Source organism: Ixodes scapularis, unplaced genomic scaffold, assembly GCF_016920785.2.
Source record: "Ixodes scapularis isolate PalLabHiFi unplaced genomic scaffold, ASM1692078v2 PGA_scaffold3__209_contigs__length_174095766, whole genome shotgun sequence".
Lineage (NCBI taxonomy): Eukaryota > Metazoa > Arthropoda > Arachnida > Ixodida > Ixodidae > Ixodes > Ixodes scapularis.
Genome location: NW_024609868.1, coordinates 88,082,733 through 88,216,892, shown reverse-complemented (window position 1 = coordinate 88,216,892; position 134,160 = coordinate 88,082,733). Strand labels below are relative to the sequence as shown.

Below are 134,160 nucleotides of genomic sequence, written 5' to 3'. Positions count from 1 at the left end.
GATCGCCCCAACGGAAACTCCGGTGTTCGCCTCCACATGCACTCAGGTGCAAGGCACCTTCGAATCAACGCTCAGTGAGTTTCCTTCGCTCACGCGACCGCCAGACCGGACGAGGCCTGCTGCACATGATGTAGCACATCACATTCCAACAACAGGCCCACCAGTTTTCTGCCGTCCACAACGACTAGCACCGGAGAAGCTACAAATTGCTCGAGCAGAACTCGATCACATGCTCGCATTGGGGATAGTACGACCATCCTCCATCAGTTGGGCCTCTCCGCTGCACGTGGTCTCCAAGAATAACGGGGACTGGCGACCATGCGGAGACTACCGCGCTCAGAACCGAAACACCGTTCCGGACCGTTACCCGCTCCCCAACGTACAAGACTTCACCGGTAACCTTCGAGGCTCTAACATCTTCTCGAAGATCGATTTGACCAGAGCCTATCATCAAATTCCGGTGGCGGAAGAAGACATCCCGAAGACAGCCGTCACAACACCTTTCGGTCTATTTAAACTTTTGCGCGTGCCTTTTGGCCTTAGTAATTCTGGCACAATCGTTTCAGCGAATTATGGACGCTGTTGCGCTTGCCTTTTGTCTTCTGCTACGTCGACGACCTGCTCCTCGCAAGCCCATCTTCAGAAGAGCACCCCCCCCCCCCCCCCCAGAGCACACCTTCGTCTCCTCTTCGAACGGCTCGCCAAGCAGAGCATCCTCATCAACGCCAAGAAGTGTGAGTTCGAAGTACCCGAATTGGACTTTCTGGGCCACGGCCTTGATAGCTCAGGAATTCGACCCTTACCTGCCAAAGTAAGCGCTATCCAAGACTTCCCGAGACCAACATCCATCACCAAGCTTCGCCAATTCATCAACCTTGTAAACTTCTTCAGGCGTTTCCCCCCACACTGCGCCAAGCTGCTCGAACCACTTGAGCTGCTCCTCCTCGGCAATAGCGCACGCTCTACCTCTTTTTGCCTTGGGGCGACGCAGCTGAGCAAGTTTTTTACGAGGCAAAGAGAGCTCTTGCGGAGACCACCCTTCTTCAACACCCGATGTACGACGCTTTAACATCGATCATGACTGGCGCCTCAGCAACCGCCGTTGGAGCAGTACTCCAGCAACACTCTGACGAACAGTGGTAGACACTCGCTTTCTTTTCGAAGAATAAGTTGAAGCCAGCACAGACGCGCTACAGCGTGTTTGGCCGCGAGTTGTTGGCTGCCTACTTGGCCGTGCGTTACTTCCGACACTTCGCCGAAGGAAGGAAATTCACCATATGGACGGACCATAAACCCCTGAAAAATGCCATCTCAAACGCAGGATCCCATCACACACCTGGGGAAATCCGCCATCTAGCTTTTCTGTCGGAATTTACGACAGACATTTGACACATAAAAGGAGTAGACAATGTGCTTGCCGACGTTTTCAGCCGTATTGACGCCGTCTCCTTACCACCGCTCCCAGATCCTGCAGAATTTTCTCAGCTACAGATCGAGGACGAGGAGCTCAACAGGCTACGATCGTCGTCTTTGTTGCATCTGCAGGATTTCGCCTTTCCAGGTAACAACATTGTCACTTGCGACGTCACGACTGAAAAGCTCCGGCCGTTCGTCCCTGTTTCACTACGTCGAAAACTTTTCGACGCCACTCACTGCCTCTCACACCCAGGCGTTCGGGCAACACAGAGGCTCATGACGTCCAGGTACGTCTGGCCCCGCATAAAGTCGGACATCCGGGACTGGGTACGCTCCTGCATACCCTGTCAGCAAGCGAAGGTCCATCGGAACCCTGTCCCCCGACAAGGACCCTTCTCCAACGCGATGCGCGGTTTCACAAGATACATTTGGACCTGGTCGGGCCACTTCGATTATCACAGGGGTACGGCTACCTTCTCGCCTGCAGTGACAGATTTACGAGATGGAGAGAGGCAACGCCACTGCAGGACATTACCGCCACCCCCGTCGCCACCACCTTCATCTCGACGCGGGTCTCCAGGTTCGGATGCCCTTCCGAGATAGTCACAGACCGGGGACGAGAATTTGAGTCGTCGCTCTTAAGAGTTAATCCGCATTCTTGGAACGACATGGTTGCGGACGACCGCTTATCACCCGCAATTTAATGGACTTGTGGAGCGCTTTCATCGCCATCTGAAATCGGCATTGATGGCCCATGGAAGGCCTAACGAGTGGGTTTCCCAAGTGTCGATCGTGCTCCTTGGCGTCCGGACGGCCCTTAAAAAAGGCATCGGATGTTTTACCGCCGAGCTCGTCTATGGCACTCCTTTGAGGTTGCTATCAGATTTCTTCGAGGCCGACACACTATCGTCGACAAAGACCGAAGCTTACGCCGAGACCCTCAGAGAAGTGTTTGAAAAACACCGCCTAATTCCAATTCCAGTCGGGAATACCAAATCCGCATACGTTACGGAGGACCCAAAGACTGCCACCCACGTGTTCGTCCGACAAGAACATCAAAGAAAGCCACTACGGCCTCACTATCAGCGACTATTACCCGTGGTACAAAGAAGGACGGACACATACGTCCTCCGCATCAACGTGAAAGACGACGCGGTCGCCTTCCACCGACTCAAGCTTGCTCATCTCGAGGCTGCTGCACCGACGTACGATCTCCGGCCACGAAACATTGTCAGTTGGAAGGATTGATGAAACATCATATAAATCCTCCCAGAGGGGGGCATATCTGTGGTGACACAGATCCAGACAGAAACAACAATCAAAAGAAATAAAAGACAAGGTTCTCGGGGCGCGCGCTATACGCATGCCTCAAGACAGGACCGCTTGAGACTTCGAACAGGTCAGATGCCTTGGATCTTTCTTCCCCACATTGCCTTTCTTTTGTCGTACAGCTTGTCTCAAATACTCTTTAATTCTGATTTTAATTGAGAACTGTAACAAGGTTCCGCTAGAGGTCACGGAATGTGATAGAGTAGATGTTTTTTTTTTATGCTTTACAAACACTATTTTGATCTAACACTACACTCTGTATAGTCATAACCGCCACAGATTTTATTTATCATAGTATTTAGCCAACTATGTGTACTTCGTTTTGGAACGTAATCTGGCTTTTCTTCCCAAAGTGTACATTGCTGTTCTATTCACATTCTGTGCAATCGGCTTCAAAGGGTGTTCTCGTTTTCACCTATTCATGTAACACGCACACCGGGTACAGCTCTCAAAAGTGAGCCAGAAGTATATATGAATAAAAAAATTGTCCCCTTAGGAAGTATCCACACGAAGGAGAACTCTGCAGACGTAGCTCGTGACGTAAACAACCCGGGAAACTCCGTCCTCGGCTCCGCCGCCCACCTGCGGAGCTTTCGTGCTAACAGTACGAAGCCTCCGCGCCTCCGCCACGGAGGAGAAGAGCGCCGCGAGGCGTCAAAAAGTGATGACGTATGGCTCACGTGATGCGCGCTGCGCGGAGGAAAGGGGCGGATTTCTCCTTCGTGTGGATACGCCATTAGCGGCTCCGACGTCACACCTCAGCTGTCGCACCGTTTCACCTTACGAGTTGCGTAAGTGCCCTGATCTTTTATACTTATCGTTTGTGTTTTGTTTTTCACTGCGAGCTAACACAATGTGTTAGGATGACCGCACCTAAACAGGAGCGTGTTCTTGCCTTTTGCCGTATTCTCCGAAGACCTCCTGTCAAAATAAAAAGCAAAACAAACTGGGGGAGGGGAGGGGGCGGTTTTCAGAAGAGGCGTCCGGAAAACAGGCACACCAGTGCCTGGCATGGTTATTAGAGTTATATTTCTTATGTTTATAAATTCTTGCAGCAGCATTTGTCCTAAAGCGGTAGCTTTTATGTGGGATATCCCATTTCTCCTTGGACCTTGCCTGCTTGTGGTGATAGCACCTCTGGAGGGAGAGTCCCCGTGCGCTTCCTCCTCCCTCCTACGATGCTGCGACAAGCGCCAGCGAGATGTATCTCATCGACCCCACACTCACACTATCTCCCCTTCATTGGATTCGACTGAATGTCCACGCCACTCAATTTGTTTCCTTCAACATTTCATAGTGCATGGAGTATTTGACGGGATAACAATAAGTAAACTGGTTGACGTCTATCGGCTTTCGCGTCTTACCGCGGCCCTGCACCTAAAGGCTGTTTCACGTGCTGCGATTCTCGCCCGAAATCGGTGCGACTTCCAGTAAATGTGCGATTAAAATCGCAGTCGCACTGTCGCAGCCGCTCTGCGACTGGTTTCAACCATGTTGGTATTTTATCGCAGAGTCGGTGCGATCACTTCATCGTCAAGCAGCCGTCCATTAGCCAGCTTTCATTCGTAATAGTTGCGCATTCGAAAATAAATTTAGACACCTCAAGACTTTTGGTTTATTACTTAATTATTGAACATGTCTAGTTATATAGTGCATTCGTAAAACATTTGTGTTTATTAAGACGTTTTTGTTGTATTTTAGGCAAAGTCAAACACGTCGCGTCCGTGTCCAAACAGCTGGCCGCGCCGACAGAGATCGCGCGGTTGTTGCAGCATGCGAAACCAAACATTGCAATCGCAGTCGCTGCGTCGGCTGTCGCACCGATTTGTTTTGCAACAGTCGCTGCATGTGAAACAGGCTTAACTCTTTAGTCGCCTTGACTGTGAAGAATTTTATCTGATGCCGACTTTCTTCATAGAACAAAAGGAGTATTTTAAAGCGCTCGATTTATTTTTATACCAATTTCTCAACACAACTCCTCTGACTCGATGACTGTGTGAATTGTTTTCTTGTCCGTGCTCAGAAGACAAATGTCTTGGGGAATTTCAAAGTAATTTAATATCTACATATTATACTTTAAAACATTCATCAATCGGCGTAGAAATTTTAACTCATGATATTGTCACGAATGACAAGGTAAAATAAAAAAATAACTGGGGAAACTGAAACGCTTAATCGGGCGAATTTGTGCCCGAAAATAAAAAGGGAACAGAAGAAAGCAAAGCGTCGCGGGCGTTGGAGTCGGTGTAACAGCAGAGTCGAACGCTGGGCGAAAACTAGGGATGTCGCGAACCACCCTAGGTTCGATTTCGAAAGGTTTCGATATTTGCGAAGCGAACTGAGGTTCGATTTCGAACAATTTCGATATTTCCGTACCGACCGAGGTTCGATTTCGAAAAATTCGCAACTTTTGTCCACAGCGGAGTTTCAAATTCGAAAATTTCGAAGCTTTCACGGTTTCTAAAATTTCGAATTCGAATATTTCGAATATTTTTTTACTTCAGGTTCGATAAATTCGAAGATTTCGAAATTATTTGTAAAAAAAATTCGAAAACTTCGAACGCTTCGAATTTTTATAGACATGAAGTTCGAACAATTCGAATATTTCGAATTTCTTTTGGCATAAAGTTCGAAAAGTTCGAAAGTTTCGATTCTCTTTTAACGCTAAATTCAAAAAAAAAAAAAAAAAAACTTTGAAGATTTTGAATTTTTTTTAATCCAAGTTTTCAAAGTTTGAAGTCCAATTTTCAAGTTTTTCTACAGTTTCAGTTTCAAATAACGTTTTCACGACTCACTTGTTTTCACAAAATCAAGTTTAGAAAAGTTAGGGTGTGATATCTAGATTCTGCGAAGTTGGTAAGGCAATTAAATGAGACGACGAGTGTCCCGGACGTGCTAGAATATTTGCCAGTGCAGAATTGTGACCGCCAGCCCCCGGGGGGGGGGGGGGGGGGGGGGGTCTTTATCACGCAGTAGTGATTGCACGAACACACTGTTTTACGAGACTCATCCAGTTCGAAACGGCCAGGGGTGAGCAGGAGGTTGAGGCTCAGAGAAACCTTGAAGCGACCTGGCAAACTAGCTCGCCACCCCTTGCTCGCTGGTAGTAATCCGATCCGGTGAAGTTTATAATTGTACTGGAGGTTTATTTTCTGGGACGGAGGAATCGCCTCGCAAAAAGCACAAAAGCCGACACAACTCGAGGTCGAGGAGCGTTCGACCATACAAGTGGCGTCGGAAGAGGAAAAACGGGGGGAAAGAGGGTAGCCGGGGGGGGGGGGGGGGGCTTCAGCCTCCTTCTCCCCCTTGCAGGTATTTCGGACTGTTAAAGAAAACAATACGGGGAAAGAGGGCGTGGTCGAGCTTATTTTAATCTGAAATTATTTATGCATATGTATAGCTACTGTCGCTCTTCACTGCATAAAAGGTTGCGTAGATGGTCATTGTTAGAAACTCGTTGTCAGAAGGCACTGCTCGTCACATGCTTAGTGGTTCGGAAGTTCAAAGCTGTCTTTTCGACCTAAACACCTGTGCCGATAGTAACAAAAGAAAAAATAAAAAAAAAATAAATGCGGGAACAAAAAGCAGGAGAAAAAAAAAAACTATCAAGAATTCGTCGCAAGTGTTCTATTCTTGCATATTCAGAGGTTCAGAACTTCGAAACAAGTTTCTTTTACCAAAATGTGTACAGGCTAAAAGAAACACGTCCCAGGAACGTGAAGCGAAAAAAAAAAAAAGTTTTCTTTTAATGACGGGCTGAACTTGAACACTACTAGAAATCTTCTGCCATGAGTTAATTTATTCCTTAACGTGAAAAAACAATAAATATATTATTTTGTATTCTGCAGATGGCAATGATATGTACTGTCTGTGGTGTTAATTTAAATGCGATACCTCAAACAACTTAGAAGAAAAAAAATATCAAGTTTAGGTCATAATTGCATGCAGATACATGTTTGGACATTTCTTCGAAACTCACGTTGAATAACAATAATCACATTTAAGACGGCACTTACCTACGCTATACATAGATCATTCTTAAAAAAAAAAGTATAACATATCTACTATAAATAGCTCCGGCTGCAGCGTGCTTCAAATCTGGCACAAACGATAATCGTCAAAAACCCGTCGTCCGTCCTCGCCCCTTCGGGGATTTATTTCTTTAAACCTAAGCATGCCAGAACATTGAAATAAATGACATTGTCTTTCGTAAGGAACGCAGCACCGCGTGTAAAAGTTCCAGAAAAAAAATTACGAATGTACCCCACTACTTGAAATCAAATGAAACCGTCCGCCGGTCTTTCGAAGTTCGACGAACGTCGAACTTTTACCCTATAAGTTCGAAGTTCGTTGAACTTCTGACTTTTCAGAATTCGAAAGTTCGAATCTTTTCGAATTTTCTTGATAAATAAGTTCGAAAGTTCGAAATTTATCGAATTTTTTGGTCAGTCAAGTTCGAAAGTTCGACAAGCATCGAACCTTGCAGCGCAATAAGTTCGAAAGTTCGAAAAATATCGAATTTTTTAGCGTAATAAGTTCGACGGTTCGAAAAGCGTCGAACTTCTTAGCTTAACAAGTTCGAAAATTCGACCTCCGTCGAATTTTACGATATAGACAATTCGAAAAATCGAAATCTTTCGAACCTTTCGAACCGCTTGATTCGATCATCGAAACTTCGATTCGAAAAAAGTTCGCGGCATCCCTAGCGAAAACTGACTCCGCTCGGCATGCGGAAACCCTGATACACCCTCGTGGGTTTCTATAGCATTCGGCGTAGAACAATCGGCACGTAGAACATTCGGAAATCGATCAGACGAGAATGTTCTCGAACATATGAGAACGCCAAGTTGAAAGAATAAATGAAAGGTCAGTCCGCTGCCTGGAATCGAACCCAGACCTTCAGCGTGACAGTCAAGCAAACTAACCATTCGGCCACGCACGCTTTTTTTTATTTTTATTTTTATTTTTATTGCGGGAATATGACATGTCGAAACAGATAAAAACACATCCAGAGCACAAAACAAGTGATCATGCCAAAATTCCTAGCTGACCTTGGCTAGCATTATGGGGTTAAAACTTGCTCATTTTCAACAACTTTTCAATGCGGGGCATCCACTCAGGCGTGCATTTCTGTGCCTTATCATCTTCAACAAATGAATTTATGCCTTTCACGGAAATTCTCTCTATCTTCACGCACATCACGGTCTGCATGGCGCACAGCCATCCGAGAACTCCATATACTATGCAGGCCCAGCAACATAACGAGATCAAATGGGGCGCCTCCCTCGTTTTCTACCGGCAGGTACCTGATCCCCATTCGGCCACGCAGCCGCTCGCTCGGCGACGCGCGTGGCATTACACCCCACTTTCAAAAGCGCCTCGTCTCGATGTGGCGTGCCGGCAAACAAAACATAAAAACTAACAAAAACATTGGCAAACTACAGGAACCTGTACAACACAACCCTATCGAGCGCAATTCATAGTCCTATAGGTTGTAGTACGGCTTGAGGCGCACGACGCGGACGAGTTCCGATCGTGGAGGGCGGTGTGATGAAGTCCGTGTTCCGTCGGGCATCACCTCGTAGTTCAGATCCTCGAGTCGACGAAGCACTTCGTAGGGCCCGAAGTTGCGCTTCAGGAGTTTCACGTTAAGACCACGGCGGCGGATCGGGGTCCACACCCACACCCTATCTCCGGGCTGGAAGTGGACGTCCCAACGACGAAGGTTGTAGCGGCTAGTGTCGACACTTGTAGGGCTTCTTCCGGAGTCTGGCGAGCTGACGGACTTCTTCTCCCCGTTGGGCAACCACCTAGGCGTCGTCGCATCCGTCGACAGCCGATTCATGGCGTAACATCGCGTCCAGCATTGTCGTTATTTTGCGACCATGAACCAGCTGAAAGGGTGTCACTTCGGTGGTCTCTCGCACGTCCGTGTTGTAGGAAAATGGGACGTACGGCAACACCTCGTTTCGTATCTTGTCTTCCACGTCGACGTACATAGAAATTATGTCGGCGATGGTTTTGTTGAGCCTCTCCGTCAGCCCGTTGGTCTGCAGGTGACGCCTTGGTGCGCCGATGGCTGGTGTGGCTGAGATGAAGGATTTCTTGCGTCAGCTGGGCCATGAACGATGATTCACGGTCTGAGATCAGAACTTCGAGAGCGCCGTGCTGCAGGACGATGGACTCGATGAAAAATTTGGCGACTTCCACAGCAGTCCCTGAAGGAAGTGTTTTCGTTTCGGCGTAGCGCGTGAGATAATCTGTGGTGACGATTATCCATCTGTTTCCTTGCGTCGATGGTGGGAAAGGACCAAGTAGATCCATTCCGATCTGCTGGAACGGTGCGGTCAAGGAGCAATCGGATGCAGGAGACCTGCCGGCCTCGTCGGCGGTGTCTTGTGTCGCTGGCAATCGGGGCACGATCGTGTGTAGAGGTGAACGGTCTTCGGCAGCTTGGGTCAGTAATACCTCTCCCAAATTCGGGCCAGAGTACGGCTGTAACCAAGATGTCCGGACGTCGGGTCGCCGTGTCAGGCTTGAACGATCTTTGCTCTAAGGTCAGTAGGGATTACCAGCAGCCATGGCGAGCTGTAGTCTCTGAAGTTATCCTTGTAAAGTAGACCTTAAGGTGCTCGATTAGCGCACGCAACTCAGGATCGTCTCTTCGGCGCCGCGCCATGTCGTCGGTGTTCACTGCGCCCTAGAAAGCACTCGTCGTCATCGTCGTCGCTGCTACCGGGAAATGTCTCGACAGGGGCTCAGACACGCAATCAGCGTCGCTGTGCTTGCTGCCTGACTTGTAGACCACAGTAATGTTGAACTCCTGCATTATGAGGCTCCATCGGGTTAGACGTCGTGAAAGGTCCTTTAGGTTCACAAGCCAGCAGAGCGAGTGGTGGTTCGTGACAACGAGGAAAGGGTTGCCGTATGAGTACGGGCGAAGCTTCGTGATTATCCAGAAGACCGCAAGGCATTCCTTTTCGGTCGTGCAGTAATTTCTCTCTGCTTTGGATAGCGTCCGACCTGCGTAGGCGATGACTCGCTTGGTGCCTTTTTGCACCCAAACCAGTACCGCGCCAAGTCCTTTCCCAAGCAGCACGGATTTTGGCCAAGCAATGGCCAATGTCTGGCGATGGTCTTTTGGCCAGTGGCCAGAGACTGGCCATTCATTGGCCAATGCTTGGCCGATGGCTGATGGCCAGGGGCCATTGGCCAATGGCCAGAAAAAGGCCAGTCACCGGCCAGTCTCTGGCCACTGTCTGGCCACTTGGCCAAGGACCATCGCCAACCATTGGCCGATGACTGGCCAACTCTGTGCTGCTTGGGTTGTTACTTGCGTCCGTATGAATCTCGGTTTCCGCATCTTTACTGAAGCGCCCACGAACAGGAGGAGTCTGGAGTCGTTGCTTCCGCTCCTCGAATGCGTGTTGCTATCTAATAATAATAATAATAATGAAGTTTATTTCCCATTCGATACAGGAATGTAGGAAACAGAGGGAAAAAGTTGTTTAGCAGCTTGATGGAGCCCCCTGCTCCCTTACAGTTCCACAAGACAGATTAGAAATACAAAACAACAGCAAAAATATCAACATTGTATACAAAAATAGATTATAACCTATTGCAGAAAAGTAATACATTTAATTCAAATAAGAAAATAAATCTTGCATTTTGGCAGACATTATATCAACTTTTTTGTTTAAAGGGCAACTCCGGTCCATACTTTCGATTTTGGGATTATGGCTGTTTTTAGTGCAGTTAGTGCCCCTGAGTTGCAAGGTGTAATTTTTTTCTCGTTATTGTGCGTAGTTTTAAAGATATCGATGTCTCAAAGTTTTGTTTGGGGCGCGGCCGACAAAACCGAAACTAGCCGCTCGAGGTTCCGGCAACACTGGAAATCAGCCGCTATGTGGACGTGACGCCAAGATCGTTCTCGTTCAGCGAGTGCGAGTACGCAGTGCAAGCGGCACCTACCTCTGTTGCGCTAGTCGTCTAAAGATAGAAGGTAAACTGATTTTGTTTTAATTCTGTATGTGGTAGTTATCCAGCATATGTAGCAAGAGTTAGTGCGTATACCCAAAAGCTAGCGACTGGAAAACCCGTCAACTCGTTCGGTGGCGCACTCGGCGGCCGCCGCCGCGCGTGCGCTATGCCGTACTCGTTGCTTGTATACCCAAAAGCTAGCGACTGGAAAACGAGTGAACTCGTTCGGTGCCGTACTCGGCACCTGTCGGCGTGCGTGCGGTCTCCCGCACTCGTCCCTAGGCCTAAATTGTCATCGGGGCTCCGTGGATGGAGCGGCGTTGCTCTACGCCGCGCTGCCAGAGACGTACAGTGCTGGCGCTTTGGCGCAGCGGGTCAGTCCCAGGCACGAAGCTTTGAGGCTCTCCGGCGCGTTCCGCAACAACCGAACAGACGTGTGTCAAGCTGTGGACGTCTGTTTTTTCGTTATTTTTTCCTCAGGCGCGTAAAAGCTGAATTTGTAAGCTACGACACCAATTCACCACATAAGTTCGTCCAGGTAGTGAATCTTTGTACAAATAAAAAAAAAAACTTGCCGCACTAAAAAAAAAAAAAAAAAAAAAAAAAAGTTATTTGGGCAGTCATTTTCTTCTCAAGGCTAGCAAACGTTTTTGTGGGTGATAAAGGAAAACAGAGAACGTTAGCAAGGTGAGAACACTTTCTTTCCCTTCCGCATTCCCACCCCCACCCACAACAATTTTTTTTATTAGAATACATAGGATTTTAAGTTTTCCTTCATAACTTTTGACTAAGGCAAGTGTTTCTTTTTTTTTTTTGCATTTTTAAATATTATATTTACCTCCAGCCGAACTCGGGCAAATTAGAGAGTTGTAACTTACAAATCCGAACTTTCGCGATTTCTTTAAAGTCCCTTGTGGTATTCACAAGCGTAGTGTTAATTAATACTGCTGCGTAACGGGTTGGAACGATTGGGAGGCGAATGTTTATATCGCATGAGCTTCACGCGCCGGCTGTTCGCTAGTAGTCGTTACGGACCTGAATACTACGCACGAGATTGCGTAGTAAACAAGCAGTGACGCAAAGCAGAACATTGTTTTCGTTTTCATTACAAACTTAAGTGTTTGGAGCTAGTTAGTGGTTGTACTCTACATGCCCACCATTCCCCATTCAACAGACATTCAATGAAGCATGAATGCTCAATCTTCAACACTGCACTTGACATTGACTGTTTTATTTATTGATCAGGATGCTTTTATCATGTTTACCTTTTCTGTACATGTACGATGGGCAAAGAGCGAAGGCACGGCATCCTTTTTAAGCCTCGACCCCTTCGATGACAAGCCACAGGCAACCAACTCCCGTAGGTTTCGTTCGTAACTCTCCGGCGAAAAATGATCGGAGCAGAGCTTCGATCTGGGGGTCGACGTCCAAGGCTTTCCAAAGTCCACTCGTCGAACGGCGTTCACCCACACCTTCTCCGATTTCCGATCCGTTGGAAATTTGTGAAAAAGCACCTCCGGGTTGCGCAGCGGCTTGTTTGAGCAGCCCACAGCGCTTTAAGTTGTACTCGGCATTTTTCGAGGAACAGCTGGGCAGTCTTGGGCGCACCGAGTTGCTCGCTAAAACGAGTCTAGGAGACCTCACAAGCAAATAAACAAAAAGCTATAGCGAGGGTACACGGGCTACAGGTAAAAGCAACTGCTAAACACGCAATTACAAGCCGAAGTAGCGGTGGTAGCGGCACAAAGAAGCGCGCGCGACGGCTGCGCCGTGCTGCCGTCTGGAACGGAGGAAAAAAAGAGAACGATGTTGACATCACGGCCCAATGTTGCTTTAGTGATCGTCAACCCTCTGGCCGCCCGCTAAGGAGCAGCGGCTCGCGGCGGGTCGCGTTTTTATTATCGGCATTAGTTGAGAATGCGGCGTCCCACGGACGTGAAAGTTTGGCTGGGGTCGTATTTTGTGTCACTAAAGCGATACCAGCAATTTAATTCATTTTGAGTTTTGGCCGGAGTTGCCCTTTAAGAGGAAATTTAGTAAAGTAGGTAGCATATACTTTAGAGACTGCATGGAATAGTTGTTATGGCAAAGAGGCACAGCCCAACGTGCCGCCGAACGAGTTGGATAGGAGGTAACATGTTCCCTTAGTTTATAAAGTTAGGCCAAAATATCCACGTTTCTTTTTTTTTTCTACCTTAAAACGAACCATAAGTTTATACGTATACATATCGAAAACACGCAACAAATTATATTTTTCAAACAAACCCTTGGAGCTTGAAATATAAGAAACATTAGCAATGAGGCGAACAATTTTTTTTTTGTAATAGATGTATTTTTTGTAGATTTGAACTGGTGGTTGTACCCCACACCAGGTGGCAGTAGTTTAAGTGGGATGCAAATAGAATTTGATAAATAAGTAGTTTAACATTGTTTGGTAAAATAAAACGGTTTCGTGAGACTAATCCGATGACCCTGGACAATCGAGGAAGTATATAGCTTACATGGTCGTCCCAAGATAAATACTGGTTAAAAATAACGCCAAGACTTTTGAAATTTTCCACTATCTCAATAACATTTGAATTTATTACGAGGCTTTTCGTTATAAAAACGCTTTTATTTTTGGTTCGAAAGAAAATTGCTTTGGTTTTACTACTATTAATTTTAAGCCCGTTGTCGGATGTCCAATTTTGCAACCCTGTTAAAGTGTCATTTGCACAGTTGATAAGTTCATCACTAGTCTTAGCCGAAAATCAAAAGGTTGTATCGTCTGCATATATAACAAATTTAGCAAGAGAATCTATGTTAACAATATCATTAATATAAATGTTAAATCTTTCGGCCCATTCGAACTTCTCGGCATCCTTCGTGAGTTTTGTAAGCGGCGCGGAAATCCTTGCGAAATCCCGAACGAAGCGTCGATAGCAGGCACAAAGTCCAAGGAACCTTCGCACGACCTTCTTGTCTGTGGGCGCTGGAAATGCCGCGACGGCGCGAGACTTCTCGGGGTCTGGGCGGACGCCCTCATTGCTAACCACGTAGCCCAGGAACTTCAGTTCGTCATAGGCGAACCGGCACTTGGGCGGCTTAAGGGTGAGTCCGGCGGTCTGTATGGCTTGGAGTCAGCTCGGAGTCGTAGCAAGTGCTCGTCGAAATCACTTGAAAACACTATGACGCCGTCAAGGTAGGCGAGGCAGCTCTGCCACTTCAGTCCTGCTAGTACGGTGTACATGACACGCTGGAAAGTTGCGGGCACCATGCATAATCCGAAGGGCATCACCTTGAACTCGAACAATCCTTCCGGTGTGACGCAAAACTCTTTTCCTGGGGTCCGGTTCGTCGACTTTGATCTGCCAGTTGCCGCTCTTCAGGTCCATCAAGGAAAAGTATCGAGAGGGGCGCAGCCGGTCTAGCGTATCATCGATGCGGGGGAGTGAATAGACGTCTTTCTTCGTTACCGCGTCTAGCTGCCGCTAGTCCACTCCAGAATCTAAGCGTTTCGGCCTTCTTCTAAACCAGCACGACTGGAGAGGCCCACGGGATGTTTAAAGGCTGGATTATGTTGTCGTTCAGCATCTCTTGCACATGTTCTTGGATGACCTCCCTTTCTTTTACGGTGACTCTAATGATATTCTCTGGAATAATCACTTTAGATACCTTTGCTCGAAGCGAGGAATATCCGCAGGAACAATTTATAAGCACTGACATGTTCTTCCAACACGTGTAAAAAAGGTTTTACGTAATTCGTTTTTTTTTTCTCATTTCTGTTACTGTCACCTAGTCTGGGGCAATACACCTTACTCAAATTTAAATAAGATAGATATATTACAAAAAAGTGATAAGAATAATTTCAAATGTCTTCTAGACTCATCAAACATAAACATATTTTAAGTTATACAAAATACTTAACATGCACAAAATTTATAATTAACGTTTAACAGCTGGTTGTGAGTGCGCGGCATGTTGATCCTCTAGAATAATTCTTTATATTATTTGGTTGGAAAACAAAAAAACTATATCTTACTATTCTAGACATCTCCAGCCTTGGCATATACCGAAGTGCCGAACAAACTATGGAAAACAAAAAATAAGTCATACTTCACGGTTTTTTTATTGAATTATTTTTGTTTTTATAGAAATAAAGATGTCGAGCGAATGTCTAACAACTGTATTTTTAAATTGTTAATTTAATACGTATGAATAGGTACACATATTTTACTGAACGAGTTTTATTTTGTACAACATCGCAGCTGCTGAGTCGGGGGCCCGCTCCCTCGACTAACATTTGTGCAGCTTTTTCTCCGGCCTTTCATTGTGGGTTTCCCCTTTTAGGGGGGTACCACTTAGAAACACAGAAGGTTCCTTGGGTCCGGATAAAGACGTGCTTATTTGACTTAGATGCCACACGCTTGCCCGAAGGCCAACAATGTTGGAGATGACGGCGCTGTTTCTTTTGACAGGATCGCCAGTCGGACTCCGCGCTGCCGCTACTGACAGTATCACGGAGGGGGAGGATCAGATAAGAATATGAAGGCTCCGTCGAGCAGAGCCTCCCCCAGCGAGAGTCCCGCCCGTTGGATTAGGGCCGTCTTATATAGCCTGCGGGAACGGACGCGCCCGGGGTGGGTCGGATGTAGGTGGCTCCCCGGGGGGGGGGGGGGGGGGGGGGGGGAGGGGGGGGGGCGGACGCGTCCAAGTCATGGTCCCGAGGGGTGTGCCTTAGGCAAATCACCCGAGAAGGACGAGGGAAAGCCGCCCACCAGGGAATACGGCTTCGCCCTCGCATCCGGGACGCGCCCCCACGTGGCGACGCCCCACGGCCTGCCTGAGCTAGGCCTAGATAGAGGTGACGGGAACACGTGGTTCCCACATCATTCACCCCATGTATTCGTGTGGTGAATCAACAGATTCTGCATTACATTGGACCGTATGGTACCCAAAGCCGGCCTTTTTTTTTTTTTTTTTTGAAATGCAGATTTGCTTTAATATAATGTTATCTACAGTTATTCTTAAAATTGCTACTAGGTAATAGACAGATCAATATATATATATGCTTATGAATGAACCGTTTTTGATCAAATGATTGAATGTTTACGAATCCAATGAAAGACCTATTAACCGACGGCACCGGAATTTTAACTTCGGGACTCCCAATATCCGGTCGGGTGTGCAGACCACTATGCCACTCTACGCCGTAGTTACGCCGTTTCCTTTTTGTCATATTAAAGCAAATCAGCCATTCTTAAGCGAACCAAAACGAAGCATTGAAAGAAAGGGTCGATGTAGTTTCGCAGGTTGCGGTGAAGGCACCATTCCGGAACCGACGATTAAGAGTCATGACTAAAAACAACTTGTTCGACTCATTGTTTCGTTAATACCGCCAAAACCCTCAATCAATACCTATATAAGGGGATTCTAAACCGCATTTGCAATCGAGCAAAACATTATATATATATATATATATATATATATATATATATATACCGGGTGTTAATTTTTAGTTTCAACAGATTTATTTAAAAAAATCCGTAAAAGATGCACTGATACGGTTTTTGCAGGTGAGTTATACGGCCAGGGGGACATATTATAGGGGAATAATCGTAACGATCAATTCGCTAATAATTAAAATTTGTTAATTAACTTTTTAATTAATAAAAATAGACATATGGTTTCAATTAGAAACTTGCACAGCGTCACCGAAAACCACTAAATCAGTCATTTTCAGAAAGACTTTCAGCGCATGAGAAGCGTAGTAGTGCACTAAAGTTACGACTCGTGGAGCAGGTACAAGGCTCGGGCTACATAAGAGACGGAAAAATCGCGAGGGCGCCTTACCGCAACCACTAGCTTTGTACCTACTCCACGAGTGGTAACTTTAGTGCACTGCTACACTGTGTGTGTCTACTTTAGCCACCGTCCGATCAGGCCCTGTCTCGACCGCCCCATGGATATCACACAAGGCAAGTTACGAAGGATCTACTGCCTCACAGTTGGACAATCTGGAGGCAGCGCCTCGTCCTTTACCGTTCGATCGCCAACCGTCCGCGAGCTTGCTGCCCGAGCTCGGCCCCGTTCCGTCCTCTTCTTCTGCTCACTTGGCTCCCGCGGGCCCATGTCCCCGGAGCCATACACACACACGCACACGCGCACACGCACGCACGCACGCGCGCGCACACACACACGCACACACACAGACACACACATATATACATATATATAAGCGAACATGTATATGCAGATGAATAAACCGTACTTAATCCAATGAATCAAAAAATCAAAGTTTTCAGGAACCCGCCGAAAGCCAAAATAACGGCGGAGCCAGAACTCCCGACCAGACATTGGGAGGCCCAGAGTTCATATCCTGGCTCCGCCGTTATTTTGGCTTTCGACGGGTCCCTGAAAACTTTGATTCGTTGATTCATTGGATTAAGTAGGGTTCATTCATCTGCACATATTCGTTTATATCCTCCTCGGTCTCCCACGTACGATGGTGTGAAGTGTCCGTGTTGTATATATATATATATATATATATATATATATATATATATATATATATATATATATATATATATATATATAAAGGTCTGGCTCAGGCCGAAACGTCCACCTATATGTAATAAAACTCCACGAAAAGCTTTGAGGTATGTTTACTTTCCCATATATACATATATAAATAAATATATAACTGTACGGCGGTAAGAAAGTTTCAAACCTTGGGATATTAGAAACATTTCAGCAGTATATACTTAATTTTTCCAACGCTACCAACCCAAATATAGTACCATCAGATAGCGCATGTTCGAACTACACGCTGATAGTTGTTTCCCAGGTAGCATGAAAACATTAGAATAATGTTATTTTTATGTTCGTAGCAAACGTTCGAGGAATTTTCTTAATGTCCGCCTTAAGCTATTTGAAAGTCCGGCAGAACATTCTTATAACGTTTTGATAAACATTTGAACACCTTGAACACAATTTTGCAACATAAATATAATGTCTGGAAAACATTAACATAACATGACTTTAAACATGTAATAACATTTGTAAAACATAAATAAATCCTCTAGGCAGTGTTATTACAACAGAAATATAATGTTTAAGAATAATGTTCTGGTAAATGTTGTATTAAGATTCGTAAAACATGTTATTACCACACTAACAAAATGTATGCAAAATGTTCGGGGGAGCGTTCTGAACCGTCAAGGCAAATATATACTGTAAAATACCGGTGTTTGACGGCATTGCCAGGGCTACGGTGAATTACCACGGTAACACCTGTCACGTGCGGTAACTCAGTCGTCTTACCAAGGTGCAAGCCCTGCAACACAGTCAAATTAAGTGTGTGAAGCAGTTCAGATGTGCCGAACACGCAGTATATATTTGCCTTCATGGTTTAGAAGTGTTCTTCCTAACTTTGCATACATTTCACCAGCGTAGTAACATTCTCTTCTGTTTCACAAGCATAACGCTTCTTGAAACAGTATATCGTGAGCCAAAACAATTCTACACGGCAATGACACCCTATTATTGAGTATTTTTTACTGAAAACATGGCTTTGCGATTAGCACAAAAATTTGAGGCACGATCTTATTAAGCCTTTTTAAAACAGCAGATTAACTTAAATACTTCAATCTTCCACATCGGTGAAAATACTAAATAAAACAGACATGTACGGTTTGTCTCCACGGCTCTGAACAGATCCCCTAAACAGTTTTACATGAAAGCAATTGCATTTTTTCATTTCTTTTGTGAACACTAACGAAGCTATAGCTGCGCTTTTTGCTGTGCGCGCGTCATGCCGGTGGCATGCAGGGAAAACTACCCCCGCACCCGCCCCCGCCCTCAAGTACTAGCAGATTGCGAGTTTAGACTATCAAGATCCAGTTATATGACCTGCCCGGCTGCCCTACTGACAGTCATTTGCCTAAGGTGGTGCACTGTACACTGACATTGCAATGTTTAGTCAGCTGAACAGAAAATACGCCTTTCCGAGAACTTTATTTTTAACAATGCATGCTTTTGGTTCCATGTGGTTGTCGTGATGTGTATCAAAGAAGCTTATTGTGCGTAATTAGAACTTTAGCGAAAACAGAAAGGAAAGTCACTGTTGCGTCCCGCAATTCCAGGTACGCATGATCAACTTTTTCGATACAGATGACCGTAATCGCGTCGAACTGAAATACTTGGGCTATAGCGCCAGCAGCCTTCCTGAGACACAGTGTAGAGAGTGCCGTCTTGATGAACGTCAGTATGGTATACCAGGGCGGCAGAGTAGGTCGCATAACCGGATGCTGACAGCAGCTCATTTCACAGCTAGCTGGCAGCCATCGATACTAGTTTTTTTTTTTCGCTGCGGTCATGACGCACGCGAGTATCCCGAGGCCGCAGGCTCCTTTGGCTTCGTTGAATCTTTCCACACCTGTATGGTATGCTCAACTGTTAAATATAACGCGGGAGCGGTGGCCGGAACTGATATCAGAAGTGTCTGGCGATTAAATCTATGATGCGGCAGGGAATAAGGTGGCTCTTCTTGCAATTGTCGCCACTCCCCGATACAATTATCGCATGACGTCCTCGTTTCTTTCTTTATCACCAACACTTTAAAATTTTACTTGCTTGTTTTGTTGTTGCTGCCACTCTGTTTAGTCACACCTACGCATTTACCATGCGGAGCTACCACATCTCGGTGATCTTGCAATTTCTGTAATAAAGGCCACCGTCTTAAACAACAAACAACAAGATCAAAAAGCGACTTTTTTTTTTTTTATCGCCGAGTCACGCATCGCTGATTATTTCGGAGCTGGGAGTGTAACTCGTGAAAACAACAGCGGCATAAGCTCCCAGAGTGAGCCAGTAGATGACGCAGAGAGTCTCTCCGGCCACCGCTCCCGCGTTATATTTAACAGTTGAGTACACTACGTATATGTCAGAAAAGGATTCTACTCGAAGGAGCCTCTTAATTTCTGATTATTGTAATATCTTCGCACTCTTCATCCAAAGTTTCAAGTGAGATCTAAGCAGAGTATGATAAACAAGCAAACAAAATTTATCTATGTTTATCATTAACCCAGACCGGTCAAATATGCATGGCCATATACTGGTTGTCCCAGTAATTGAACAGAAAGTGTTTGTGAGAGGAATAATATTTTAAAATATTGAACACTAAACCATCACAAAGCTTCTTTGTGACAACAGCTGTAAGCATAAATATGGACACTTAAAACAGCTGTGTACGCCTCACACTTTCCTAAAGAGGAATAATAATAGAAATTCATTTAGTCAGCATAGACATGATGCCAATCGACACACTACTAATTGAAGAAAAAGTGTTCCTTTGGTAAAAAGTATAGGGCATGACTTTCACAAGATTTAGCACAACACAAACAAGCATCCATACAGGTGATTAATTGCAGTCTACCCCTCCTGTGAAAAGAAAACAGTTTGGTACATGCTTATGGATACATTTATTGACTCTTCAAATTTGAACCATGGAAGTGTACATGAGCAGCAACAATATTGCTAGACTATGCAGTTAAATAGACTTTTCTTCCAAACGAAAATAAAAAAAAAACATAAAAGTGAACAAATAAAAAAAAATGCCATACTTTAGAAAAAACTTTAAGGCCTGTAAATTGGGTTCATGAAGCTCACATAATTAAATAAAGGCGCGAGAAAACTCAACAGTGTTTTTCTACCGCAAAAATAAACTAGACATCAGAGCAAACTCAAACCCTGGTGGAATGTAGCCCTGCCGATTGGAGAAAAGTGCGCAAATTTGAGAACACGACATTACATGGATCAAAAGATAATAAAGAAAAACTAAATTTCTCTTTGAGCTGACATCCATCTTAAGCCTAATTTGCGGTACATAAAAAATAGCACCGGCAATGCATGCAGCACTAATTTTTGGAGGAAAAAAGCTTGTTATCATGAAAGAAAACATGATTGTCTTTCATGCTCACAAACTTTCTCGTCGAAATGAATGCCACAAGAACAAAAATGTCACCTCATCGTTTTACTGTGGACTCGGTTCATCCAAAGATTGTTTCTCTTTATTCTCCTTTTATTAAAGGTTCACAAACTTTCGCATCCTACTCCAACTGCTAGGGCGTCTTAGAGGAGCGTTCCGCATTCTCATGCCGAGCAGCTCTAACCGTTTGAGTTGCAAAGGTGAAATATAGAGCTCTAAAAAGCTTAAAAACCCGCCTTGAACACAAGATTAGAAAGTCTTTAAAACAAATCTTCAGAACCGATGAGGTGAAAACAACATATAACAAAAAAAACATTATTGCCTCATAAAGCAGGTGAAAAACACTAATGAATAAAAACTAGTGTTTTTTAAAGGATAAAGTAAAAGTAAACACCAAATCTCATCGCTCCAGAGATGAGATTCACACCAGCGCTCCCTCCTTGGGACATGATGTTTAGGACTTCTTTACCTGCAAACAAAACAACACCTTACTAAATTAAAAACACCTAAACTTGTTAACAAGGTGCTTTAAAGGAAGCATAGCTGCCTTCCAAAATTTACTTCGCTTAGTTCATTATTCAACCCTTTGTCAAAGATTTGCGGATGTGCTACTCAATGCGACGGAGAGATAATGTGGGCAGTTGTCGACTAATTGCAAAAATTTGTGTTGAAAAAGTAATGCGAGTTGCACCTGTTGTCAAACAAGGTTCTCGAAACGTCCTCCTGCCCTCCTTGTTATTGTGGATACCTGTGCGGACTGACGTTTTCAGCTTTTGCAACAGTCAAAACAAACAAAGTCACGTGTCTCCATTGAGACCAGACCTCTCACTAGCATTTGAAGAAATTTCACGAAGCATTTCCAAAATCGCAAAGAAAGTGCTGGGCACACCTTTGCGCTGATGACCCAGGGCCTATGTCACTAGCTCGCTTGCCAAGCTCAAAGGGCCTTCACTTGAGCTTGGCAGGTACCACCCAACTCTCAATCTGTGTCCACGCAAAGTTCACTGAACCTCTTTCGACCATCAAATATCCCTATCCGCCGCCACAGAAGCCGAGTTCAGAAAAATGTTCGCAGGATGGTCGCGCACGCTCTTGGCAATTCTTATTCTCTTCTGCCGGTTGCACAGACGATGTAATGGTTTTCTATGTAGCTTCATTTTCTCCCCTCTTGTTACTTTGGAACGAAGAGAACGACAAGACGCCAGCTTACATCAGAGAGTTCCCAAGAAAATAAGCACGTGCACAAAGGGGTTTTAAAAAAGGTGGTTACTTACAGTTCTCGAGTCCCGCCGTCCAGTGGCTGTTTGGTTGTCCGCTTTATCATTCAGCAGTCACCACTGTGGACGCTGCTGAACGTAGCTTCACCGAAAGGAAAGTACTCAAAGTTCAAACCAGTTCAAGTAATTTAAACTGTCCCAGAGGTTCGCTCGAAGAGAATCGCACCGGTGAAACAAGCGGCAGCAGCGGCAGGAACGCGGATGGATGAATATTGGCTGTCCCTTTATACCGGGCGATAGTTTGCGTTACCTAGCATTTAATTGAGGAAAAAAATTCCTTTTTTCCTTTTTTTTCCCGTACTTAATTTTCTTCTCCTTTTACCTCCCTGCGAATATCACCGGGCAGGTAGACTGCTTTCTAACAAAATCTTTAAAAAAATCAAAAAAAAAAGAACCGGCGAACACATAATTTTAGCATTATTTTATTGTTTTACAAATAAAGTTTCATTAATGTTTCAATATTAACACGAAAGTAACGTTTGAAATGAATGTTGAAAAATAATTATTTGAATGTTTTATTTTTAACATTATTTTATTGTTCTACAAATAAAAATGCACTAACGTTGTATTAGTAACACAGAAATAACGTTAGTAATAAATGTTCCAAAATCATTATTTGAATGTTCTATTTTTAACGCTATTTGACAGTTACATATGTGATGTTAAATTAACGTTAATAACACAACATATAACATATGTTTTACTGGAACGTTGTACTAATGTGTCAAACACAACTAAAACATAATCTGTCTAACTTGAACGTTACATTAATGTTCAGGTATGACAGATAACGTTATTTAAACACACGCAACAATAAAATAACGTTACTACAATGTTTGGTGCTACCTGGGTTCGTATCAGAGCCCTTAATGCTCCATTTTCTATAACAATCTGTATGAAGCAAAAGTCAACAGTTCGTAAGAAACAGCTAAAGGTGAAGAAAAATTGCGTTGAGTTTTAACGTTATCCGCACTTCAAACTCTTTTCTATGAAACTGCTAGATTCAATCATTTTAAAGGCGCATTTTTCTTTCGTGCAGAAATTTAGGAATGATACATACTGTTCTCGGAATATCTTAAACACCCCACAATTTTGATAGGATTCAGATCTGTCTAAAAGTTCCCGTGGATAGTTTTGGTCGATGCAAAGCAACAATAGAATACTTTACCTCTTTGAAAGTTACGAATTTTAAGTTTTGAATTCCTCTGGGGTAAGTGTTCTCCTTAAATTCTTTCAACATATGTTTTATGTTTTCTTTTTTTTTTTAATAATGGAGTTTGTTGCGTTTAAAATAAATTGCTTGAAAGACAAATTTGCAACGCGAACGTGGCGACAGCTGTCTTGAGGAGACCGAAGGTCGGGAATAATTTGCCAAACCCTGCACCAGAGGCCGCGACTCTCGCAGCCTGCAGCTATAGAGCCCATATTAGATAGAGGTTCTAACTGCTCCATCTGGGTCCCGTAGATTGTTGTGCCCGTTGGCAATAAAAGCTGCGAGGAGGTGACAAACACGCTGATCGTCTGCGAACGTCTCTGCCGTTCCGCCTGCTTTCCTCTTCGCCATGAGACAACGCAGCGCATGTGCATTTAGATTCAATTGATACCCGAAGTATCCACCATTAAATTGCAAACATTATCATTGGTTTCAGATGGACCCTCTCTTGAATCAAGGCTCTCTACCCAGCGCCGCCGTTTCAAATTTATTTCTTTCGATGGTTGATATTTCTCGAAATTGGGTTCTTTTGCAATAGTGATGCAATTTTTATCACAACAGATTTTCACCCGAATCAGATGACCAGGTGGTATGATTATGCGAAGTCACTTGATATATACAGTTACCCAATGGAACTCTTAGACATAATTTCGGTGGCGTATTTAAATAAGTTTATTCTGCATTTAAAATCGAAGGAGCACGGCTTGGTTAGAAACTGTACAAATTCCGATTGAAACTAATCTAAGGCCACATAGTATTGTCAAATGTAGTTTATGGAGCTTTCTGGGAATATCTCTGCCTGTATCCTTCAATCAGCGCCAATTATGTTGCGGGTATCACCGAGAAAAGTATAAACTGCACAGCTAACACAAAAAAAATTATTTTCTTTTCTATCAGTAAAGTTTGTTTACAAACCATTCAGCGGTCCAACGCCTTCTTCCATTAACCGGACTTAATTTGTTTCGAAATAATGAAATCAAAATTGTCGTAAAACCCTGGAGGTAACTAGGGAAAGTTAGTTTACCACCAATATAATACTAAATGTTTCCAAAATAAATCAACAAAATATTGTAATGTTTTATTTATTTTTATGTCAACCAGACACGTAGTTTCTTTCTTAACCAACGGTTAACGTTTTTACACCCCAGATCAACTAAAAAATTTTTTTTTTTATCACAAGAGCGGATGAATATTTCTCGTGCAAAAGGCTAGTCTAGGAGTGAATTTTAGTTACAAACAAGGTTTTCAGTTGAGTCTATGACTAAAAACAAGTATGCTACTTTAACTATTCTATTTAAAACACGAAACTTACTCAGGAACTCTTTCATTTCCGTTTACCTAAATCGGTTGGCATTCAAATTCCCGACCTATCATCAAACTCGAAAGATCGTAAAGAACACTAAATGCAAACACTGCAGGCACTTATTAGGCGAAACGTAAAATCAAGTCATCACATATTTCTATATTCGTGCTTTTAGAAAAATTGATGAAATAAAAAAAAAATTAAAGACGTTTACGATTCTCTGTAATGCCGAATTGGAGCGCATCTCTTGAGAAGAAGGAGGAAAGGTTACGGAGCGGAGGGTTACGTGTGACGTCAGACGTGACATTACGTGTCAGCAGCAGGAGGACCAGCGTCAGCTGCCGGATAGCCGAGGTTTGCTGGAATGACAAAAGTTTCGGAAGATGAACGCCCATAAGAATAACCAGGATTCACTGTATTTTTGCCATACTGTCACGCCAAGTAATGCCTTACGCTGATTGTTTCCGATTACAGAAACATATTTCAGTTGGCTTTATGTTTCAAGCCATCTACATACTGCAAGGTAGGAATGATACTCTGGGCTAGAATCTCAGAACTAAAATATTGGCACTGAGAATACACCATGCTCTTCGGAAAAGGGAGACAGCAACTTCTATGGCGATGATTAAATAAACGCCAGAAAATATCGCTTAATTACGTTCCATAAAAGAAGTTGTGAATATATGTTAATATATATATATATATATATATATATATATATTATTCCTTGTCTGAGGTGGACGTAGAGTGGAAGTCACAAGCGTTTAATGCTCCGATGGTTCTATATGCACTTTTTTGTTATGTGTGTACATACGTGCGCCCTGTTGTACTCTGACTTTCATGCAGAGGACCACCTGATGATTCTGGAACATATCATGGCATATATAACAACACAGTTTTTTTCTAATAACTCTTACTAAATCCTTCAGCCCGTCATAAGATGACTGGGGGTGCCATTTTTACGAGTTTTGTAAATTGGGCCATTGTTTACTCTTCATTGTCCTCACACGTACCAGAAACACTGAATTGTGAAAGATGTTATCGTTTTTTTTTCCTTTTTCTTAACTATCAATGTAGTGACCGAACTACTACGTGGTCATAGAACGCTTCAAATGCATGCAGTCCCTGATCTGGCAGTCTTCTTGTCTTTGGTAACAAGGGCAAAGGTGTGTGCACCAATACCAGTCAACAACCCATCAAAACATTTCGTACGGCGTTAAGAAATTTGTGTTATACGAGTACCTGCTCAAGGGCAGCAAGCCTAGCCACGGCCAGCTCCACTAGTCGCTGATGGCCTCTGATGAATTCCTCGGTCACTGTGTCAACAGAATTCTGCTCTGCCTGGGGACACCGGGGCGGGGGCGGGGGCGGGGGCGGGGACGGCTGAGCGGCTGGCTCTGAGCTTAACACAAAGACGATTGCGAACCTATCTGGGGAGGACATTAAGAAACGGCAGGAACTGCAGCCGGCAGCGACGAGTGTGCTATGACATCCCTTGGGCAGTCCATGCCTAATAAAGACAGCAAACTGGTCCATATCGAAATCGCAAGCAGAAAAGACACACGCTTCACTCAGAGCAATTTGTACTTGCAAACAATAATAACGTAATAACCCCCCTCCCCCTCACTAACTACTACTTTTATGGTATGCAGTGGTTTTGTGGGCATATGTGTCGGACACCATGTTCCTCATCTGCCTATAGTCTTGCATTCGTCCTGTTGCTGGAGTTTCTTTTTATTTGTTCATATAGGCAGGATACACGTCAACTAAAACATAAATATCAACGCATGCTCTAAGATACACTTACCGGTGCCACTGGTTCCTGGCACTTCCCCAGTGGATACACAGCTGCCTGCCGCAGCTACTGGCGATGGTACAGCCTGAAAGTCACGGGGTTCAAGTGGATTTCACTATCACCAAGCAATAATGAACAGTAGGAGAGACAAGGAAGTCAAGCAGTATGTTTGGCATCCCTAGAACACTAAAGAAATCTATGATCATATGGAAACTTGTGTAATTCACATTAAGTGGCTGCAGCTGTCTTCCGAGGTCTTCATCCGACTGGCACTTTATAGAGGCTTCTTGTACCTGAACACACTCTCAGTGTTCTACTGTTCACCGTGTTACAACAGACATTGTAGTGATTTAACAATGTGTGCACCAACCATACTTATCACTGTCAACAACTGCTAAGAACAATTACATTTTCTATGGTTGTACAGAGCATGACATTTTGAGGTTAAGACGAGTATAACACATGTGCTGCAAGTACATTTGAACCCATAACTAAACAGAAGCATCCAGATAAACACTCTAATCATGTCGGCATGTGCGACGAGGTCTCACTGTTTATAGAAAACTTTAAATTTAGCCTCTTTAAGTACAGTATTTATGTTACAATCTTTGCCAGATATGCTCACGTGTTCTACCGAATACCTTTTAGTAGCATGCTGCAACTGGTACATTCTCATCAAGTAATCGGTAATCATCGGGTAAAAGGTTAGTAGATAAAAAAATTGTCTAAAATTACCAAATTGAGAAAGTGCAACTCAATATAAGTTTCGGTTTCACGGAATCTGCAGACAATTGAATAATTAGTTCTACAAAACATATGTCTGAAGGTCTGGGGCAAAAGCAAAATAACTCCTCACCTGTGGCCCCGGCACCGCCGGTGCCCCGCAACCCTCCACGGCGTCGGGGTCGATGATGGCAATTATTGTCCAGGCCTCGCCAGGTACTGCGCCTCCGCCCGTCCCACTGAAGGCAAACATCGCAATATGAGTTTTTATTTATTTTTTTTTTGTTGAAAGTATGGATTGAATTTAATTTTACAGACGTAGCTTACTCATCTCCCTTGGCAGTTTATTTGCAATGCTAACCTCAATCTTCAGACCGTAAATGTAACAGTTGTCATGCAATGGGTAACGTTCAACACCGCTGAACCATATTTGCAAGCCATGCATCCAATATCAAAAGTCGAAAACACTCACCCGCTGTTGTTGCGGAACTCATACGCTTTCTTTTTGGCGGCGGCCACCCTATCAGTCCAATAGTGCTGCCATCTTCTCCTGTCTTTGACTGCAGGTCCAATGGCGTTCAGCTCGGCGACGAGCTCAGCCCAGAGCTTATCTTTATCAACCTGAGTGACCGTCGGCGCGATATCAGCGGCTCCCAGCGCGATTTGGGTATGTTCTGCCATAAAATTCAATAGTGCCTCGCGCTGGGCTGCCGACACTCGCGGATTCAACCTTGACATTTTTGTTGTTGGCTCCATATTTGCCATCGATCGTACACTGTTAGCAAAAATAACAGGCCAGACCTGTAAACCGTTGTCCCATAGCGGACACGTCAAAACGTGTTCGTTTTACTCGCAGCCATGTGTGTTATTCGTCTACACACGAGGTGCCGTGTAAAATTAACACGCTACACCGTGTCTGCCTTCCGCAAAACACGTTTCGAGCGTGTTCCTTATAAAACATGGCGGCCAGCAGCCGAGAACAGGCGAGAGACGAGCCGAGCGAGCCGCGCGCCTTTCAGCCGAATTGAAAGCACACAGGACGCGTTAGTTCTCGTTCGATGTCTTTTATACACGTTAAAGTCTCCAAGCGGCGGACGTAGCTACGTGCAAAGGTACGTACGTACGTACGTGCGTCGTCGGCGGTCGGCGGCGTCGGTAGCTTCCACTGATCATAAATGACAATGGCTGGATCGCGCTTCCCGCTCCCGCAAGTAAAGCCACCGGACGGAACCTGGCTGGGATACGATTTGCGGTTTTGCCAGCGTTTTGCTGCGGTTTTCCAGCGTGCTGTAAACATGTTTTCTACTCGTTCGTCGTCATTCGCCGAAGAAGTTTTTTTAAGGCTCTGTGCACCGTTGAGACTTGCCATTGTGGACGCTTGGAAATTTTACGAAAGCGCATTGTCGCGGGAAAAAAGCTAAACTCTTGGAAAGCAAGTTTTGCCGGTCTGGTGGCGTGTTCAAAGCTTCCTTGGCACGCCGAAGTGCCGCGTCTCTGTGGCTTCGCACGCGTTGATACTGACCAAGAATCGACGCCGTGTGGATGTGTTTTGCGAGTGCAATGTGCGTAAAGCCGTACGTATCTCAAGGTACAGCTTGCCGAAAGCAAGTGCCACCGGTCTCGCGGCGTGATCAAAGCTTCCTTGGCACGCCGAGTGCTGCATCTTTGTGCCTTCGCACGCTTGGATACCAATCAAGAATCGATGCCGCACCAAAGTTCTGAACGTGTGTCGCGCATTCAAAACTGATCATTTATATATATATGTATATATATCGGCCACGGAGTTCTAGATCGTCCAACATTTCCGGTGAGTTGCTATCAATAAAGGGGGGGGAGATCTGTACGTGTTATTTATTACTATTAACCATGGCTATGTTCCAAATCTACTCTAATGAATCACATGGGAGCACGAATAGAGCAAAGCTGTAGAGCAAGGAGGGTTTTCGAAGGCAAAAGTACAAGATGGCGAAAATGAAAATCTTTGAAGTGCGGCCATATGGTCGTGTGCAATCTGTTGACCGATCACAATTAGGCGAGCCGCGCTCAAACGGCAAGTGCAATTAAGTAGGTTGATAATGAGCCAGCACTGATCAGTGATGAGGAGCTATTTTGCTCAATATTCTGTAAATCGTCTAAGGACAAAAAAAAGACGAACCTTTCCCCCTCTTTCGTCGCTAGTGGACGCTAGAATACACTCGTTTCTCGACCGCGAGTACGCAAGTATACCGTAAGACGCTGATCCAGAGGCATATGCGGCTTCACGCGCATTGCACGCTCAAACCACATTCACACGGCGTCGATTCTTGGTCGGTATCCAAGCGTGCCAAGGCCAGAGACACGACAGAGCTCTGAACACGCCGCCAGGCCGGCGAAACTTGCTTTCGAAGAGTTGTGCCTTTTTCCTGCGGTACTGCGCTTTCGTATAATTTTCTACGTGTTCATAACGGAAATTCTCAGCGGTGCACTGATTTTTAAAAAACGTCTTCGGCGAATGACGACGAACGAGTAGAAAACGTGTCCACAGCGCGCTGGAAAACCGGAGCAAACGGCTAGCAAAACCGCAAATCCTATCCCAGCAAGGTTGTCATCCGGTGGCTTCACTCGCGCTGCAGCGAACAAGCGGGGAAGCGCGATCCAGCAATTGTCATTGAGATCAGAGGTAGCTTCAACGGAACCGCTAGACAAAAAAACAAATGCCGAACTCACATAAATAAATAACTTGAGCAAACTATTTAGAATCGGGCGGTAACTTGCGCCACCTAGCGAGATTTCTAGCAGCCTATAGAAAAAAAAAAAGAAAAACTGGTCTAATACACGATGTAGAAAACCCGAGACTGCGGTAAAAGCAGGGAAACTTGGTCGAAGAAGAAAGACAGGGGAAAAGAACGACTCAATTAATACGCTGCGAACGACCACGACTAGACATCAACCCTACATACATCGCAGGCAACACCAGTGCCACGTACTACACAGCACCGACATGTACACAAACACAACAACCGACACTACGCCCGACACTTCCTACTCAGAATTCATTTCTCCCCGCGGCGCATATAAGCTTGACATGTGCGGGAGAGCTGTTTGGTCACTGACCCCATTACAGATTTATAGAAGACACAAAGCACGGCGCAATGGACAGCCGTGTGTTAGAAGTGTTTGCATTTAAAAAATATGGAGGAAAAATCTATAATGCTAGTCCGTTGCGACAAATAACGATATATTAACAATAAATCTTAAACCGGTCATAAGAAAAGTTCAAATTTTTGTTATTTTCTTGCTTGACCAGTATTATGAGCAGACCGACTAGCTTGAATCAGATAGAAAAACAAATTATTGGGATTTTGTCATTACGTACAACATTTAATGAAAATGATCCTTATGCAAAGAATTTTTTATATATATTTTGTGAAGGACATCCACCCAACACTTCACTTCCGCTACTTGCTGTACGGGAACAGAAGCCTTCACTTTTGGGGCGTTTCGATGCAGTTTGTTGTCGTATGTCATGTCGGTGTTGAGTGGAGCGGTGGGGCTCAGGGTGTTTGTGACCGGTGTTTTTCGGGATCACTGATGCAACGCTAATGCGTTTTTTTGTTTGTTTTTTATACCGTTATCATTCCAAATTTTGAAAATTCACGGGCCCGTGCACTGCATTATGCTGACTCGCGAACTCCTTCTCTGTTGATGTGGTTTTCCTGGTACCACTCTTGGATACTGCAAGCGTTTAAACAGTGTGCACCGTCTCGCCTACATCCCCGGTGACGTACTCGACGTGTTGAAACTTTTTGCTTCCGTCATTTTGGAGTACGCAAGGCAGTTATCTCGTTGCTCTGGTTTCGGTTACAAAAGCATGGCAAAACGCTCGTAGTTTCTGCCCTCAGTACACGTTGGATATCTTCCACACTTTGACACAAGATAACTGAATGAACGAGGATTTACATTCACTTCAGAGGCCACTCTCGCCGCTTCCTCACCGTTGAGCAACAGTATCAGCTGGCGACGAACCGCGGATGAAAGGCTTGAGCATCAATAGCCCATGCGCATTCGGTGCGGATGCGGGCGATGCGGGTTTTCGTCAACCGGGAGGCCAGCACAAACCGTGACCGTTCCAGCTTTTCTTCATGACACGGTGTTGCAGAGAGCAGGGAAGAGTACAACTACACGGACCACCGAAGCAAACGCACTGCTATCGTAAATCTTGGCTAGTGATTGCGCCTTTGTAGATCATCTTATTTGTTTTGCTGGAGAGACGCAAACGACGGGCATAACAAAATCGCTTGCATATTCCGCATACCTCGCAAAAGCATTTACCCCGTCACCTGGCGAAAAGCGGGAAACACGGAGTCCGCACCGTCCTAAGCTTCCCTGTCTTTTACCTGCTTTAGAGCAGTTTGTACCTGGTGGTAGTTATGCCTACTGAAACTGAAACAGCCAGTGCCAGAGAGAAAGAAACAAAGCTGGGAAAGCTTGCTCGCTCTCTCCAATTTCTCAGCTCTCAAGTGATTGTGCCATAATAAATGCACCAACGCCTCTTCCCAAAATAAAAAAGCACTATACGTTCACTCAGCAAAAAATGGTTTCTGTACGTGCATCTGTGGACAGGTAGGAAATCTTGCCCTATTTTATTCACGCCGCATGATGAGCGCAACAAACTCGCACGCGATTTACAGGAAAATATCGGCGTTGACTTAAGGCTCCCTGAAATTCTGTATAAGCGGTCGTTTGCAGGACCGAATCATTTACTCGAGCGGTGTGCGCCGCTGTGCAAACGCAGTCCATCACGAAGCATAAAAACGGCAGATTTAGGACAATCCGGAGTCAATTATTCAATTAAAACGACGTAATTGTGTTGAAAACACCCGCAGCTTCTTACCCACGGTATGCGTCGGGATACTTTCACAGTTTCAAACGGAACGAAGGAAGATTTACTTTTGAAAACGCTCGCTGCGTCCTCCCGGACCAGCTGGACCGAATCAGCTGACGGCGACGGGACTGAACCCTTTGAACCGCCACCCCACAACTACCAATTTGCGCTCCGTGTTAGTGTGGGTTTCTACCTCCAAGCACCGCACCACACACCACAAACGTTTCAGCTCTTTTTCGCATCGCCGTGTTGCACCAAACAGATCGAGATAGCCGAAGTCAACACAGCGCTGTGGTGACCCTTGGCTTGTGGTTACGTGGACCCCGTGACTACCTTCGCTTTCAAAGCACACACGACGATTACGATTGATACTTTCCGTCTTCTGGGAACATCACAAGGGCAATTTTCCGGTCACGTCTTCGCAACATGTGCTCGCAAACCTACGAGCTTCTAGCGTCCCGACAAACCAAAACAATACCGGCACCATGCTAAACGTGCGTTGTTGCCAGATTTTCTCTGACCAAAAAAAAGCAACGAAAGCAAACCGGCTCTAGCTTCCAGCGTACATCGGCGTTGCGCCGTGGCCAGATTTTCTCTGTCAGCTCTAACTTAAAGATGACCTACAGATGCAGCAACTGGTATAAAGTTTTAATATAGCGGCCACCACGAAGCGCCTTAAATTTTGAAGAAGGTGCATAAGAAGCGGCGGCACCTTTGCTTGCAGTTGAAGGGTTGAAGTCAAAACAAAACCAACTGCAATATCATGTGTTCAGATCAAGGGCACGCCTTTTATATCCATTTTAACTAGTTGGAACGAGTAATTAGACCCATAACATTATTAGTGGTGTGTAAGAAAGTATTATCAGGACCCCTAAAATAAATACAAACATGGGCTACAAGAGGAAAGCCGCAATGCCATCGACCAGGATCAATGGCAGGGATGGCAGCGAGTGCGGTAAGCGCGGGGTTCGCCACGTCCCACGACATGGCGTAATTGCTTTAGGTGCTTATCTGTCTCCGAGATGTTTCTTTCAGCGGCGTTTGTCTCGACGGTCCTTTCTAGGTGTGTCCCCAAGCATTCCGGTGCTTCGATAGCCGGCAGTGCTGCGGTCGTCGTCGGGGGTGATGCGTGTTTTCGAGGTCGGCTACGCGGCTATGCGTGCATGACCGAGCCAAAACACGTTTTTTACAACCTCGCATGATTTTGAACGAATCATCTATTACTTAACGTGTAAATTTATTGTAATTTGTGTAAATGGCGTGTTTTCACACGAGATATTCTCTAAATACATGGGACTTGCTAACACTGTAGCAGACGATTTAACACTCCGAGCGAATGTGGCGTTCATTCTTTTATCGGAGATCACTTCAAACAACACTATTTTTAAAGTTTCTATTCACTGCAAATCGATTAGATTCATGTTCGAGCTCTAGAAAACTTTTATCAATGTGGCCCCTCCTTTACAGGTGGGCCGTCGGTGTTCAGCCTGCGACGAGCTGCGTCCAAATCGCGTATTTATGGGCGTGGAGTGCACCCGTCCTGAAATATAGCATTCCCTCGCACTACACAGAATGCTCCTCCTGTAAAATTTGTCATTTTCGCTCGCTGGGCCGGCGGAACCGCGATTGCGATGTGTCCGTCCTCTTCCGCTTTGTCCCTTGAATTGTAGCAGACGACCGTAGCCTCGAAGCAGTCGCCTGCGCCGCCGGCGCGCCGTTGGGAAAACAGAGGAGTGCAACTTCCTTACTGCCCATGCAACGCGAATTGGTAAACCCTGGGAGTCCGCAGCGCCATTTGAATCCCCTGGTATCTGGTGACTGTACTAAAATCAACATGGTGGCACAGCGAAACCAAAAACGAAACCACACGGCAGCGCTATAGTACTTGGAAGGATGGGGGTAACTGGTGCCACCGAGAATTAAAAAAAAAAAAATACTGCAGCTTTTTTTTTTTTTTTTTTTGCCCGTTTTTTGTGTTGCTTTGCTCGGCTTCTGCTGCTTTGCTGCTGGTTTGCGCGTTTCAATGCTGGTTAATGTGCGTTGAAACGCACATAAGCCATCACTGAAACGCGGACCAGCAGCAAAGCAGCAGAAACCTAGCAAAGTAGCAAAAGTGACCCATTCCAAAAAAAAAAATATGCAATGCTTTGTTCGTTTGCCTTCATTTTTATTCAACAGGTCGTAGAAAATACACAATAAATTTCTCACTATTTCGCACACAAGAATCAAAGAAATGAACAACAAAACAGGATAACATTTTAAGGCTACGTGCGATGAAGGGGATGATATGCGTCCTTGCAAAAAACACTTTGCTCAATTCACATAAACTCTCTCTAGGTTTGTGATTCTTTTCGAGCATCTTGGCGTATACTCACAAGTCTTGCGCCGTTCAGCCACAGGCGTGGAGCCTCGAAGAAAAAAGGTTGAATTACTTGTTTGATTGGCCTTTACGTGCCAGACATGGTCATATGAAAACAGCGAGCATTATCTGTACCTCCTTTCAAAAAACGGTACTTCAAGTTCAACACAGCGACATTAAATGCTCGTGTCTCCTCCGTTTTTCTTCTCCTTCAGTTAAATGCCTCCACGCTAAATCGACAATCATTCCGAATTTTATTATAAAAGTAAGCGGAAGTAAAGACCGACGACAGTGTCTTGTATTTAAAGGAAACTAAACAATGAGGCTAAAAAAAAACGGAAGCTCATTCTTTGGTATCGAGTCTTGATCGAGAACCTCTATTAGTTTTTAATATTATCACTTAAATTTACGAGTGCGTCACTGCTAAACGAAACGGGAAACCAGTACGGATCGTCCATCGCTCATACTCAGTTCATCGAAAAGTATTTAGGCTCATTTTCACTCCTCGCGAACAGACGCGTGAATCACTGACAACAATCCTATATAAATAGCTCACTTCAAAAAAGTTGAAGTGAGCATATGTGCTCAATCTTGATATTACATAGAAGTCGCCAGATATTTGACAACGACATATTTCTCGCGGCAAATGAACAAGGGGAATCCTAAACAATGATAGGATTTAACATTTCGAAAAAAAAAAAACCGAGACTGATGGTGGTTAAACATTTCGAAAAAAACCCGAGACTGGGAGAAAAACCCGAGAGGATTTGGTTTTGTGATTTGAAACCATCGCAGCTATTGGCAAAATCAAACAATTAATACTCACTACCACTACCACTGCGACAGTTAAGCAAGAGAAGACCAAAAGAGTGTACCTCACGTCATGTCCATTGGAACTCGAAACCATTGGTGTCCCGGCTTTCGGCAGTAATTGTTTCCCTACTTGGCACAGCAGGTGCTGTGGTGATGACGAAAATCCATGCTTGACCACATTACAAAAACAGCGAGTTCCGACGAAAAAAGAAAAGAAAGCCGCGCACGCACGTACGTGGCACGAATCTCGCGCCGCGACGTATACTCCCAGGGCCCGTTTGCTCGAAGTTGGTTAACTAACCGCGGTTAACCGGATTTCCCTACGATGGGGAATTTTGGGTCACGTGACCGGCAGAGTAAGGACGGCGCGGAAACATGGCGGTGCCCCGGTGAGTGAGCGCCGCTCACTTTGGAACTAATACGCCGTAGTAGCTGCAGTAGCGGGCGCGTTAGTCAGCAATGAATGGTGCAGGAGGCTTTCGCGTTGCCTTACCTCACTTAAAACGCAAAACATGAGCAATGACCTCGCCGCATTTTTTACATAGACTTTCCACTCTGGCCATTCCTAAGCCTAAATGAACGCGATAGCTGTCGGCATGGCAACGTCTTTAAAAAGTGGATTGCCTTGACTCAATCGGCCGGGTATTCATAGCACACAACGCAGACAGCGTTTCCATAGACCTTTCGCTACATTTCAAAAGCACCGAGGTGCATGCTGCGAGTGTAGTTACACGCGCTGCACCTGCTGGCGTCTGCAGAATAACTGTTCTGAAGCAAAAAGCCTAAAACAAATTTCGCCGCGCACGCGCGTTTGTCAAAGATTTATTATGATTATTTACTTCAAATCTTTTATAAGTGGAAGGCCAGCGCGCGCGGATCGTAGAATTACACGTCCAGCGTTCTTCTCGATGTTCGGGTAATTTACTAATATGTAAATTTTCATTGGAGCCGAATTACAGGTTTTTCAATTAATGACGGTGTTATATACAGTTCTTGCATGCTGGCCAACCATGCTGCCGGTGCACCGCCCGCTTTTCACTGCTCACTTCTTTCTCATCGTTTCTAGGACTCAACTTCGTCGTCCTCTTTCGGACTCAGAAGGAAATTTTAACGAGGCTTTTCCTCACTTCATACAGCCAAATATTTAGAAAATTTTCAAACAAGGGTTAATTTAGTTTTACCTTGCCGATTATTTGTACCACGAGCAATCGAAGTTGTTTCTTAAGCTCAAACGTATGCCGCGCTGCGTTGCGAAAACCAGGCAGCGCGCATTTGTTGGGTCCCCCCATTTCGGGAACCTTTCCACGGAAGCGACGCATATTCGCTACAGCCAGTAGTTGACACCAGCTACCACCCCATAATAAAACACGGAGCTATCACTTATCCAGCCCTCGTCAAACTTGGCTAGGTACTTGTAGGTGCCTAGTAAGGAAGGGCGGTTAAGGTTTAACCGCGGTTAAAGTTAACCGGCTTCGAGCAAACGGGACCAGAAGCGAAACAGCTCGCGGGCTCGCGTCTCTCGCGCGTTCTAACGGTCCATTGACTTCGCCGACTTCCTGGCGCTACCTGGCGCCAGAGACGCCAGCGGCCAGCGCATCTCAAGGCGCGAGGCGCGGGTTCTGAGAGAGAGAAAGCGTGCCCAGACACGTTGAAAAAGTGAAAGAGAAAGTTACGATAACAATCTTCAAAGCCGTTCACACCTTCAAAACAACTTCACCTTTATTTCACTTCATTAAATATATGCATTATATTCATTTAAAATAAACTAACAAGTGCCAACTCCCGCAGCGCGTTGGCATTTTGGACGTGGCGCGACAATCGGAAGCACTTCGCCGGACCCGACGAACGTCATAAATATACGCGGCCGGACAGAAGTAGCCGAGAGCTTCAACCCCCTGGGGAAAACGTAGGGGCGATTGGCGCTAGACCGTCGCCTACGTCTCAGCCAAACTGGGGTTGTCTGGAATGTAAGAAAGGAGAGCAAAACTCGCCACAGTTCGCCTCAGGGGCGGGCCCTTAAGAGCCTCCTCCCTTCGTGACGTGTGCTCGCCCGTTTTCTCGCCGCCGTCCAACTTAGAGCCCCAGGAAGTTCATCGAGCAGCCATGGCCAGTGGGGTCTTGGAATGAAGACACCACCCACTCGACCTCGAGAGCAATGACCTCGATGGTCTAAATAAATTTTTCCCTCTCTCTCTTTCTAACTCTCTCTCTCTCTCGAGTTATGTTTCTACACGTATTAAACGAGGTCGTAGATGTTAACGCAGTCGCCTAACAGTCCATCGCACGACGCACATAATGACCACAGATGAAGTCCGAAGCGCAACTGACGCGCCGGAGTCAGCGCCGCCAACGCGCCACTTCTTTCTTTTGCACACGCCGCTCCGGCGGTGACATCACGCTCCCCCACTGCGCAGGCGCGGCGCCCCCGCCGGTTTCGGGGCTTCCGTGACAAAGCATCTGCATTACTGTGCTTTTTTTATGTTTTATTTCTGAGGCGCGTCCGCTTTAACCTTGCGCGGCGCGGGCTTGAGGACGCATTTTAATGGCCATCTTTCGGGCACAACGCCGATGCCGCCTTTTACCGTAATGAGACATATAAGGCTTTTGCCTTAATATATTTCCACATCCAGAAGTCATCCTTAACATAATGCGTGATTCACGTGATCGGACACGCTACGTATTAATGAACGATCTCGAAAAAAATATAAAATAAACAAGACACTTAAGACTGGTTACGCGTAGGAATGCAAAAGAATTCCTACACGCAGCGCGATATGTCTTCCTATTGCGCACTGTGCTCCGGCGGTGACATCACACCTCCCCATAGCGCAGGTGCGGCGTACCCCGCCGGCTCCGCGGCTTTTGTGACAAAGCATCTGCATTACTGTGCTTTTTTTATGTTTTATTTCTGAGGCGCGTCCGCTTTAACCTCGAGCGGCGCGGGCTTGAGGACGCATTTTAATGGCCATCTTTCGGGCACAACGCCCATGCCGCCTTTTACCGTAATGAGACATATAAGGCTTTTGCCTTAATATATTTCCACATCCAGAAGTCACCCTTAACATAATGCGTGATTCACGTGATCGGACACGCTACGTATTAATGAACGATCTAGAAAAAAATATAAAATAAACAAGACACTTAAGACTGGTTACGCGTAGGAATGCAAAAGAATTCCTACACGCAGCGCGATATGTCTTCCTATTGCGCACTGTGCTCCGGCGGTGACATCACACCTCCCCATAGCGCAGGTGCGGCGTACCCCGCCGGCTCCGCGGCTTTTGTGACAAAGCATCTGCATTACTGTGCTTTTTTTATGTTTTATTTCTGAGGCGCGTCCGCTTTAACCTCGAGCGGCGCGGGCTTGAGGACGCATTTTAATGGCCATCTTTCGGGCACAACGCCCATGCCGCCTTTTACCGTAATGAGACATATAAGGCTTTTGCCTTAATATATTTCCACATCCAGAAGTCATCCTTAACATAATGCGTGATTCACGTGATCGGACACGCTACGTATTAATGAACGATCTCGAAAAAAATATAAAATAAACAAGACACTTAAGACTGGTTACGCGTAGGAATGCAAAAGAATTCCTACACGCAGCGCGATATGTCTTCCTATTGCGCACTGTGCTCGGCGGTGACATCACACCTCCCCATAGCGCAGGTGCGGCGTACCCCGCCGGCTCCGCGGCTTTTGTGACAAAGCATCTGCATTACTGTGCTTTTTTTATGTTTTATTTCTGAGGCGCGTCCGCTTTAACCTCGAGCGGCGCGGGCTTGAGGACGCATTTTAATGGCCATCTTTCGGGCACATCGCCGATGCCGCCTTTTACCGTAATGAGACATATAAGGCTTTTGCCTTAATATATTTCCACATCCAGAAGTCATCCTTAACATAATGCGTGATTCACGTGATCGGACACGCTACGTATTAATGAACGATCTCGAAAAAAATATAAAATAAACAAGACACTTAAGACTGGTTACGCGTAGGAATGCAAAAGAATTCCTACACGCAGCGCGATATGTCTTCCTATTGCGCACTGTGCTCCGGCGGTGACATCACACCTCCCCATAGCGCAGGTGCGGCGTACCCCGCCGGCTCCGCGGCTTTTGTGACAAAGCATCTGCATTACTGTGCTTTTCTTATGTTTTATTTCTGAGGCGCGTCCGCTTTAACCTCGAGCGGCGCGGGCTTGAGGACGCATTTTAATGGCCATCTTTCGGGCACAACGCCCATGCCGCCCTTTACCGTAATGAGACATATAAGGCTTTTGCCTTAATATATTTCCACATCCAGAAGTCATCCTTAACATAATGCGTGATTCACGTGATCGGACACGCTACGTATTAATGAACGATCTCGAAAAAAATATAAAATAAACAAGACACTTAAGACTGGTTACGCGTAGGAACGCAAAAGAATTCCTACACGCAGCGCGATATGTCTTCCTATTGCGCACTGTGCTCCGGCGGTGACATCACACCTCCCCATAGCGCAGGTGCGGCGTACCCCGCCGGCTCCGCGGCTTTTGTGACAAAGCATCTGCATTACTGTGCTTTTCTTATGTTTTATTTCTGAGGCGCGTCCGCTTTAACCTCGAGCGGCGCGGGCTTGAGGACGCATTTTAATGGCCATCTTTCGGGCACAACGCCGATGCCGCCCTTTACCGTAATGAGACATATAAGGCTTTTGCCTTAATATATTTCCACATCCAGAAGTCATCCTTAACATAATGCGTGATTCACGTGATCGGACACGCTACGTATTAATGAACGATCTCGAAAAAAATATAAAATAAACAAGACACTTAAGACTGGTTACGCGTAGGAATGCAAAAGAATTCCTACACGCAGCGCGATATGTCTTCCTATTGCGCACTGTGCTCCGGCGGTGACATCACACCTCCCCATAGCGCAGGTGCGGCGTACCCCGCCGGCTCCGCGGCTTTTGTGACAAAGCATCTGCATTACTGTGCTTTTCTTATGTTTTATTTCTGAGGCGCGTCCGCTTTAACCTCGAGCGGCGCGGGCTTGAGGACGCATTTTAATGGCCATCTTTCGGGCACAACGCCCATGCCGCCCTTTACCGTAATGAGACATATAAGGCTTTTGCCTTAATATATTTCCACATCCAGAAGTCATCCTTAACATAATGCGTGATTCACGTGATCGGACACGCTACGTATTAATGAACGATCTCGAAAAAAATATAAAATAAACAAGACACTTAAGACTGGTTACGCGTAGGAATGCAAAAGAATTCCTACACGCAGCGCGATATGTCTTCCTATTGCGCACTGTGCTCCGGCGGTGACATCACACCTCCCCATAGCGCAGGTGCGGCGTACCCCGCCGGCTCCGCGGCTATTGTGACAAAGCATCTGCATTACTGTGCTTTTTTTTATGTTTTATTTCTGAGGCGCGTCCGCTTTAACCTCGAGCGGCGCGGGCTTGAGGACGCATTTTAATGGCCATCTTTCGGGCACAACGCCCATGCCGCCTTTTACCGTAATGAGACATATAAGGCTTTTGCCTTAATATATTTCCACATCCAGAAGTCATCCTTAACATAATGCGTGATTCACGTGATCGGACACGCTACGTATTAATGAACGATCTCGGAAAAAAAATAAAATAAACAAGACACCTAAGACTGGTTACGCGTAGGAATGCAAAAGAATTCCTACACGCAGCGCGATATGTCTTCCTATTGCGCACTGTGCTCCGGCGGTGACATCACACCTCCCCATAGCGCAGGTGCGGCGTACCCCGCCGGCTCCGCGGCTTTTGTGACAAAGCATCTGCATTACTGTGCTTTTTTTATGTTTTATTTCTGAGGCGCGTCCGCTTTAACCTCGAGCGGCGCGGGCTTGAGGACGCATTTTAATGGCCATCTTTCGGGCACAACGCCCATGCCGCCCTTTACCGTAATGAGACATATAAGGCTTTTGCCTTAATATATTTCCACATCCAGAAGTCATCCTTAACATAATGCGTGATTCACGTGATCGGACACGCTACGTATTAATGAACGATCTAGAAAAAAATATAAAATAAACAAGACACTTAAGACTGGTTACGCGTAGGAACGCAAAAGAATTCCTACACGCAGCGCGATATGTCTTCCTATTGCGCACTGTGCTCGGTGGTGACATCACACCTCCCCATAGCGCAGGTGCGGCGTACCCCGCCGGCTCCGCGGCTATTGTGACAAAGCATCTGCATTACTGTGCTTTTTTTATGTTTTATTTCTGAGGCGCGTCCGCTTTAACCTCGAGCGGCGCGGGCTTGAGGACGCATTTTAATGGCCATCTTTCGGGCACAACGCCGATGCCGCCTTTTACCGTAATGAGACATATAAGGTTTTTGCCTTAATATATTTCCACATCCAGAAGTCATCCTTAACATAATGCGTGATTCACGTGATCGGACACGCTACGTATTAATGAACGATCTCGAAAAAAATATAAAATAAACAAGACACCTAAGACTGGTTACGCGTAGGAATGCAAAAGAATTCCTACACGCAGCGCGATATGTCTTCCTATTGCGCACTGTGCTCGGCGGTGACATCACACCTCCCCATAGCGCAGGTGCGGCGTACCCCGCCGGCTCCGCGGCTTTTGTGACAAAGCATCTGCATTACTGTGCTTTTTTTATGTTTTATTTCTGAGGCGCGTCCGCTTTAACCTCGAGCGGCGCGGGCTTGAGGACGCATTTTAATGGCCATCTTTCGGGCACAACGCCCATGCCGCCTTTTACCGTAATGAGACATATAAGGCTTTTGCCTTAATATATTTCCACATCCAGAAGTCATCCTTAACATAATGCGTGATTCACGTGATCGGACACGCTACGTATTAATGAACGATCTCGGAAAAAAAATAAAATAAACAAGACACCTAAGACTGGTTACGCGTAGGAATGCAAAAGAATTCCTACACGCAGCGCGATATGTCTTCCTATTGCGCACTGTGCTCGGCGGTGACATCACACCTCCCCATAGCGCAGGTGCGGCGTACCCCGCCGGCTCCGCGGCTTTTGTGACAAAGCATCTGCATTACTGTGCTTTTTTATGTTTTATTTCTGAGGCGCGTCCGCTTTAACCTCGAGCGGCGCGGGCTTGAGGACGCATTTTAATGGCCATCTTTCGGGCACAACGCCCATGCCGCCTTTTACCGTAATGAGACATATAAGGCTTTCGCCTTAATATATTTCCACATCCAGAAGTCATCCTTAACATAATGCGTGATTCACGTGATCGGACACGCTACGTATTAATGAACGATCTCGAAAAAAAAATAAAATAAACAAGACACCTAAGACTGGTTACGCGTAGGAATGCAAAAGAATTCCTACACGCAGCGCGATATGTCTTCCTATTGCGCACTGTGCTCCGGCGGTGACATCACACCTCCCCATAGCGCAGGTGCGGCGTACCCCGCCGGCTCCGCGGCTTTTGTGACAAAGCATCTGCATTACTGTGCTTTTTTTATGTTTTATTTCTGAGGCGCGTCCGCTTTAACCTCGAGCGGCGCGGGCTTGAGGACGCATTTTAATGGCCATCTTTCGGGCACAACGCCCATGCCGCCTTTTACCGGAATGAGACATACAAGGCTTTTGCCTTAATATATTTCCACATCCAGAAGTCATCCTTAACATAATGCGTGATTCACGTGAACAAACACGCCACTTAATAATGAACGATCAAGAAAAAAAATAAAATAAAGAAGATACTTAAGACTGGTTACGCGTAGGAATGCAAAACACTTCCTACACGCAGCGCGATATGTCTTCCTATTGCGCACTCTGCTCCGGCGGTGACATTACACCTCCCCATAGCGCAGGTGCGGCGTACCCCGCCGGTACCGCGGCTTCCGTGACGAAGCATCTGCGTTGCTGTGCTTTTTTTATGTTTTATTTCTGAGGCGCGTCCGCTTTAACCTCGAGCGGCGCGGGCTTGAGGACGCATTTTAATGGCCATCTTTCGGGCACAACGCCCATGCCGCCTTTTACCGTAATGAGACATACAAGGCTTTTGCCTTAATATATTTCCACATCCAGAAGTCATCCTTAACATAATGCGTGATTCACGTGAACAAACACGCCACTTAATAATGAACGATCAAGAAAAAAAATAAAATAAAGAAGATACTTAAGACTGGTTACGCGTAGGAATGCAAAACACTTCCTACACGCAGCGCGATATGTCTTCCTATTGGGCACTCTGCTCCGGCGGTGACATCACACTTCCCCATAGCGCAGGTGCGGCGTACCCCGCCGGTACCGCGGCTTCCGTGACGAAGCATCTGCGTTGCTGTGCTTTTTTTATGTTTTATTTCTTAGGCGCGTCCGCTTTAACCTCGAGTGGCGCGGGCTTGAGGACGCATTTTAATGGCCATCTTTCGGGCACAACGCCGATGCCGCCTTTTACCGTAATGAGACATATAAGGCTTTTGCCTTAATATATTTCCACATCCAGAAGTCATCCTTAACATAATGCGTGATTCACGTGAACAAACACGCCACTTAATAATGAACGATCAAGAAAAAAAATAAAATAAAGAAGATACTTAAGACTGGTTACGCGTAGGAATGCAAAACACTTCCTACACGCAGCGCGATATGTCTTCCTATTGGGCACTCTGCTCCGGCGGTGACATTACACCTCCCCATAGCGCAGGTGCGGCGTACCCCGCCGGTACCGCGGCTTCCGTGACGAAGCATCTGCGTTGCTGTGCTTTTTTTATGTTTTATTTCTGAGGCGCGTCCGCTTTAACCTCGAGCGGCGCGGGCTTGAGGACGCATTTTAATGGCCATCTTTCGGGCACAACGCCCATGCCGCCTTTTACCGTAATGAGACATACAAGGCTTTTGCCTTAATATATTTCCACATCCAGAAGTCATCCTTAACATAATGCGTGATTCACGTGAACAAACACGCCACTTAATAATGAACGATCAAGAAAAAAAATAAAATAAAGAAGATACTTAAGACTGGTTACGCGTAGGAATGCAAAACACTTCCTACACGCAGCGCGATATGTCTTCCTATTGGGCACTCTGCTCCGGCGGTGACATCACACTTCCCCATAGCGCAGGTGCGGCGTACCCCGCCGGTACCGCGGCTTCCGTGACGAAGCATCTGCGTTGCTGTGCTTTTTTTATGTTTTATTTCTGAGGCGCGTCCGCTTTAACCTCGAGCGGCGCGGGCTTGAGGACGCATTTTAATGGCCATCTTTCGGGCACAACGCCCATGCCGCCTTTTACCGTAATGAGACATACAAGGCTTTTGCCTTAATATATTTCCACATCCAGAAGTCATCCTTAACATAATGCGTGATTCACGTGAACAAACACGCCACTTAATAATGAACGATCAAGAAAAAAAATAAAATAAAGAAGATACTTAAGACTGGTTACGCGTAGGAATGCAAAACACTTCCTACACGCAGCGCGATATGTCTTCCTATTGGGCACTCTGCTCCGGCGGTGACATCACACTTCCCCATAGCGCAGGTGCGGCGTACCCCGCCGGTACCGCGGCTTCCGTGACGAAGCATCTGCGTTGCTGTGCTTTTTTTATGTTTTATTTCTGAGGCGCGTCCGCTTTAACCTCGAGCGGCGCGGGCTTGAGGACGCATTTTAATGGCCATCTTTCGGGCACAACGCCCATGCCGCCTTTTACCGTAATGAGACATACAAGGCTTTTGCCTTAATATATTTCCACATCCAGAAGTCATCCTTAACATAATGCGTGATTCACGTGAACAAACACGCCACTTAATAATGAACGATCAAGAAAAAAAATAAAATAAAGAAGATACTTAAGACTGGTTACGCGTAGGAATGCAAAACACTTCCTACACGCAGCGCGATATGTCTTCCTATTGGGCACTCTGCTCCGGCGGTGACATCACACTTCCCCATAGCGCAGGTGCGGCGTACCCCGCCGGTACCGCGGCTTCCGTGACGAAGCATCTGCGTTGCTGTGCTTTTTTTATGTTTTATTTCTGAGGCGCGTCCGCTTTAACCTCGAGCGGCGCGGGCTTGAGGACGCATTTTAATGGCCATCTTTCGGGCACAACGCCCATGCCGCCTTTTACCGTAATGAGACATACAAGGCTTTTGCCTTAATATATTTCCACATCCAGAAGTCATCCTTAACATAATGCGTGATTCACGTGAACAAACACGCCACTTAATAATGAACGATCAAGAAAAAAAATAAAATAAAGAAGATACTTAAGACTGGTTACGCGTAGGAATGCAAAACACTTCCTACACGCAGCGCGATATGTCTTCCTATTGGGCACTCTGCTCCGGCGGTGACATCACACTTCCCCATAGCGCAGGTGCGGCGTACCCCGCCGGTACCGCGGCTTCCGTGACGAAGCATCTGCGTTGCTGTGCTTTTTTTATGTTTTATTTCTGAGGCGCGTCCGCTTTAACCTCGAGCGGCGCGGGCTTGAGGACGCATTTTAATGGCCATCTTTCGGGCACAACGCCCATGCCGCCTTTTACCGTAATGAGACATACAAGGCTTTTGCCTTAATATATTTCCACATCCAGAAGTCATCCTTAACATAATGCGTGATTCACGTGAACAAACACGCCACTTAATAATGAACGATCAAGAAAAAAAATAAAATAAAGAAGATACTTAAGACTGGTTACGCGTAGGAATGCAAAACACTTCCTACACGCAGCGCGATATGTCTTCCTATTGGGCACTCTGCTCCGGCGGTGACATCACACTTCCCCAGAGCGCAGGTGCGGCGTACCCCGCCGGTACCGCGGCTTCCGTGACGAAGCATCTGCGTTGCTGTGCTTTTTTTATGTTTTATTTCTTAGGCGCGTCCGCTTTAACCTCGAGTGGCGCGGGCTTGAGGACGCATTTTAATGGCCATCTTTCGGGCACAACGCCAATGCCGCCTTTTACCGTAATGAGACATATAAGGCTTTTGCCTTAATATATTTCCACATCCAGAAGTCATCCTTAACATAATGCGTGATTCACGTGAACAAACACGCCACTTAATAATGAACGATCAAGAAAAAAAATAAAATAAAGAAGATACTTAAGACTGGTTACGCGTAGGAATGCAAAACACTTCCTACACGCAGCGCGATATGTCTTCCTATTGCGCACTCTGCTCCGGCGGTGACATCACACTTCCCCATAGCGCAGGTGCGGCGTACCCCGCCGGTACCGCGGCTTCCGTGACGAAGCATCTGCGTTGCTGTGCTTTTTTTATGTTTTATTTCTGAGGCGCGTCCGCTTTAACCTCGAGTGGCGCGGGCTTGAGGACGCATTTTAATTGCCATCTTTCGGGCACAACGCCCATGCCGCCTTTTACCGTAATGAGACATATAAGGCTTTTGCCTTAATATATTTCCACATCCAGAAGTCATCCTTAACATAATGCGTGATTCACGTGAACAAACACGCCACTTAATAATGAACGATCAAGAAAAAAAATAAAATAAAGAAGATACTTAAGACTGGTTACGCGTAGGAATGCAAAACACTTCCTACACGCAGCGCGATATGTCTTCCTATTGCGCACTCTGCTCCGGCGGTGACATTACACTTCCCCATAGCGCAGGTGCGGCGTACCCCGCCGGTACCGCGGCTTCCGTGACGAAGCATCTGCGTTGCTGTGCTTTTTTTATGTTTTATTTCTGAGGCGCGTCCGCTTTAACCTCGAGTGGCGCGGGCTTGAGGACGCATTTTAATTGCCATCTTTCGGGCACAACGCCCATGCCGCCTTTTACCGTAATGAGACATATAAGGCTTTTGCCTTAATATATTTCCACATCCAGAAGTCATCCTTAACATAATGCGTGATTCACGTGAACAAACACGCCACTTAATAATGAACGATCAAGAAAAAAAATAAAATAAAGAAGATACTTAAGACTGGTTACGCGTAGGAATGCAAAACACTTCCTACACGCAGCGCGATATGTCTTCCTATTGCGCACTCTGCTCCGGCGGTGACATCACACTTCCCCATAGCGCAGGTGCGGCGTACCCCGCCGGTACCGCGGCTTCCGTGACGAAGCATCTGCGTTGCTGTGCTTTTTTTATGTTTTATTTCTGAGGCGCGTCCGCTTTAACCTCGAGCGGCGCGGGCTTGAGGACGCATTTTAATGGCCATCTTTAGGGCACAACGCCGATGCCGCCTTTTACCGTAATGAGACATATAAGGCTTTTGTCTTAATATATTTCCACATCCAGAAGTCATCCTTAACATAATGCGTGATTCACGTGAACAAACACGCCACTTAATAATGAACGATCTCGAAAAAAAATAAAATAAAGAAGATACTTAAGACTGGTTACGCGTAGGAATGCAAAACACTTCCTACACGCAGCGCGATATGTCTTCCTATTGCGCACTCTGCTCCGGCGGTGACATCACACTTCCCCATAGCGCAGGTGCGGCGTACCCCGCCGGTACCGCGGCTTCCGTGACGAAGCATCTGCGTTGCTGTGCTTTTTTTATGTTTTATTTCTGAGGCGCGTCCGCTTTAACCTCGAGCGGCGCGGGCTTGAGGACGCATTTTAATGGCCATCTTTAGGGCACAACGCCCATGCCGCCTTTTACCGTAATGAGACATATAAGGCTTTTGCCTTAATATATTTCCACATCCAGAAGTCATCCTTAACATAATGCGTGATTCACGTGAACAAACACGCCACTTAATAATGAACGATCTCGAAAAAAAATAAAATAAAGAAGATACTTAAGACTGGTTATGCGTAGGAATGCAAAACACTTCCTACACGCAGCGCGATATGTCTTCCTATTGCGCACTCTGCTCCGGCGGTGACATCACACTTCCCCATAGCGCAGGTGCGGCGTACCCCGCCGGTACCGCGGCTTCCGTGACGAAGCATCTGCGTTGCTGTGCTTTTTTTATGTTTTATTTCTGAGGCGCGTCCGCTTTAACCTCGAGTGGCCCGGGCTTGAGGACGCATTTTAATGGCCATCTTTCGGGCACAACGCCGATGCCGCCTTTTACCGTATTGAGACATATAAGGCATTTGCCTTAATATATTTCCACATCCAGAAGTCATCCTTAACATAATGCGTGATTCACGTGAACAAACACGCCACTTAATAATGAACGATCTCGAAAAAAAATAAAATAAAGAAGATACTTAAGACTGGTTATGCGTAGGAATGCAAAACACTTCCTACACGCAGCGCGATATGTCTTCCTATTGCGCACTCTGCTCCGGCGGTGACATCACACTTCCCCATAGCGCAGGTGCGGCGTACCCCGCCGGTACCGCGGCTTCCGTGACGAAGCATCTGCGTTGCTGTGCTTTTTTTATGTTTTATTTCTGAGGCGCGTCCGCTTTAACCTCGAGCGGCGCGGGCTTGAGGATGCATTTTAATGGCCATCTTTCGGGCACAACGCCCATGCCGCCTTTTACCGTAATGAGACATACAAGGCTTTTGCCTTAATATATTTCCACATCCAGAAGTCATCCTTAACATAATGCGTGATTCACGTGAACAAACACGCCACTTAATAATGAACGATCTCGAAAAAAAATAAAATAAAGAAGATACTTAAGACTGGTTATGCGTAGGAATGCAAAACACTTCCTACACGCAGCGCGATATGTCTTCCTATTGCGCACTCTGCTCCGGCGGTGACATCACACTTCCCCATAGCGCAGGTGCGGCGTACCCCGCCGGTACCGCGGCTTCCGTGACGAAGCATCTGCGTTGCTGTGCTTTTTTATGTTTTATTTCTGAGGCGCGTCCGCTTTAACCTCGAGCGGCGCGGGCTTGAGGACGCATTTTAATGGCCATCTTTCGGGCACAACGCCCATGCCGCCTTTTACCGTAATGAGACATATAAGGCATTTGCCTTAATATATTTCCACATCCAGAAGTCATCCTTAACATAATGCGTGATTCACGTGAACAAACACGCCACTTAATAATGAACGATCTCGAAAAAAAATAAAATAAAGAAGATACTTAAGACTGGTTATGCGTAGGAATGCAAAACACTTCCTACACGCAGCGCGATATGTCTTCCTATTGCGCACTCTGCTCCGGCGGTGACATCACACTTCCCCATAGCGCAGGTGCGGCGTACCCCGCCGGTACCGCGGCTTCCGTGACGAAGCATCTGCGTTGCTGTGCTTTTTTTATATTTTATTTCTGAGGCGCGTCCGCTTTAACCTCGAGCGGCGCGGGCTTGAGGACGCATTTTAATGGCCATCTTTCGGGCACAACGCCCATGCCGCCTTTTACCGTAATGAGACATATAAGGCATTTCCCTTAATATATTTCCACATCCAGAAGTCATCCTTAACATAATGCGTGATTCACGTGAACAAACACGCCACTTAATAATGAACGATCTCGAAAAAAAATAAAATAAAGAAGATACTTAAGACTGGTTATGCGTAGGAATGCAAAACACTTCCTACACGCAGCGCGATATGTCTTCCTATTGCGCACTCTGCTCCGGCGGTGACATCACACTTCCCCATAGCGCAGGTGCGGCGTACCCCGCCGGTACCGCGGCTTCCGTGACGAAGCATCTGCGTTGCTGTGCTTTTTTTATGTTTTATTTCTGAGGCGCGTCCGCTTTAACCTCGAGCGGCGCGGGCTTGAGGACGCATTTTAATGGCCATCTTTCGGGCACAACGCCCATGCCGCCTTTTACCGTAATGAGACATACAAGGCTTTTGCCTTAATATATTTCCACATCCAGAAGTCATCCTTAACATAATGCGTGATTCACGTGAACAAACACGCCACTTAATAATGAACGATCTCGAAAAAAAAGTAAAATAAAGAAGATACTTAAGACTGGTTACGCGTAGGAATGCAAAACACTTCCTACACGCAGCGCGATATGTCTTCCTATTGCGCACTCTGCTCCGGCGGTGACATCACACTTCCCCATAGCGCAGGTGCGGCGTACCCCGCCGGTACCGCGGCTTCCGTGACGAAGCATCTGCGTTGCTGTGCTTTTTTTATGTTTTATTTCTGAGGCGCGTCCGCTTTAACCTCGAGCGGCGCGGGCTTGAGGACGCATTTTAATGGCCATCTTTCGGGCACAACGCCCATGCCGCCTTTTACCGTAATGAGACATACAAGGCTTTTGCCTTAATATATTTCCACATCCAGAAGTAATCCTTAACATAATGCGTGATTCACGTGAACAAACACGCCACTTAATAATGAACGATCTCGAAAAAAAAGTAAAATAAAGAAGATACTTAAGACTGGTTACGCGTAGGAATGCAAAACACTTCCTACACGCAGCGCGATATGTCTTCCTATTGCGCACTCTGCTCCGGCGGTGACATCACACTTCCCCATAGCGCAGGTGCGGCGTACCCCGCCGGTACCGCGGCTTCCGTGACGAAGCATCTGAGTTGCTGTTGTTTTTTTATGTTTTATTTCTGAGGCGCGTCCGCTTTAACCTCGAGCGGCGCGGGCTTGAGGACGCATTTTAATGGCCATCTTTCGGGCACAACGCCCATGCCGCCTTTTACCGTAATGAGACATACAAGGCTTTTGCCTTAATATATTTCCACATCCAGAAGTCATCCTTAACATAATGCGTGATTCACGTGAACAAACACGCCACTTAATAATGAACGATCTCGAAAAAAAATAAAATAAAGAAGATACTTAAGATTGGTTACGCGTAGGAATGCAAAACACTTCCTACACGCAGCGCGATATGTCTTCCTATTGCGCCCACTGCTCCGGCGGTGACATCACACTTCCCCATAGCGCAGGTGCGGCATACCCCGCCGGTACCGCGGCTTCCGTGACGAAGCATCTGCGTTGCTGTGCTTTTTTTATGTTTTATTTCTGAGGCGCGTCCGCTTTAACCTCGAGCGGCGCGGGCTTGAGGACGCATTTTAATGGCCATCTTTCGGGCACAACGCCCATGCCGCCCTTTACCGTAATGAGACATATAAGGCTTTTGCCTTAATATATTTCCACATCCAGAAGTCATCCTTAACATAATGCGTGATTCACGTGATCGGACACGCTACGTATTAATGAACGATCTCGAAAAAAATATAAAATAAACAAGACACTTAAGACTGGTTACGCGTAGGAATGCAAAAGAATTCCTACACGCAGCGCGATATGTCTTCCTATTGCGCACTGTGCTCGGCGGTGACATCACACCTCCCCATAGCGCAGGTGCGGCGTACCCCGCCGGCTCCGCGGCTTTTGTGACAAAGCATCTGCATTACTGTGCTTTTTTATGTTTTATTTCTGAGGCGCGTCCGCTTTAACCTCGAGCGGCGCGGGCTTGAGGACGCATTTTAATGGCCATCTTTCGGGCACAACGCCGATGCCGCCTTTTACCGTAATGAGACATATAAGGCTTTTGCCTTAATATATTTCCACATCCAGAAGTCATCCTTAACATAATGCGTGATTCACGTGATCGGACACGCTACGTATTAATGAACGATCTCGAAAAAAAAATAAAATAAACAAGACACCTAAGACTGGTTACGCGTAGGAATGCAAAATAATTCCTATACGCAGCGCGATATGTCTTCCTATTGCGCACTGTGCTCCGGCGGTGACATCACACCTCCCCATAGCGCAGGTGCGGCGTACCCCGCCGGCTCCGCGGCTTTTGTGACAAAGCATCTGCATTACTGTGCTTTTTTTATGTTTTATTTCTGAGGCGCGTCCGCTTTAACCTCGAGCGGCGCGGGCTTGAGGACGCATTTTAATGGCCATCTTTCGGGCACAACGCCCATGCCGCCCTTTACCGTAATGAGACATATAAGGCTTTTGCCTTAATATATTTCCACATCCAGAAGTCATCCTTAACATAATGCGTGATTCACGTGATCGGACACGCTACGTATTAATGAACGATCTCGAAAAAAAAATAAAATAAACAAGACACCTAAGACTGGTTACGCGTAGGAATGCAAAAGAATTCCTACACGCAGCGCGATATGTCTTCCTATTGCGCACTGTGCTCGGCGGTGACATCACACCTCCCCATAGCGCAGGTGCGGCGTACCCCGCCGGCTCCGCGGCTTTTGTGACAAAGCATCTGCATTACTGTGCTTTTTTTATGTTTTATTTCTGAGGCGCGTCCGCTTTAACCTCGAGCGGCGCGGGCTTGAGGACGCATTTTAATGGCCATCTTTCGGGCACAACGCCCATGCCGCCTTTTACCGTAATGAGACATATAAGGCTTTTGCCTTAATATATTTCCACATCCAGAAGTCATCCTTAACATAATGCGTGATTCACGTGATCGGACACGCTACGTATTAATGAACGATCTCGAAAAAAAAATAAAATAAACAAGACACCTAAGACTGGTTACGCGTAGGAATGCAAAATAATTCCTATACGCAGCGCGATATGTCTTCCTATTGCGCACTGTGCTCGGCGGTGACATCACACCTCCCCATAGCGCAGGTGCGGCGTACCCCGCCGGCTCCGCGACTTTTGTGACAAAGCATCTGCATTACTGTGCTTTTTTTATGTTTTATTTCTGAGGCGCGCCCGCTTTAACCTCGAGCGGCGCGGGCTTGAGGACGCATTTTAATGGCCATCTTTCGGGCACAACGCCCATGCCGCCCTTTACCGTAATGAGACATATAAGGCTTTTGCCTTAATATATTTCCACATCCAGAAGTCATCCTTAACATAATGCGTGATTCACGTGATCGGACACGCTACGTATTAATGAACGATCTCGAAAAAAAAATAAAATAAACAAGACACCTAAGACTGGTTACGCGTAGGAATGCAAAAGAATTCCTACACGCAGCGCGATATGTCTTCCTATTGCGCACTGTGCTCGGCGGTGACATCACACCTCCCCATAGCGCAGGTGCGGCGTACCCCGCCGGCTCCGCGGCTTTTGTGACAAAGCATCTGCATTACTGTGCTTTTTTTATGTTTTATTTCTGAGGCGCGTCCGCTTTAACCTCGAGCGGCGCGGGCTTGAGGACGCATTTTAATGGCCATCTTTCGGGCACAACGCCCATGCCGCCTTTTACCGTAATGAGACATATAAGGCTTTTGCCTTAATATATTTCCACATCCAGAAGTCATCCTTAACATAATGCGTGATTCACGTGATCGGACACGCTACGTATTAATGAACGATCTCGAAAAAAAATAAAATAAACAAGACACCTAAGACTGGTTACGCGTAGGAATGCAAAAGAATTCCTACACGCAGCGCGATATGTCTTCCTATTGCGCACTGTGCTCGGCGGTGACATCACACCTCCCCATAGCGCAGGTGCGGCGTACCCCGCCGGCTCCGCGGCTTTTGTGACAAAGCATCTGCATTACTGTGCTTTTTTTATGTTTTATTTCTGAGGCGCGTCCGCTTTAACCTCGAGCGGCGCGGGCTTGAGGACGCATTTTAATGGCCATCTTTCGGGCACAACGCCCATGCCGCCTTTTACCGTAATGAGACATATAAGGCTTTTGCCTGAATATATTTCCACATCCAGAAGTCATCCTTAACATAATGCGTGATTCACGTGATCGGACACGCTACGTATTAATGAACGATCTCGAAAAAAAAATAAAATAAACAAGACACCTAAGACTGGTTACGCGTAGGAATGCAAAAGAATTCCTATACGCAGCGCGATATGTCTTCCTATTGCGCAGTGTGCTCGGCGGTGACATCACACCTCCCCATAGCGCAGGTGCGGCGTACCCCGCCGGCTCCCCGGCTTTTGTGACAAAGCATCTGCATTACTGTGCTTTTTTTATGTTTTATTTCTGAGGCGCGTCCGCTTTAACCTCGAGCGGCGCGGGCTTGAGGACGCATTTTAATGGCCATCTTTCGGGCACAACGCCCATGCCGCCTTTTACCGTAATGAGACATATAAGGCTTTCGCCTTAATATATTTCCACATCCAGAAGTCATCCTTAACATAATGCGTGATTCACGTGATCGGACACGCTACGTATTAATGAACGATCTCGAAAAAAAAATAAAATAAACAAAACACCTAAGACTGGTTACGCGTAGGAATGCAAAAGAATTCCTACACGCAGCGTGATATGTCTTCCTATTGCGCACTGTGCTCGGCGGTGACATCACACCTCCCCATAGCGCAGGTGCGGCGTACCCCGCCGGCTCCGCGGCTTTTGTGACAAAGCATCTGCATTACTGTGCTTTTTTTATGTTTTATTTCTGAGGCGCGTCCGCTTTAACCTCGAGCGGCGCGGGCTTGAGGACGCATTTTAATGGCCATCTTTCGGGCACAACGCCCATGCCGCCTTTTACCGTAATGAGACATATAAGGCTTTCGCCTTAATATATTTCCACATCCAGAAGTCATCCTTAACATAATGCGTGATTCACGTGATCGGACACGCTACGTATTAATGAACGATCTCGAAAAAAATATAAAATAAACAAGACACTTAAGACTGGTTACGCGTAGGAATGCAAAAGAATTCCTACACGCAGCGCGATATGTCTTCCTATTGCGCACTGTGCTCGGCGGTGACATCACACCTCCCCATAGCGCAGGTGCGGCGTACCCCGCCGGCTCCGCGGCTTTTGTGACAAAGCATCTGCATTACTGTGCTTTTTTTATGTTTTATTTCTGAGGCGCGTCCGCTTTAACCTCGAGCGGCGCGGGCTTGAGGACGCATTTTAATGGCCATCTTTCGGGCACAACGCCCATGCCGCCTTTTACCGTAATGAGACATATAAGGCTTTCGCCTTAATATATTTCCACATCCAGAAGTCATCCTTAACATAATGCGTGATTCACGTGATCGGACACGCTACGTATTAATGAACGATCTCGAAAAAAAATAAAATAAACAAGACACCTAAGACTGGTTACGCGTAGGAATGCAAAAGAATTCCTACACGCAGCGCGATATGTCTTCCTATTGCGCACTGTGCTCGGCGGTGACATCACACCTCCCCATAGCGCAGGTGCGGCGTACCCCGCCGGCTCCGCGGCTTTTGTGACAAAGCATCTGCATTACTGTGCTTTTTTTATGTTTTATTTCTGAGGCGCGTCCGCTTTAACCTCGAGCGGCGCGGGCTTGAGGACGCATTTTAATGGCCATCTTTCGGGCACAACGCCCATGCCGCCTTTTACCGTAATGAGACATATAAGGCTTTCGCCTTAATATATTTCCACATCCAGAAGTCATCCTTAACATAATGCGTGATTCACGTGATCGGACACGCTACGTATTAATGAACGATCTCGAAAAAAAATAAAATAAACAAGACACCTAAGACTGGTTACGCGTAGGAATGCAAAAGAATTCCTACACGCAGCGCGATATGTCTTCCTATTGCGCACTGTGCTCGGCGGTGACATCACACCTCCCCATAGCGCAGGTGCGGCGTACCCCGCCGGCTCCGCGGCTTTTGTGACAAAGCATCTGCATTACTGTGCTTTTTTTATGTTTTATTTCTGAGGCGCGTCCGCTTTAACCTCGAGCGGCGCGGGCTTGAGGACGCATTTTAATGGCCATCTTTCGGGCACAACGCCCATGCCGCCTTTTACCGTAATGAGACATATAAGGCTTTTGCCTTAATATATTTCCACATCCAGAAGTCATCCTTAACATAATGCGTGATTCACGTGATCGGACACGCTACGTATTAATGAACGATCTCGAAAAAAAAATAAAATAAACAAGACACCTAAGACTGGTTACGCGTAGGAATGCAAAAGAATTCCTATACGCAGCGCGATATGTCTTCCTATTGCGCACTGTGCTCGGCGGTGACATCACACCTCCCCATAGCGCAGGTGCGGCGTACCCCGCCGGCTCCGCGGCTTTTGTGACAAAGCATCTGCATTACTGTGCTTTTTTTATGTTTTATTTCTGAGGCGCGTCCGCTTTAACCTCGAGCGGCGCGGGCTTGAGGACGCATTTTAATGGCCATCTTTCGGGCACAACGCCCATGCCGCCTTTTACCGTAATGAGACATATAAGGCTTTTGCCTTAATATATTTCCACATCCAGAAGTCATCCTTAACATAATGCGTGATTCACGTGATCGGACACGCTACGTATTAATGAACGATCTCGAAAAAAAAATAAAATAAACAAGACACCTAAGACTGGTTACGCGTAGGAATGCAAAAGAATTCCTATACGCAGCGCGATATGTCTTCCTATTGCGCACTGTGCTCGGCGGTGACATCACACCTCCCCATAGCGCAGGTGCGGCGTACCCCGCCGGCTCCGCGGCTTTTGTGACAAAGCATCTGCATTACTGTGCTTTTTTTATGTTTTATTTCTGAGGCGCGTCCGCTTTAACCTCGAGCGGCGCGGGCTTGAGGACGCATTTTAATGGCCATCTTTTGGGCACAACGCCCATGCCGCCTTTTACCGTAATGAGACATATAAGGCTTTTGCCTTAATATATTTCCACATCCAGAAGTCATCCTTAACATAATGCGTGATTCACGTGATCGGACACGCTACGTATTAATGAACGATCTCGAAAAAAAAATAAAATAAACAAGACACCTAAGACTGGTTACGCGTAGGAATGCAAAAGAATTCCTATACGCAGCGCGATATGTCTTCCTATTGCGCACTGTGCTCGGCGGTGACATCACACCTCCCCATAGCGCAGGTGCGGCGTACCCCGCCGGCTCCGCGGCTTTTGTGACAAAGCATCTGCATTACTGTGCTTTTTTTATGTTTTATTTCTGAGGCGCGTCCGCTTTAACCTCGAGCGGCGCGGGCTTGAGGACGCATTTTAATGGCCATCTTTCGGGCACAACGCCCATGCCGCCTTTTACCGTAATGAGACATATAAGGCTTTCGCCTTAATATATTTCCACATCCAGAAGTCATCCTTAACATAATGCGTGATTCACGTGATGGGACACGCTACGTATTAATGAACGATCTCGAAAAAAAAATAAAATAAACAAGACACCTAAGACTGGTTACGCGTAGGAATGCAAAAGAATTCCTACACGCAGCGCGATATGTCTTCCAATTGCGCACTGTGCTCGGCGGTGACATCACACCTCCCCATAGCGCAGGTGCGGCGTACCCCGCCGGCTCCGCGGCTTTTGTGACAAAGCATCTGCATTACTGTGCTTTTTTTATGTTTTATTTCTGAGGCGCGTCCGCTTTAACCTCGAGCGGCGCGGGCTTGAGGACGCATTTTAATGGCCATCTTTCGGGCACAACGCCCATGCCGCCTTTTACCGTAATGAGACATATAAGGCTTTCGCCTTAATATATTTCCACATCTAGAAGTCATCCTTAACATAATGCGTGATTCACGTGATCGGACACGCTACGTATTAATGAACGATCTCGAAAAAAAATAAAATAAACAAGACACCTAAGACTGGTTACGCGTAGGAATGCAAAAGAATTCCTATACGCAGCGCGATATGTCTTCCTATTGCGCACTGTGCTCGGCGGTGACATCACACCTCCCCATAGCGCAGGTGCGGCGTACCCCGCCGGCTCCGCGGCTCTTGTGACAAAGCATCTGCATTACTGTGCTTTTTTTATGTTTTATTTCTGAGGCGCGTCCGCTTTAACCTCGAGCGGCGCGGGCTTGAGGACGCATTTTAATGGCCATCTTTCGGGCACAACGCCCATGCCGCCTTTTACCGTAATGAGACATATAAGGCTTTTGCCTTAATATATTTCCACATCCAGAAGTCATCCTTAACATAATGCGTGATTCACGTGATCGGACACGCTACGTATTAATGAACGATCTCGAAAAAAAAATAAAATAAACAAGACACCTAAGACTGGTTACGCGTAGGAATGCAAAAGAATTCCTATACGCAGCGCGATATGTCTTCCTATTGCGTACTGTGCTCGGCGGTGACATCACACCTCCCCATAGCGCAGGTGCGGCGTACCCCGCCGGCTCCGCGGCTTTTGTGACAAAGCATCTGCATTACTGTGCTTTTTTTATGTTTTATTTCTGAGGCGCGTCCGCTTTAACCTCGAGCGGCGCGGGCTTGAGGACGCATTTTAATGGCCATCTTTCGGGCACAACGCCCATGCCGCCTTTTACCGTAATGAGACATATAAGGCTTTCGCCTTAATATATTTCCACATCCAGAAGTCATCCTTAACATAATGCGTGATTCACGTGATCGGACACGCTACGTATTAATGAACGATCTCGAAAAAAATAAAATAAACAAGACACCTAAGACTGGTTACGCGTAGGAATGCAAAAGAATTCCTACACGCAGCGCGATATGTCTTCCTATTGCGCACTGTGCTCGGCGGTGACATCACACCTCCCCATAGCGCAGGTGCGGCGTACCCCGCCGGCTCCGCGGCTTTTGTGACAAAGCATCTGCATTACTGTGCTTTTTTTATGTTTTATTTCTGAGGCGCGTCCGCTTTAACCTCGAGCGGCGCGGGCTTGAGGACGCATTTTAATGGCCATCTTTCGGGCACAACGCCCATGCCGCCTTTTACCGTAATGAGACATATAAGGCTTTTGCCTTAATATATTTCCACATCCAGAAGTCATCCTTAACATAATGCGTGATTCACGTGATCGGACACGCTACGTATTAATGAACGATCTCGAAAAAAAAATAAAATAAACAAGACACCTAAGACTGGTTACGCGTAGGAATGCAAAAGAATTCCTATACGCAGCGCGATATGTCTTCCTATTGCGCACTGTGCTCGGCGGTGACATCACACCTCCCCATAGCGCAGGTGCGGCGTACCCCGCCGGCTCCGCGGCTTTTGTGACAAAGCATCTGCATTACTGTGCTTTTTTTATGTTTTATTTCTGAGGCGCGTCCGCTTTAACCTCCAGCGGCGCGGGCTTGAGGACGCATTTTAATGGCCATCTTTCGGGCACAACGCCCATGCCGCCTTTTACCGTAATGAGACATATAAGGCTTTCGCCTTAATATATTTCCACATCCAGAAGTCATCCTTAACATAATGCGTGATTCACGTGATCGGACACGCTACGTATTAATGAACGATCTCGAAAAAAAAATAAAATAAACAAGACACCTAAGACTGGTTACGCGTAGGAATGCAAAAGAATTCCTACACGCAGCGCGATATGTCTTCCTATTGCGCACTGTGCTCCGGCGGTGACATCACACCTCCCCATAGCGCAGGTGCGGCGTACCCCGCCGGCTCCGCGGCTTTTGTGACAAAGCATCTGCATTACTGTGCTTTTTTTATGTTTTATTTCTGAGGCGCGTCCGCTTTAACCTCGAGCGGCGCGGGCTTGAGGACGCATTTTAATGGCCATCTTTCGGGCACAACGCCCATGCCGCCTTTTACCGTAATGAGACATACAAGGCTTTTGCCTTAATATATTTCCACATCCAGAAGTCATCCTTAACATAATGCGTGATTCACGTGAACAAACACGCCACTTAATAATGAACGATCAAGAAAAAAAATAAAATAAAGAAGATACTTAAGACTGGTTACGCGTAGGAATGCAAAACACTTCCTACACGCAGCGCGAAATGTCTTCCTATTGCGCACTCTGCTCCGGCGGTGACATCACACCTCCCCATAGCGCAGGTGCGGCGTACCCCGCCGGTACCGCGGCTTCCGTGACGAAGCATCTGCGTTGCTGTGCTTTTTTTATGTTTTATTTCTGAGGCGCGTCCGCTTTAACCTCGAGTGGCGCGGGCTTGAGGACGCATTTTAATGGCCATCTTTCGGGCACAACGCCGATGCCGCCTTTTACCGTAATGAGACATATAAGGCTTTTGCCCTAATATATTTCCACATCCAGAAGTCATCCTTAACATAATGCGTGATTCACGTGAACAAACACGCCACTTAATAATGAACGATCAAGAAAAAAAATAAAATAAAGATACTTAAGACTGGTTACGCGTAGGAATGCAAAACACTTCCTACACGCAGCGCGATATGTCTTCCTATTGCGCACTCTGCTCCGGCGGTGACATCACACTTCCCCATAGCGCAGGTGCGGCGTACCCCGCCGGTACCGCGGCTTCCGTGACGAAGCATCTGCGTTGCTGTGCTTTTTTTATGTTTTATTTCTGAGGCGCGTCCGCTTTAACCTCGAGTGGCGCGGGCTTGAGGACGCATTTTAATGGCCATCTTTCGGGCACAACGCCGATGCCGCCTTTTACCGTAATGAGACATATAAGGCTTTTACCTTAATATATTTCCACATCCAGAAGTCATCCTTAACATAATGCGTGATTCACGTGAACAAACACGCCACTTAATAATGAACGATCTCGAAAAAAATAAAATAAAGAAGATACTTAAGACTGGTTACGCGTAAGAATGCAAAACACTTCCTACACGCAGCGCGATATGTCTTCCTATTGCGCACTCTGCTCCGGCGGTGACATCACACCTCCCCATAGCGCAGGTGCGGCGTACCCCGCCGGTACCGCGGCTTCCGTGACGAAGCATCTGCGTTGCTGTGCTTTTTTTATGTTTTATTTCTGAGGCGCGTCCGCTTTAACCTCGAGTGGCGCGGGCTTGAGGACGCATTTTAATGGCCATCTTTCGGGCACAACGCCGATGCCGCCTTTTACCGTAATGAGACATATAAGGCTTTTACCTTAATATATTTCCACATCCAGAAGTCATCCTTAACATAATGCGTGATTCACGTGACCAAACACGCCACTTAATAATGAACGATCTCGAAAAAAATAAAATAAAGAAGATACTTAAGACTGGTTACGCGTAAGAATGCAAAACACTTCCTACACGCAGTGCGATATGTCTTCCTATTGCGCACTCTGCTCCGGCGGTGACATCACACCTCCCCATAGCGCAGGTGCGGCGTACCCCGCCGGTACCGCGGCTTCCGTGACGAAGCATCTGCGTTGCTGTGCTTTTTTTATGTTTTATTTCTGAGGCGCGTCCGCTTTAACCTCGAGTGGCGCGGGCTTGAGGACGCATTTTAATGGCCATCTTTCGGGCACAACGCCGATGCCGCCTTTTACCGTAATGAGACATATAAGGCTTTTACCTTAATATATTTCCACATCCAGAAGTCATCCTTAACATAATGCGTGATTCACGTGAACAAACACGCCACTTAATAATGAACGATCTCGAAAAAAATAAAATAAAGAAGATACTTAAGACTGGTTACGCGTAAGAATGCAAAACACTTCCTACACGCAGCGCGATATGTCTTCCTATTGCGCACTCTGCTCCGGCGGTGACATCACACCTCCCCATAGCGCAGGTGCGGCGTACCCCGCCGGTACCGCGGCTTCCGTGACGAAGCATCTGCGTTGCTGTGCTTTTTTTATGTTTTATTTCTGAGGCGCGTCCGCTTTAACCTCGAGTGGCGCGGGCTTGAGGACGCATTTTAATGGCCATCTTTCGGGCACAACGCCGATGCCGCCTTTTACCGTAATGAGACATATAAGGCTTTTACCTTAATATATTTCCACATCCAGAAGTCATCCTTAACATAATGCGTGATTCACGTGAACAAACACGCCACTTAATAATGAACGATCTCGAAAAAAATAAAATAAAGAAGATACTTAAGACTGGTTACGCGTAAGAATGCAAAACACTTCCTACACGCAGCGCGATATGTCTTCCTATTGCGCACTCTGCTCCGGCGGTGACATCACACCTCCCCATAGCGCAGGTGCGGCGTACCCCGCCGGTACCGCGGCTTCCGTGACGAAGCATCTGCGTTGCTGTGCTTTTTTTATGTTTTATTTCTGAGGCGCGTCCGCTTTAACCTCGAGTGGCGCGGGCTTGAGGACGCATTTTAATGGCCATCTTTCGGGCACAACGCCGATGCCGCCTTTTACCGTAATGAGACATATAAGGCTTTTGCCCTAATATATTTCCACATCCAGAAGTCATCCTTAACATAATGCGTGATTCACGTGAACAAACACGCCACTTAATAATGAACGATCAAGAAAAAAAATAAAATAAAGAAGATACTTAAGACTGGTTACTCGTAGGAATGCAAAACACTTCCTACACGCAGCGCGATATGTCTTCCTATTGCGCACTCTGCTCCGGCGGTGACATCACACCTCCCCATAGCGCAGGTGCGGCGTACCCCGCCGGTACCGCGGCTTCCGTGACGAAGCATCTGCGTTGCTGTGCTTTTTTTATGTTTTATTTCTGAGGCGCGTCCGCTTTAACCTCGAGTGGCGCGGGCTTGAGGACGCATTTTAATGGCCATCTTTCGGGCACAACGCCCATGCCGCCTTTTACCGTAATGAGACATATAAGGCTTTTGCCCTAATATATTTCCACATCCAGAAGTCATCCTTAACATAATGCGTGATTCACGTGAACAAACACGCCACTTAATAATGAACGATCAAGAAAAAAAATAAAATAAAGAAGATACTTAAGACTGGTTACGCGTAAGAATGCAAAACACTTCCTACACGCAGCGCGATATGTCTTCCTATTGCGCACTCTGCTCCGGCGGTGACATCACACCTCCCCATAGCGCAGGTGCGGCGTACCCCGCCGGTACCGCGGCTTCCGTGACGAAGCATCTGCGTTGCTGTGCTTTTTTTATGTTTTATTTCTGAGGCGCGTCCGCTTTAACCTCGAGTGGCGCGGGCTTGAGGACGCATTTTAATGGCCATCTTTCGGGCACAACGCCGATGCCGCCTTTTACCGTAATGAGACATATAAGGCTTTTGCCTTAATATATTTCCACATCCAGAAGTCATCCTTAACATAATGCGTGATTCACGTGAACAAACACGCCACTTAATAATGAACGATCAAGAAAAAAAATAAAATAAAGAAGATACTTAAGACTGGTTACGCGTAGGAATGCAAAACACTTCCTACACGCAGCGCGATATGTCTTCCTATTGCGCACTCTGCTCCGGCGGTGACATCACACCTCCCCATAGCGCAGGTGCGGCGTACCCCGCCGGTACCGCGGCTTCCGTGACGAAGCATCTGCGTTGCTGTGCTTTTTTTATGTTTTATTTCTGAGGCGCGTCCGCTTTAACCTCGAGTGGCGCGGGCTTGAGGACGCATTTTAATGGCCATCTTTCGGGCACAACGCCGATGCCGCCTTTTACCGTAATGAGACATATAAGGCTTTTGCCTTAATATATTTCCACATCCAGAAGTCATCCTTAACATAATGCGTGATTCACGTGAACAAACACGCCACTTAATAATGAACGATCAAGAAAAAAAATAAAATAAAGAAGATACTTAAGACTGGTTACTCGTAGGAATGCAAAACACTTCCTACACGCAGCGCGATATGTCTTCCTATTGCGCACTCTGCTCCGGCGGTGACATCACACCTCCCCATAGCGCAGGTGCGGCGTACCCCGCCGGTACCGCGGCTTCCGTGACGAAGCATCTGCGTTGCTGTGCTTTTTTTATGTTTTATTTCTGAGGCGCGTCCGCTTTAACCTCGAGTGGCGCGGGCTTGAGGACGCATTTTAATGGCCATCTTTCGGGCACAACGCCCATGCCGCCTTTTACCGTAATGAGACATATAAGGCTTTTGCCCTAATATATTTCCACATCCAGAAGTCATCCTTAACATAATGCGTGATTCACGTGAACAAACACGCCACTTAATAATGAACGATCAAGAAAAAAAATAAAATAAAGAAGATACTTAAGACTGGTTACGCGTAAGAATGCAAAACACTTCCTACACGCAGCGCGATATGTCTTCCTATTGCGCACTCTGCTCCGGCGGTGACATCACACCTCCCCATAGCGCAGGTGCGGCGTACCCCGCCGGTACCGCGGCTTCCGTGACGAAGCATCTGCGTTGCTGTGCTTTTTTTATGTTTTATTTCTGAGGCGCGTCCGCTTTAACCTCGAGTGGCGCGGGCTTGAGGACGCATTTTAATGGCCATCTTTCGGGCACAACGCCGATGCCGCCTTTTACCGTAATGAGACATATAAGGCTTTTGCCTTAATATATTTCCACATCCAGAAGTCATCCTTAACATAATGCGTGATTCACGTGAACAAACACGCCACTTAATAATGAACGATCAAGAAAAAAAATAAAATAAAGAAGATACTTAAGACTGGTTACGCGTAGGAATGCAAAACACTTCCTACACGCAGCGCGATATGTCTTCCTATTGCGCACTCTGCTCCGGCGGTGACATCACACCTCCCCATAGCGCAGGTGCGGCGTACCCCGCCGGTACCGCGGCTTCCGTGACGAAGCATCTGCGTTGCTGTGCTTTTTTTATGTTTTATTTCTGAGGCGCGTCCGCTTTAACCTCGAGTGGCGCGGGCTTGAGGACGCATTTTAATGGCCATCTTTCGGGCACAACGCCGATGCCGCCTTTTACCGTAATGAGACATATAAGGCTTTTGCCTTAATATATTTCCACATCCAGAAGTCATCCTTAACATAATGCGTGATTCACGTGAACAAACACGCCACTTAATAATGAACGATCAAGAAAAAAAATAAAATAAAGAAGATACTTAAGACTGGTTACTCGTAGGAATGCAAAACACTTCCTACACGCAGCGCGATATGTCTTCCTATTGCGCACTCTGCTCCGGCGGTGACATCACACCTCCCCAGAGCGCAGGTGCGGCGTACCCCGCCGGTACCGCGGCTTCCGTGACGAAGCATCTGCGTTGCTGTGCTTTTTTTATGTTTTATTTCTGAGGCGCGTCCGCTTTAACCTCGAGTGGCCCGGGCTTGAGGACGCATTTTAATGGCCATCTTTAGGGCACAACGCCGATGCCGCCTTTTACCGTAATGAGACATATAAGGCTTTTGCCTTAATATATTTCCACATCCAGAAGTCATCCTTAACATAATGCGTGATTCACGTGAACAAACACGCCACTTAATAATGAACGATCTCGAAAAAAAATAAAATAAAGAAGATACTTAAGACTGGTTACGCGTAGGAATGCAAAACACTTCCTACACGCAGCGCGATATGTCTTCCTATTGCGCACTCTGCTCCCGCGGTGACATCACACTTCCCCATAGCGCAGGTGCGGCGTACCCCGCCGGTACCGCGGCTTCCGTGACGAAGCATCTGCGTTGCTGTGCTTTTTTATGTTTTATTTCTGAGGCGCGTCCGCTTTAACCTCGAGTGGCCCGGGCTTGAGGACGCATTTTAATGGCCATCTTTAGGGCACAACGCCGATGCCGCCTTTTATCGTAATGAGACATATAAGGCTTTTGCCTTAATATATTTCCACATCCAGAAGTCATCCTTAACATAATGCGTGATTCACGTGAACAAACACGCCACTTAATAATGAACGATCTCGAAAAAAAATAAAATAAAGAAGATACTTAAGACTGGTTACGCGTAGGAATGCAAAACACTTCCTACACGCAGCGCGATATGTCTTCCTATTGCGCACTCTGCTCCGGCGGTGACATCACACTTCCCCATAGCGCAGGTGCGGCGTACCCCGCCGGTACCGCGGCTTCCGTGACGAAGCATCTGCGTTGCTGTGCTTTTTTATGTTTTATTTCTGAGGCGCGTCCGCTTTAACCTCGAGTGGCCCGGGCTTGAGGACGCATTTTAATGGCCATCTTTAGGGCACAACGCCGATGCCGCCTTTTACCGTAATGAGACATATAAGGCTTTTGCCTTAATATATTTCCACAGCCAGAAGTCATCCTTAACATAATGCGTGATTCACGTGAACAAACACGCCACTTAATAATGAACGATCTCGAAAAAAAATAAAATAAAGAAGATACTTAAGACTGGTTACGCGTAGGAATGCAAAACACTTCCTACACGCAGCGCGATATGTCTTCCTATTGCGCACTCTGCTCCCGCGGTGACATCACACTTCCCCATAGCGCAGGTGCGGCGTACCCCGCCGGTACCGCGGCTTCCGTGACGAAGCATCTGCGTTGCTGTGCTTTTTTTATGTTTTATTTCTGAGGCGCGTCCGCTTTAACCTCGAGTGGCGCGGGCTTGAGGACGCATTTTAATGGCCATCTTTCGGGCACAACGCCGATGCCGCCTTTTACCGTATTGAGACATATAAGGCATTTGCCTTAATATATTTCCACATCCAGAAGTCATCCTTAACATAATGCGTGATTCACGTGAACAAACACGCCACTTAATAATGAACGATCTCGAAAAAAAAATAAAATAAAGAAGATACTTAAGACTGGTTACGCGTAGGAATGCAAAACACTTCCTACACGCAGCGCGATATGTCTTCCTATTGCGCACTCTGCTCCGGCGGTGACATCACACTTCCCCATAGCGCAGGTGCGGCGTACCCCGCCGGTACCGCGGCTTCCGTGACGAAGGATCTGAGTTGCTGTGCTTTTTTTATGTTTTATTTCTGAGGCGCGTCCGCTTTAACCTCGAGCGGCGCGGGCTTGAGGACGCATTTTAATGGCCATCTTTCGGGCACAACGCCCATGCCGCCTTTTACCGTAATGAGACATACAAGGCTTTTGCCTTAATATATTTCCACATCCAGAAGTCATCCTTAACATAATGCGTGATTCACGTGAACAAACACGCCACTTAATAATGAACGATCTCGAAAAAAAATAAAATAAAGAAGATACTTAAGACTGGTTACGCGTAGGAATGCAAAACACTTCCTACACGCAGCGCGATATGTCTTCCTATTGCGCACTCTGCTCCGGCGGTGACATCACACTTCCCCATAGCGCAGGTGCGGCGTACCCCGCCGGTACCGCGGCTTCCGTGACGAAGCATCTGCGTTGCTGTGCTTTTTTTATGTTTTATTTCTGAGGCGCGTCCGCTTTAACCTCGAGCGGCGCGGGCTTGAGGACGCATTTTAATGGCCATCTTTCGGGCACAACGCCGATGCCGCCTTTTACCGTATTGAGACATATAAGGCATTTGCCTTAATATATTTCCACATCCAGAAGTCATCCTTAACATAATGCGTGATTCACGTGATCAAACACGCTACGTATTAAAGAACGATCTCGAAAAAATTAGACACTCAATTGTGGTTACGCGTAGTAATGCAAAAGCATTCCTACACGCAGCGTGCCACGTCTTCCTATCCCACATGGCGCCCCGGCTGTGACATCAAACTTCCTCACTGCGCAGGCGCGGCGAACCCCGCCGGCTTTGAGCCTTCCGTGACGAAGCACCTGCGTTGCTGTGTTTTTGGCCAATGGGAATTAAACTGCCGTTTCGCTGCTACAGACGGTTACAGACAACGCCGGTTTCGCTCTCTGCACACTTAAAAATTAGGGTACCGATAGTCCTCCCTAAAGGGCGGAACGGTCTTGTAACCTATGTTCCTTTAGAGAGGGAAAAACTTTCATCCCTGAAGCAGGGGAGCAAAGTTCCTCCATCGCCTGCATCTCATTATGGCGGCCCCGAATCGAGCAAATCGAGCTAAATAAGGCTTAACGAGGACTCTACGCCTATTGCACGGGACGAGAGGAGTAGAAAACAAAACCGTAACACGAGCTTTCCGCGAACTGTGTTTATTTCCGAAACCAGATTCCCCCCGCAGGAAGAGAAACTTCCGTTTCGAAAGCAGTTACTCTGTCTTCTCGTCGTCAGCACTGCGATGTTAAACGGCGACAACTGACACCCAGTTACATCACGCACTTTACCGTCTTACCTTTGCTGTTCCTCGAGACACAATCCCTTTGTCAACCGCACATCACGGAGGAATGTCAAACCAATCCGCGAAACCAAAAGCCGCTCTCAAGAGAACGAACTCGAAGCCGCTTGGGGATCTTCATGAACCTCTAGTATACACACATGTAGCACATTACACATACCTCAAACTTCAGGTGAACTTACATTGCGCTCATATACATACATGGCACGTACAAACATTAATGCAGCGGCACACTGACCCTACCTTTTTTTTTTCTTTATTGCCGGGCAAAATAACACACGCAAAGGCACACTATAACATAAACAAAGCGAAAATTGCCCGCCTTGCTATGCTAGCGTCCGGGGGTTTAAAATTTTCGCATTGCTACGAGTACTTCAATTCGCGGAAGCCAATTGGGAACACTTTCAAGTGCCTTGACGAGTTCAAGAAAAGAAATAATGCTCTCACGGAAATACTCCTGTGCTTCTCGCGCGTCACTGTCTGCATGGCGCACGGCCATCCGTGACCTCCAAATGCCGTGCAGACACAGTAGCATTATAAGATCAAACGGGACGCCATCATCGTTCTCCACAGCGGCACACTGACCCCATCACTACACCCGAGCTCTGAGTTTCCGCCTTTTATATTGCTCGTTTTGAACGTACGGAATCTTCCGGTGACTGCCTCAGCAATAAAGAATTTTCCCAGCGTGTTGATTTTTTTCCCAGCAATGTCCTACCTCAGAGTATTTTGAATGGCTGAGGGGATGAACCTCTTACTAAAAAGAAAACGATCAATCATGCCGCAATTATTTGAAAGCCAATAAATCAAGCCGTTCCAATGCGGTTCCAAGCTATGAGTTTGTTTCCCCGCACGGCACCTCGTAGCCACTGCTTCTTTTGCAGTGTTTGTTTTTCTATTTGTGCTGTTCGCGCACGGCTGCAATTGCTGTCGTAAATGAATCTCTGTAGAGCGTATATTCCCTTACAAAAATGGCATATCTGGACTTATATAAAAAAAAACCAAATATGGATATATAAACAATTGGGCAGATCTGGCCATATCAAGCACATCAGTTTATATAAGCCTTATATAGCCAGATCTGCCCAATTTTTTTATATATCCATATCTGGGTCTGCCAAATAGGGGTATATCTGCCTACCATATCAGGGTGTTTTTTTTTTTTTTATTCTTGCAGATTTGTTTTTTTTTTTAAAGGAATGAAAGCTACACTTATGCGGCTTCTGCGAGTGAGTTATATGCCCAGGGGAACATTACCTGGGCGCTAAGCTTTGCGATTACTCGGCTCATTAATTAAAATTCACTAATGAACTTCTCAATTAGTGAAAATAGACATGCGGTTCCAATAAGCAGCTAGCGGGGCGTCGTCCAAAATCCCTAAATCAGTCATTTTCAGTATTTCAGCGCTTGAGAAGCGCACTAAAGTTACCAATCGTGGAACAGGTACAAGGCTAGCGGTTTCGGTAAGGCGCCCGCGCAATTTTTCTATTTGTTATCTAGCCCCAGCCTTGTACCTGGTCCACGAGTGGTAACTTCAGCGCACTACTGCGCTTCACACGCGCTCAGTCTTTCTAAACATTACTGGTTTAGGGGTCTTGGACGACGCTCAGCAACTTTCTAACTGAAACCATATGTCTATTTTCACTAATTAAAAAGTTAATTAATGAATTTTAATTAATTTGTCGACTAATCGCAAAGATTAGCAAACTACATAACGTCCCCCTGGGCGTATCGCTCTCGCACAAACGGCATAAGTGTAGCGGTCACGGCTTCTTTTAAAACAAATTTGTAAGAATAAAAAAAAAACGGTACCCACCGTGCTGGTAGTTGACTCTTCGACCCTCCACAGCGGGAGCAATGGTAAGCTGTGCCGCGCTGTAGCGATTACCCGGTATCCCGACGATCGTTTCGTCGGCATGAACCGCGAGACATCCGTCAAGTTAGAGAAAGTACGAGCGGGAGGAGAGGGATACGCCCGTGGATGACCGAGTTTGCGGCACGCGTCTCATAGTGGCGAGCAACGCCACTTTTCGACCGTTGTTTACGTTCGTGCACTCCTTTTCATCGGCTTTTGCCCATTCGTGGAGTAGATGTCCTGTGCCTATCGTTACATAATGCCGATAACGGCGATCGGTCAGCGGCGGCTCCGTGTGCAAGCTCGCCGAGACGCCGCCGTCAGGGGATCGGTTTGTGCCGTCCGCGAGACGGTAGCCCTTGCAAGGAGCGAAAGTATGTTGGCATGCCGGTTAGGAAACATCATAATATTAAGCTTAGTCAATGAGAGTGTTCCGTTATTTGATTTATCCTCATCTCACGGTTTAGATTATGACGGTAACCTAGCATTGTTTTCCAGTATTTCGGAAAATCGTAACAATCTTTCTACAAGCGACTCGTAAAGCCGCTCGTCAAATTTTGGAACACGTAATTAAGAGTCTGTGTTGCTGTTGTTTTTTTGGCGACACGTCAAAACTTTGTCGGCGGCATATCGAAACTTTCTGCTTGTAGCGCAATCGCACCAATGCCGAAACATTCTGCACAATGATTCTTCAGGCTGCCAGGAGAGAGACCCGGCCTAAATCTAGAGGTAATCTGGAAGAATACATTTAGGAAAAACGATCAATTGTCACGAAATAGGTTGCACCGCACTTACGTTGACAAGACGCGACTTGAAAGGTGGTATTTGAGGGAGATTTCGACACGGCCACGGCAAAACCACCACTCGAACACAGAAACGAGAAGGTGCCCGTGAAGATTCAACACAATGTAGCACAAGCTGTCGTTTGTAGAACCGAACACTAAACGCATGACAAAATATTCTTGGGCTTCTTTGAAGAAATCGCTTGCAAAAGCGGACATACGCAGCGGCCACAGAGGGAAAATTCACACGCCAAACTAGGTCCGGCTAAACGCATTTCAAGATCGGCAACGGGTAATGCGTCATCTGTCAAACCACGTGACCACTTACCTTTTACAACGCTTTCAGCTTAGGGAGAGAGAGAAAAGGATCGAAGGAGGCCAAAACGGGGTTTCACGAACAAAAGGCTTATCTTATGGGGCCACAACAAGGGGATGTGTCACTTGTAACGAGGGTTGACAGTGCTGTGAATGCTAAGTGTGGCCTTGGGTGCCAGGCAGGTGCGATGTCCTGCTTTGTCACCAGATTCTAGACTGTAGTCACGTGACCCTAACCGGAGACACGATTTGCCTAAAACACGCGTAGCATCTACCCTGCTGTCAATACCGAGTGAACATACAGCTCTATTAAGCCCAGCTTTTGAACTCAAAACTATGCGAGTTTGAAGAGACTATGTTTCACGCTGTATAACCGACATTATAATTTTAAATGAAAAAATAAACCCGACTATTTTTGTGCATGATGTTGACAAATAAATATATAAATAAATAAGTATATACATATTTTTACCAATAAATTTAAAATCATGTGTACACTGTTTCCAATTTTTTTACGAACGAGTTACACATAAAGACACCACGGACAGCACATCTTCCGACTTTCAACACACGATGAATCGCCGACGCTCGCAAACGAACGGATGCGATGCTGCGCGAACCGTTTTGAAAGAGCTGCGTATTGTACTCCGGGCGCAACGGCTTCCGTTCGAAGGGAAAAGGATTCGGGACGGCGAAGTAGCGTCTTGCATCTTGAGTAAGCTAACGTTTCGTGTTTGCCCGCTCAATTTAGCGGGGAAACATAAAAAAAAAAAATTAGTTTCACTGCCAGATTTCGCGGGAAAATTGACGTCACGTGACATACGCACCAATTCAATTTCTCGCTAAATTTAGCGGGGCGGTTACACCGATGGCGACGCCAACACCGCTTAACTCGGAAACGGGTGCCTTAGAGCTGCGACTAAAATCCATTATTTGATTAACTCGCGTTCCGATCGCACTTCGTCATATTGTCACACATCAGACATACAACCAAATTTCATTTGTCTTTCAATCTTCAAATTGCGCAATTGATTAATTGGTCCAAATTCCTGGAATTACTTCACTTTAAGGATGTTGACAATAGTTAACCAATTACATGAGACTCATGCAATATAGATCAATCAACTGGTGTCTTAGCGAGTACATATAACTTGTTGCTTGCACGACTGAAACGGGCCCATATATCATTATCAGGTGTTAAATTTGCACGCGTATATGGCGATATATGAACGTATTTACGCACTTATACGGCCAGATCTGGCAGTATTTGCCCACCTATTTGGCGAAATACGGCCGTATTAGCTCCCAGATCTGGCGAAATACAGCCCTATTTGACTGCTTATATTATCATATCTGTCCGTATATAAAATATATCAGGCCCATATCTGACATTTTCGTACGGGTTCACTCAGCTGGAAATGATGCTTCATGGGCAGAGAAATTGCTTTTCGATTAACTTGAATTCAGTCAAAGCCGCGACTTGCGGCATTGTGTTAATTGTAAGGAGCTACGCCGCGGCGAGCTCGAAAACTTCAAGCGCTCATCCCAGCGCGCCACTTGGAGGGCAGTGTCTCCAGGAACCGTAGCATATTTAAACAGCAAAATAATGGGTAGTTTTTTTTTTTTTTTTTCGATTTCACCTACTATTCTTTTTTTAACCTAAAAATCCACGCTGTAAATATCCGTATTTTCCGCCGTGATTTCGTACTGTTCAGTCTTTTCCCCAGAGCGCAACTGCTTTCGGGGAGGAGACAACCGACAGTCCCATTGGCCACTGTACGATAGGAGCTTACTGTTCAGACCAGCGTTCCAACATGACTATTCGTGTCGATCGATTGTAGCTAATCCCCTCAAGTGGTCATAAACTCTTAAATGTAAACGGAACGTCAACCTGCGACACCCCGCCCCGTCCGATCGCGGCACGACCTGGGTCATCAATGCCCAACAGTTTACGTCATCTCATCTTGTTGTTGCACCACTGATACGCGAACACACGGTCGCATCAGCGATTATTCCTGTTTTCTGTTCACAACACACAGCACCGCCATCACGATGCTGCTGCTATGTTGCTGAACCACATAAATACAGAACCACGTTGACTGCCGGTTGGCACTAGGTATCGCAAAACTGAACTGAACTCAACACGGAAGGCACACAGGCAGCCGGCAGCAAACCTGCCTGTCTTGGACGCAGTTCCTGTGATTCGTCACCGTCACCTGCGATCGACACCGTTCGACGTGGTTCCGATACTATAGTTCCGCGTGGGTCCCGCGATCCGGAGACGGCCATCTTACCCAATGTAAGTAGCGCTGCTGGCACTGCTCCGGAACTTCGCTGTTTCTAGCGGCTTCGTTTGCTCGTTTGATAAAATTAGGGGTAAAAACGTCCCAGAAACCGAAATGTTCTGCACGTTTGGACTAGAAGACGGAATTACAGGCGGGCTTAGCTGGGGCTGAAGCTCAGTCAACTCAACAACATTTATGAAGCAACGTGCGCGACGTGCTCGAAAAACGAAACCGAAAGAAGATGATGCGGGAGGGCGGAAGCTTTCCCCCGTCTGCCTTTACGAGAAAAATGTCTCGTTCCTCTCTTCTTCTCGTGTCTGCTTGGGGGCGCGTCAGTAGAAGGGAGGGAGATGCGCCGTTGCTACTTTTTTCCTCCATTTTTTTTTTCTTAGAGTGTGGGACAGTTAATGTATTAAAAAAAGCAGACCCAACTTAGTTTTCTCGTGCAGTGCCCAAATGGCTCCCACGACGGCTATGCGGGAGCACAGGTAGCACAGAGGTGGGCTCCACAGGGAAATGCCTTGGCATGCCAAGCTTGGACTGACTGCCGGTGCAATGCCTCCATGGGTCCCACCTCGGGGATGCGGGGGCAAAGTTCGCACAGACGTGGACTCCATGGGGGCCACGCGTGGGCATGCCCAACTTGGGCTCCCCGTGCAATGCCTCCGTGGATCCCACCTGGGCTGTGCGGGTGCAGAGGTGATACAGAGGTGGGCTCCACTGGGGCAACGTGTGCGCGTGCCCTACTTGGGCTGCCCGTGCGATGCCCCTGTGGGTCCAACCTCGCTGACGCATTGGAGGAGCAGAGGTGGCACAGACGTGGGCTCCACGGGGGCAACGCGTGGTCATGCCCAAGTTAGACTGCCCGTGCAATGACCCTATGGGTTTCACCCTGGTTCTGAGGGGGGCGGGGGTGGCACAGCTCCACCGGGGCAACACGTGGGTATGCCCAATTCAGCCTACCAGAGCAATATTTCCGTGGGCCCCACCTATGCTATATGGGGTAAAATGTAGCATCGAGGTTAGCTCCAAAGTGCAACGAGTGTGCGTACCTAACTTGGGCTGCCCGTGCAATGCTTCCAAGGGCTTTACCACGGCTATACGGCAGGAAGAAATAGCACAGAGGTGAGCTCCATGGGGGCACTCAGTGGGCATGCCCAACTTGGGTTGCCCGTGCATTGCCTCCGTTATTCCCATCTGGACTATGCGGTCAGAGCTGGCAGAGTGGTGGGCTCCACGGTGGCAACGCGTGGGAATGCCCAACTTCGACTGCCCGTGCGATGAATCCACGAGACCCACCTCGGCGCTTTGGTAACAAGGTTAATATAGACCTTGGTTCTAAGATGAAAGCTCTTTTGCATGCACAACTTGGATAGGCTGTGTAGAAGGGTGTTCACCTCACGTAAGCATATCAGCATTTTCCAAACCCCTTTACTACTTCAAAAATAAAGGATGTGCCCTGAAATATTAAAATTTAAAGTTAGAGTATCGCTCAAAGAAAATATTTAAAGGATGTAATCATTGCTGTAAGTCTATTTAACACTCGTTTTACATCGTTAAATGTGAAAAACAAATTGTGTGTTTAGACATGGTCATTCCCTGTTTAGATTCAAATGGCAAATTTTGTGCTTGAGTCAATAATAAATTTTGACGACGTCTGTGGTTAAACTCTCTGTGTAGAGCTCTCGAATTAGGCATGGGTTGAACGGCAGAGTAGACGCACATACACACGTAGTGCGCTCGCTGTGGCAGATATCGAGTACCGTATGTTTCCTACAATAGACTGTGGGAAATGCATATTTACAAGTTAAACGAAAAAGCTGATAAAAAGGCAAAACCCACGGTTTCCTCCGCAAACCCGCCTTCGTCTAAACTCTACCCCCGCAGATCCGAGGTGTGGCCCGCGGAGGCATTGCAGCCTAGTTTGAGCATGCCCACGCCTAGCCGAAGTGGGACCCATGGGTGTACTGCATCGGCAGCCCAAGTAGGCGTGTCCTCGCTTTGCTCAAATATATGCCTACTTTACCCTCGCATAACCAAAGTGGGATCCACGGGGGGTTTCATGGGGGGAGCCCGTATGAGGCATGCCCACATTGCACCGACGTGGGAGCTGGGGCTGTGTTCGAGGAACTGCTCCAGCCCACTTTGCTCAGGCGGGGCCCACGTGGGCCCCGCTTTATGTAATCCTGGTTTCCGCCAAGGAAGTTCAATATCGTAGAGCTCCACCTAAATTTGATCAAGTTTTTGGCTCTACATTTCCGTTGCCAAGCCATGTGCCAGCGGACATTGCATAATTAATTTATACCCCATTGTCACCCAAAAAACCAATAAACAGCTTTTCGGTGAACGCCATTTCTAGTCTGGGGGCAGTATGAACAGTCATGTCATCAGCGTTCCCTAGAATTTTCGTAATACATAGAGGGCAACGTCCTGAATCCTAGAACATTTTCGGATTTGTTTTGCAGACAGGTTCTATAGCTAGAGGAAGAAGAGTATTGGCGAGAGCAGGCAACTTGGTCAAGCAGAGGCTTGTGTTGATATCTTCTCAGTTACGCTCCTACTGACCAGAAGGCGTCTCAATGTTTGTAGCAGTCCTACATATTTGGCGACGTGTTATTCCGATGCTGCATACCACAAGCAATGTAAAAAGAAAGGCGTGCGATAGCCTGATGCATATTTGCTCAAATTCATTTACAGTGCTGCTCGGACGAAGCTCGCTTGGTGCGGACGCTAGATGGGCTGGACATCTTAAAGTCTTCATGTGATCACCTAATACAAAGTTGATATCAAACTTTATTCATTTTGCTGATTTTCCGGTCAGCAGCTTCAATGTTTTCATGTCATTGACTGCTTAAGCTGTCCGATGTAACAGTGCTAGCATTCGTTCCTTGGAATTAGCCAATCTAATGCCTGTAGTACACTAGATAGCAATAGGTTTTTTGTGAGGCATTTTCGCGATGTTATATTATTAGCGTACTCAAAATTTTAGATTCAGTGAATTTTTGTTCGTACGTTTTCTTTATTGCTTCGGTAAATCTTATGAAGCGCTTTTAACCACTTGTCCAGTGGGCTGTTTGGCATCTCGCCTATGCTAGTAAAAATATGTCGGAACTCTTTCATAAATTTTGCTAAGTACGTTTCGGAATATTAGTATTTTGACACCTGTACAGAGAGCTTTTTTTTCGTTCTGCAGAGCTCACATCGTCTCTCTGTTTTTAAAACATTTTCAGGAATCTGCTTTTACTGCAACAGCTCTTACCGTGAACATGTCCGGAAAACTGTATGGGTATTTGCCCAGAATACCCCCGGTGACGTCATCATCACTATCCGTAAAGGCATGATCTACGTACCAAACTTTTTTTTTTATGCGAGAATAATGGCACTCGAGTTTTATGTGCAAAATGCGATAATTCAAGGGAAGTATTTTTATTTGGAGCCACTTCCAAGCCAGATATAGGACACGAAACAAAGTTATAATAAAATACAACCATTTTATATACAACGTAAATTTACACATTCACTCCTTTAGTTTTCTTTAGATGAATCAATCCGCTATCATATATACACATCACACTTGAAAATTCTTTGTCAGCACTGGTTGCAAACACTCAGCAATGCATTTTATCAAACCGTAAAAAAAATTAAAAAAAATGTGAGACGTTTGAAAACAAATTTCCGAAACAATTGGCTAAATTATCGAATTAAACTCTGCTATGCATATATTTATCATCACGCTATTGGTGACCTTGGTCAAATAAAATAAAACTACTACCATACTTCGGGGTGTTTCCATACATATTCTTGAGTACAATTTACATTGTATTCTTGGGCCATGTTATTCTGAATTGTTTTGTTTTTAATATTAAACTGCATGTTTGTTTTAATCAATTTTTCCTCACACTTTTCACGAAGCTAAAGTGAAACACGTTTAAGCCTCTCTGCAGGACTGCTCATATGTTGGTTGACTGAAAAATATATTTGAAAATTATCACGAGCTCTGATCAGCGTATACTATACATGTTTATATAATAAGCCTTCGCTGACACGTCGAAGCTTGAGAACATGTGGGAATCAAATATTCGCCTATTTCGGAATGTGTTTAGTTCAGAAGTACAGTTTTATCTAACATCGATGGAACAACCCTTACGTGAGTTACTAAATGTCCTCGAAAAATATTCTGTAAAATCCGTCAGACTGGCAAGGAAAACTCAAGCGGTGGTCATGTTCAGAACAAAATTCTTGCGTGCTCAAATGTACGGTCGCACTAAAAAAGATATTAAAACAAAGGAGCGACTGAAGAGCTGGCGAAAGGGCGACATGTGGTGGCGCTGCAGTAGTGGAAACACGATGACAATATTGCCTCACAGATACCGTCTTCGCAGCACGGGGAAGGTAAGGAGACAACAGCCGGTTCCAGAACACGCTTTGGAATGTTTATTCCTTAGCTTCGTGGAATCGTTGACCATGCATGATTGAACAAGGGGTATTATTTCCCCGTCGTTTATGGCGGTGATTCCTTTTTTTATATTCACTGCTTAACCATCATTGGCGGTATGAGAAGCAGAACTAATAACCTTTACAAATTAGAGCATTTATTTTGTAAAAAAATAAATTGCAAAAGAAAGCTGCATGCCAAACACCCCGGAGATTGAAAGGTGGAAACGACTCGGTCACACCCGTTCTTCGTGTATTTGTAACAATGAAGAGCCGCGTGTAGTGATTTTACCTTGCCAGCTGTTAATCCTTTCTCTCAATCTTTTTAGTGGTGACTGTACAACCGCTTGGAAAGAAAATCTAGACTTTGGGAAATCACTTTTAGGAACAAATATGATGTAAAAGCAGGCGGCCGCATCCTGGTTTTAACACAATATTGATGGTGATGTACATTGTAATTCCCACGTGACAGTTGATGTATGGTAACGACAACGCTGGTCAAAATGTCAACAGTCGCTTTGCAGTAAGCACAACATGATAGCCGGCCTGAAAAATGTGATCAACAGGTGACACTGGACAAAGTTGTGACGTGACTTTTCAAAGCACGTTGTCATTCTCTTCACCGCCTCCCATTGACTCCAGCTCTGCAGCACAGTCAGCCTCCTTCCTGTAAAAAAATACAGAAGAAATAACAGTTACATCATAGCAATGCTTGTATTTTCATTAAATTGAGCACATTATAAAGAAAAGTTATCAGATGTTCATAAATAAACACACGAATATAATATTTCGCCACTGTTATAACTAGTTATCATTATTCACATATGAATAAATGAAGGAAACAAAGGTATAGATCTGCCAGATTAAAAATATTTGAATAAAAAAGTAGTACAAACATAGTGCTCACATTTTCTTTCCATTTAAACGTTCCTATCATTGCAATGGAAGTTTGTGCGATAGTGCTTTGGTGCAGATTATCGTCTAATGCATTTTAGCATTTCAACCCCAAGATAATCTATTGCACCGGTTTCAAGAGCGTTGCCGCGTACCTCGCCCCCCCCCCCCGCCCCCCCCCCCTGTTTCGGCACAAAACAGGGTTTTTCTGAATTTAACATTTGTCTGAGTATATCCATGACTGCTTTTTTATGTATCTATGCTGTGCAGCTATGCAACTTTTCAAAAAAACCTACAGCTTCGCGCAACAGGGCGTGAAGTTCGGCTATTTTTTTTTATTTACAAATACTGCAGGCCTCACAGGGCCCAAGCAGGATGTATAGCACGCATAATAAATGCAATAATAATACACACAGAAACACACAGGAACACAACGCGTACGCACGCAAGTCTGCCTAATAAAATTTATCATGCAACATAAACAACACTTTGTAACCGGGTTATACATATGCCCACATAAACAACAAAAAGTGCATTAATGGTCCAGACTGTCTCCTAGGGGAGGAAAACACTATAAACTTCAAACAGCCGAAGATAAAAGCAAAATCAACAATTGTTGAGCATTATTGAAGTAAAAAAAATGCGCAAAAAAAAAACACACAGCAGCGCTATTTGGGTGTATTTCTTGAGCTTGTCTTCCGCTTTGTGCAGTGTTTTTTTTAACTTTAATAATGACATTGTCGCAGCTTCTAACGCGAAAACTTGCATCCCGTGCTTTACTTCAAGGCACCTAGCATATCCGGAGGTTACGTTTTTGGGGGAAGGGAGGCAGTTTCAACATTTTCTTCTTTCTCACACCGAACTTAATATATAAAATCCTAAATGCGATTTTTTTTTATATTAGTGGGAGTTTATTAACGGTTAGAACAAACATTTGACATCTTTCAATTTTTCTGTTCGTGAAATGTTTAATTTATACGTTTAGTGTCCGGTGAATAAAAATAAATAGTAGCAGGACGGCGATCAAAAATGTAATACTATTAAAAAACATTTTCGGTCATCACTAAAAACGGTAAAATATAAGACTACGTTCATCCTATCTATAATTAGTATATGTTTCTCGGATTATCCCTAATCCTAATGTTTTTCCTTGCACCTTACTTTTATTAGGCGCATGGCACTATGTCAGGGGTGGCCAGGCGGACCCGGCCTAAGAGCCGCAAACAAAACCACGAAACTTTCAGGAGCCCGGGGGGGGGGGGGGGGGGGGATACTTCTGTCCATTGCAATAAACGAAGCTCGAACTACTTTCCAATCTATCAGAGTCAAAAGCAGTCCAACTGTGCGTAAGGTAGCAGTGGCAAACGACTACCAAACCGCAACCTGTTTTTTTTTTTTATTTATTTAAAACGCGTGGTATATTTTTATACGGAGAAGTGCTCGTGTAACCGGGAGGGAGACCGGGGAAAGGGGGGGGGGGGAGCCGCGAGCCGCACTTTAACACAAGAAGAGCCGCAGCTTGGCCACCCCTGCACTATGCACATATAATGATCTCAGTTGTGTTTACATTATCATTGATTTTATTAGACATATTGCGCTATGTACATGCTACGTTCCTAATCATGACATTATTATCTTGAGAGGCTTTTTCTTGTATATTTATGCGGTGAAAATTGCAGGAAGTGTCACCTGGATACCATCCGGGTGTCTGCGGCTTGTCATAGCTTACCTAACCTTATTTACAAAATAGAGTACAATCTTACTCTAGAAATGAAGCACTGTAAAACAACAGGAAAATTCTTTAAAAAATTTGAAACAACACTAATCTGACTTTGTTTGCTTCGTGAACAGGTCCACTCCACTATTATATCATCATTATATCAAGAATATATCGTGGATTGCGAATAACTAAACGCACTTGAAGCTCGCTCCAGCAAAACGAAAGGACTGCGTGACACGCGGTGTTTTTTATATTGCCTGCTTGACCTAAATCCGTTACAACATATGAAGTCCCCACACTACTAGAAATCGAGGAGAAATTTGAATATTGAATTTGGCATCAAATGTATTTGCCTTTTTCTCATTAGATAGAAAATTTTAGACATATTAAAATAGCTCTCCAGCACGGGTAATGCCAGTCTATTTAATAAAAAATGTACTTTGTTCGGGTCGCTCGAAAATACCGCCGAAGGGTGGTGTTTTCGAGCTACTCGAGCAACGCCAGGAAGGCTGCCCTATTTGTTGTTTTATACCCTCATAATAAGAAATCAAATATTCATGAAAAAACTAAAGCGACTGAAACTTATTGTTATATTTGTGATTAGGAAAAACGTAGGCAGCATAAAATGTTTCTCCTTTTATTTTAGCCAAAAGCGGTTTTGTCCGAATTCCCGTACACTTGTGACTAGGAGAAAGCCGGATCATAGACTCAACACAAAAGATGCATGTATACAAATAAATAATTATTTGTTCTACTTATCTCGCACATCTGCACGTGAATATAATTTTGGTTAGTCTCTACCAAAGTAGCACAGCCCAAAGAATGCAAAGAATGCAAAGTAGTGTATCGAAGGGTGGGTTGCTGCCGACGCATAAAAAATGGCACAAAACTAAAAGCGTGAAAACGCGCGAAGGGAAAGGGAAAGGAAACTAAGCGACGTTTCTGGCGCACGTCCTTCGTCAGACTGTGGGAAAACAAGGGGAAGCCAAGGAGAAGAACGCGATGGCTGTCGCAACATGGCGCCTGAAGGTAAAGAAAAACAAGAACAACACGAAAAGGGCACAGCAGCCAACGAAAAACAGATAGGGAGACGAAGGTCGGGACAAGGGTCAAAACAGTTTCAAACGGGGAAGAACGGGGGCGGACGAAAGTGGGAGAGGGTGTCGACTCCGCAGGAAAATTAACGCTCTCCGTTCTTTCCCGTTCGTAACTGTTTTGACCTACTTCCCGACCTTAGTCGTTTGCTGCGGTGGCTTTTTCGATTTTTTTTTTATCTTGGGGCGTCAGGTTACGACAGCCCTCTGGTTCTTCTCCTTGAGTTCCCTTAGTTTTCCCATAGTTTGCCTAAGGGCGTGCGCCCGAAACGTCGCTTTTTTTTCCTTTTCTTTTCTTTTGCGCGTCTTCCTTCTCGTGTTTTTAGTGTAATGTCTAAAGTAAAGGCCAAAACGTCACATGATTTGGCCAGAGTCTGGGTATATTTGGCCTAAAGATGCACGTTAAAGTTAGGCTTCTCTTTTGGTTCTTCGGTTTTTATGTGGCAACGTGGGGCCTAAATTGCCAAGCAAGTGCCAGATTTAGACCGCACTGGTGGATTGTAGACCCATGTGTGGCACGTTTGGCTCAAGTCTGGCACTTTGCCAATTATTTGGCGAGCCAGAGAAAAGCTGTAGAATGGCCAGAGAAAAATACTCGGTCACTAAATAACGCCTTCGAGCGAGTCCGTATTAAGCCCGAAAAATCGGGCCCCTGGAATTGCCAGACTTATGACAGGTTAGTCGATTCGCTTGCGTGCTACGTTATGACTTGAAGCTGGCATTACTGCCACGAGAGACCTGGTATTTTGCCCAGATTTTAAAAGTAAAAAACACCAAACGGATATTTCTGTAATAGCAACTACCATAATGTTGATGATGGCATAAAACAAGAACAACAAAATTTTTTTTACTTTTCATGAAGCCTCAAAACGTCGCTGAAGGAGTCCGGAAGCGGTTTTCGGAACGTCTCTGGAAGAAGCAGGGCCAACAAAAGAGAACCGACGGCAAGCAACGCGTCCAGTACAGACGGAACCCAGGGATGCGTTACTCTTCCCTGTAAGAAAAACAAAAAATGAAAGAAAGAGAACAGATAAACAAGAATGTCACCTATTTGTATGCAGAATATCACTGATATTCCGCCTGCTTGACTTCTATCATTATAGCCAGGGACAGTTTAAGAAACGCAGTGGCGTGTCAAGTACAAAACACCTTACTATCGCTTTGTAGCCAGTGAGGTTGCGACATCATCACGTAAGAACCTCCAGGAACGCATCCCGAAGCAACAAAAAAAAGCTTGAATCACCTTGGGCTACCGGTGACTTCATATTTTGCCTACCGATCGACATCACCAAGAAAGTCAATGCTTGGCTCTTTGTTGCTAGGTTCTGCCTACAAATATTAGCAGCTGTCATTCGCTGGCACCTAAACATGATAGGATACGAGATCCGTATTATACTGCTCGGGTTCTTGCGACAGCTTGTTCCGTCAAAAACAATGCGCTTTTAAATTATCCCGCAGAGCAGTATACGGGCACTTGACAGCTTGTGAAACAGAGTATGGCGTACTCTGAGCATCCTAATATCACTCCGCAGTCAAGGAGATTGCGGAGGTAGCCGATAAGAAGTCCGAAGAGCGAGACGCGAGAAGTGTAAGACAGTTACGTTCACACTTATGCGAATATGAGTGTGAACAGTTTAGAGTAACGCGACAATGGGACGTCGTTGTGAAAGAACTGCACATCGCAAACGATGAACGTAAACGTCGGTTAAATCAGATCCCATAAATTCCGAAAGTATACTTTTTGTTAATCCTTGCAAACTCTGATATGTTGCTTGTGGCTCTTGAGTAGTATTATATGTGTCACGGTTTTTTGTTTAACGCCCTCAACCCCACCTGTTTATCCCAAACCTAGAAACAATTTTTTCACAGCCTCCGTTCAACGCGATCGCACCAATATAGCCCATTTCTACCTTTTCAAAGAAAGCAAGAAAAGATGTAGGAAAACGGGCTTGGATGCGTGGATGCTAACGGCGGTATTCCTTAGAACGGGTGGCAGCGTGCCCAAATTAAAAAAAAAAATCTAAAACGGTAAAAATGTTTTTTTATTCTTCTTCCTAAGACGATTTCCTTCGCCTTACATGTTTGTAACTGTCACCAGGATGACCTTTAGGGTATATTGCGAGAATGACTTTAAGGTGACCAAAAAAAAAAACGCACTCCCACCTTTTCCTTCTGGTAAAAGAGTCACTGATTTTCCTGAGGTCGAGCCCTGATCAATGCTGACTGTTGGGCGAGTTGGTGCTGAATTTTTGGAAACACGGTCGAGCTTATAGACACGGAAAGGAGGCTGTGTTTATACGAGCGACCATAGTTTCAAAAGGACAAACATTGTCGGAGGTACCCCAACATCAAACCCACTGGGAGACAAGTTCTAGACTTTGAGCCACATCGACGGAGCAGTGAGTAAGCCCCCATCTGCCCAGCTGTGCTAGTTGTAGTTCATTAAATTTTCCCTATATAATTTTTACCAATCGTCTCACCTCCTTTTAGTAACAATAATCCTCTCCTCCCTCCTTTTCCAACCTTGCCATCAAAACTCAACGCCCCCGCCAAGTCTGTTACAACTTCAGAAAGGGCAGGGCTAATAACTCTGCTCTTCAAAATTAAATGTTCCATCGTCTCACTCTAACTGTGGCATACTGAATAGGAGCTTGACATTTAGCCATATACATCATTGGCCTTAACACTGCCGTTCTCACCCCAGACAGCAAAGACTTCGCCGTTAATTAGCAACACACATTATTCTTTCTTATGCCCTGCTTTTGTGAACTGTAGACTGTTAAGGCGGATTATTTTTTTTTATTTTTTCCTCCCAAGTTTTTATTTTCTGCCTCTTTCACTCCTCTTATTTCCCACTGAACCAGTCTGCTCAACTTATTGGTGTCTAAGTATTTAAATGTCAGCTTTTGTTTTTGGTTTGTCCAGTTTGTGTTTACTTATTTTGTATAAATACTTGGATTCTTCAGTGTCCACCAGGTACCATCCCTTTCAGTCAAACTTTCTTCAAATTTCAATTTACGAATTCCCTCTTTGCTCTCAAAGAACGACTAGCTGATGTCCTCCTGTACTCCCATATTCACGGTGTTCCCATGCGTTTCCAGTGACAATCTGGCCACACTGCTTTGTTGAATTTCCAATCCTGATTGAACCCCTGACCTCGCACACAGTACATCATTATCAAAAGACAGTCCCAAAATAAAGTCCTGGCATCATTACTCCTATCGATATATCCCTGACGACTTCGTATCTATTATAGTTCCGTTGCGCTTTGCGTTTTAAAATAGCTGAATTTCTTTTCCTTTTTCGAACTGTACTTTCTTCATGTTCCACCATATATTTCCTTCAGTCATTAAGCCATGCCTCCAGATATTTCGTTTTCCTACATAGTCTATTACAATGTCTTTTATTGTCGGGGACTAACTCCTTTTTTCGTTAAACACCTTTACTTGAATCTTGTCACTACTAACACACAGGTCCAATATCTCCTCTCCCCTCCTCATACACCAGTTAACATCCCCACAACAAGCTACTTGAACTTCTACTAGGCTGTTCAGTTCGTATGTTAGGAGAGAAGTGTTAATGTACCCAAAGGCCTATATTCATTATGTATTGTGAAAGTGGCCCTGGTATATCTAGGTTCGTAATATCGCATAGAGTTTATCATGCGTGATATTTTAAGAGTAAGGAACAGAGTGATACTGCGCATCCTGGGTAAGGGTAAATCATTGTATGGTCATTCTGTCATTTCACTTGTTGATCTTGAGCGCGGCGTTTTTTGTTTTCCTGGATTATAGTTTTGGAAGTTCTCAGGCTCACATTAAGTATCTGAACATAAGTCTTAATAATAATAATAATAATCTTTATTTTCGGATGCCCAAAAACAACCCCATTGGTCTTCGTATTGGTGCACCAACACAACATGCAAAATGAGCAAGCAAGTACATAGGCTCTAAACATTTACTAAAAAAAAAAAATAAAACATCCAAGACAAACATAATGCTAAGGGACTAGAATAATATCATTTAAATCACGACGCTACATAGAAATTGATGCAGATATATCAAGGTGGGGTGGAGCGAAGGTATTATATAATGACTGAATCCGTAAGAGAGGTGAGGTGTTACACGGCGAGCGAACATCAAAACAAACAAAATGTCTAGTTACTCGGAATGGAATATGAAAGTTCGCTTTTGCAAGGAGTTGAGCCGAATCAACAGCACCATTTGCAACCTTGTGCAGAAAAATTAAATCACGAACAGTCTTAAATTAATGCAGATCGTCAAAACCGGCATTCGTTCCGTCGTCGCCGGTCTTAACAATATGCAACATAAACCAGCTCGCCTGTTTACTAGCTTTATCATCTTAAATTAATCTAGTAATTTTTTGTTTTTCAAGTCGAATAAACCTAAGATGTAGATCATTCACCACCACGGGAAATGTTATTTTTGCGTCTTGTGCATTTATTGACTTTTTCAACCTTATTAATTACGCCAGGTGCACGGGACTGTCGAGTTGCAGAAGAATAGATGAACAATTGTATAATTTTCGTAACCTTTTGTGTAAAATAAGAACTCCCATTTATGTCTAGCTGTATGAACTTAAAACGTTCTGCAAGAGCATATGTTCGACAAATAAAAAAGCAAATGTTTCATGAACTAAAATAGATCCGTTAATCTGAAGTCATAATGCCAGAACTGTCAGTGAAAATATTTTTGTATCATAAAATGATGATTGTTTTTTACTACATCTCCTTCAGAAAATAAGGAGTTATTTTAGGTGGCACAAAACTGCCTCGTAGCAGAGTCTGGAGTTGGGCAAGTTGGTACATCTTAGATTCGAAAAGCGCCAGAAAACAGGGACAACAGAAGGAATAGACGAAAGGATGCGCTACTTTCAACTGAATATTTGCCTCGTAAGTTTGCCTCGTAGGAAATGACTTAGGTGGGTTCAAATATATTTACTCCAGTGCTGCTTTATATCTAAACTTTTTTAGGGGGTTGGTTTTGTCACTTGGATGAAAATACATGGCAGTTGTACCAATATTTAAATACAGTCATGCCGGTCTTTGTAAGACCTCCAAGATAATATTTATATTTTGATTTTTGCCGTGGTATTGGGGGTTATTATGAACAAGTACACTTATGTTCAGTTCAATCAATCCCGTTGTCTCAACCAGCATGGTGTCAGTCAGGAACGGTCAGTGGAATCAAATCTTGTGTAATTGCTTGAGTAGACATTACCTAAGGTCACTTCTAGAGGGCAAAGTTTATGCTATTTATTTTGATGGCTCAAAAGTTATTTGATCTCGTGGATTATGACTTGGTGATTGAAACATTTCGTGAGTTCGGTTTCACTGAGATAATGTAGTGAAAAATTGGCGCTTGAAAAATAATCTGATACTGCACCAATGTAAAATCACGCTTTTTTTTTTTATTCATCCGAAGGGCCAGCATGGCTATTCATATACGTGACCCCGGAAAGCTGTTTTATTCAGATGTTATTTCATTTCGCACGTTTTGAATGTTTTTACTTATCAGTTTTAAGTCCTGGACGCTATCTCTAGAATAAGGAAAATGTTTAGTTCGTTTTAAGCAGGATTAATTTATTTTGCGTTCTTGTTTCGTCAGAAGCGGAAGCTCTGCTCCGTCGTGTGAAACGTTGTCAGATTTATGCAATTCCCCTTTGTTTTAGGTTCAAGGCTGCCCCGTGCAAATTGTTTATAATAGAGGGTTTGGAAGACGATCATTCTAACTACGACCTGCTCCCTACCCCGCTTGGTGAAGTACACTTGCACAAAAGTACCATAAATATAAGCGATATTCTACTGTACAACACAGTTAATATCATGTTCGAGGTCTCTTTGCTTTTTAATGACATTTGATTTTATGTTCCACTAAAACGTTTTGGATTTTCTTTACTCTCTGCCCACTGAGCATTCATGTCGTGTTTCCAATGATCGGTTACAGCTTTTCTATAGCCGTGAAAGAAACTATTTTTACATGTGTTATTCCCCCGCAATAGTTCCAAGACGCTCGTTCGCACCTTGATGACATATGCATCTGGTCTTTTCCTATTATAGCTTTATTTTTAGATTCATATTTTTTTTCGTTTGTTTTGCTTTGTAATCCTTTTTAGTTTTGTTTAATGTGTACAGACTTAGGCCAAGGGCTGGTATCGTTCACGGCGAAAAGAGCAAGAAACAATGTAAAAGTTTAACCAGTTAAACTTAAGTCTAAATAGTAAGAATGGAGAGAAAGTAAAATGTTAAACAAAACAAAATCCTATAGAGATTTAGCGCAGGCATTATTAATTCATGCGCTTCATGTATGTGTGTTCGGCAAAACAAAATGTACGCAACGAGGGCTCATTTTGCTTGGATTCGCAAATTTGATTATTTCGGCAACCAGTTCGGGGCAAATTTTACGTTTTGCAGTTTTCTATCAAGTCATGCCACGGGGCAGCGATACAACATTTCGCTGAGTCATATGCCTGAAAGCAAAGGTTTTTAGAGCACCATCAACGAATCGCTAACTTACGAGATCTTTGAAGAAAGGTGCAACGATCGCACCAACCCGGCTGGCAGTTAGTGCACTTCCCAGAGCGACAGCTCGCACCACAGTGGGGAAGCACTCTGTGACTTGAACGCAGATCACGCTGTAGGCACATTGCACGCAAAACTTCCCTACCATCACCAGGGCGAGTTGAAACCACACCATGTCTGCAAAACCACACGTCCAAAATATACCGTGAGATACACTTCTTCGTGTAATCTCAATTAGATAAAAACAATTTAAATTAGACGCTGCACAGCGCTCCCCAATAATTTTTTTACTAATTTATTCATATGTTGCATCTAGATTAGCTGATCAGTGGCTTCTGTATGTGGCGTTTACTGACGTCATATCAGCTGAAATTCTAGTGACCTTACAGCTGAGTGTGTGCTTTTTGCAGCGCAGTATTTGCACTATAGATTATATTTTTCTCCACAAGGACAAGTAGGAATAGCGACGAGGATGATGGGATAACATCACATGGAAAGCGGGTGTACATAACTTTCACTAACGTCATTTTAAATGCCATTGTGTTGACCTTACTTCTGGGCGTGTACCTTTTCTAGTACTTAATTTGCGCCACCAAATTTGTTTTAACTTGCCAAGGACAAGTAGGAACGAGTACACAATGTCAGCGTATGTCACATAATATACACGCCACGGACACATGGTCTCCACTGACGTCACATCGGCTAACATTGCGGTGGCATTACTGCTGAGCGATTATTTTTGTAGCGCACATATTGTATCATCGATTTTTTTATAGGAACGACCATTAGCATGAAACGGTAACGTCACGAACAAGCCATGTATATCAATCAGGAAAGGTTTTCGAAACAGTGACTCCTTCATATAAAGTGTGTGATTGATACCATTACTCCTTTTTGACACATTGGAGACAATGGAATTATCAGAGCAGCAATTGTTTTTTTATATATATATATTGGAATTTGCAACAGAAAAACGGGAAATATAAAAGTCTACTCACCGGCTGGCACAAATGCTAATGTTAGGCAAGCCACAGTTGAGGGAACGTAGAGGATGAAATAAATGACCCGCCGTCGAAGGTAGTTGATAACCACCATGGCCCCCAGTATCACAGGAATTTCCAGCAAGGCCACCAGTAAGAAGTTGATAAATGGGCTTCCTCCGAAGTCCGTTATCTTGTAGATGAGGTCGTAATATAGCAACACCACGACTGCTCTGTAAGGAAAAACGAACCAAATATTTACTGTCAAGATACGGGATTTTTATTTTGCCGAGCATGCACAGAATTTTTTACATGCAGGTTTACAGATTGTGTCGTGTGTACTTTTTCAATTAAAAAAAAATGGTTGGTCAATATAAACTTTTAAACGATGACGAACGGAAGCCAATACGTTTAGAGATGGCATTGTTTGCTATATTTTCGTATTGTGGTGAGTTGTAGACCATTTCAGTTCAATTGCAATATCAAAGCAATGTATTCTAAACGCAGGTGAAACTGGCATTCACTGGCGTGCCTTAGTTTTCACTCCTGTAAGCACAAGACACTTTTCTGATTTTGAGCATTTAAAGATTCCTAAGGAAGATTTTTTTTTCAGGCACGTTATAGTTTACAACTTCGATTGGTCAAAGAGGAATAAGAAAATGTTTACGCAAAAAGTCTTAGAGAGAAATTACTTCATAATTATGCCAGTGTAACCTTCATATTACTGTTAGTCTATCCACAATTTATTAACTTCTTAAGTCGTTTTTATTTTGCCCATAATTATGATACCTACGCACTGCAATAGAAAGTTATATCTGCTCTTTATTAGTTACTTATATTACAGTATCCCTAAATATAGTTCAATGCACCAATCTTGCCCCATAAAAGTATGACCACATTTTAATGAAATCCACCCGCTTTCATATGCCGTTTTGTTTAAATTTTATTTACAGAAAAGAAGCTGCAGCGCCGAAAACTTGGCATTATAGCAGGTACAGCCCATGGATTAATACACTCAATAATATATTAAAAAAAACAGAACACTTGAATGTACAACCTGGGCTTTCAATAAAGAAAATACATAAACAGAGAACATAAACAACATTAAAAACCAAAACCATTTCCTGAGATAAATGGTCCCACGTCGTCGCGAATAAACAAAGACTCTGGTAACAGGTTCCACTCAGCGTGGAAAAAATGAAAACTTCTTATAATCTGTTCTACGAAAAATTTCCCTTATTTTTCTGGTATGATCCACATGATTTGAAATGTAGTTAGGAAATTTTATGTAGTTGCTTTTATCAATACCAGTCATATCATTAAAAATTGCGAGCAAGAACCTCAATAAAAAATCTCTGGGCCTTGACAATAAAGTTTCCCAACCAAGTACATTTTTCGTCTCTGTTATGCTATTGTTCCTACTATAATTTCATGTCACAAACTTCGCAGCACGGTTTTGAAGTTTTTCTAACTTATCTGCAAGGTACTTCTGATGCGGATCTTACAAAACACATGCGTATTCCAGTGTAGGTCTTACCAAACAGCAATAGGCAGTCTAAACATTTCGAAAAAACCCTGAGTCTGGGACAGTAAGGGACGGACAAACACAAAGTCTCAAACACAGCTCAAAAGTTTGTCCGTCCTTTATTGTCCCAGTCTCAGGGTTTTTTCGAAATGTTTAACCACCACCAGCTCGTTTGTGCCCTTACCTTTTGTTCAATAGGCAGTCTTTTTTAGCTTGTGTGGAGCACCGCGTAAATTTCGAATAAGAAAATTTAAAGTGCGGCTGGCCTTCTTAGCAGTTCCAGTGACATGAACATCAAAAATAAAGGGTGCTTGACAAAGTAATCCCAAGATATTTAACATCACTGTTATTACTTAATCTATGATCATCAATAAAATGGCATGATGGAACAGGGTTAGGTTTCCTCCCAAAAGTGACTTGCACACACTTTTCCACATTTAAGCCCCACTCCCAAATCCTGAACCAATCTGATATTTTATCTACGTCCGACGGCAAAAAAGCTGAATCACCAACACTGTCTACCCTGCTGTACAAAACACAATCTTCCGCAAACAGCCTTATGAACGAGTTAATGGTCGATGATATGTCATTAATAAATACAAGAAATAAAAGGGGTCACAGTACTCAACCCTGCGACCTTAAGAGTAGCAGTGCTTTAAGATATTTGGACATTGCGTTTCAACGAAGCAAGCCCTATGGGCGTGTGTTTTCTGAATACTGGAAATATTTCTACGCCAATAATTCTTGAGACAAAAACTTTCAATTATTTCGGTATAACGGTCGCGGCGGACATCGGCGCTTTACAGAAAGACCGAACCAATGGTTCTTGACGCCACGCCTTCATTAGGAACGTGTAGGTTGCCGTTAAATCGGCAGCTGTCGAAAACGAAATGCTGCTTTGTACATGCAAAACAAACTTTAAGCTACATAGACAAGTCAGACGGAAATAATGAACGAAAATCGTTCGAACGATGCCGCTCCTAATGTACCAAAAATGTAACGTTCATATGACACGTCTTGGTGGCTAACGTGCGATTTCAACGAGCGAAGAATCGAAAATGGCCAAACTCAAACCGCAGTATTATCGCAACGCGGAAGTATGAAATGCCGAAGACTCAAACAGGCACAACTCATAACGCCGAAATATCGGAATATCGGAATTGAAATTGCCGAGAAATTAATTTGTCCAATATAAAGCCGAAGATATAAAATTTCAGAATATGACACCTGAAACAGTATTCTTTGCAATGCATGAAGATGATGCAATTTTATTCTTTGTTAATTATTCGTTTGAACCCCCTAGCGACATAAAACACTAAAGTCAAGCAAATATTAAAAAAAAAAAAAAAAAACCTTTCGCACTAGCCGCGCTAGCAATCTCACTATGCAGAGCATTCCTTTGTTTTAACAAAAGAAAAAAAAACACTCATGCCTAATTCCCTCTTCGTAAGGAGCCTGTGTGCCTTGTGAATGTGATAGTGACGTTGTAAAATGTAATTAGGAGATCATAGCTATGATAAACTACTGTTGCCCAGTGGTTTTATGATAGATACTATATAAAAACTCTAAACGTATTTTTGCTGGAATAATAATGAATTTTATCGTAGCTCATCATTATTATCAGTAATCAGTGACACTTGCGTAAAAGTCATGCCTTCTCAGGACGAAGCGGTAGGCGCGGATAGGCATTATCATTAGGAAGGATCCCAGACAGTGCAAGCATACTCCAACGCCGGGCGAACATAGGCAATATATGCAAGCTCTTTCGTAAACTGGTTTAATTTTTTTTTTAATGTTCAACGCCGAAATTTAAGTGTTTTCCCGGCCCTTATTACAGCATCGCCTATGTTTGCGTTTTATGCGCAATCAACTGAAAGAAGATATAAACTTATTTTTATTTTTCTGACTAAAGCTAAACATGATCCAATTTCTTTACGTTGAGCTTCAACTTCAACTTTTTGCAGTATTGTGCAACTTTATTCACGTCATCCCGCAATTGTGTAGAGCTTTCCTGTTCCGTATACACCTGTGCACGACGCAATAACACCTTTGAACTCATGCCATCATTCATTTAATTGACAAATATTATACATTACAACGGCCTTAGTGCAAAATCTTTCCTTTATATTTATTTTATAACACCTTTGGAAGATGATTGTTCAATACAAATGTATTGCACACTTTAAGCAATTACAGGCCACTAAAGTAGAATATAAAACCCGAAATGGAGCGATGGCGCAACACTCACGCGCACATCTTGCGAAGCGCGAGGCGTTAGCTCTAGCTCAGATTGCACACCACTTCTTTTTCACGGGCAAATTTAAAGGCCGTGAAAAAAAAACTCTCAGAAATGGCCGAATCAGCTCGCAATCTTTACTATGCTCGCTCATCTCAGTGTCATCCTATTTACTTTTTTTTTTAAATTGTTCATTACTGAGGCCTCTGAATTCTGCGTGAAAAAGAAGTGTTATCAAACTCCGGAAATATGTAAAAAATAATGAAATTCTGTTTTCTGAATCAGTCTACGATTTTCTTTGAACCTTTCTCCGCGTAGCTCAGGCTTTATTAACAAAAACAAAAACACATTCTGATTCTTCTGCCTTATAGCAGAGGGGTCCCTTGTTTACTAAAATTCACACTGACTGATTTTGCGCGATTCCTCAAATATGGTTTAATGCTTTGACGCTGCCCGTGTTGTCCACAGTAATTGCGGACAACCGGAGAAATGGAGGGTACTGTGACCTCAAACGAACGGCGCGGTGATGATGACAAGGCGAATAATTATCTTTAAAACTGCAATGAAGTGACATTTGCAAGACCACGCCAACATTGCAGTTTTTATACGATACAACGAGGCCAACACGAAGCCGATAACGCAGGTTGTACACGGTCAGAGTTGGCTTCTCTTAACAAGACAGTGCGAAGGAAGTTCGGTCATGAGATAAGGAGGTATGTTTACTTTTCGCTGTTTTGTGTTTCGCCCTTTTCGCAATATGGGTTTTCAGAATCATGATGTTTGCGATATTTTAACTGTGTTGCGTTTTTTCTATAATACTTTTCGTGTTGTTTTTTTTTCGATTTCGATTTGTTGGTGTTTAGACGTTTGATCTTTCTATAATTTGTTGTTTTAATTTTCGGTTTTTTGATATGAATGAACTCTCCCACATATGGTTACTATGGATAATGATGTCGCGCCAACTAGCTTGACTGTAACGGCCTCTGACGCCTCTCACAAATGTAGTTCCTGCCATGTTTTACCTTAACTTGCAGTTGAAGGCCCTTGAGAGGGTATAATAAATACACAATAGTACAAAGCAGAACTTAAATTTTTGCAGTCCACAACCTGATTCCGGCCGACTACTCATACTGGCTACTTACGAGCTCTAATTGTAAAATACCTTGTCCGACTAACATTTATATAAAATATAGTACTTCCGCTTTGGTAAATAATTTACTAATTATCACTTCGCACTCGCACCCTGAGGTTCCAACATGTGGCCACGCTATTTCAGTAAATCAGTTATTTCTTTAGAAATATCTTTTTTACACTTCTAATTGTCTATAAAAAAAGTAATTTACAGATAACTTTTGTGGGCTCGCAGTGCTTGCCTATTGTATAAACATGTTCACGGCTTTATTGTGTTTACTTGTAATAGACTGGTTCCGGCTATGTGAGCCTCGAAATAAATTAAGCCATCATCTGAAATCGCAGCATGAATTTACACATATTTATTTATTCTAGTATGTCAGTATATTTTGCGACTTCTTTTATTAGCACGTTTATACCGGGTGTTTTGGAAAACTTGTATATTCCTAAAGAGCGTGTTAGGATGAGTATATAGGTGGCAGAAATAATAAAACAGTAAGAGAACGACACAGGCACATTCTTTAAATTTCAATTGAACAAATATTCCCGCCTGTGTCTTGTCCTCTTATGTTTATTGTTTCTGCTATATATATATATATATATATATATATATATATATACTTGTATCATGCTTCATTTAATTAGCTTCATATATTTGAATGAATGAATACTTACAACTGGACATGAGTAGAAATACTGATGATTGCTATCTTCCATGAGCGGAACAAGTCCAAGATGGTTGACTTGTTCCTCTTATCTTCCTGTAATAAAGAGGAGGACAAACTGTTAGGAAATCAGGAATTTGGTGGCAGGAACGCACTAGTACAAAGGAATAAAACACTTCAATGTTGGTGTAGCATTTTTATGTCAAATTATATGCAACAGGTCAGATATGTTGACGCTTATTTGCCCTAACGTGCTGTTATGACGAGGAACGACTTTTGGTGTAAGGAAATTGCTGTAAATATTTTAAAATATCTTTTAGTGACCGCAACGTTCACTCTTTCACTCGTAAAAAACAAAGTACGCCAACTACCTCAACAGTTGATTGAAAAGTGATATTTTGTTTTTGCGTCTAGCAGTATGGTAATGTAACATCATCAAATAATGATTTGATAAGCGCATTTCACTCAAAAAAGATCCCCAGTTGAATTTTAATTGTGTTATTTAGCAAATTGAAAAGGTTTGGAAAGACCACATGAAACTAATTATCAAAAACCGTAAAGTTAAAGATAGCAGTGGCTAACACGCCTTTGCTTATTCGTTTCATTTTCCAGTCTTCAACTTTTTTAATACAGTAAGTACGTTATGCTAAACTATGCATTTGTTTTCTTGCAACTCGATAGAATATGCAACATTTCTTGGAGGTGCGTCAATCAGCTCCTAATCTAGTAGTTTTGTAGAAAAACAAATAATCTCCAAGAACTACGTCGTTTTCCATTTTTTCCTCGGCGTTTAAATGACATCTTGAATTTTCTGGTCTTCACATTCCTCGTGACCCACAAACCGAGTTACAAGCGTGTGATATAAATTGCCGTGCATAATGTATTGTACAGGCAAGCTGGATCCTTCCACGAGCCGAACAAGTCCAAGATGGTTGACTTGTTCCTCTAAGGGCGAATCTCATAGTTTGAAGCTTACACAATCAAAGTATATATAAAAAATAAGTAAGCATTTTTGGTTGATTTTTTGAAGCCATTTTGTCGGCAGTGTTTAAACACCGAAATATTCAACAGGTGCTCCAAAATCGTGTTTTTGTGCTTTTGGCGCGGTGCAATCTCATTCATCATATTTTTTTGTCTTCCCGCGGAAGTGAACTATTGAATAACGAAATGTTTCGTTTTTTATTCCATATCGAATCAAACGGGAACAGAATAGCACCATTTCACGGTGCAGTCATGCGATCTATATAGATCCTAATATGGCTCGCTAAAACTAGAGGTAAACAAAATAAAAATTATTTCTCCTACTCGCTTGTACATTTCTACAACAATGTTAAGGAAGTAGTTCAGACTTACCAGCTCAACCTTCTCTTTAGATTCCAGAACCAGCTTCTCAATCTCCCTTACGTGGAGACCATTTCTCTTGACAATCCTATGAAGGACTGCCTCTGCCGCTTCAAACCGGCCAACAACCAGAAGCCACCTGGGAGATTCTTCCATGATGCTAGGGAAGTAGTGATGGAACGTTAATGTCGTTAGGAACTTCGCACTTTTTCCAAAGGGGAAAGTAACCTAAACCCCGACCACTTCAGTTCACCGCGTTCTTTGATTGTGCACGTGACGCGTGCGCTTTATATGTTGTAAGTAGGGCTCCGTGTTTGAATATCAACCAAGAACTCCCCTCCCCCCAAAAAATTAATAAATGAATAAAATTTAAAAAAAAAAATCCGGCTATATCAAAATCAATAAAAACTCCCGAACTGCAGCTTTTTTTTTTTTATACGAGTAAAAAGACCTAGGTTGTAGGGTAGGCAACCGTTATCTGAAGCTTTACTTTGTATCAAGCCGGTGCACAGCTCCTAGTGAACTATCTGCGAGGTTGTCGTTTTAGAGCGCAGCTCTTAGGCGCCCGTTTCCGCGTATAGCGGCGTCGGTGTCGGCGTAACCGCGCGTGTTGCATTATTGGACGTCACAGACCTATACACCAATTCGATTCCCCGCTAAATTTAGCGAACAAACTGCATTGGTGTGTAGGTCTGTGGTGTCCCATAATTCAACAGTGCGCATTCAGTTTTTCCGCTAAATTTAGTAACAAAACTGACGTCACAAACTTGAATAACTTACAAATACATGTAATAGAAGCATGGAAGAGTTCTTATGTTAACCTGTGTATATTTTGGCACGACAGTGCAGGGTGCGAAAATGCCGCACGCAACAAAACACCATGGTTAAGGGCGCAAGCATCAAAGCGTCAAAAGAGCACGACTTGACAACTGCACAAACGAAAATGGCCCCTTTTTGACCAATGAACAACGAAATCTGCATTAGTAAATTGTGCTTCTAATGTATTTCTCTGAAAGCATTATCGTAGTATTCTTCAAATTGCGTAATTATGCAGTGTTAAATAGTTTTAGCACAATGCTCCCTTGTCTATTGAAAATTATTTGCTAACCAGTTCTATCTCGTCAGCTCACACCTCAAGCTCATTACAATAAATTAATATTTTTGAGAGTCAAAACGCATTGCCATCGTCGACGTTAAACTCAGAGCTCACATGCACTGAAGGAACTGGCATCTATAAATAATTAAGCAAATAGAAATACAGCTCGCAATATATATAAGGCAAATGTCTTGCTGCTTCGGTGAAATGCAATTGATTTATTTGCGAGAATTATTTTTAAAAATAACGAAGATGCATTCAATTTAAGCGGAAGAGCACTACACAGGGGTAATTCCCTTTCGAGCGCCGTTCACCTCTGACTTTCAAATATTATATATGCTGTAAGCCCCATATTTATGTCTGTCAGTCATCGAAATTCGTTTTGGCTACATAGATGTGTCCTCAACAAAATGTGAACAATTTAGCGTGTAATGCACACGAGTAAATAATCTAAGGAAGAAGGACTCAAAATGTAAAGAAAGTACAATACATAAACTTTCGCAAAACACATAATATAAAGTCCACACCAATATAAACAGTCAATGAAACTTCTAATATTCAAGTTCTTAAACATGGTAGCACACCGTACGCTGCTAGCAGTGACTGAAATAAAATGAATAACGGTGTGCTAAATTAATATTTAGCGCTGATGCGACTTCGACTTGAGTGCCATGCCTCAATTCATTCATCGCGTCCTGTTGTTTTGACATGTGCTAGTTTGACAGTACTTTTTTGTTATATGCTATTTGGTCCCGCGCTATTGGTCTGTGTCTCTGTATTATTTTTTTTTAAGTCGAAGAACTTGCAGAAGTACAGAAAAGGCTGCAAACGCACATGCACAATACTTTAGCACGAGCCGAGAACCGTTTTCCAAAACCACGCGCGCCTCTGACATAAAACATTTCCGTTATTACGTTGCCAGTGAATATGAGCTGCCAGGTCTATCACAGCAGCTTACAAATTCGCTATGTCACAAAATTTATTGTGGGTGGGAAGCGCGCACAGCCCACATTACTCTTAGAACGCAGGCCTATCTTACGAAGCATAAAACTGTTTACACGTTTACGTATCATACTCACTAGGCGACAAGCAGCATGATAATCAAAGGCGCGGAGATGGCGAGCTGCAGATGTACCCAGTTGGTGAGGAGGTAGGCCAGACCGGGAAGTACAATGAGGCCCAGAACCCAGCCGACTTCCTGGAGCATGGAAATCAGAGCTCGCTTGCGAGGGGCCACGCACTCGATGGCTGCAAAGCGAAGACTACCATTTTGTAGTCGTTCCACCTAGACAGCGAACACTTCGATATGAAGGCGAACACAGCTGTGAACTGAAGCCACAAAGGGCAGGGCCAAATCGGCTAAAACATAGAGGTCCTACTTGTTCAACGCTGGGTAAGTAAATATTTCATAAAACATGTGAGATTTGGATTACAGTAATAAAATTTCAGAGGAGTGTGGAAACTTTGTTGTCAATCCTAAGAAATGGATGGGATCAACGAGTGTACTCATGCAATTTCTGTTAACTCTATACTTCCCTTTCTTTCTTTTCTAAACAAAGCGCATGTATGCTTTCTTGTGTTTTTATAAAAAGAAAACAAAAACAGACATAATCGTTGCAAAAATAAATGCGGTCTATTCAGGGTCAATCACAAAACATGACACTTCTGCATGTTACCGAGTGTGTATTTAGATTAATATGTACAGTCGTTCATTTGGTATTGGATGCAATTTTCGTTTCTCGGGGAATTGGCGCGCCCGCGTACGGGCTTCCGCCTTTCTCCTTTCGCCTCGCACGCCCCCTAGAATAACATTCGAACTCTCCAAATAAAGATTATGATTATGTATGTGGAACATTTAAACACATATCTTATGATATAATAAAAGAAGCACGAGTTTATAGCTTGAAATTCAGCATTGTAGTTTTCAATTTGTATCTTGCGGTCCACAAAATACATTAATAATCGAGGATCGACCCTGTTTCTCAACAGGTAATCAAATTTGTTACTACTGCAACACCACCGATGCTGAGCAGGTGATGAACGTTAACAAGATGACAGAGTAAATTAATTGCTAGAACTTGAACTTAAAAACTAAATAATAAAACGCAAGTTTGTACCAAAAGCATTAGACGCATTTGAAAGTGCCATGATTTATATCCGGAACTTTCAGGGTTCTGACTAAAAATTTTGCGCTTCAACCTTCTGGATTTGAGTTTGGGATGCAAACTTTAACCAGAAGACATCTCAAAAGTATAAAACTCCCACAGTTGTCTCAGCTTTGTGTTAATGTTACGATATGGCCGCATTCCTTGCATACCCAAGTGCACTGTAACACACTCGAGCAAAACAGATATGCAAGCGTGCATCCAAATTGCTACATGGGCGTACGGACAGGGCCAAAATTAGGTGCATTTACTCCAAGTAACGTGCTGACACTTACTGATGAACCTAGGTATCCCACTGACAAACAGCAAAACACGAAGGCGCTCGGTTAAGCATTTCAACTCGCAGACTCTCACGCATGAGTGAGCTTGAACATAAAGGAAGTTTCCTCCAGCGTCATTGTTCCAAATAATATGAAACAAGCATTTCAGAAGTTGATAGTTTTCTACACGTAACGTACTATTGTGTGTGACCGTGATTGCCGTTCACGAGAAAGTGTGAAGAAGCCGATCACTGCCTAATATAAATATAACATATTCAGTCTCAAGTCGAAACAATTCCGTTTTGTTCACATTCACGTAGGCATTAGTCTGAAGTGATGCCAATAGATTATACCTCATTTCAGCTAAAGGCCAGACGCTGCCAACGCTACCAGGTACTGGGACCAATTAAGCAGCCTCAAAAGCTCAAGTCACTAGGTATGTTTTGTTTATGATTGGTCCAGCGATAATAGGACACGTTGAGAAACATGACGATGGTACGCCTTTGACGCTGACTGGCTGGTCTCATCAACTTGTAACGTTGTATGCGCCTGAACTTAGGGTGAACGAAGTATAAACAGAAATTATCGTAGATTTCACGTGGGGGCTCATCCAAGCATGGAGTAGTATTGCACTACAAAAAACTATGGTTTCGGCAACACCACCTGCAGACGTAAGGATTTGATAGTTACGCCAACTTCAGGGATAGTGGGGGTTTGCTTTCTTTCTCGTCATCTTCGAGCAAGAAGATGACTGGTGCAAGAACTTGGACCAAGGGCATAAACGTTGCCGACGCCACGTTGTGGCTAGTCCCATGAAAGCCACACGCAAAGATAAGACCTAATGCTGCTGGCCGTTAATCGCTACTCGTGAGCACGCGGAAATGGTCCCATGACCGATAGGAAATCATTTATATATGTCACACTTAGGATAGAGGCGCCGATTAACGTAAAGTACGCGACGAAGGCGAAGGAGGCGAGGCCCAGCCAAGTGCGCAGCAAAAACTGACGCGGTTTTGTGGCCGAAACAAAAAGAAACAGAGAAAAGTGAATTCGATGGACGAGGTTGTTTCCCGCGAATAATTCGAAACGTGCGTTTATAATACAAATTACTCTGCTAATTAACAAAGCGTTCAGACGTTTTGTAGACGAGTCCTTCTAGTTTTCAGAACAAATTTTATGGCCTAAGTGTATGATGCAACTAAAACTGACCTTTTTATATTGTTTCCAACGGGAGCAATACCGGCAGCTCCTCTGAGGCGTTAGGCTAACTAATCAGCCTTAGAAGAGTCGAAGTTGTCAGTTGCCTTTTAAGGATAATTATAGGAGTTCGAAACCACCAAGTCAAGGACGATTGCTTTTTACATGTTTTCATGAGACATTTCAAGGCTAATAATCGGGCTACACTTTCTTGCCTTGCAAAGCTAGTTCACAAAGCCTCACGACATAGCTACGTAGCTTCATGACGCGTCTAAGAAGGCACAAAGCGCTAAAAAGGCATTTGAAGTACTTAAACATTTTCCCCAAAGGCTATATTCAGGTTGCAGTTTGAATTCAGCATGTTAAGTTGGTTAAGTACCTTGAAAAACCCTCTAGACAGGACATGGCAGGGCACACAGCACCAGAAACAAAAACGCCCTTACAGAGAAGGACGTCAGACGTGATTTAAATATGATATCAAACTTACCAATAGTGTAGGCGACATTGGTGATGCCCCCGTGACCCGTAGATGCCAGAAAGCGGAACGCATTGAACATGGAGAAGGAACTGGCAAACGCAACTGCCACTCCCGACATCAGGGACAGCAAGGTTCCCGCGAAGATGGCAGGACGTCGCCCACACCTTAAAATATAGAATGTATATCGTCTTAAACTCCCAAACAACTAATAAAGTCAGGAACGCTTCTATATACAGCAAATCGACTTGTTGGCTATTTCAGCTGACAGTACTTTTAAATGCAGGAGCTGCTATGCCACAGTAAAATCGGCGAATCAAGGTAGGAACTTGGTTAAAAGATTTACATTTCTTTCAATGTCTCCTCGTAATTTTCTGAATAAACGAAAGCCTTGAGGACGAAGCCAGGCGTAACTGGCCTCGATGAAAAACTCGTAAATGTGGATGTTCGGTCTTTGCCTGGGATGACAGAAAATTATCAAATACTCTTTTCTAGAACTTCGGTGAATCTAAAATAATGAGGATTAAAAAAATTTCTAAACTTTCGGTAAACAATAAAATAGAAAATTCGAGTGTCTCCCGAGCGTACTTTCAAACATTCTCGTGCATTCTTTTGCAATGAATTGGCTCTCCGGGCTTGCAATGCGATGGACTAACTCTCAAGCTAAAAATGTTCAAGATATTAAGTACGAAAAAAAAAACATTAAATCGCCGGTAACCTTCAACATGTGGAAGCATCTGCGGTGAGAACTGAAGCGCCGTTGAGACATAAATTACCTGAGAAGGTTTTGTTTACTGCATCACGGGGAAGTAAGAGTACCTTCTTACTTCCCCGAGTTCCACTGTCTTTGCCTGAAGGGTGCGGGATATGGGGCAATTTTTTATCCGTTCGTTTTTTGCGCTCGCGAATATAATCAAAATTTTTCTACAGCTTTTTTGTTATTTCTTAATTTTGATATCCCTGTATCTATTTATTATTAAATGCTTGAAAATGACTTACCAGTCTGAAAGATGAGAGAAAACGAAGTTGCCGAGCATGAAGCCGAACATGAGGATTGACTGCGATATCCCCAGCATCCACTGGTTCCCACACACCGTGTTCCACTAAAAAATAAATGCGCATGTGAAATTTATTAGTTTTATTTGTTTCAACTAGAAAAAGAAGTTAACAAAGCATGCATTTGGACACACTGACAATTTCGGACACGTATCGCAATTTTACTATCCCGACAAAATGTGCTAATTCCAAAATGAATATTACAGATTATATTGCTATCGTAGGCGCTCTTCAACTCTAATTCTAACGTTTTCAATGCCGCTGCTTTTGGCAAATTGGTGTTACTTAAAAAAAAGTAAGAAAAAAACAATGTTTATCATTCTAATTATTACCTGCCAATATGTTTATAACGCATTGATGATGTCTGTAAAGTCCGTCCAGTTTTCGCTTCATCTGTCTGGTATCTTAACTCCATCTTGCCATTAATAATAACAGACTGGAATAACCTGCCCAACGGTATCCTGACCCCAAGCAGATCATAACACATTCATATCCCAACTAGCCACCTTTTGCAGTTGCACTATTAACAATATTGATTCGTGTTTGTAGAAATATTTTATTTATGTATTTTCTTTTCGTTTAATTACATGGTTTTTCCTCGAAGTGTTGAAGTGTTCATATTTCCTTCTTCTTTGCTTTATATAACAATGCTCACCAGCTTGTACTGCACCCCTCTTGTGTAACGCCCGTAAAGGCCTTCAAGGTTTGAGAAATTATGATGATGATGATGATGATGATGTATACAGGGTGTTTGTTTATTAAAACGAAAAAAATATACAAAATGAAAAAGAAACTGGGAATAAAAATATTATTTTTGCAGAATAGTTTTATCGACCATAGAGGACTTTAGGGAAAGAGTTTAGAGGAACAATTGGTGTCTTAACTCAAATTCGCTAACTTTTATTTATTAACTCTAGCTGGCATATTTGAATTGGATATTGTCAGGCCGTCGTTTATTCAAGCGAGAAGTGTTTATATTTTAGAAAAAAATAATTAACCATGTTGAATTAACCTGCGACTGGGGTAGAGAAGAAACATCAAAACGTTGAAGGGACAGAAAATAGACAGGACGACGCCTCCAACTCAGCTAGCTCATTTATTTAGTCCACCTCCTTATATAGTCTCAATCTCAAGGTCATCTCCACCAACAAAAAAGGACGAAGTTATACAGATCAAGCGCCACATCCTTCATCACACAATGCAATAACGTTGACAACGTTTACAGGTCGACGCGATAAGGCAACGTCCATCCACCCTCAAACTTGAACGAAAGGAACTCTTCCCCTACTGTTCTATATACAGCAGATACTTCTGAATCATAACACGATCCTTCTCTAGAAAAAAAAACACGGAAATGATAGGTGGGCCAAAGCACGTGGAAACCCACACAAAGGAAAAAAAGAAGAAGAAAAAAAAGGTTTTACAGGCTTTTGTCCCTTCCACGTTTTGATGTTTCTTTTCTACCCCAGTCTCAGGTTAATTCAACATGGCTAATATTCACCAGCTCGCCTGCACCCTTACGATTTACAAAAAAATAATAATAATTCTTCGCGTTTTGGGGTAAATTTCAGTAATTGCGGCAGTGCAAAAACCGTACGACAAAGAGCTCAAAGCACTAGAATAACACAGCCCCCGATGTCCGCGCAGTGTGCTGCACTGCTCCGTCTTCGGGGGCAGTGAGACAACTCATCTGCCTTCTATAAACGACATGCTGTAAATGTCCAATTATAAAATTCTCCTAAAAATAACTAACAATATAATTACCGAAATGAAACGCGGCACTGATTCAAAAATAAACTTCGATGCCTGGGTTAGCTTCCGTCAATCGACGAATGATTGGCGCCGCAATTTTGCTGCGAGCCTTAGCCAAGAGGAGCGGGACTGCTGGCACGAAGATGCGCGCCGATGTTGTTTTTTATCCGTAGAAATTTTAAACACGCGTCCCGAGACGTAAAAGAAACTCTTTACTTCTGGCACGTAAGGTCAATGCTTGATTATGCGTGCCTTATATGGGATCCCTAACAGCACTATCCTATCGATAGATTAGAGAAACTTCAAAATCAACAGCGCGATTTGTTAGTAACAACTACGATCCATACGCTAGTATGACAGAGGTTAAAACCATAAACTATAAAACAAAACAACTATAAAAAAACAGCTTCTGTCATTCTTCTTTTGTAAAGACAATTAGAGAGTGGAACTTGCTGCCTGATGATGTGGTGAGCACCTTGGACAACAGTGTATTTTTTTTCTCGGCTGTATATCTAATCTGAGCGGACAAGTGATCACTTTGTGTTTTTTTATGTATGTGTGTTATTTACTGCCCCTCCTGCAATAATGCCCTCGAGGCAATGTAGGTACTCTGTAAATAAATAAATAAATAATTAAAATAAATAAAAAACTTTTTGCCACCTCCCTAGACTTTTGTCTTTCCAAATTGCATTGATACGGTTACATTTTATTCAAAGGCTTTCTCGGAACAATCGAAAGCCTCAGAACAATTATTGAGATCACAACATACACCACATGACAAAAGCTGACATGGAAACACTCTAGTTGTTTCTTGATGTATTAGTACGACTTTGTTCCCTCAATTAACCAATTGTCAATAGTTGCATAATTCTCAGAAAGCACTTTTTTAAAATCTCTTCCTTTCGTTCTCTATATCTATATATAGTGCATGCTAAAGTTTTCGGGCTGAGAACATATTTTAAAAAAACAAAAAAAAACAGTCACATATGTTTAAGTTAAGAAAGACCGTCTTTAGTTGTACAATATTAATTTTATTTTGTAATAGGGGACCTTTTTTAGAACTAGTGTTTGTGATAAAATTTTGATGTGCTCCTGTACAGAGACTCAATTAGTCCTGAGCTAAATGCACGGTGTTCCCAAAGCCAAATACAATGCTTTCGTGTGTTTTTTTGTTTTGCTTTTTCTCGTAAAAATAAAATACGCATCCCTGAACGTTCAGTGTCCGCTCAGATGTAGCGATTGTTCTTCGAACCAGGTGCTAATGTTTCAGAACGATGCGTTATTTTATTAAAAAAAGTTATAATCGATTTTTGTACATTTTTTGGGGGGAAATGGTGGGCCACGAAACCCATGAATACGTGGGCTTGAAGGCCGCAAACCAGAAAAAAACAAAACTCATTTTTCCGTTAAAAGTTTCAAAAAGTCACTTCCGATTCATGAATAGAATAGTGGTTAATTACAAAAGTTTGTTATCCAGTTCAAACCACGAGTTCAACATATAGGCGGAGACTGAGCATTCAGGCGATACGTAGTTTGCATTTGCAGGGAGAAAACAAAATTTCATTTAGGGGACATGCTGTACGGAACGAAAACTAAGAATCCCTTGACATCAGCACCTCGTAATATACCCTTTAAAAATATAGCATGTTTAAAAAGCTTCGAAGGTAGAGCATCTCAATTCATCTGTCAAGACCAGTATAAAGTATTTCAAGGTCAGTGTGTATCCAGGAAACGTAATTCAAAGTACAGGATAGCATAGAAACAAGAGCTCGTGCTAAGCAATTTTCTATTGCGCAAGGCAACAAAAATAAACATACATTAAGTTTCAGAATGTAGGTAAGGTGGAAGCGCGAGCCAACAAGTAGCCTAAAGATAACCAGAGGAAGTATAATTGTGCCGTGCTCGAAAAAAATAGGGCAAAGTCCTATAACGCATCGAACGTGGGGCGATTGCTTAAATGTGCTATTAAGGCATTTAAAAGCAATTTCTTTGAGTGCAAAACATCAGATTGTTTATTAACTGCCACCACCCTCCTTTGCAACATCAGCATGCATTCCGGAGATCATCAGTGTGTAAAAAATCTAGTAGGAACACAAGTGTGCATCTTAGCCAGCGCCAAGATTTTGGGTTTGACTCCTCGTAAGTGATCAGTATGTACTGGATCAATTAAAAGCAAGAGCTCTCGCACATTGCTTTCATTATGATACCAAAGTAACCAATCCAGTTGCGGGCGCATTCCTCGCTGTGGTGTATACGTGGACGCATGAACGGGCAGATTTCAGGAAGTAGGTGGTTTTGTTATAAGGCCTTTTACGTCCTATAATGAGAATTCAATTAACGTAGCCAAATGTCAATCACAACAATTATGAGTTATTCTTCGTTTATACTGGCGTCAGCTACTCTAAGTTTGTTAAAAGAGGCAAATTACACAAGGAAAATGCGGCGAACTAGTGAAAAAATATTAATGTTACAAATTTATTAGCAGGACTATTCTTTCTATTGTACTCTAACCCTTCATTCAATTGTCAAAACTGCAAAGCATCGCTGGAGACACGACCAATTCTTGCTAGTGAATCAGTTCGTACGGTTTAAAACTTCCTTAAAAGGGCACTGACAGTTCAAAATAATATATTTTTTTATTAAGCGAAACGATTGAAAACGATGCCTAAACATTACCCTCAAAATTCGAAACCTGAAAACTCAATATTTGTGAAGTATACAAATAATTGCCAACAGCCCAACTTGAAGTTGCCGTGCGATCCTCGCCAGCGCAGTGACGTCAAACATTGAGTCGTCCTGCACATAGGATTCCTCTCACGCCCCCGAGCCGTCCCTGCCCGACGTTTCGTGTTCACCCGTGTCCCGCGAACAACCGCTCTTCTCCGTGCGTGGCGTCTATCGCTGCGAGCAGGCGATGCTTCACTTTCGAGTTTAACGTTATTTTAGGACCCTTTCATCCATGTACCATTCTTTCGAGCGGTGTGAGATCTAAAAGAACGTGCACTCGACTTTTGTGAGCGTCTTTGAGGGGCCACGTCGCGCCGGTTCTGCTTGAGTGGTTGCCCCGGTGGAGTCACAATCGAAACTGTACACAGAACCAGCTGTTTTGACCGTTTGACAATTTGCTTTCCGAAGTCTGAAATGTCGTTTGGCACCTAAAAAAGAGAACTTAGTTCGATTTTCTGACTCACTGGTCATCATCAGTGCTACATGCGCCGAGCGCCGCGCCGCCGCCATGTCTTCCGAGAGAGGACAAAGAGCCAGGAGGCGACACCACTCTCGACCTCGATTTGCGGTATTTTATAAAGAAGGGCCGTAGTGCGTTTGCAATTGCGTAAAAAAATGTTTTACGAATGCCATTATAAATATTACAGAAATGTCGCTTACAAAGCTTTTAAATTTCATAATCGATTACGTCACAAATAAAACAAAGTAAGGATGTGAGAAGTAGGAGAGAAAGCGCCAAAGATTTAAAGGCGCACGCGCGCGTGGGTATTTTTTTTTTTTTTTCACGTTGTGGTGTACTTTGCATGTCGATGACTACAATTTTTATCGTTTTGAACAACAACAAAAATATAACCTTTGGAGTGTCAGTGCCCCTTTAAAAACATAATCTAAGGCAGCTCCGATGGCTTCTAGCATTGGTCTCCTTTAACCTTCAAGGCAAATAAGTGTAATATTATAAATAATATGTTTTCGAAAGTACTTCGAATTCTCTGTTAAGAAACTAATATTAAAACCGAACTACTAACGATGCGCGCAGAGATTACTGTTTATGCAATGCCGTTTCAGTTACCATCGGTCCTAAGTAAGATGCACCAAATCAAGTGACTTTACAGGACACTGCGAAAAGACAGCGGCCATCCTTTTAAGTAAAGCGGACCTTTAAGCACCTCACCTCACTTAGGACAGTCCTCGTATGAAAAGATGAGTCGAATTCCCATTCTGTACATGGAACCGACGTAGGCACCGAAGATCCATTGCTCTGTCCTTGCCACAACCGCGCATCAGATCGAATCCCCTCCGCGTCCTGACCGTCCCACTGGAGCACATGACACCTGCTCCGCGACACCACACCAAGTTCGCTCACTTCCAAGGGAACACTGATATTCAGCCACTCTTGCGTCGTCCAGTTGCTGAAAGAAGCGGGACGCGCGCACCAGTGTTCCTGCAAGCATATGAAAATATAAAAAAGAAACTACAATCACTGACACCTTAAATGGACAATATACTCGGCGACAACTTTTCTTGGTAATGCAGTGGAAGGTGCTGGCACGCGTTCCCTCTCCCAGTTTGAGCGCTGAATAAAGCTGCGCCCAGGTTCTCCTCCTCTCCACTGCTTTGCGAAGAAAAGTTGTCGCCAATTATAGCACCCCTAATTATTTTTTTGGCAGTTCATATTGGTGTCGGAAGACTGCCCAATGAATATTATGCTACGGAGTCACATTTATATTTATTAGAGTAAAAAACGCAACTGCTAGAAACCGAAACCTGCACTATACTTGGGAGGAAGAAGAAATATAAAGGTGGAGATTGTTGCCGGAAGTCACGTGCCTGTGTGACTTTTTATTTTCAATCAATAAATTTGCAGCTTTTTAGAAGCCGCAAAAAATGGGGATCATATTTTGCTTGTATTATTAATATGGAGTGCACTCAATACTAAATATATGAACAAAATATGATTCCTACATTTTGTGGGTCATCGCAAAAACACATGTGTGTTTGCGATAACCCACGACTGTGATTATCTTTGGTGGTTTTGTTTAAACCACAAAAAACGGCACGTGGACATGGAGAAGAGGGTGAGGCTGCTCAAACCGGCCAGTTCTCGACCGGCGGTTTTCGGGCGGAAAGAAAACGAATTTCGAGCCGCGAATTGTTTGCTAAATCGTTTGGCTCCCATAAGTCATGTACAAATAAAAACCTTGGCGAGCATAAATACTCTGTGAGTGTCCCTTTAAGAAACGCGTCTTTTTAGATTCAGTTGTGTCATTTGTGATTTGTTATTCGGCGTTCTTATCGGCAAATGACACGATCTCCTTGGTTAATCTCATCAGCTAATGACGCAAACTCATCGAGTCCCAAACAAAAGACTCGGGACACCCTGCGTTTTCTAAGGTGCCGCAAACTATGCGTAAGTAACCTGTTCGAACATAATGTCAGTGTGTGGCATCCTTGTTGCAAGGTCCACATTGGGGACATTTGAAGCCGGCGCCGTGTGTTGATTGTTGTTCTGTTTATGCACAAGGCTTTCAAGAACAGCCGATCACATCATCGAATCACAATGCGAGGGCCGCTAAAACGTCAGAGATTAACTTCCTCAAAATATACATGTGAGTATACCGCATGGGATGCATTTCTGTAACATGTGAGTTCTCACCCAACTGCGTATGGGAAAAGGTGACAATCCGAGCCTGTGTAGTTTTAATATACAAACCGGGCATTGCATATCTATGATTAAAGGAGAAGATAAGAAAGCATCAAAATTTGATGTATTCGCGACTCTTTAAAAATCAATACATCCTTTTAAAAATAAACGGTGGGACGATTACACGCTGGGTAAAAAATCATTTATCTCTTAAAGCCTACGATTGAAATTGAAGTATATTTACTGTCAAACGGCAAGGTGTTTCCTTGAGTTCAAATTTAGTTTTTCTTTTGGAATGTGTTAAGAAATCTGTGCTTCTGCAAAAAATATTCCCTCATCGGCAGACTCAGTTTCTCTGAAGCTATACTTCTCAGAGGTACTCGTGCATGTCACGTGCATGACGTCGTTGCCTATGGTCGACATAGCATCTAAGCCTTGCAAATCGTCTCAACATTTTACTTCGTGGCCTCAAGGATCACGTTTCGTGTAAATTAAAAAAAAAAAACTATTTTTTTTTCGATACAAAGCTTGTTATGAGCTAGGCTTTTTTTTTTTTTTTTTTGTAGCAGAGCAACATTGGCCAGCTTAAAAGGATCAGTGTTGTTGTCACGATACCCTTAATCGATTACAGCTTGGGCGAGTATGAAAACTACCCTGAAAAAATTGCTGCATCTTCATCAAAACTGCTATACGTTTGTTTTCATGCGCCATTTTATGGAAATATTCCAAATCGAGCAATAGCAATTGATTCCCAAAGATGTTCGCTTTCATAGATTTAGTTTGTCAGTGGGAGAACGGGTTGCACGCTTTGTCGAACCTGATTTCAAGATCATAATTAGTTTATGTTACCTACTCTGTATTTCATGACCTCCTATGGGATATAAATACACGGTGAGAGCAGGATGAAGGGGTATGATCGAAGAGTAACCGCAAATGCATATGACCACAAGCAAACGGTTGTCTTCACATAAACCTATCAAGCTGTATTTTGAGCTGCATTTTTCTCAGTTTTGTTATTTGAGTGGTAAAAACACAGATAATAGAACGCTTACTTCTTGTCGCTTATTAAACAAAGGAACATTTAGCGTTATCCACAAGTGCATAGAAAGACTAGAATTCTTGCATTTGTGCAGCTTATGCTAGCTTTATGCGAAATTGGTTTGGTACGAAACAGTGAACTTAATTGTAGATATGTGGATATGAAATATTGTGGTATTTTGAATTAAACTTTACATCACTTTGCATTGTTTCAAAACACATCTAATTATGAGTCTCTTGCAATATCATGTTCGATCATGTTTCGCCTCAATTCCACTCCAGCAAAGTTTTTTTTTTTTTTTTCTAGTCGGATTATTGTTCTGCTTCAATTCAACTCCCGTTTTTGTGGTTAAAGGGAACTGCATGACATGTTCCTTCCCTCCATGCTTTATATCTAGACTCATGCAAAGCATTCTGAGGTGAATTTCACGGGCGCTAGTTTTTATAAAATGCTTGCACTCTGCGTATTCTTGTACAACAAATTCTCCACGAGCACACATAGGAAATGCACAATTTCATCTTTTCACCTATGTTATCGCTGTGGATAGGGTACCACAAAACGCTAGCTCTTGCTTAAGCCTTCTTACCTGACTTTGGGGAGCCATGAAGGTAAGGCTCATGATGAAGGAGGATGCTGCTAGGCCTCTCAAAACTCCCAGAAACAGCACCGGCCCGTGCCAGGGACCCAGGGGGTCCAGCACACTCTCCATGGCTTCTCAGAGTTGTGACCCCTCACGCTCCAGTTGGCGTTAAGAATCCTCCTGGCCGAGATGTCGAGAGAGAAAACACTTAGGTACCCGCGGAAGCGGAACAGCGTTTGCCCAACGACCCTTCATAGGGCGGCTAGCTGCCGTCGCCTCCGCCAAGTGCTCCGACATTGGCCTTTGGCATCGTTTGTTTCGGCAACTCGCGCGAAGCCCAGCTCTTGCACGCCGCAGTGCGACCGAGAACGCCACCACCGCGTGCTCTGCCAGACTTTATATAGCTCCCCCTAAACAACCCGAACGACTGAAGCAGCCTTTCCGCAATCGCAAAGGAGGCCCGTGAAGAGCACAACAAGAAACAGCTCGGTATACAACACCAGTTGGGCGCGAGCTTTCCAAGTCATAGGTCACTTGTTTACCTCGAGGCCCTGTTTTGCAAGTGACGGCTGCGACAGCTTGAAAACTTTCCAGCAAAGGTTCCCCGGCTGCGTTATTGCTTGGCAGTGCACGGCTTGCGACGTCTTTTATGGAGCTTATGCCTGAGTTTCAGTCGACGTTCGACGAAAGAAAAGGCTCAAAAGGGCAGATATTTTCCTCCAGCGAACGGCTCGTTAGCTGCTCACTAACGGTTTTTCTGCAGAAGCAGTCACCCATTAAACAACAAGCTTCGATGGAACAGCCAATTACGTACCGGTATACTTTGACGTCAAGAGCAGGGAAGCGTTTCGACATCCGGAGGGGTTCAGAAACAAAAGTATATAAAGATGAAATGGGAATTCGGATCTACCTGTTCGGTTCCGTAAAGTGTATACCTGTTCGGTTCCGAAATAAGCACCTAAACTTACGTTCTCTAAATGTCAACTCAATGATCGATCAGTCAACGTCTGTGTTACCCGGCAGTTTTTTGGAACGAGCATACGACACGTTGCAAAATTTTTCGCCCAAGGTCGCACGTAGTCACTCACTGCGTGAACCGTGTTCTTCGTCCAGACTCCATTTTTGAGACAATGCAAGTGCCAAAATGTTCGGTCTGTTTCAGCTTCAAGCATGATGGTCCTTGAACAATATCCCGCGGACGGCGCGGCACTGTCAAAGGCAAACCTTTCAGTTGTAGGTCTTAGACAATAGGTGTTTAGATCCTGCCAAGCGGAACAAATTACCATTCATTTTGAAGGTGACAGAAGCTGTCCGGCCATCGACCTTACAAATGGAGAAGACGCAAGATTTGTAGAAAGTAAAAAAATTTGAGAGGGCAGTTTTGTTGCTAAAACTATTACACGTATTTTACAAAAATTAATGCAAAAGTTATGACAATAAAAAAGTAAATGATATGTTTATTAAGAGAGCTGAAACAAAAGGGGGCTGTCAAATCGAAGTTATATGACGATAACGATGGACAGTCTCACTGCCGACCAATATACTGATATTGCACTATGGTTAGGCTTGATAAACTATGACACGCTGAATGGGAAAAAAGTGAAGGGCAGAGAAAATAAGGTGGGGTGCCCAAACGTTGAGCAATGAGGTCCTCGAGCTTTTCCTAATCACCATCGCCAAGAACAACGTACACAACAAAATGACACTTTGAACTGCTAAAACAGTCTAGCTGAATTTTCCACAAAGTGTACGAGGTGCAATTCGTCCAGTCAATCGGAATACCTCACCCTGTGTCTCTAGATTGAGGAACGATTAAAACGCGACCTCCGGGGCCCAAACGAAATAACATGAACAACCCCAAGACCAATGATGCCCAATACGGTGTTTATTGCGCTTGCATCACGCCGCTGACGTCTCCAGCGACGGGACAAGTGGGTTGCGGAGATGACGCAGGGCGGAAGGATCAATATCACGGGTGCTCTTTGCTCAGTTAGTTTTGGTTTGAAGCCGCGTATGAAGGTGGCATTTTGTCGCTCCGTAGTGCCCACTACGAATTTTAACACAGAATGTGTTTATGAGCTGTATTTTATGCGAAATTAGTCATGTACGAGTATGATGAAAGATGTTACACTTATGCCATAGAGGCATACCGCTTACACTGCCTATGATAGCAAATGGAGAACATCGAAATACGAGCATTATTAGTTATAATTATTAATACTGTTCATTACTCATTATTTATTGTAACATGCTTGATTTACCAAGAGGTTCATTGGGCATTGAACCCCGGATCGAGCGATTCGCAGTCTGACGTCTTTTATTGGCGCAATGGGAGAAGGTGAAAAAGTGCGTTAAAGGCAGCAAAAGGTTATGTATCACAGAAGGCTCCACAAACGGTACACCTACGGCGGGCTCATCTGGCTCCCAACTGACAAAGCATAGCTCTCCATGTTACCACACAACACCACAAGGAAGATTACAACGCAGCGACAGAGGGTGCAGCGGACGTATGACGCCACGACTGAGCATAGCAGCCGATATGCAAAATATTCCTCTTGTGATTACTGCAAGTATCAAGAAGAAATCTTCTCAATGCAGGAGCATTAGGATACTAGACGCTACACCCAGCATCTAAATGCTGAAAGACAAGATACTTTATTAGAAGAATGCATTCTACTTCGTTCATTTTATTTAAACAGCACGCTCAACGCAAAATCCTCCCCGAGCGTTTCGGAAAACCCCGTCCGCGAGAACTCGTGTGCGTCACACTGTTAACGTTGTCCCGTTGTGCCGAGGGAGGGGGCTGCCTCTAACGCACCGAGATACCGGATTTGCCAGGACAACAGAGACGGCTGTCTCCGGTATCACGACATATAGATACGACGATAGATGGCAGCAGCCACCCCTCCCAGTTCAATGGGTGAAACCCCAAGGTTGTGCGCATTCAGCTATTCCAAATACACCAAAGCTGACGGTGCCGAGCTATTGGACTTTCAATGAATAACATGGATTTTTTGTAAGGTATATCCAAAACCTGTGGGAACTAGTCATTAAAGTTAACTCTTCAGAGACCCGTCTACTCAATATATTTAAACTCATCTGGATTATTATATAAAAGGCAGTGAGCACATGAGTGTGTCGTATGTAAAACGCAATACGAACAATTTACATCTTCCGATAACCGCTAATAACTGATCATAACGCACGCATAAGCACGCAAGGTACGTTTAGTGTTCTCTGAGTTTAACAGAATTTTTAAGAAAATTTTTGTCTCAAATTTTTATGTCATAACTAGACTGTAAAGAGGAAGAACGTGAACTCTCCAACTCCCTTGTTTTTTAATAAAGGGAAGTAGCAAAAGTAATCAAACACTTCGGCTAATTGCGTACGTATTTATCATATTCTGTATTATTTCTAGTGACCCACATGACCACCAACAAAAATCTCCAGGGCGTGTTCTCAATATTTAATTGCTTGGCCTTTTGAAGAAACACTATCATCTCTATCTATGCCTCAGTATATTTCTACGTTATTTTTTGGAGGGGAGGGTTTCTTTCGTTCGAGCTTCCTAAAAAGTTAAAAGACTGCTTGTTCAGACCTACATTGATTCCATACTTCACTTCGAATGCTACTTCTACAAAGCGCCATGCTTATGCTCACATAGCTTAATATTTTAAATACTCGCTGTGATGTATGTCATAATAATGTATGTGCTAAATAAAAAATATATTTTCAAAAAAATATGCTGCATGCAGGAATTAATGCAATACCCCAAACATCTGTTCAGGTTTAAGGACACTTTGTGACTTTGCTTCACTATGAAATCTTGGACCACATGACCAAGTGCATTCCGCAGAAAAGAAGTTGCAATCTTTGCGCCAAGCAACGCCCCTTAACTTTGTAGACATCCATTTCCTGTTGAGTCCTTCTGAGTGAACTTAATTGAGCTCCCACCAAGCCCCAGTAACGTTTACATTTTTATATATTAGTTGTAACGAAAAATATTAAAATTCTCTCGATAAAATGTACGTAGGGTTACTGAAATAACGAGGCTCGATCTAAAACGGCCGCTAAAATCGGCGCCTGCACGTAGCAATCCAAACTTTTCGACAAAGTGCATTTAAAAAATTGGTTTCATCATGTAAAATCACAATGCGTATCTTCCTTTTTGTTAAACATGGGGCCAAAAAATTGCCAAGGTCAACGGCGGGCGGCGACGCGGACGACTGAGCCTATTGGCGGAGCGTGTTTGACGCACGTATTGATAGATGACGTCGGGAGCAGCGTTGAAAGGTGCAGTCGACCAACGAAAGAAAGCAGACGACACGCAGACGAAATCCCTCGCCAGCAAGAGCGTCGCGGTTATGCAACCGCGTTTTTAAGAGCGCAGCTCCTAGGCGCCCGTTTGCAGCTTGAGCAGCCTGGCCGTCGGCGTCGCCGTCGCCGTCGGCGTAACAGCGCGTAGCATTATGTGAAAGGTACCATAATGCAACGCGCGGGGGTGACTCGTGCGTTGCATTGTGGGACGTTTCCCATAATGCAACGCAGGGGTACTTCTACGCATTGTGGGATGTTTCCTATAATGCAACACGCGGTTACGCTGACGGTGACGCCGTAGGCGCTGCCGCGCGTAATACTATGCGAAACGTCCCACAATGCAGCCCGCGGGACACCAGGGAGACCCGCGCGTTACATTATAGGACGTTTCACAAAACGCAAAGCGCGGGTCTCACTGGTGATCCGCGTGTTGCATGGTGGGACGTCCCCCTAATGCAACGCGGGGTTACGCCGACGGCGACGCCGTGCGCGTAGCCTCGCGCTGCGTTTTGAAAACGTCCCATAATGACGTCACTCGTAACTGTTGTGACCCTCGTGACGTCACTCGTAACTGTTGTGACCCTCGTGACGTCACTCGTAACTGTTGTGGCCCTCGGGACGTTACTCGTGACCCTGTGACGTCACACGTGACGCCACGTGTGACGTCATTAGGAGGAAGGAGGAAAAGGAGGGGAGATACCAGCTTCCCGTTGTGCAGGCAAGTGATATCACCATTCATAGATCACGGGGAGGAACGTATGAAAACGATGTGTACTCGTTATTCAAGTGGCAATCTACACGGGTACGGGTCTGTGCTACACTCATCCATCTCTGTGGCAAGTCAGACAAAGTTGGTAAATTGTGTGTCCCCAAGGTAGACAACGGCTTGCTCGTGGTAGCTCTGTATATCTCGCCTACTGCACTCTCCAAATATTTCGCGCGCAAGTCAAAGAACTTCACACCATTCATGCAGGGAAACATCCCATTGGACCCGAGGGACGTGCACTCGCTGTTCTGCTGTGCCATCTCGGGGGAGCACGCTCAAGACTAATGCTGAGGAAATCAAAAACGCCGAGCAGTCTTCGACAGACCCGAGAGCAAGTAGGATGACATCGAGAGTACCACGCGCTTCGTCAAAACGTACACTATAACGCCGTGTCGTTCTCCCGCCTTGCTCCTGCTGCCCGGTTTCCTGATGTGAGAAGTATATTTGCTTTCTCCGGATAAGCGTTGAGCGAGAATACCACAATATATATATATATATATATATATATATTCCTCAGACTAGTTTAGCACGGTATAGATGCTTTCAGGGAGTCAGTTACCCGCGCTGCCACCAGTAGGCGCGCCTCCCGCGCGCTTTCAGGGCTGCCATAGCCGACCTTCAGTTTCTCGCCCTTGCTCCGCGTTGTGTGCTGCACCGGCCACCACCAGAGCTTGGTTTTCGTGTTCTTTTACATTCCGCCTAAGAATATTCTGTTTTCTTTAGGTCTTTTCGATATTTCGGGCTTTGATTTCATCATTTGATATCTATATTTACACATATCTCTTGTATTTTGTTATTTATATAATGGAATCGGACAGGGCGAATGGATCGACGTTTCAAGGTCAAGGCCTAAGCTTCAGAGACCATGTAAAATCATCTCATTCCTTCGTTTTCGTCGCTAATAAAGGGCAGTCAACACCATTACGACAAATAAACATTTCAACTGACGCAGTAAGGCTATCGCAGTCGTGCTTCTCGCTGCATGTGCGCGTTTTAGATATCGTTTCCGTAAGTAAAAGCCGATCCGCACATAAGCGCTTTAGCGAGCGACGAGACGAGCGACGGCGACAACGAAGAGTCAGTGACGAAGATTTCTCACTGTCGCTCGTCGCGTCGCACGGTCTTTATATTTCTCGAAAACGTCGCTCATAGTCTTGGTCTGTTGCTCCCGTCGCTTCCATGCAGTTTGCCTCGTCGCGAGGCTGACCGAGTAACAGTGAAACGGGCGCCGTCGCTTGTCTCGTTGCACGCCAAATCGCTTGCATGCGGTTTATACTTAATATCGAGGTGCCAATGGTTCAGTGCTCTGTGCATCGAAATTAATTAAGTATAAACCGCATGTAAGCGATTTGGTAAGCGACGAGACAAGCGACGGCGACTCGCTTCAATGTCGCTCGGTCAGTCGCGCGGCGAGGCAAACCGCATGGAAGCGACGGGAGCAACCGACCAAGACTATTGCAAACACGAAAAATGTGTTTGCAATAAATTGATGTGAAACCCAAATTGATTTATCATTGGATCTTTGTTATTGTGTTTTACAATGAAAAGCGAAACTACCAATATCATCAAATTAACCGTCACCCCTTTATGACTGAGAAACATTCTATTATTCTGTATATGACATTGCTATATTTTTGTGTTCAATGGGCTCGTGAGTGCCGTCGGCCACAGCTAAAGCAAGAAAAACAAAACGCCTCACGTCATGTGGTCTTATATTAATAGTACTATGTTGCGCCAAAAGCTCTTGCTAACTCAAAAAAAAAAAAAAAACCCTGCCAATCGGCTTATTATTTACTTGTTACTTCCTTCGTCTTGAAGACCTGAGAGATAATAGCGCCAAGAATTAAATTTATTGTTTTCTTTTCTTGAGTTGTCGCTTGCCTTTTTAAAGTTCGGTTATTTGATAAAGTACGACCTTCTAAAATAATCAAAGGAGTACTTAAAGCAACTCATTAATCTTATGCGCAAATCTAGGGTCATGTCTTGTTGACACGGACACCTCTACACTACTTATGATGGCCCGTAGCTTAGAGATTGCGATTGAAGCAAGACCGAGCTCCGGTCGACGCGGGATGGGGCAATTTGCGCGCGCGTTGCACGGGCTAGTCACGAGAGCTAAAGGGGCATGGTGCCAAATTCGATACAGCTACCTTCGTAAACACAGTTCGCAGGGCGGACTGTGTTTACGAACTAACGTCGTAACACCTCAGACTTTTCTCGTAAGAGCTTCCACAGCAGTACCTAGCCTCGTATGGCAACTTGCACTTTTTCTGCAGTTTGGTTAACACACACGCTGATAGATAGATAGGACACTTTGTTATGGTTCACAAGTCCACTTCCTTACGATGATCGCTGCCTGACCACAGCGGTTCTCGGAACTCGTGGTTCAGCTTAACGCTCTTTCTGGCTTACGTGGTGTCCACCGTATTGTCGTTTTCGACTGTAATGTTTGGTGCCACCTTTAAACGGCGCCATTTAAAGTTCACGTAAGTGGCGAGAAAATGCACGTGAGTTTCCAGTTGACGATAGCGGACATTTATGTGGCGCACCCCAACGAGTTATTTTAACTTTGGCAGTGTAGGTTGGCCGGAGTGTGCAACCACTATGTGCGCCTTAATACCGGAAGTCTCATGCGCCTTGCAATTTTTTCTTAATGAACACACGTCTGTTCAAAATTTATAACACGCTATTTACCATTGAACGACAACTCAATTTGGGCATTCCAGGTTAATCTTTCTTTTAGTATTGTTATGACATGACGCAGTCGTAGGAAACACAGGCATTCCATATACCGGAAGTTGTGAGGCAAAAAAAAAAGGTTTTCTTTTAAGTTTTGCATTCTTTTTGTTTAGACTTGTTCGGCATTTATTCTGTGTAATAAAATGGACCTACTTTATTACTTCATTGGCACTTTTGTTAGCGTTTGGTTGATTTTATTAGGTAGCAATGGCAAGAGTCACTTTAATACGTTTTGAGAAATAAAATTACTTGTAAATGTTCCTGCTCTTTGCAGTTCCCTGTTCCCTATCCCACTGGTTTCCAGAGTTATGATTTTTAGTTTGTTGAGCTGCAAATACTGCAATAGGTCCACTTTGCCATCCTCTAGATCTTGCGAACAACGAAGAAAAAGACCGATAGCTCTACTGGAGGAGGTGAGACTCATCGTATGAACGGTTTATGTGGTGTTTTCTTTAGCTTCGGATTTTTTTTTTAGTTAAAACTGTGAAGTTCGACTCCTTCACAAACATCTCAGTACGAAGTCTAACAGTTAAAATTCCGTGCGCGTCTTTATTACGATACGTACAGTCCACCCCTTCCTTCTTCAAAAGAATCGAAGCGCAGCTTAAGCACCTCAGCACGCAATATAAACAAGGCCACATAATGTAAAAGCTGAGTTGTCACAAAAAACGTGATATTTTTCTCTCATGTAAGACAGTCACTGGCGTTTCTCGAAAACCGCAATGAGTAGCTCTAACCGGTGATTTCTATTCATAAATGAGCGTACTATATTCAAATGTCCAAGCCGGCTAAAAAATGTAAATCAGCTTTATGTTCTCAATCTTGCAAGTGAAACCCACACGAGAGTTCTGAAATCATCAGAAAAGGAATTGTCACAGTCAAAAGTAACGTTCAATTGCAATTCCTCTCAAGTAATCCTGAAATAATATTGAATAAATTTTGACAGTGAATATTCTATATTTTAACCAATTACTTTTTGAATGCCTTCTGAAAGCGGGCTTACCCCGATGCACACAATACGTTTTGAACAAATTGTCTTTGTTCTTGACATAATCCCCCGAAACCACCCAAATTAGGTGTACAAATCTCCTGGTTATTGCCGCTACGGCAGTAATGTTTTCTCTTCACTTTACCTCTCCTCTTAGCAGCGAGACAATACCTCCACCGATAAGCTGCTAAGGTATGATTATTTTATAAACAATACACTTGACAAGGAATGCAATATATGAATGCATTAAATTTTTAGGCTCCGCTCCCACGGCGACGATGCTGATTTGCCTTTTTTTGTTTTTGTAAATATTTTTGGCAGAAAAAATACCCATATTTTTCTCAATTCATATTCATAATTATGTAAATAAAGTGTTAATAAAGATACCTTTTATTATTGTGAAAATATGTTTTACAATTCATTATTTTCAACTTTTCGAAGAAAGGGCACCATGCTTGCCGAGCCACCGGTGTAATTGTGAGTTCTGGGTGTTAATTAAACATTTAGAAAGTTTTTTGAACAAAAATGGCATTTTTCTTCTTAATCACTGTAAGTCCCATAAGCTTAAGTGTTCGTGGGCTTCGTAAATATAATGAAGAAAGTAAAACATTAAAGGCGGTCGGTCTAAAGATATGTACTGAGCGGTTTTAGATGATAGAGTATTTACAAAATAAACAAGCAAAGTTAGAAAAAAGGTCTTATTTTTATAAAAGTGAAACAAGTTTTTTTTAATTTTGTGAATTTCTAGTTTAGTAAATATTGCAAAGTATAAATTTCTAAAAGCGAAAACTTAAAGGTATTTGTTATAAAACTACGTACCTTATGCGTATATGTATACCTTGTAACGAAGACAACAAACAAGCAAAGTTTGAATAAAAATTTATTTTTTAAAAGCGTGAAACATAATTTAGCACTAGCCCTATGAAACCCTATTGCACCATATACCGTCATGCGGTTGCATGGGGCCAATGGTAAAACATATTTTTCTCGCTTTCCTTCAAACTTTGCTCGTTTGTCGTCTTATTTACAATCTACATAGAGGCGTAAAGTATGTAGTTTTATAACGAACACCTTTGAGTTTTGCCTTTAAAACTATATTTTGCAATGTTTTCAATACTAGAAATTTATAAAATAAAATAAAATAATCATGTTTAGAACTCACTTTTTTTTCTAAATGTCCTCTTGTGTGTACGACTTTTAACAATCTATAACAGTTGGGTATATATTTTTAAACCGACCACATTATGATTATTTTTTTAAACTAAGTGTTTTGCTATATGTTCAGTATTGTACATTTTTATCATTATATCTTTTTTAATATGCTTTGTTACTTTTACTATGAAAACACAAAGGTTTTAAATATTTTTATGGTAGCGTGTGTTTCAAAATAAAATTGAAATATCAAATTTGTGGACATTTCTAACCCATCTGGACTCTTACACCATTTTGAAAAACGCGACAAACATATTGCGTAATTTAGAAGAATATTTTCACTTGCTAAAAGCGGTGTTTATTTTGCAATCCTGTTTTAAACCTTTTTATGGAAATTATGTTTTTGATCCCTTGGGTCTGTTTTCCGCAAAATTAAAATGATCGTAAACATTTAAAAAAATACTTAAAGAAAAACCTTTGGTGAAAAGTATTTTGCACTACCAATAACACCTACAATTTTTAGGCCGAATCCATGAGGGTCGCATTTAAGCTTCGACCGTTAGGAGTGGGATGACCAAGTTATAAAAATGCAATCCATCCAGAACAGAGCCGTGTAATTTTTTTTTTCTGATTGTTCATCATTCACAAGCTTTTTTGCATTGCGTGAAGCTGGTAAACTTCACACAATTTCATTAGGCACTGAACGTCCCGTCTTTCTCTCCTTTACCATATCTTTGATCACGACATGCTACTCGTGAATCGCTGCTTTCACCGCCGGGGCAGCTTTTTTTCCCTTTCGACCACTCTTGTAGTTGCGGCAAACCGTTTCGTCCACTACTCCATACAGTAATTTAACTTTAGCTTTGAGTGGAGCATACTATCAAACGACATTGTTGCTATAACCGACACACATAAATTTTCTCCCACTGTAACCAGTTTCATTTCTGCTTTATCCGACTAAATTCCTCTTCTTCTGTGTTAAAATTGCGTGAGAAAATGTTCTTTTTGAAAAAGCAAAAAATAAGTACCCCTCTATTGTAATGCTCATAAGGGCCTTCAAGGATAATAAATGATGATGATGATGATTATTGAAACTTCTAGCTGCCTCCCATGTCTTCTTCCTAAAGAGCAGACAAGTACAATACGTTAGTTAGAACTACTCGAAACAAAGGCACTGTGAGTGCAGAGCCTCTGGAGTCGTTTTTAATTTTGGGTGTTATTTCTATGTAAAGAGAGTCTTCAAACAGAAACGATATTTTTCTCTCCAATCACTGCAAGTACCATATACCTGGGTAAGCGCAATCTCCGTAAATATAATGAAGAAAGTTAAACAGTCGTTGTAAAGCATTTTTTGGGCTAGTTGCATTTATTTCAAATCGGAGGACATATATGAATGTAACCGCACCTTTGAGAGAGTTTAAAACTAAAACCAAGAAAATATTCCATAGCATTAAAAATTATTGAAAGATGTATTTTTATAAATGAATTGTATTCTTTCAAATATTCACGATTGATATTAGTACTCATTTGCAAACGTGAAACCCGAAAACGTACATTCGCACACTGACACACTCACCGAGACGACAGTCCACTAACATTTTCGAGCGATGTCTCGACCATTCAGGGCAATTCGTTGACTCTAGGCATAAACCTCTTGTATGTATTTAACGTACAGGATATTTGTCAGATGTGAGAAAAACAAGCTCCAATATTACTGAATTGGCATCTTCTCAAGAAAACCGAAGTGCGTGTCGTGGGCCATACAACTCAGATCTACAAGTACTCAGCACCACTACATAACAAAGTATTGAAATTCATCCCCATCGTGTCAGTCAATACTCGCCAGGAGCATAAGAAATACTGCGGGGACGCAATCTATGGTTCTAATGTTCTTGGACGAACCCTTCTCTTGTTTCTCGGCACTTATCAGGACCTCGATAAACTTCTTAGGTGACTGTCGAATAGACAGAAGGAATGTCGGCGGCTTTAAACTTATTTCTCCAGTTCCGTTGAGTCTGTGTTGCAGATTTGACGTTCACGAATCCAGACGCACACTTCGCTTTTTAACCAAAATAGGAAGTTGCGTCACTATAAAAACACATTTACTTTCATTCAGAATACATGAAACACAAACCAATTAGCTCGAGTACAAAGCTTAACTGTCACCAAAAATACTGAGCAACTTTGTTTTTATTGTAAGCGGTTTGGCTCCCTACAGTATTTAAAAGTTCGTAAGCGTCTTAATTGACAGCCTGCATTATCAAAGAACCAAAATCGGATATATCTTTACAATACCATAAAAATTGCAGACGGATTGCCCTCTAATTAAATCTGGCTATCTTGAAATTTCAGCCTACAATAAATATTATCTAGAAGACAGCAGCATTACATCGCGCCAAACACTAACCTAAAACTGCGTTCTAATTCCCCGAAATTTCAATAACACAAACACCAAGAAGTAGTATAAGTCGTTCGGCCAAATAAATTAACGCGACTTATAACACTGATGGAATAAAAAGAACAACCTCCCCGAACACCGCACGTGACGAGATCGGAAAGGTTGACGGCTGTACTCACGCGAGCTGCACGACGCCGAGGCCAGTGAGCGCGAATGCCAATGCAGGCGACGCGCGAGCAGTGCAAGCGATGCGGTCTCGAGATAGCCACGGAGGTTGCTGACAGCCGACAAGCGCAGATAACGGCGCGGAGCGCGGTCAATGCCGGACCAAATGATGCAAGTGTAAAAAGAAAAGAAAAAGTGATCGGTACAATACTCGGGTTGGGGTGAGAGGAGAGAGTTGGCTGTCTCCTCTGTATCCGCTTGTTGCAGAGAAGGATGTCTCACTTCAAACCAACTGAGTGGATGACTCCGAGGGCCTTTCCCTTTTCACGAGCCGATGCCCTCATCGAACAGCTTTATCCGACCCTTAATAAAGAAACTGTTTGCCGATACGATTCGGACGATAACGGCACAGGGACCTCGAGCTTGATTGTAGCTAGTTTGATTAGAGGAGACAAGCTTAAAAAGGCAAGTGTTTGGGATTCGAGACTTGCAAGGACACGAAGAGTTGCTTCATAAAAAAACTGTCCGGGTCTGTTCTTTTTTTTTTTTTTTTCAGCCTTATATTTATTATTGATATTTTTGTTAATTTTCTCCCGCCAGAATTTAACATTCTGAAAGGTTTTAACAATTATTTGTAATCCTACAGACCGTTGCAAAAATCGCCTTCTGCGCGCTGGCATCTTTGTCTGCTAGGCTGCAGAACGCCTTCTGAGCAAGGGCTGTAGCTCTGCTGTGCGGTATATCGGATGCTGCGCATGCGTCCACAGCTAAGTGACTCTACATTTTTCGCCCGGGTGATAAGCGATGGAAAGGTCTATATAATGAAGAGAATAATATTACTCAAGGGATAGTTTCAGTAATCTTCCCTAAAAAAAAGTGTGTCCACGGTTGAATACCGATTAGCAGTTGGCATCAATAGTTGTTGGCGTCATTACTGAAATTTAAACATGAGCCCTGAAACCATTATTAAAAATGCATCCCACAATTTGTTTAACAAACCGGCTTACCATGATGGTTATTAACTTGTTAACGTAGCAGCTTGGGCGAGTTGGTAGCTCATATTAACACACAATACAGCACACTACTGCAAAAGTACACTCACACCTTACGCTCACTCCTTACGCACAAAAAGGAAGAAAAAACAAACGAACCCCATTGACTCACAACTCATTTTTATATACTTTGTCTCCTTCTACGTCTGGAACTACGGAATTTTTCGAATCACGCGCACCTATCTTCTCGACGCCAAGAAAATTTGTTATTTTTCTGTCAGGTTCAAAGATGGTGTACTAATACAGTTTTCATGATTCCTGAAGATGTGTTCAGTTTTAATAATTTCCCTAGTTAGTTCATTACTGTGCCTACCTAAAATTTTACAAGATGACAGGTGAACCTCGCACCCAAAATCACGGCAGTGTATGCCAAGGTGGCCAGAGGTAGCTCTGGTGCTATTGTTTTTGTGTTCTCGGAGCCTATACTAAGGGATAGGATATCCGGCAGACTGACATCTGCCGGATACCTTATTTCTTAATCATAAACTTCGACACCCTATCTCTTTATACCCTATCCCTTTATTAATATCGATTGCAGAGAGCATAAAAAAATTTTAAAAAATTGAAGGAACATCTGTCGCACCAAGACCCAGGAATAGTATAGAGGGACCAGTCGTTCTGCCCTTTATGCACAGATTCTCCCATATCATAAAAAAGTCAATAAGTTCAAAATTGACGTCGTCTTCTCTGCTCCCAATAAGCTTCCCATCCTGTGCAAACAAGTGAACTCACCTTATTCCCACCGAACGGTGAGCAGTACCAATAAACATCACAATAGCGTTGTCGAGTGCGCAGAGGAAGTGGTGTATTCGTTTTTATTTTCGTGTAGGAAAATGTACATAGCGCAGACAGGACGATTCCTTAATGATAGCCTCCGAGAACACAAAAACAATAGCACCAGAGGTAACTCTGGCCACCTTGGCATACACTGTCGTGATTGTGGTGCGAGGCTCACCTGCCGTGCCGTACAATTTTAGGTTAGGCACAGCAATCAACTAACTGGGTAAATTATCGAAGCAGAACAGATCGTCAGGAATTAGAAAAACTGTATAAGTACACCATCTTTGAACCTGACAAAAAATAACAAATTTTCTTGGCGTCTAGGAGATAAAAACAAAACGAATTAGTCGTTATTAGTTTATACAGCAGGAGTTTAGTCTGCTAGAACATAGCGACAGTGTTACCCACTGTAGATAAGCAATTTCGCCAGTGCAGTACGACAGCTAGCCTAAGGTCTTTAACGTGCACCATGCAGTAGTTATAAAACAACCGCAAGCCGGTACGATGCACATCCAGATTGAAACGGGCAGGGGTGGGGATTGAGCCCAGGATCCCCGGCTTCTGCAGCGTGAGCTTTCGCTCTACGTGCTCCGAGCTGGTGTGCGCTAGACCACTCGGCCACCGATCCCCCGTCTAGGAGATAGGTGCGCGTGATTCATGAAATTCGGTAGTTTCAGATCTAGAAGAAGACAAAGTATATAAACATAGCTGTAAGTCAGCGCGCTTCGTTTTTTTTTTTTTTTCTTTCCTTTTTTTGTGTAAGGAATGAGTGTACTGTGTGAGTGTACTTTTGAAGTAGTGCGCTGTAGTGTGTGTTATTACCTCAATTAAGGTCCGCCAAGCCTGACACTCTGATGGCGAAGACGGCACCCGTGTAATTTCCCCTATTATCAAACACGCTTCATCTAAATACACTAGTGAGTTCAGAATTCGAGACATGTTTTGCCGGCTTCCAGTGTATTCCGGAGTCTAAAATAATGCACATGAATAGAACCTCAGGTGTGTGAGGCGTCCGCCGCAAAGAGTAAAATGCTTCCTTCATCATTACGGTGCTTTTGGTAGCACTACATATTCTATCAATATGGCGACGCGCAGCACGCATTCCAAAACTCGGGAAGCAGACGATGCAGACTTGCGTTCGTCGGCAGTTACCTGGGAAGAAGTAGAGTAATCTAAAATCACCAGTATGATTACGTTACGCAAAGAGAATACGGATGCATGAAAGTCAGTATAACATTTACTTCAAGTGAATAAAACATGTTCGAAATTTTCAACAGAGCGCTGGAGACCTTGCGGCGGCGTCTCACACCCAGTGTTGTCAGTGACGCCATACGTTTTTTCGGTAACGTACAGTAACGTGCTTGTTACATTTTCAAAAGTCATAGCGGGGTAACGTACTTACGTTACTGATTACGAGGAACGGGTAACGTAGCTAAGTTACTCGTAACCTATTCTTTCGAAGACTTAAAAAAATTACACTTCAACTACTTTAGTGTTTCTAAGCGCCAAGCCTTGCGAATTTTTCAATTTTTGGCACCTTTGTGTTTAATTGTGCGTATTTCAGAGAAGCCGTAAAAAGTATAATATAATTATGTTCAGTTTCTGCGTGGATATAATGTTTCTTGAAATATTGCGTTTATGCACACCTATAACGTGAAAGAAGTAAACCATGTTAGTTTATAATTAGGGTGTGTACTTTCCGGTGTTTATTTGTGAGAAAAATCGGCGGATGTTTTTCGGTGTTTATTTATTTTCAAAACACCGGTGTATTTCGGTGGAACGTCTCACGACGAGGCTAAAATCGGTTAATATCGGTGAAAAAAAGCGATTGATCACAGGCAGAGAGTTCCAGTTTTATTCACATAGTTCATACACTTCTTCTCTAGGAAGCAACTATTTCTCACACTTGGTTATTATAGTAGATGCAAGCATACTTTCATGCTTGCATCTACACGCAAGGAACGTGCTGCCGTCATGGCAGCACGTTCCTTGCGGTTCGCAACCCGCAATTATGGAAACGCACTCTCCTGTACGACACGGACGTTGGCAGTGTCTTCCAGGAACCACAGCAACCTCTGAATACATGGCTTTCACCGACATTACTTGGCCAGACACAATGAGGAAAAGGCACGTGAGAGCCTACCCTCCAATGTGTTAATTTTTCCACAAAAGGGGGCCATGGGAGACACAATAGGGGAAAGGCGTATGAGAGCTTAGCTTCCACTGCGTTCACTAGACGCTTTTGACCCACAGAAAGGAGGGCGGACTGACGCTACCTGCAAGCCATGTATAAACACTGGAAGAATGCAGGATCCACGAGATAACACGTTTGACGAACCTCTACGGGGAAAGGGTTTCGCTAGGTCGGAAACTAGCAACGACCGGTGCTTTTCGGTTTTAACCAGGGCGAAAATATCCAACCACCGGTGTTTTTCGGTTTTAACCGATTTTATATTTTCGTCACCGACAGATGTTTATCGGTGTTTTTCGGTTAAAACCGGAAAATACACACCCTATTTATAATTAAACAGTAACGCGAACGTAACCTCGGTTTCTTTTATTTGCAAGTAACGAGTAACGCATTTCCTTACTTTTCTTCGCTAACGCCTAAAACACTGCTCTTACCGCTGACGCCTCGCTTGCGAACGCCAGCGTGCGTCGCCTACGAGGCGGGCGCCAGGAGGCATGATCAGAAAAGCTCATATTTAAAAAAAAAAAAAAATTCCTTAGCAACAACAAAAAGTTATTTTCCATTTCTTTTTTTTTTTATGTTGAACAGTTGAGGTGAATTGAACTTATGGTTGTTTCGAAAGTTCCGGGCACCGCTGCCCACATTGCTTTTTATGGCTCTCAATATGGCCGCTTCTGCGTAAACTGGAGATTTGTCATTTCATTTAAACGGAACAAAACGAGGCTTTGAAATTGTAATACAAGCGACTAGATAATTAGACTTAAGAGAACAAAAGATAAAAGTATTGTGGCTATCATTCATACCCAAGTTAACTATAAAAATTAAGAAATCTCATAAAGGCTCTTCTTTTTACGGCTCATATTTGGATCAACGTGGCGTCTTTAAATATTCGTATTTTAAGGTGAGATAAGGAATAGTATTAAGTATTTAGGCGCCCACATAGATTTGTGTGGTAAGCAACTTTTTTGTGTGTTTTTAATTAAAAACATAGTTTTATGCAAATTTCAAAAAGTTAAAGCATGACATTAGCCAAAATAAACTTTATTTTTTCACAAAAATTTGTTCTTAGATTACAGGCTTTTTTATTAAAATTACTTTTCTCGCATGTGTCCCACACATTAAAAAAATTATGCGTATCATTTGGCATGGTACCCCTTGAGAAGCTGCACATCATACTACGTCAGTAATATATTTCGTCTTTTTTTAATATGAAAGCATTGACTGGGACATATGCAGCAAAGCTGGAGTTGTCTGTTGACGTTTTCTGTATACCCGCGAAAAACAGCTCCTAAATTTTAATTGGCTGAGCGAATAGGCACATAATTCTCATTCGCTACGACACGTCATGTGGCTCCATAGCAACGGCATCATCATTGCTAAGCAGCCAGCCGAACTTTTGGTGGCGCAGCGGGAGGGGGACGCGGGTATGCGCTGGCCTGACGTTAGGCCTAACATTAGGCCTAACGTTACGCTTTGAGGTCTAACGTCGTCAACCGCTACCCGAAGTTAAGACGATGATGATGATGATGGGAGGACACGTGATTTCGACACGCGCCGCGCCGAGCTTCCCACTCCCGCCGCTGCCTCACCCAGCGGCGCAGCAGTCACCTGCGATCCATGGGCGGTCCGCGCGGCGCACCGCCGCACTCCCAGCCGGTGCTGCGGTCGCTTCTGCTCCACACGGCACCGAGGAACATGGCGGCGCCTGAAGCCTCTACATTGTCGGCGGCCGCGACCTCGGAAGTAGCAAAACGTGACCGTCCACGCCAGTACACCAGAGATGGACTAAGAGAGCGGAAGAACGCAGCAAAACGAGCCAAGAAGTAGGCAGCGAAATCCGCCATCGTTGTCAAGTCTCTGAATACGCGGCGGGCGGAACGAGCAGCGGCGCAAGGCGCTAGGAGACAGCGTAATGTTTTCACATTCACAGCTCATAAAAAGTGCTTAGGTGGCCTCGGAATTGTTTGTTTTCAAACATATAACACCAATAACAGCTGTGTTTCAAGGCTACCCTACACCGACGACGGCCCTGTAAATATACAAAGAAAAGATCATGCCATCCATTTAAATTTTTCTAATGCAGCTGTCTCGAGCGCGCATTGATCAAGAAACCTTTTGAAGACTAAGATCTAAAGTGCAAATATTTATAGTAAAAAATAGCTTATTTCTCAGTTGTAAAACACTGACTTTAAAACGGTGCTTTCGTTGGAACTCTTAGTACCGCAAAAGCAATTTTCAGTCATCGTATGGACTGGAGGCGTGATAGCGCTATAGAGAATCCCCCCCCCCCCCCCCCCTTGAGGTGCAATATAATTAAAATCAGACTTTTTTCAGTGTGTCAATCTTATTCACTTGTTCATTGACTTTTAACGCTTTCATTGTTCCAAGTTTTAATGTACCAACTAGCCTCGTAGTACATATTTGGGCTTGCACTGTAAGCTAATTTCATGAAAAAACCAGGTGACCTCACAAAAGAAGTTGTGATGTACACTAAAGGAATATAAGCCAGTAATACACCGACTGCTTTATGAAGGAAACAACAGAGATGAATCCTTTTTACTGAGCCTCAAAATCTACCACAAACGTCAAGTATTCTGGACAGTGAACCCTTAAAATCTCATGGTTTATTGGCCTGCTAAATGATGAGTGGTTATTTTAGGAATCGTCAAAAAATATAAGTAGTTCATATCTTACTTGTAAAGATTATGGTGATTTGTAACAATCTCTCTTAGCTTCAAAAACCGACGACACGAAACTATCAATGCAAACAAAATCGAAAAACAAAATATCTGAACTAGCAAAACATGAATGTCAGCAAAGGTAATTGATTCCGCATGTGTTGCACATTATATGACACTAGGAAAAAAATCTGATTCGTTCAAAAGGCGTAGGCTTATATATTCTTTTGTCGAGTACCTTCATACTCTACTCTATTGTCTGCTAGAATTCAATCACCGGGACGTGAGTGCGCAGCGCTAGAAATGCACTAGCTTCTCCGCACAGCCACACGGTGACGTTTCGTATTATTGACTAGTGCCTAACCTTACCTGATTAAAATTATGTGGAACTTATCAAAATCAATTTATGTATAAACTTCCCTAGAGTCTTAGTAATCCTCACAAAGTTTATATATACCTCGATTTAAAACGTTGAGTTCAACTGTAAATTAAATAATAATAATGTAGATCAACGTCGTAAATATCTGTACCAATATTCCAGCAATAATATATTCAAGATTGTTCTACTCTTTAATAAATAAAAAGGCTTTTAATCAGCAGTACATTCCAAATGTAGAATTTACTGCAGGTCGGAACGTCTAATTCATTAGGTGAGTGCAGTTTTGACGACTTTTAGCAGGTAAACGGTAGTAGCAGGAACACCAAGAAGACTTTATGGCCCTTGGTTGTTTTAAAGTTCTCGTTTATAGTGTCAAAGAAATCGACGTATTGTACGTACTATATTTTCCAAATCTATATGATTTTTTTTTTTAGGTATTACATTCCTATAGAGCACACTTTTCCTAAAACACCAGGTGAAATCTCAAAGCGTAAATGGAGACACAGCACATGCTCACTCTTTACAGTTAGAAGTCGAAAAGTTGATTTTTTTTGCTACGAGCTTAGAAAGCGCATCATGTGCTGCTCTTGAATAGTCAAAATTCAGATATTCTTGCTCCGCTTAAATGTGCTAACCTTTTATTAAGAATGAATCGTGCTCAGGCGCGCAGAGACACCACCGCCAGAGACACCACCGCCAGAATGTTAATTTAACTTTCCACTCACATTGTGTTGTTCCCTTGGGATGTAGACCCGCCATGGCACTAAGGAAGAAGCCCGGTCCTGTGGTTCCATCTGCACTTTATGAGTGCGATTCAAAAACATATTTTTGCAATTTAGACTTCTGTTTTAAGAAAATGAGGTCTCCATACCGGCAGAGGCTGCCAAACAAGAAGAAAAACGACACACATGGCAAAAGAATGGGAAGACGGCGCTGACAGTCAGCCACCGCCTGTCTCTATGGACCGTCTCTTTGTCATTCTCGCGTAGAAACTACCATAACCGCTCCTCTGCTACAATCCACCGAGAAATGTCACGTGCGGGACTGACTCCTTCCCGAGATCGATACCCCTACGAGAAGGAGTGGAGAGGAGGTTGAAAAAGCGGCTTCACAATAGGCTGCGTCGTGAAGGTTAGACTCGTGACGTCGTGGATATCCTCTTCATTCAATGTGCATCCAGGATTATGGTCACATTAGTGTCGCGCCTCACTATTAAATTATGCTGCCTTCTCGCGCTTCTTTTAATAATTTCTGGATTTACTTTACTCCAATATATACTTAATATTATACTTCTTAATATATTTATTTGCATATTCATTCATTCATTTGAACATTCAGTTAATTTATAAGATTATGCATACATTATTTGCTTAAAGTGTTATACATTCATTTAATCATTTTATATTGTTTTTTTTAAATATAGCGGTTCATTCTTGCAATCATTTAACTAACTTTATTATTTATTGTACAATTCAGATGTATATTTTAAATTATTAAAAAAATAGCAATACAGTACAACTGTGATGAGCGATCCCGCGACAAGCCGAAGAGGACGAGGAAGAAGAAGATGGTGTGGGGCATGCGAAGAGCGCTAGAGGGCATTCGGGCGGTTGACAAGGGACGAAGCAGACGCAACCAGGCCAGACCTCCGTTGGCGTGACCAGACGTCAAGAGGCCCGACCCACAACCCGCTTCTCACGCAGTCCGGGCGCCGACCTTCCGGAGGTAACCAAGACTGCATGCGTGGCGCAGCTGAACACCCGATGCCGCTCCGTGCCACAGACGTACGGGGCCTGATTCAAGCCTTCGGTCAACGCCCAGCTGCCTCGTCGCTATGTCCCCCGGCCCTGACCTTGGAGAACACCTGGTCATAGGCTGCCACCGACGTACGAGTCCTTTATTCAAGCCTTCGGCCATCGTTCAACTGCCTCGTCACTACGTCCAGCGGCCCAGATGTCGGTAGACCCCTGATTATCGGCTGCCACGGGAACTACGCCACAAGGACTGAAACGTCGTGAGCGAGGGACCTTTATTTTAGGGGACACTCGAACCTTCACATTTGTTCAAGTGGTGTAAATAGTTGTGTAAATATTGTTGTTTTTTTTTTTTCACATTTTTACAGTGCAATGTGAATTATCCCATAACACATCCTCGTGTCTTTTGTCATTTCTTTTCAATATCACGAACCTCACGACAACAACAAAACTCAAAGCAAATGTAATCATCCTCTAAAAACTGCTTTCGATCAACTACGAATTTGGTTGATCGGAAGCAGAGTGGGCACGGAAGCACAGTTTCTGCAATGACGGCTAACATACCTCTACTCTTCGTTGTGCAGCTCCTGTACCTGGGCTTACGATGGTGGCGTTACTTCCTCCAACGCGATGAACGCCGTCGCGTCATCTGTGGCAGCGGGGGGGACTCCGCTGATTTCTCTGGCCGACGTGTCTCATGATGATGACTTCGTCTCTGGACCGCTAGCGCTCCTGTTTCCGTCGGTGCTGCCCCATATGACAGCGCTACGGTCATCGACATAGAGTGTACTGTTTGAAGCCAGAACAGGGGTACTGAGAACGAAGGTTTATAGGGCGAAATTCGAAGATATAGATACAGTTTGTTGCATATGTGGGATGGAAAGCAAAACTATGAAACACCTGGTTTGAGGTTCAAGAGACTTAAGCCTGCCCTTTCTGAGGAGATATGGGGTCCTGGGTTTCAGTGGAGAAGATGGAAGGGTGGATTATAAAAGGGTTGAAGTAACGAAAAAGAGGTTAGGGCATTTGTAGACTAAGGAAGACTGGTATTGGTAAAAGCAACTAGCACAGCTGAAAACAGGGAGGACAAAGGAAAACCGGGACTCCCTCCCGCGTCGCTACGACCAAAGTCTCAACCCTGTATCTCGGTGGGTCTGGGTTTTGGAAAGAACCCCAACAAGGTTGACCATTCGAAAATGGCGACTCCCTCGCCGGGGGGAAAGACGGGAGTGCGTTTTTGCCTTTTTTTGTGCGTGTATCTGCCCGTTCCCCTAAAGGTCAGTCTGGTGGTTCATTCCCTCGGCCCAGTGACAGTTGCAGGGACGTAGAGGAAAATAAATTGTGTATTTAAGTGGGGGAGGAAAGCATTTCCTCGGGCTAGGTGGTGCAAGCTACCGCCCGCTATAAATGGCATAGTCAATATCATCCATCCATCCATCCATCCGCCCACAGACTCAGCCGCTCGGGAATTTTCTCCCAGTGGGCACGGCAACAGTTTTAGCAATGACGAATGGCATACCACTACTCTTCAGTGTGCAGATGAGTAAGAAAACTTTCCTGTTCGGTTAGAAGTAAATACTTTTGTCTTATAGTGTTGCCGTGCCATCGACCGTTTTTAAAGCGCGTTCTTGACTTGCTTTTGCTTATCAATGCTGACGCTGAACGTAACCCTGGCCCTGTGTCTAAGCGGGAGGCAGAGTCGTTGTCGAATATTGACGAAATTGTTACCCAATTACATGCCGGTCAGGCAAGTGTTTTAGGTAAACTAAAAAAAAACATGAAAAACGTTTACAATTCCCTGTATTGTTGAATTAGAGCGCAGCTCTCGAGCAGGAGGAGGGGAGGGTACGGAGGGGGGGGATACCCCTCCCGTTAAATTTAGACGGAAATTTATCAACGATTCCAGCTAAATTTAGCGGGGAAACTAAATTGGTGTTGAGGTCACGTGACGTCAATTTCCCAGCTAAATTAGCGGGGAATTTTTTCCGCTAAATTTATCGGATAAGGTTTTCCTCTAAATTTCACGTGACGTCAGATTCATTCACGTGACGTCACGAGGGTAAATTTTTTCCGCTAAATTTGGCGGAAAATTTTTCCTCTATATTTAGGAAGAAAATATTCCCTCTAAATTCAGCGGAAAAATTTTGCCCGCTAAATTTAGGGGACAAAATTTGCGGCTAAATTTAGCCGAAAAGTTTCCCGCCAAATTTAGTGGAAAACGTTTACCCTCCTGACGTCACACGTGACGTTAAGTGTCACGTCATTTGTTTAAATGTCCCATAATGCAACGGGTGGTTGGGTCGACGGCGACGGCGACGCCACGCAACTCGTAAATGGACGCCTAGGAACTGCGCTTTAAAAAATAAAAGAT

The 134,160-nt window shown here is 44.1% G+C and overlaps 2 protein-coding genes across 5 annotated transcripts; both read right to left on the bottom strand.

Moving 5' to 3' along the window:
* Positions 1-25,704: 25,704 nt before the first annotated feature.
* Positions 25,705-27,741, bottom strand: LOC115325108. The gene is made up of 4 exons (XM_040222153.1): positions 27,476-27,741; positions 27,137-27,242; positions 26,293-26,365; positions 25,705-25,826 (listed from the first exon to the last, which is right to left on the bottom strand). Exons 1-4 carry the CDS (start codon positions 27,739-27,741, stop codon positions 25,807-25,809), a joined length of 465 nt encoding a protein of 154 aa, XP_040078087.1. The 3' UTR covers positions 25,705-25,806.
* Positions 27,742-76,355: 48,614 nt separating this feature from the next.
* On the bottom strand, positions 76,356-123,182 carry LOC8032369 (organic cation transporter protein). 4 transcript variants are annotated; one of them, XM_040222150.3, is made up of 13 exons: positions 122,970-122,994; positions 121,421-121,513; positions 110,437-110,610; positions 107,342-107,611; positions 101,635-101,738; positions 100,648-100,802; positions 97,618-97,786; positions 95,455-95,602; positions 94,112-94,197; positions 88,563-88,777; positions 87,560-87,741; positions 81,875-82,017; positions 76,356-77,982 (listed from the first exon to the last, which is right to left on the bottom strand). In XM_040222150.3, exons 3-13 carry the CDS (start codon positions 110,557-110,559, stop codon positions 77,913-77,915), a joined length of 1,665 nt encoding a protein of 554 aa, XP_040078084.1. In that variant the 5' UTR covers positions 110,560-110,610; positions 121,421-121,513; positions 122,970-122,994; the 3' UTR covers positions 76,356-77,912. The 4 variants fall into 4 exon arrangements, with proteins under 4 accessions (XP_040078084.1, XP_040078085.1, XP_029832485.2 ...); XM_040222151.2 differs by lacking the exons at positions 121,421-121,513; positions 122,970-122,994 and adding an exon at positions 123,167-123,182; XM_029976625.3 differs by lacking the exon at positions 121,421-121,513 and having other exon boundaries at positions 110,437-110,607; positions 122,970-123,043.
* Positions 123,183-134,160: the final 10,978 nt, after the last annotated feature.

Coding starts and splice junctions, on each gene's coding strand:
- LOC8032369 (XM_040222151.2), bottom strand. CDS start 110,559: ATGGAGAGTGTGCTGGACCCCCTGGGTCCCTGGCACGGGCCGGTGCTG. Junction 107,612..110,436: donor TCATGGCTCCCCAAAGTCAG/GTAAGAAGGCTT, acceptor ATATGCTTGCAG/GAACACTGGTGCGCGCGTCC. Junction 101,739..107,341: donor CGAGGACTGTCCTAAGTGAG/GTGAGGTGCTTA, acceptor TTTATTTTTTAG/TGGAACACGGTGTGTGGGAA.
- LOC115325108 (XM_040222153.1), bottom strand. CDS start 27,741: ATGTCAAGGTTGAATCCGCGAGTGTCGGCAGCCCAGCGCGAGGCACTA. Junction 27,243..27,475: donor GAGTTCCGCAACAACAGCGG/GTGAGTGTTTTC, acceptor GTTTGCCTTCAG/TGGGACGGGCGGAGGCGCAG. Junction 26,366..27,136: donor CGGCGGTGCCGGGGCCACAG/GTGAGGAGTTAT, acceptor CGTGACTTTCAG/GCTGTACCATCGCCAGTAGC.